Source organism: Pseudophryne corroboree, chromosome 3 (genome assembly GCF_028390025.1).
Source record: "Pseudophryne corroboree isolate aPseCor3 chromosome 3, aPseCor3.hap2, whole genome shotgun sequence".
Classification (NCBI taxonomy): domain Eukaryota; kingdom Metazoa; phylum Chordata; class Amphibia; order Anura; family Myobatrachidae; genus Pseudophryne; species Pseudophryne corroboree.
In genome coordinates this window covers 373,126,291-373,270,469 of record NC_086446.1, presented here as the reverse complement: position 1 = coordinate 373,270,469, position 144,179 = coordinate 373,126,291, and the positions used below count along the sequence as shown (strand labels likewise).

General features: G+C 45.4%; 2 protein-coding genes across 2 annotated transcripts; both read right to left on the bottom strand.

The window, feature by feature from the left end:
• Nucleotides 1-40,406: 40,406 nt before the first annotated feature.
• LOC135057803 (insulin-like growth factor-binding protein complex acid labile subunit) lies at nucleotides 40,407-43,392 on the bottom strand. The gene has a single exon (XM_063963560.1). It carries the CDS (start codon nucleotides 43,330-43,332, stop codon nucleotides 42,238-42,240), a length of 1,095 nt encoding a protein of 364 aa, XP_063819630.1. The 5' UTR covers nucleotides 43,333-43,392; the 3' UTR covers nucleotides 40,407-42,237.
• A 9,881-nt stretch (nucleotides 43,393-53,273) lies between these two features.
• Nucleotides 53,274-128,719, bottom strand: PPP1R9B (protein phosphatase 1 regulatory subunit 9B). Its single transcript, XM_063959902.1, has 10 exons — nucleotides 127,298-128,719; nucleotides 106,110-106,242; nucleotides 74,769-74,889; nucleotides 72,867-72,971; nucleotides 72,531-72,666; nucleotides 64,033-64,188; nucleotides 63,855-63,908; nucleotides 60,612-60,841; nucleotides 59,205-59,301; nucleotides 53,274-57,986 (listed from the first exon to the last, which is right to left on the bottom strand). Exons 1-10 carry the CDS (start codon nucleotides 128,441-128,443, stop codon nucleotides 57,933-57,935), a joined length of 2,232 nt encoding a protein of 743 aa, XP_063815972.1. The 5' UTR covers nucleotides 128,444-128,719; the 3' UTR covers nucleotides 53,274-57,932.
• Nucleotides 128,720-144,179: the final 15,460 nt, after the last annotated feature.

Below are 144,179 nucleotides of genomic sequence, written 5' to 3'. Positions count from 1 at the left end.
GAAGCCACTCCTTAGTAAAAAGCACATGCCAGCCCATTTGGTGTTTGCCAAAATGCACCTGAAGGACTCTCAGACCATGGGAAACAAAATTCCCTGGTCTGATGAGACAAATATTGAACTCTTTGATGTGAATGCCAGGCGCCATGTTTTGAGGAAACTAGGCACCGCTTATCACCAGGCCAATTTCCCTACAGTGAAGCATGGTGGGGATGTTTTTCAGCGGCAGGAACTGGGAGACTAGTCAGGATAGAGGGAAAGATGAATGCAGCAATGTACAGAGACTTTCTGGATGAAAACCTGCTCCAGAGCGCTCTTGACCTGGGCGACGGTTCATCTTTCAGCAGGAAAACGACCCTAAGCACACAGCCCAGATATCAAAGGAGTGGCTTCAGGACAACTCTGTGAATATCCTTGAGTGGCCCAGCCAGAGCCCAGACTTGAATCCGATTGAACATCTCTGGAGAGTTCTGAAAATGGCTGTTTACCGACGCTTCCCATCCAACCTGATGGAGCTTGAGAGGTGCTGCAAAGAGGAATGGACAAAACTGCCCAAAGATAGGTGTGCCAAGCTTGTGACATCATATTCAAAAAGACTTGAGGCTGTAATTACTGCCAAAGGTGCACCAACAAGGTATTGAGCAAAGGCTGTGAATACTTATGTACTTGTGCTTTCTTAGTTTAATAGTTGTAATAAATTAGCAAAAATCTCAAAAACACTTTTTTCACGTTGTCATTATGGGGTATTGTGTGTAGAATTGTGGGGGGAAAAATTAATTTATTCCGTTTTGGAATAAGGCTGTAACATAACAAAATGTGGAAAAAGTGAAGCACTGTGAATACTTTCTGGATGCACTGTATATAGTTTGGTATTGGAGGACAAATGAGGTCAGCATTTGATATGTATTTATGTTAATTGAAAAGCATCAATCAGGTGCTGATTCTCTATTACACGTGACGCAAAGAAGCTAAGTGAACGGTAGATGCCAAACAAATAAAAATAAATGTGTAACAGTAAAGAAAAAGGTAAGTATGTCAACCAGTGCAATTTAGGTAGGTTGCTGCTGCCTGGCATGTAAGGTGGAAAAGGTGGAAGGAAGAGGACGGTATGGAGAGGCGGGGTGGAGAGGGTGAGAAGAGAGGTGGTCTGGATCCTACGGTAAAGAGGTGGGATACCTTATGGGAGCGAAAGCGGAGGGAAGAGTGAGATGAAGAAAAGGCAAGAAGCTGGGAGAAGTGACAGGCGGGATGCTGCTGCTCTCAGGGGTGAGAGTACAGCAGTGGAGAGTGAGCGTTCCCAGGCTGTCAGAAAGGAGAGAAGGCACAGACCATCCGGTGAGTCCTAATGAACGAGGCACAGTTCAGGGCAGCCACTGAGTCACGGTTGGGCGGTCTCCGAAGGAAGATATTCCTGCGGTAGGATAGGTGACTGAGCGCTGTGGTCGCGGGTTCAGATCAAGGAAAGGACTGCACCCATCACATTAGACACGTTTCACCCGTATTCTTTGTCAATGGTGATCCAGACCACCTCTCTTCTCCACTCTCCATTCCGTCTTCCCCCTACCACCTACCTCCCTCATCCTTCCAAACCTCTACCCATCCTTCTTACTTCCACAGTACTCTCATTGGACCCCTGCAATCGGGACCATCCGTGCCTACGGGCAGCCCCTTGTCCCGGGGATTTCAAAAGCAGATGCTCTGTTTCTTCTTTTCTTGCCCCAGAGCATTGGGGTGACTGCTCTGTTGTACCGTGCAATGAATTTATCATAGAACCTCCTAACAACGAGTGGTGACACTCAGTGGAGTAAACATAATTATCTTTGATTTGTCTGATTTCAGACACTTGTATATGTTCTCATTCCACACCTGCATGACCACACCTCTGGATTTCAATTTTTTTTAAATATTATTTGTGTTTTTTTGTCAGCTTATGTTTTGAGTCACTATTTTAAAAGCAATATATAATAAATGTTATGTTTTAATAGCAATTTTGTTGCCATATTGACTTAAGGGTAGTAGTGTGCCCCAAACTAAAGAGTACCTTTCTCTCCTTTTCAAAACTTTGTACTATATATACTCTGGACAGAACCTTTTTTCCTTCAAAAATGAGGTATCTAATTGTTTTACACTGGATATACCTATACGTTTTTCTTTTCTATATTAATTTGCAATATATTATTTAAAATTATTGGTCCCTATCCTGTGCACGAGTATACTTCTTGTACCCGCACCCCTCCATTGCGCCCCCTCATCTCTAGTTAGCAGTGTATTACTAGTGTTTGTAGACTGGAGAGGTGCTAGTCTACTGCTCATGCGCTGGTATTTGGGGAAATGGCGCAGCAGCTATTTTCCTTGCAATTTCCCTGCTGCACATGCACAAAACGCCAGGAAAATGAGGTGTTAAAAAAAAAAATGTGTGGGCCCCCTGAACCCAGGGGCCTGCGTGCACTGCACCCATTATAGGTATTACACTGCACAATGGGGGTCATTCCGAGTTGATCGCTCACTGCCGTTTTTTGCAGCGCAGCGAACAGGTTACTACTGCGCATGTGAATGCAATGCGCAGGCGCGTTGTACGAGTACAAAGCGGATCGTTGCTGGGCATTGGATTTAACGAATCATTTCGCACAGCCGATCGCAAGGAGATTGACAGGAAGAGGACGTTTGTGGGTGGCAACTGACTGTTTTCAGGGAGTGTTTGGAAAAATGCAGGCGTGTCCAAGCGTTTGCAGGGCGGGTGACTGACGTCCGTTCCGGGACCAAAAAGATTGAAGTGATTGCAAGGGCTGAGTAAGTCCAGAGCTGCTCAGAAACTGCAAAAAACTTTTTCGTCCCGCTCGGCTGCACATGCGTTCGCACACTTGCAAAGTAAAAATACACTCCCCCGTGGGCGGCGACTATGCGTTTGCACGGCTGTTAAAAGTAGCTACCGAGTTATCAACTCGGAATGACCCCCTATAGCCTCTAGAGTTCACAGAATTATGTGTAAAATAGCTATCCAGTGAGGAGTCCTGTGGGCAAAAATATCTCGTAAATGAGAGGCAGCAGAAGAGAGTGGCCATATTAGTTTAAGCTTACATTGATTCTACAGTAACTTAATAAACTGGTTTGCTTGAGAGCATTTGTGAACGCACAGCATGTCGAACCATGAAATTGTCCACTAACAGCAGAAGACCACTATGACTTTCACTACTGTCAGCTAAGCGTAAGAAAATGAGCCTAAAGCGATAATGGGCTAACCAAAATAGTTGAAGAAAAAACTTATATAAATATGATTGGAACCGTACCGTGCCAAGCTCCCAGCAAGGAGCAATGGAAAGAGCAAAAAATTGGAGTCTCCGGAATTCCTCCTTACTCCCTCCAGGCTAAACATCGGCAGCTGGACCGGGTAAGTTCCTTTCCAAATGTGGATGCAGATAGATGGATCAATAGGCGCTCTTTCCATTGCTCCTTGCTGGGAGCTTGGCCCGGTACGGTTCCAATCATATTTATATAAAGTGAAGGACGACACTTTTAATTGGATGAAAGAAAAAGTTATTTTTATGTGTATTTTTTGAACTATGTAAATAAATTTGTAAATTTATATAAAACACTACACTATATGCTACCTTTTTCTTTTTGTTTGCATGGATATATGCTTATAAGGAATTTCCCGGTTTGAAGAATTTTGGAGGAAAGCAAGATAAAGTCACTTAAAGAAAAATAAAAACTTTCTGGGACATTTGAGTAGACTTTACTATTATTCTCCTATATTATAACCATTTTTGTTACTTTAATCATTTTTTTGTAACCTGACATAAGGTGGTAGCGCCAAAGATATATTCGAACGTTCGTCTTTTTACTGTTTGTCCTTAGTGATTGGGAATCACCAGAATATATCTAGGCGGCTTTTATTCCACCAAGCGCTATTTTCTGATCCATTTATTTATTTATACCATGACTTTAACCCTATCCCAAATGATTTTAGTTAAAAAAAGGAAGAAAAAATAATATTTTTAAAAATATTTTTTTAAACATCAAAACTTCGATCGGGAACATCGCGACTATCGTGGCTTTCATTTTAAAAGCCGGGACAGCCTGCAGGTATGCAGGGGGAGGTCAGGGGGTGGCTTGGGAGGGTTCATTTACTCTCCCCAGCGGCTGCCATTGTCTGCAGCTGCTGTAGGGAGGGGGGGGGGGGGGAGAGTGCAGGGAGGCAGAGGGACCTCCCGGTCCCTCTGACAGCAGCAGCGGAGGGAAGTTTATCTTCCCTGCTGTTGCTAACACTCTCTATCTGACTGGTCGCATCCTGTGCGACCAGGTCAGATAGAGCACTTGCAGGCATGGTCGCATCTGATGCGACCATGCCAGGCAAGTGGTTAAGGAACCCCAATGGTCCTGGTTTTAGGTATATCCATGGCTCAGCACAGATCTTTAAATCAAATTGACTGAAGTGCTAATTAAATCACCTGTGGCCAAGAATAGATAAACTTAAAACCTGCTCCATTGGGGTGCTGTGAGGGCTGCATTTGAGAACCTCTGTGGTTGACTGTCGTTTGCTCCTAGACATTACCAGATTTTCGTACCACCAGCCCGAGTGGACAGATAATCTTAAGGGCCGCATACACTAACGCGACATGTCTGGTCGTCATGTCGAAGGCGATCACCCCGGCAGCCTCCCAGGTGGCAGGATCGGCCAAGATACATCGTATGCTGTCCTTTTGCATACGATGTATCTTGGTCGATCTCAGCTATGCCTGCGGGGTCGGACATGATTGCTAGTGCAGCACGGTCAATCTGGAGGATCCGATCCGATGCTCATGAGAACGCGCATCGGATTGGAAACGCCTCCAAAATGCCCGATTTCATCTGATATATTGGCCCGAATGCCCGAAATCGGGCATTATCGTTCTAGTGTATGGGGCCCTTTACAGTGTATATCCAGCGTAATGGTGTGGAGAATATTTTCTTTGCACAGGTTAGGCCCGTTAATATGAACTGGGAATTGTTTAGATGCCTAAGTCTACCTGAGTTTTGTTGCTGACCATGTGCATCCCTTTATGGTCGCAGTCTTCCTCAAACTCATGGTCCTCATGGAATCCTAACAGTGTGTGTTTTCAAGGTATCCTCAGCAATATTTAATACCACTTGTAGATCTGTTGTGTTAATCGATGAACACACCTGTTCTCCAGATAGATGATCAGGAAGATATGCAGTGTTAGGTTTCCATGAGGTCTGGGTTTGAGAAACACTATTTAATAGCTGCTTCCAGCAGCACCATGTCACTAGTAAGCACACATCCTCAGCTGGTTCCACAAACATGACCATGACTTCATTGAACTCCAGAAGTCTCCAATGTAACCAGATCTGGCTCCAGTAGGGCACTGTTTGGAATGTGAGGTTTTGCAGCCTGAACGTGCAACCGACATATCCACAGGAAGTTTGTATGTTATGTCAACTTGCACGGCCGCCGAACTCGGGCGTCACTACATCTGGCCCCTGTTATGAAAAATTAATTTTAAAATACTGTAGATGCATAGGCAACCTGTTTCTCATTTGGAAACAAAGACAAGTAGTGGAATTCTTTTTTCTCTAGGGATGTTAAGTAGCAAGATGGTCAAAGTGTTCTGTAGCTTGTATGCATGGTCTAATGCCCTCTTCAGATTGCACTAGCCAAGGTGGTTTACTTTAGCTGTTCCCAATGCCAATCACAAGTTCCATACTGTACATTATGCATCTACCTTGCGGGGGTCAAAACCCAGAAGAACTGTACAGTAACCACTGTGACATGCTTTTATCGGAGCCTGTTTCCTAGGGACTTATATTGGTACATTCCCTTGAAAAAAGATTCCTTATTGTTGTGGTCTGTGGTGAAATCCTTTTTTCAGGGTCTGGCTGCATTTTTTTTTTTTTTTTTTTTAAATATGCCCTTTAATGTCTCTCCCATCCTGTAGTAAAAATAGGAAATGTTTTGTTTCCTGTCTTTCCAAAATAACTTAATCACTTTGACCAAGTCTCCCTTGCATCTTGGCATTTACTACTCAATTTCCACGTCAAAAACAAAATCTTTGGATTAGGATGAAGAATTGACCACTGCTATAGAAGATCTGACCATGGTGGCAGAGGCTTCATTGAACTCCAGAAGTCTCCAATGTAACCAGATCTGACTCCAGTAGTTTACTGTTTGAGATGTTTTGGGATTTGAGGTTTTGCAGCCTGAACGTGCAACCGACATATCCACAGGAAGTTTGTGATGTTATTGTGTCAACATCTACCAGTATTGTACTGTATGTGTTTAAACAGCAACAAATTTTCAACACCTGGGGCCAGATGTAATGACACTCAAGTTTGGCGGCCATGTGGGATGCCAGCTGAACTCTATTTTGTATCTTCTGTAGAGTCCTGGCAATAGGAGTTACCCTACCCTACTTGAAAGATCCATGGTATCATCACAGCATCTATTCCCTTTGTTCTGGTGTCCCTGTAACAAGATTAGAGCTGAGCTACATAGGCATTTGTAGGTGTCGACATCAGATCTATTTCAGGAGTCCAAAGTAAAGGCCCCCATCCACTAGGCTGACTTGTCTGAGCTGCATGTGGCATCAGATTTCTCTTGAACTCTCCCGGCAGCTTCCCAGGAATCAGATCGGATCCTGGTCTTAAATTTTAACTAGATTCACTTCAGATATATCTGATGCGATCTATCATGCCGACAGATCACATCAGATATATCTGATGCATACATGCTACATGTGATTGATCTGCTGCTGTTGCTGCCGCTTCGTCCGCGTGGTAGGTGGGAGTGGCCAGGGAGATGCCAGTCAAGTGATGCTTCAGATTAATCTGATGCGATACATCTGAAGTAAAAAAAACACTCCGATGTGCACCTGATTTCTTCAGATTCAGATAAATCCTGGTGCAGCACCAAAGATCTATAGCTCAGACATATCTGACACGGGACCTTGCATCGGATCGGAGGAGCCATCCGATGTGATACTTTTCATCAGATTTTTTGGTCAGATATGTTGGAATCTGATGAAAAGTGCCCAAATTGGACTAGTGAATAGGGGCCTTAACTGTTTGGAAACCCTGGAAAAGAAGCCCGTACCTCTCTGCGTCAAAAGGAACAAGCGAAATCAACTTTTGAGCCAGCAACATCTGTAAATTGTTGCATAATGCCTCTAGTTGCACTGGTGAGGTCAGTTGCACTGGTGAGTTCACAATAAATTTCCCTTTGGGTAAATGTTGTATGTTTCATTGATGAAGTTAGAAGCATAGAATGTGATTGCAGATAAGAGCAACTTGACCCATCTAATCTCCCCTAACCACATGTACATGCATATAATTACACAACGAGGGATAATTTTTGTCGGGAGCAAATTAACCTACCAGTATATATTTGAGAGGAAACCCATGTAATCACAGGAAGAATATATAAACTCCACAAAGGGTCATGGTAGGAATTGAACCCATGACCACAGTGTTGTGAGGCAGTAATGCTAACATTGGCGGTATTCCATGTCTTTGCATAATTAAAATCCTGCCACCCACAGGTGGTACTCGAGTCATTGCAAGGTATTTGTATCTTATTTACCTTTCTTAAGGGCCCTACACACTGGCAGATAATACTGCACGATAAGAAAGTTCTCGTTCATTAATGAACGAGAACTCGTTCATATCGTGCAGTTTGTAGGCACCAACGATTAACGATGCGCGGCCCTGCGCTCGTTAATCGTTGGTGCCCCGACGCTTATGCATGCAGGCCAATATGGATGAGACTGTCCATATTAGCATGCAGTGCTATGGTGACGGGGGGAGTGAAGAAACTTCCCCCCCACCGCCGGGTCGCCCATCGGCTGCATCTGCCGTCGGGCAGCTCGGCGGCGGATCTGCCAGTGTGTAGGGCCCATTACTCTTGAATGATTGTGGCAAATTAAGAGCATTACCTCTAGTAATTTCATGGATCATTGAATCCATCTCCTTTTTGTATCACTCCACTGCTTTTATGTAGATATTGTTTGGTTTTCCTGCTTAGGTTTCTTGAAACGTTTAATCTCATACTCTTAGCTGCCTGGAGTCTGAATTCATAGCCACAACAGTCTTGAGCATTGTTCTATATGAAATGTGAAGTTTCATAATGCCTCTTTCCATGGGGGGTAATTCAGAGTTGATTGCAGCAGCAAATATGTTAGCAGTTGGGCAAAACCATGGGGGTCATTCCTAGTTAATCGCTAGCTGCATTTGTTCGCAGTGCAGCGATCAGGCTAAAAAACGGCAGTTCTGCGCATGCGTATGCGGCACAATGCGCACGCGCATCGTACGGGCGCAACGAACGATGTAGTTTTGCACAGGGTCTAGCGAAGCATTTCAGTCGCACTGGTGGCCGCAGAGTGATTGACATGAAGTGGGCATTTCTGGGTGTCAACTGACCGTTTTCAGGGAGTGTTCGGAAAAACACAGGCGTGCCAGGAAAAACGCAGGCGTGGCTGAGCAAACGCTGGGCGGGTGTGTGACGTCAAAACAGGAACTGAACAGTCTGAAGTGATCACAAGCGCTGAGTAGGTTTTGAGCTACTCTGAAACTGCACAAAAAAACTTTGTAGCCGCTCTGCGATACACTTCTGCTAAGCTAAAATACACTCCTAGTGGGTGGCGGCATAGCGTTTGCACGGCTGCTAAAAACTGCTAGCGAGCGATCAATTCGGAATGACCCCCCATGTGCACTGTAGGTATGGCAGAGGTGGTCGCTAGGCGGCACGGCGGCGTTGGGCTGCCATCTTGTGGGCATGATCCAGCCAACACAGGCGTGGCTGGACCATGCGGGGGGCGGGCCACAGCAGCTGCGACTCGGGCAGCGACGAGTAGCTCTCGGCCAGCACGCAAAAGCTGCGCTGGCCGGGAGCTACTCCTGAAGTGCAAAAGCATCGCTGCTGTGCGATGATTTTGCACTTCTGCGACGGGGCAGAGTCTGACATGCGGGGCAGGCTAGCTCTGTGCTGGGCGTCCCCCCGCATGTCTGTGTTCCTGATCATAGCTGTGCTAAATTCAGCACAGCTACATTGAAGTCGGAATCACCCCCATTGTCTGAAAGACTGACTGGCTATTGCCTTATGAGCTTCTTCTTTGGAAAAGTGATACATACAGTATGGTTACATTACTTAAGGTTACACTGTCCATTGGTTCACATTCTTTTACGCAACCTTTTAAAAGCCAGGTGGACAATTCAGTTGTTTCCACTTGAGGCGCTGACTATGAGTGCTCAACGGAGTAATGCAATTGTTGCTCCGTTTGGGTGCCCTTTTAGCCATTGGAGACACATTTCTTCTCGCAGTCTCCTGAGGTGGTGAGCAGAAATGTGGAAAAGTGTCCTGTTTCGGCGCTCATATGGCACTTTTTTCATCGCACCCAGTACTTTAGTTGGGAATAGCTGCTTTGCGGCTACATATTAAACAGTTGTCATTCCTAATTTTCTCCAATTTGGATATGAAAATCTTCAAATAAAGCACTTTAAAACCATATTCATTATATAATTGTATCTTGAATATGTTTGGCAACAGTTAAAATAACAAAAATTGTATCAGTGTCTAAATATATATGGGCCTAGCCAGGGGTGTATCTAGAGGTGGATGCCCATGTGCAGGCCCCGTCTGGGACCCCACCTCTCTAGCCGGCAGCAGCGCTGTGACTCTGGGCACCAGGGCCCCTAGAGCAATGCACAGATTTCCAGGAAAATGGCACGGTGGCTATTTTCCCAGTGATTTTCATACTGTGCGCGAAACACCGGGAAGATGGCGCTGTGCCATTCTCTCAGTGATTTCTGCAGCGCTGCTGCTGCACCGCGGGACTCCGGAGGGTAAGTATTACAAATAATGGGTGCAGGGTGTGCGGTGTGGGCCCTCCTGGACGCCGGGGGCCCGCACACACTGCATCCATTATAAATACACCAGTGGACCTAACTCAAAGTTGTGGGGTGGGGGTTCCTGATTCTATTAAGCTAACTTTGGAGTTAACATAAATGTTATGATTGCATTGGAGTTGACATGTATATGTGTATATGTATTAGTGATGAGCGGGTTCGGTTCGTCAGTATCCGAACCCCCCCGAACTTCACCTTTTTTTACACGGTTCCGAGCAGACTCGGATCCTCCCGCCTTGCTCGGTTAACCCGAGCGCGCCCGAACGTCATCATCCCGCGGTCGGATTCTCGCGAGATTCGTATTCTATATAAGAAGTTGCGCGTCGCCGCCATTTTTCACTCGTGCATTGGAGATGATCGTGAGAGGACGTGGCTGGCGTCCTCTCAGTTTCTATGTTCAGTGGGCTGCAAATATCTGTGCTCAGTGTGCTGCAAATATCTGTGCTCAGTGTGCTGCAAATATCTGTGTTCAGTGTGCTAATTGCTTTATTGTGGGGACTGGGGACCAGCAGTATTATATAGGAGGAGTACAGTGCAGAGTTTTGCTGACCAGTGACCACCAGTATTATACGTTCTCTGCCTGAAAAACGCTCCATATCTGTGCTCAGTGTGCTGCATATATCTGTGCTCACACTGCTTTATTGTGGGGACTGGGGACCAGCAGTATTATATAGGAGGAGTACAGTGCAGAGTTTTGCTGACCAGTGACCACCAGTATTATACGTTCTCTGCCTGAAAAACGCTCCATATCTGTGCTCAGTGTGCTGCATATATCTGTGCTCACACTGCTTTATTGTGGGGACTGGGGACCAGCAGTATTATATAGGAGGAGTACAGTGCAGAGTTTTGCTGACCAGTGACCACCAGTATTATACGTTCTCTGCCTGAAAAACACTCCATATCTGTGCTGCATTGTAGTATATAGTAGGAGGACAGTGCAGAATTTTGCTGACCACCAGTATAACTTTATATATAGCAGTACGGTACAGTAGTCCACTGCTCTACCTCTGTGTCGTCAAGTATACTATCCATCCATACCTGTGGTGCATTTCAGTTTTGCACAGTTTGCTGACCACCAGTATATAATATATAGCAGTACGGTACAGTAGGCCACTGCTTTACCTACCTCTGTGTCGTCAAGTATACTATCCATCCATACCTGTGGTGCATTTCAGTTTTGCACAGTTTGCTGACCACCAGTATATAATATATAGCAGTACGGTACAGTAGGCCACTGCTCTACCTACCTCTGTGTCGTCAAGTATACTATCCATCCATTCCTGTGGTGCATTTCAGTTTTGCACAGTTTGCTGACCACCAGTATATAATATATAGCAGTACGGTACAGTAGGCCACTGCTCTACCTACCTCTGTGTCGTCAAGTATACTATCCATCCATACCTGTGGTGCATTTCAGTTTTGCACAGTTTGCTGACCACCAGTATATAATATATAGCAGTACGGTACAGTAGGCCACTGCTCTACCTACCTCTGTGTCGTCAAGTATACTATCCATCCATACCTGTGGTGCATTTCAGTTTTGCACAGTTTGCTGACCACCAGTATATAATATATAGCAGTACGGTACAGTAGGCCACTGCTCTACCTACCTCTGTGTCGTCAAGTATACTATCCATCCATACCTGTGGTGCATTTCAGTTTTGCACAGTTTGCTGACCACCAGTATATAATATATAGCAGTACGGTACAGTAGGCCACTGCTCTACCTACCTCTGTGTCGTCAAGTATACTATCCCATCCATACCTGTGGTGCATTTCAGTTGTGCGCAGTATATATAGTAGTAGGCCATTGCTATTGATATATTACTGGCATATAATTCCACACATTAAAAAATGGAGAACAAAAATGTGGAGGGTAAAATAGGGAAAGATCAAGATCCACTTCCACCTCGTGCTGAAGCTGATGCCACTAGTCATGGCCGAGACGATGAAATGCCATCAACGTCGTCTGCCAAGGCCGATGCCCAATGTCATAGTAGAGAGCATGTAAAATCCAAAAAAATAAAGCTCACTAAAATGACCCAAAAATCTAAATCAAAATCGTCTGAGGAGAAGCGCAAACTTGCCAATGTGCCATTTACAACATGGAGTGGCAAGGAACGACTGAGGGCCTGGCCTATGTTCATGGCTAGTGGTTCATATTCACATGAGGATGGAAGCACTCATCCTCCTGCTAGAAAACTTAAAAGAGTTAAGATGGCAAAAGCACAGCAAAGAACTGTGCATTCTTCTAAATCACAAATCCCCAAGGAGAGTCCAATTGTGTCGGTTGCGATGCCTGACCTTCCCAACACTGGACGGGAAGAGGTGGCGCCTTCCACCATTTGCACGCCCCCTGCAAGCGCTGGAATGAGCCCCCTGCAGTCCAGTTCCTGATAGTCAAATTGAAGATGTCACTGTTGAAGTACACCAGGATGAGGATATGGGTGTTGCTGGCGCTGGGGAGGAAATTGACAAGGAGGATTCTGATGGTGAGGTGGTTTGTTTAAGTCAGGCACCCGGGGAGACACCTGTTGTCCGTGGGACGAATATGGCCATTGACATGCCTGGTCAAAATACAAAAAAAAAATCACGTCTTCGGTGTGGAATTATTTCAACAGAAATGCGGACAACTGGTGTCAAACCGTGTGTTGCCTTTGTCAAGCTGTAGTAAGTAGGAGTAAGGACGTTAGCCACCTAGGAACATCCTCCCTTATACGTCACCTGGAGCGCATTCATCAGAAGTCAGTGACAAGTTCAAAAACTTTGGGTGACAGCGGAAGCAGTCCACTTACCACTAAATCCCTTCCTCTTGTAACCAAGCTCCTGCAAACCACACCACCAACTCCCTCAGTGTCAATTTCCTCCTTAGACAGGAACGCCAATAGTCCTGCAGGCCATGTCACTGGCAAGTCTGATGAGTCCTCTCCTAACTGGGATTCCTCCGATGGATCCTTGAGTGTAACGCCTACTGCTGCTGTTGTTGCTGCTGGGAGTCGATCGTCATCCCAGAGGGGAAGTCGGAAGACCACTTGTATTACTTCCAGTAAGCAACTGACTGTCCAACAGTCCTTTGCGAGGAAGATGAAATATCACAGCAGTCATCCTGCTGCAAAACGGATAACTCAGGCCTTGGCAGCCTGGGTGGTGAGAAACGTGTTTCCGGTATCCACCATTAATTCACAGGGAACTAGAGAATTGATTGAGGTACTGTGTCCCCGGTACCAAATACCATCTAGGTTCCATTTCTCTAGGCAGATACCGAAAATGTACACAGACCTCAGAAAAAGAGTCACCAGTGTCCTAAAAAATGCAGTTGTACCCAATGTCCACTTAACCACGGACATGTGGACAAGTGGAGCAGGGCAGACTCAGGACTATATGACTGTGACAGCCCACTGGGTAGATGTATTGCCTCCCGCAGCAAGAACAGCAGCGACGGCACCAGTAGCAGCATCTCGCAAACGCCAACTCGTTCCTAGGCAGGCTACGCTTTGTATCACCGCTTTCCATAAGAGGCACACAGCTGACAACCTCTTACGGAAACTGAGGAACATCATCGCAGAATGGCTTACCCCAATTGGACTCTCCTGGGGATTTGTGACATCGGACAACGCCACCAATATTGTGCGTGCATTACATGTGGGCAAATTCCAGTACGTCCCATGTTTTGCACATACATTGAATTTGGTGGTGCAGAATTATTTAAAAAACGACAGGGGCGTGCAAGAGATGCTGTCGGTGGCCCGAAGAATTGCGGGCCACTTTCGGCATTCAGCCACCGCGTGCCGAAGACTGGAGCACCAGCAAACAGTCCTGAACCTGCCCTGCCATCATCTGAAGCAAGAGGTGGTAACGAGGTGGAATTCTATATGCTTCAGAGGATGGAGGAGCAGCAAAAGGCCATTCAAGCCTATACATCTGCCTACGATATAGGCAAAGGAGGGGGAATGCACCTGACTCAAGCGCAGTGGAGAATGATTTCAACGTTGTGCAAGGTTCTGCAACTCTTTGAACTTGCCACACGTGAAGTCAGTTCAGCCAGTGCCAGCCTGAGTCAGGTCATTCCCCTCATCAGGCTTTTGCAGAAGAAGCTGGAGACATTGAAGGAGGAGCTAAAACAGAGCGATTCCGCTAGGCATGTGGGACTTGTGGATGGAGCCCTTAATTCGCTTAACCAGGATTCACGGGTGGTCAATCTGTTGAAATCAGAGCACTACATTTTGGCCACCGTGCTTGATCCTAGATTTAAAACCTACGTTGTATCTCTCTTTCCGGCAGACACAAGTCTGCAGAGGTTCAAAGACCTGCTGGTGAGAAAATTGTCAAGTCAAGCGGAACGTGACCCGTCAACAGCTCCTCCTTCACATTCTCCCGCAACTGGGGGTGCGAGGAAAAGGCTAAGAATTCCGAGCCCACCCGCTGGCGGTGATGCAGGGCAGTCTGGAGCGAGTGCTGACATCTGGTCCGGACTGAAGGACCTGCCAACGATTACTGACATGTCGTCTACTGTCACTGCATATGATTCTGTCACCATTGAAAGAATGGTGGAGGATTATATGAGTGACCGCATCCAAGTAGGCACGTCAGACAGTCCGTACGTATACTGGCAGGAAAAAGAGGCAATTTGGAGGCCCTTGCACAAACTGGCTTTATTTTACCTAAGTTTCCCCCCCTCCAGTGTGTCCTCCGAAAGAGTGTTTAGTGCAGCCGCTCACCTTGTCAGCAATCGGCGTACGAGGTTACTTCCAGAAAATGTGGAGAAGATGATGTTCATCAAAATGAATTATAATCAACTCCTCCATGGAGACATTCACCAGCAATTGCCTCCTGAAAGTACACAGGGACCTGAGATGGTGGATTCCAGTGGGGACGAATTAATAATCTGTGAGGAGGGGGATGTACACAGTGAAAGGGGTGAGGAATCGGAGGAAGAGGAGGAGGTGGACATCTTGCCTCTGTAGAGCCAGTTTGTGCAAGGAGAGATTGATTGCTTCTTTTTTGGTGGGGGCCCAAACAAACCAGTAATTTCAGTCACAGTCGTGTGGCACACCCTGTCGCTGAAATGATGGGTTTGTTAAAGTGTGCATGCCCTGTTTATACAACATAAGGGTGGGTGGGAGGTCCCAAGGACAATTCCATCTTGCACCTCTTTTTTCTTTCATTTTTCTTTGCATCATGTGCTGTTTGGGGACTATTTTTGGAAGTGCCATCCTGTCTGACACTGCAGTGCCACTCCTAGATGGGCCAGGTGTTTGTGTCGGCCACTTGGGTCGCTTAGCTTAGTCACACAGCTACCTCATTGCGCCTCTTTTTTTCTTTGCATCATGTGCTGTTTGGGGACTAATTTTTTGAAGTGCCATCCTGTCTGACACTGCAGTGCCACTCCTAGATGGGCCAGGTGTTTGTGTCGGCCACTTGGGTCGCTTAGCATAGCCATCCAGCGACCTTGGTGCACCTCTTTTTTTCTTTGCATCATGTGCTGTTTGGGGACTATTTTTTAAATCTGTCATCCTGTCTGACACTGCAGTGCCACTCCTAGATGGGCCAGGTGTTTGTGTCGGCCACTTGGGTCGCTTAGCTTAGCCATCCAGCGACCTTGGTGCACCTCTTTTTTTCTTTGCATCATGTGCTGTTTGGGGACTATTTTTTAAATCTGCCATCCTGTCTGACACTGCAGTGCCACTCCTAGATGGGCCAGGTGTTTGTGTCGGCCACTTGGGTTGCTTAGCTTAATCATCCAGCGACCTTGGTGCACCTCTTTTTTTCTTTGCATCATGTGCTGTTTGGGGACTATTTTTTAAATCTGCCATCCTGTCTGACACTGCAGTGCCACTCCTAGATTGGCCAGGTGTTTGTGTCGGCCACTTGGGTCGCTTAGCTTAGTCACACAGCTACCTCATTGCGCCTCTTTTTTTCTTTGCATCATGTGCTGTTTGGGGACTACTTTTTAAATCTGCCATCCTGTCTGACACTGCAGTGCCACTCCGAGATGGGCCAGGTGTTTGTGTCGGCCACTTGGGTCGCTTAGTTTAGCCATCCAGCGACCTTGGTGCACCTCTTTTTTTCTTTGCATCATGTGCTGTTTGGGGACTATTTTTTAAATCTGCCATCCTGTCTGACACTGCAGTGCCACTCCTAGATGGGCCAGGTGTTTGTGTCGGCCACTTGGGTCGCTTAGCTTAGTCATCCAGCGACCTCGGTGCAAATTTTAGGACTAAAAATAATACTGTGAGGTGTGAGGTGTTCAGAATAGACTGGAAATGAGTGGAAATTATGGTTATTGAGGTTAATAATACTATGGGATCAAAATGACCCCCAAATTCTATGATTTAAGCTGTTTTTGAGGGTTTTTTGTAAAAAAAACCACCCGAATCCAAAACACACCCGAATCCGACCAAAAATTTTCAGGGAGGTTTTGCCAAAACGCGTCTGAATCCAAAACACGGCCGCGGGAACCGAATCCAAAACCAAAACACAAAACCCGAAAAATTTCCGGTGCACATCACTAATATGTATGTGAATAAGAAAAATATATGTAAATATAATCATCTTGTGGTGTGGGGAGCAAGTCTCAGGGTACATAAGGTGAGTTGCTGTCACATTTATTTGATAAATAACTGCAGTGTTCAGTTACCGGCATCCAATGATCCAGCTGTGACAAAGCACCCAGTTCATTTATCAAATAGATTAACAACTTTTACACAATTTCAGTTCTCCTAACATCCCAGAACAGCTCACTAACATAGTGGGCTGTAATATCCTCATTCTGCCACAAGGGGACATATTAAGCTTCATTAACTGGCTACTCTGAAGCAGAGTCTACATTGTGTGAGGAGGATTTAACCCTTTCTACTAAAGACGATTCTAAAGAAGAACTTCTTAACATAAAAAAAACAACCAGGAAACTGATTACTTACTATTTGGTACCACCTCATGACTTCCACATATGAAACATGCCTACTATAGGCAGATATAATGCTGACTGTTGCAGATGCTCGGTATCGATACTGATTAAATGTATATTTGAGTTAATGCTTCTAGGGGCGTATTTATTATTTTTACTTAACAAATGTGAAAAAGGTTGTTTTCACACCTCTTTCACATTATTTTAGTTTCACTCAAATGTATTTAAAGGCTTTTGGAGCAGTTTTCAAACCCTTTAAGTCACTTTGTTAGTAACTAAAATCGCATTCCCCATACTTATAAAGGCAAATGCAATCTGGGCAAATTTACTAAAAACAAAAATGTGAAAAAACCCCGTAATAAGCCCTGGGATAATTATACCAGCTCCAGCTGGCATAATCACAGGGATCATTGCGATATCCCTACTTCTGCACAGCTTTCTCAGCCCCCCGGCAGAGAAAGCTGTGCTGTAACCCAGCTCTGGTGATCAGCTGATCACAGTTTAAATAAAAAAGTTTAAAAATTAAAAAACATACTTGCCAGGAGCCGGGGATTTGTGAGGGCTGCCGGTCATCAGGTCCTTCTGTGCGCTGCTGTGACCTCAGGTGCAGTAAAGTGATGCTGCAAAACAGCAGCTCACTTTACCACACCGGGGGTCACAGCAATGCACAGGATCCAATGCCCGGCAGCCCTGAATGAGCACCGATCACCGGCTTCTGGGACTGGTAAGTATAATTTCCAGAGGGGGAGAAGTCTTGGTGTGGGCAGGGGTGGGGGGGGGGGGGGGAGGAGTTGCGACGGAGGGAGGGTTACCGGGCAATAGCAACGGTGGCAGCACATGCGCAGCAGGAACTCAGGGTTTTTTGTGAAAAATACCCCAATAATGCTGCAGAGGGCATTCGCAGGGACAGAGCTTTCGCACATGCGATTATTGATACATCCATGAGATGTATACAATAATTGCATTGTGATTTTATTACCTCACATCTGCATCGGAGGATGCGAATGGTGATAAAATGGCCCTTTAGTCATCGAGGAGGCAGGAAGAGGACTAAAAGTAACACAACAAAATACAAGCCTTCGAAATGGAACCTAAGGCAACATTGGATGATGACATCTATAAAGAATGGGTGAGTGCTGTGTGACTTGTGATCCTACCAGATAACTCAAAATAGAACTTGATCGGCTATTGGGTGTTCCAAAACTACAAGGTCTCATAAGCAATAAAGTTTATTGTGTACTTATAAAACAGATTCCAGTTACTCCTGTTTTATACACCATACCCAAGATACATAAGGGTTCCATCAAGCCCCCTAAAAGACTCATCATTTCTGACAGGTAGTCACTCTATCAACCAGAATCACAGTTACTGGACAGCCATGTATCATGGAAGAATTGACTTACTGTACCTCAAAGATACTACCAGTCTACTCCTAAAACCAAACATTAGTGACATACTTCTGGATGCTAATTTGGGCACCATGGATGTGGGGAGTTTCATATTTCTATCTCATACCACCTGGGTCTTACAGCCATGAAAAACTTTTTACAAATCAACAGAATGTACATGTTCTTGAAACTTACATTATTTTTGGACCTCCTTAAATTAGTATTTGGCTGGGTGATGGGTTCATACATAGCCCCATTGTATGCCAACAGATCTATGGCCCTCATTTCGAGTTGATCGCTCGCTTGCTGCTTTTAGCAGCAGTGCAAACGCTAAGCCGCCGCCCTCTGGGAGTGTATCTAAGCTTAGCAGAAGTGCGAACGAAAGGTTAGCAGAACAGTGCTGAAGTTTTTTCAAGCAGTTTCAGAGTAGCTGAAGACCTACTCCTTCCTTGCGATCACTTCAATCTGTTTAGTTCCTGCTTTGACGTCACAAACACGCCCTGCGTTCGGCCAGCCACTCCCCCGTTTCCCCAGGCACGACTGCGTTTTTACCTGACACGCCTGCGTTTTTTAGCACACTCCCGGAAAACGGTCAGTTACCACCCAGAAACACCCACTTCCAGTCAATCACTCACCGATCAACAGAGCGACGGAAAAAAAGAGTAGCTCGACCTTGTGTAAAACTGCATAGTTTTTTGTGAAAGTACATCGCGCGTGCGCACTGCGGCTCGTACGCATGCGCAGAAATGCCGATTTTTAGCCTGATCGCTACGTTGCGAACAATGGCAGCTAGCGATCAACTCGGAATGACCCCCTATGCTTTAGCTGGAAAACTTTTTTCTTCCAATTGTAAACGTCGGTTTACATACAGGACTAAAAGCAACACTTTAAAAAGACATTCAATACACTTTAAATGGAGCCTCTGCGGCTGCTGTAATCAATCCTTAGCCTACGTACTTTTTACACCATCAGTGTACAGAGCCCCGTACCGTGTACGTACTTTGCGTACAAATGCCGCGCTGGCCGTACAAAGTACACGCAGTGCGTACACACCCAAAGGTACTCCGTAAACACTTAGCAGCTACACGTGTGACTGAAATATACTTATAACCTTAGCAGGGAAAGGAGACACGACACCAGATTGTATTTAAAATGCCGGGTTCCGACACACCAACTTATAATTACAGTAAATACAGTTAATATTTATATTCTGCTCCTGCGTGTAACTATTCGCAGGAGCGTGCGATCTTCTGCAATCCAACACCGGAATATTTCCCTTAATATACCCTATAGCTGGATACCAAACACCACCTTTTAACCTAGTTCTGTCCCCTCCTATCCTGTAAAGGTGAATCCCTTTGTTCTGATACCATTTAAACTATTGTAACTTGCTGGTGTGATGCAGGGAGACTATGTGTACATTGTGCACTATTTGGATTAAATATGTAATGTGTTTTTATGGCTTTTCCATGCGATCACAAACTCTACCGTAATTACCCATACCACGCGCTAATACGCAGGACCGCGGGAGCGACCATACGCAAACTGCGAATATGTGCATGCACGGCAGAACAAGTACACGCACGGAGGCCATCTGTGTGTAGTTTGTACGTGATGTGTGAACTGCAATATTTTTCGACTTCGACAGTCCACCCTTTGGCAGTCACCAATAACTGCCACTAACTACTCACTAAACAGAAAAATATCTATACAATATATACAGAAGCTTGGATGATCGGGGGAGAGTTGTAGGTGGGAAAGGTATGACCTAGTGGGATAGAAAAAGCATGTATGTAAGAATCCATATCTGAGGGGCATGTATCATTGTGCCATATATGTTCTAAATAAGCTTCGAGGTATTGCGAAGTATACATTAAATCCTTCTCATCCCATATTAAGGGTCTGTAAATGGGCCAACAAACACTACCGAGCTCTTTTTGGCTTCTTGTTCCAACAAATGGGGTGCACATTTAGTTGATGATACATGGAGGGGGAGCCCATGTGAGTGCTGGTATATGTGGATATCACCTGTCGACTATGTGTGCCATTAACTGGAGGTTGTAGAGATGAAGATAAGACACATATATAAAAATACATTCACGTAAACATTTTGGGTAGGGCTGACGTCTTTTCCGGTTGGATGTATCTGGGCAGAGGGGGAGACAAAGAAAAACGGGTGAAAGAAACAGGCCATGAAATTCATTTGCAATCCTTATCATAACACTGTCTCTATGGATGGATCGTAAATTAAATCTGCTGCTATAACAGCGCCCTCGCTCCTTAGACTCATCAAATTTGTGCCGTGCTTGCGCCGCGTTAGAATTTTAACACACCTAAATATCAAACCAATAATTATGATGACTCCCAGGATACAAAGAAGAAACTTCCCCACACTCATTATTACATTTTGGGCCCACTCTCCTGAACCTGAGAACCATTTGCGTGGGTTCAACCATGAGACCCAGCCGGTCAGTTCATTACCCACAGTCGCTAAGGTAAGGTTGTGCTTCCTCCTAAACTCCCACTTCAACTGCAAGATCTCGTCCATCTTCTGATTGATGATCTCCGTGGGGTCGTCAGTGCTGTTCGTAATATACGTACAGCACTTCACACCATATTGAGTTGTCAGAGTAACACAGTACCCACCTGTCACGGCTGTAACATAATTAAGGACCATCCTGTGCTGGATCAGTTCCTTCTTGCAGGCTTGTAACTCCCTTTCCATATACCTGAAGGTGTCATCATACATCTCAGTGATATTATCTATCAAGTTTGCTAGCGCATGGATATACCTATAATTTATAGTTCTTCTGACAGTACGGGTGATGTCTAATGTGAGAAGGAACTGAATCCCGGTGGATTCGTGGATCAAATCAGAGGCTGCGTGCTCTGCCCTATCTATGAGGTGTCTCTTGATGATGTGTTCATAGTGAGTATGAGTATAAGGAGCCTGAGCACTGAGGTGAACGTCTTTCATTTTATCATGGGTTATGGTTATGACCTCCGGTAGTACTCTCCCAATATAACACAATCCCTCAGAGCTCGGGGTAAGCCACTTGTACGCTTTCCTCCCACATATGAAATAGGCATCATCTGGGAGAACATAGGGGACAAAATGTAACATCACCATATTGCAAACTTTCCAAGTAAAGAAACCAATCCCTAGTTCTCCCATTTGCTCAGTACAAGTATCGGGCTGGATGATATGGGCACAATACCCTGACAATACTTTTCCAACCCACATGGTCTTGCTTCCACGGGTATACCTATACCGAAAATACCTCCCACTGTTGGCTATTTGGCGTACAAGTTCAGAGTCTATGGGTATCTTATCAGCTCTGTTGAAAAGGTCATTGTCTGGTTATTCCACGTCACTTCCCAATTTCCTGGTTTTCGGTAATTGGAAATATTAAAACACAATAATGACCTGTCTACATGATACTGGTGGAGCTTCAAACTAGGGGGCCTAGAGATATTGAATTTCTTGTCCACTGGTCTCCCACCCCGTAATTCGAGTACCTCATCTATTGCTAAAGGGTATGGTACTAATCCTGACTTACTCTGACCTTGAGGTACCTGTGAGCACACCCAGCATTCTGTCTGGTTTAAGACCTTACCCACTAGTGAGTGGTAATCACTCAACGGATGGCAATCCATGTCGATATTAAGGTTGGACTGACATCTCTCGATGCACCCATCCTCGACTATATTCTCACAATTCCTACAAATACAATATTCATCAGACAATAACCCTTCACAGTGCCTCCGAGCTCCATGACTACCAGAGCGCTTACTGATACCAGCCTTTACTCGAGTGATGTGCTGCTCCTGAGATCCTACAAATTCGTACTCGCCATCAGAACCCATTCCAGATCCCCGCTCGACCTCTCTGGGACCCTCACCAAAACAAATTGTCCTGATCAAAAACAGAATTACTAGTAGAACCCGAAACGCAGTCTCTTGTCATAGATCCATTTCGTTAGGGGAAAGAAGGAAAATGAGAAGGAGAAAAGGAAGGAAAATGCAGGGGGTGAAAAAAGAAAATGGTGCGACAACCATCCTAGATCTTGTTGCTCTCCGTGCTCAGATGCCTTTCAACAGTCCTGCCTCTCAACTTTCCCAGAACAAACACTCCAGTGATACGAGGTTCTCCACACCCTGCTCTTTGTCACGAGTTCTCTCCGGGTCAGCGACCTTCTTGCAATGGGACGAGTGGACCCAAGTCTCTCTTTCGGCGACCTTTAGTGCTGTCGTGCTGGTTAACAAGACTTGGTATGGTCGAATCATCACATAATCCCCAGGCTCAATGTCATGACAATTACTGTTCGGTAGGTCAGGAAACACCAGCTTTAGATTTCTTTGTTGATTTCTCAGCTGCTGGCTCATCCCAACCAAATATTTCACAGTCACTTCATTATTGCATTTCAAATCATCCTGGGGGTCTATCATTACATGAGGTTGTCGACCAAAAAGAATTTCGAAGGGTGATAGGTTAAGGGGAGACCTGGGAGTGGTTCTGATGCTGAACAACACTAGTGGCAAAGCTTCTGGCCACAACAATCCAGTTTCAGCCATCACTTTGCTCAGCTTGTTCTTAATAGTGCTGTTCAATCTCTCTACCTTTGCACTCGCCTGTGGCCGGTACGGAGTATGCAGCTTGCTATTAATTCCCATCAGTTTGCACATTACCTGAAAGACTTCACCTGTGAAATGGGTACCCCTATCACGTTCAATCATTCTAGGGATACCATATCTGCAAACAAATTCCTGCACGATTTTCTTTGCAGTGAACGTAGCAGTATTTGTGGCAGCAAGGAACGCTTCTTCCCAGTTGGAAAATACATCAATACAAACTAACACATATTTCAAATTCCTACAGGGTGGTAACTGTATGAAATCGATTTGTATTACCTGAAAAGGTCCGTCTGTCGGAGGGATATGGGATTGCTCTGTTGGTATTATCTTACCAATATTCTTCCTCAAGCAAGTAAAACATGTCATTGCTCTCTTACCTGCATGAGAAGAGAATCTTGGCGCACACCAGTAGGCTCTTACCAGCTTGCACATACTCTCTTTGCCCAGATGAGTCAGACCGTGTACCACCTCAGCTAGACTTGGAAGATATGTTCTTGGGGCCACCGGCTTACCGTGTCCACCTGTCCAAAGTCCTGAGGACTCCTGGCCATATCCCTTTGACCTCCAGACTGCCTTTTCCTGTAGGAAACACAAATTTTGCATTTCAATTAGCTGTTGTGTGTTGACCGTGTTAAATGTCATCAGTGATGTGATGTTCATCTGTATGGGGGTGCTTGCTGCTGATTTAGCAGCTTCGTCTGCCCGACTGTTACCAAGTGAAATTGGGTCTTGGTTGTAAGCACTTGATAACAGCCACTCTGTCTGGGTCCTGTATTGCTGTCAAAAGCCTTTTGATGTGGGACGCATGCGCTACAGGTGTGCCAGCTGCCATCATGAAATTTCTGAGGTGCCACAGGGCCCCAAAATCATGCACCACTCCAAAGGCGTACCTAGAATCTGTGTATATATTAGCTGACTTACCCTTGGCCAATTCACACGCTCTGGTTAGGGCGAACAACTCAGCAACTTGTGCTGAGTGCGGTGGGCCAAGGGGTTCAGCTTCTATGATACCTTCGTCATCTACAACTGCATATCCAGTGCACAAGTCTCCCGATTCTGTCTGTCTGTGGCAACTACCGTCAGTGTAGAAGGTAAAGTCTACTCCTTCCAGTGGGTTGTCACTGATGTCAGATCTCGCAGTGATAGTTTGATTCAGGTATTCCATACAATCATGCATATCAGTATCTGCACTAAATCCTCCTTCACCATCATTCTCATCCTCCACCCTTTGTGCCTGTCCAGGCACACTTGGCAAGTAGGTTGCAGGATTTAGTGAGCTGCATCTCTTAATGGTAATGTTTACTGGGGCCATCAGTGATAATTCCCACTTTGTAAACCGAGCAGAAGAGACATGTCTGGTTTGGGCGGAGTTCAGTAAGGCTGATACTGCATGAGGTGTATGGATGGTCAGGTCGTGTCCTAACACTACATCCTCGCTTTTACTTACCAGCAAAGCTATCGCTGCAACACTTCGCAAGTAAGTGGGGAGAGACCACACTACAGTGTCCAACTGTGCACTGTAGTAAGCTACCGGTCTGCTGGCATCACCATGTCTCTGTATTAAGACACCTGCCGCGCACCCAGCACTTTCAGTACCGTACAATTCAAAGGGCTTCTCATAATCTGGCATACCTAATGCAGGTGCCTGTGATAGACACTGTTTGAGTCTCTCAAACGCCAGTTCGGACTCATCTGTGTGAGAGATCCGTTCCAGTTTGTTCGAAGAGACCATTTCTTGCAAAGGTAAAGCCAGTATAGAGAACCCTGGAATCCAGTTTCGACAGTACCCACACATTCCAAGGAAAGTGCGGATCTGTTGCTGAGTTTGTGGCAGAGTCATGTCGCGAATTGCCTGTATTCTATCAGCGGTGAGGTGTCTAAGTCCTTGAGTCAAGCAGTGTCCCAAATATTTGACGCTGGTCCGGCACACCTGCAACTTATCCTTTGAAACCTTGTGTCCTGTATGGGAAAGATGAAACAGAAGCTGTTTCGTGTCTTTCAAGGACGATTCAAGTGAGTCAGAACACAACAATAAGTCATCGACGTACTGTATTAGTACCGATCCACTCTCAGGTTGAAAGGATTGTAAACAGTCATGCAAGGCCTGGGAGAAAATACTCAGGCTGTCAATGAAACCTTGGGGGAGACGAGTCCAGGTGTACTGTACTCCCCTGTATGTAAAAGCAAAAAGGTATTGGCTGTCAGGGTGAAGAGGGACAGAAAAGAAAGCAGAACAGAGGTCAATGACAGTGAAGAATTTTGCAGTAGAGGGAATTTGCATGAGGATGACAGCTGGATTGGGCACTACGGGGAATTGGCTCTCAACTATCTTGTTTATCCCTCTTAGATCCTGCACTAGCCTGTAACCCCTCCCCCCACTCTTTTTCACAGGGAAGATGGGACTATTGGCGGTGCTGGACGTCCTGACTAGGATGCCCTGCTGTAGCAACCGCTCTATGACAGGGTACACTCCTAACTCTACCTCTGGCTTCAGAGGATACTGAGGGATTTTTGGAGCTATCCTACCATCTTTTACTTGTACTGCTACTGGAGCTACATTCACCATCAATCCAGTGTCTTGTCCATCTTTGGTCCAAAGGGAACCCAGTATTTGCGAGATCATTTCCTCTACCTTTCATGGACACTTGTCTATAACAGTAGATTGCGACATTAGCCATTGAGGAGTGTCTAGTATATCTTGTACTTCTTTAGCATGGTTCTCAGGTATATCTAAAAAGACACCCTCAGGAGTACAGTATATGACACACCGCATTTTACACAATAGATCTCTGCCGAGTAGATTAGTCAGAGCCGATGCAGCCAGCAGAAAAGAATGTTTGGTTTGCAAGGGCCCTATCGTAATCTCTGCAGGTCTACTCAAAGGGTATTGTTGCACTGTTCCTGTTACTCCCATTGCCGAAATCATTTTTCCCGTGGTCTTTACAGCTGATGTGGAATTCAACACTGACCTGGCCGCCCCTGTATCTACAAAAAAAGGTAATGGTACACCAGCTACATCAACCGTGACCTCAGGTTCACTACCAAGGCGATCAACTTCACTGGCTGCAGACTACAGGTTTGGCCCAACCCCTATTGTGTAGTGGGACTATCCCACAGCACATTGGCAGCTACGATATGTGAGGGGGATAGCTGAGAATTTTCGGAGGCCTGCCAGTCTCTCCTTGGTGGGTACCTCCTTGTTTCCCCTGTATGTGGCTCGTAATTTATCCTATGTGGTCCCTGATCCCAATTATGTGAATTGTAGTGTGGTTCGTATCCTGGTCTAGGGGGTCGGTATACATTATGTGTCCCTTTATTCCTACATTCCCTTGAGTAATGTCCTTCCTTCTGACAATTATAGCATACTATTACACGTGACTTACCATCAGGGGTCTGGGGTCTTGGCTGATGTGGTTTTGTTGTAAGAGCATGTATACTTACTGTCATCAGCTTATCCCCCTGAGACTCCCTGTGCTTACTGATGTTCCGGTCGTGCTCAATAGCGGACTCTCTCAATGCAGCCACCGAGATACCTCTCCAGTTAGGTAGAGAGGTCTGTACTCTTGTTCTCAGTGCCTCCTTTAACCCGTCCATTAATACAGAAACAGCTACCTCCCTATGGTGTGCATTATCTTTAATGTCCTCGATCCCAGTGTATCATAGTAACATAGTATCTGAGGTTGAAAAAAGACAATTGTCCATCGAGTTCAACCTATTTGTGGTCTCCTATGCATGATGATTTGACTAAAATTTCTGACTGATGCTGCTGTCAGCCGTTACATTTTATCCCTATTTATAGTAACTATAATGCATGACTATGCACCATACCCCTGGATATCCTTATCCATTAGGAATTTATCTAACCCATTCTTAAAGGTGTTGACAGATTCCGCCATTACAACTCCCTCGGGCAGGGAATTCCAAACACGTATTGTCCTTACCGTGAAAAAGCCTTTACGCCGTATTGTGCGGAATCTCCTCTCCTCTAACCTGAGCGAGTGTCCACGAGTCCTCTGTGTTGATCTAACCAAAAACAGGTCCCGCGCAAGCTCTGAGTATTGTCCCCTTATATATTTGTAGATGTTGATCATATCCCCTCTTAGTCTCCGCTTTTCCAATGTAAACATGCCTAGTCTTTCAAGCCTTTCCTTGTATTCCATCGTCTCCATGCCCTTAATTAGTTTGGTCGCCCTCCTTTGTACCTTTTCAAGCTCCAGGATATCCTTTTTGTAGTACGGTGCCCAGAACTGTACACAGTATTCAAGGTGTGGCCTCACTAGTGATTTATATAATGGGAGTATAATACTCTCGTCCCTAGCATCAATACCCCGTTTTATGCATGCTAATATCTTATTAGCCTTATTTGCTGCAGTCCTACTTTGGGTACTAGCTATTTCCTGCAGTGCTCGATGGAAATATTCGGATGCCATTTCACCTTCCTTTTGTCTTATGGAGAAGATTTTATTCCATTTGACAACAGTAGGGAAATACACTCCTAATTGCAGATTGATTTGCTGTACATTCTCCTGATTGTATTCATCAGTGATAGGTACCTCTGCGTCTAACTTACAATCTGTTATGAATTTCGTGGTGTCAATATTTGAGGGTAAACACACCTGTAGCACTGTTCGCCAATCTTTATTTGTGGGCTCATGGGCGTTACCTAACTCTTTAACAAACTTCTGGCATCCGACTAGATCTTTTCTGGGATCGGGAAATTCTGACATAATTGACCTTAACTCTGCTCAGGACCAAGGACAATGCATGGCAATGTTCCTGATGGGAGTTACTCCCTGAGCGTCAGTCTTCCCATTGGGAACTGCAATCACCCTGACAGGATTTAATTCAATTACATCATTCTGGTTTGACTCTATAATGTGAGGAGCTATTGTTTCTGCATAGTGTATGGTACCGTACTTACCTGTGGACACGACCTCACTTATCCCTCCGCTAGGGAGCCTTGCTACAACCCTTAGTGGTTGGGCCGTGCCCACCTGAGTATCCTGTATGGTGGCTGCTAGAGAGAGTGCAATATCGTGCTGGGCTCATCTTCCTGCTCACAGTCCTGGGGAAAATTTAAAATGGGATACAGCTGGCAAGGGTTAGCGTTAGTACATTTATCAATCACTTTCCTATCCTGTACCAATGCACCATTGCTTGTAGCCACTTTCTCCCCATCAATATATGGTGGTGGTGGTGCGGTCACCATTGTTTTTCCGCTAGGTTTGGAACCTACTGCGCGAGCTAATTCCCTTTGCACATCCCCCTCTTGCTGCCATAGATTTAATCAATCTGTATGTCTAATCTTTTGTTTTCTGGATTTTATCAGACATATCCTTATTCTTAAGTTCTGTAATACCTCTGGCTCAAAGCTGCTCACCCTAGGGAATGATACCCTATCTTTGTCAGTCATACGTACCCATTCAGACAAAAAGTCTTCAGCGTGTGGACCATATTTTCCACACATAATAAACCTCGCTGACCCCTTGGGCCGCGGGTCTTCAACCTGAACCCTGGCTACCATACGTCCACCGCTTGTGCAATTGGATCCCATCACTGACTTTTTCCTTTTACGCAATCCCCAATGCACGACACGAATAGACGGTGAAAGTTCTTAGAGAGCTTTCACCCACTTCTTCTCCGCTGAGTACCACGACTCACTCCAATAGTGACCACCGCGTACCCAGTGAGGTCCCTAATTGGTTTCTATTTACTGGAAGTGTTAGGAGTGACTTACCTTTTCCAGCAAATATCCACCACTGGAGATTTTCCTGAGAGAGACCAGCGAAAACACCCTATGCACTTATACACAAATCACGCTTGCGTATGCTCTACATGGCGCTAATGATACCGCGATTTTACGCAAAAGCTCGTAAAAGGGGGTATCAAGTTGTGCTACGTATCGCACCCACAAACATGTGGTCCAATCGCACAGCGTATAGGTACTTGTTACCTAGCTGCCGTACAACCACGAGCCGATGTACAAACTGCGACCCTCAGCCGGAGTGTAACAAAAAACCTTTTTACTTCAATACTACACAATGCACAATTCCCTATTATGCTCCTCTGCAAATCTCCTCACGATTTGCATATTTCAATCTATACTAATGTGAGTCAGCCGCCTCACGCTGCCAAGCCTCCACTTACTTGGTGTACCAAACTACGGGATCCCGAATTCCACGGGGTTCAAATCACTCACTCCTGCTTTCACTCACTCAAATACGCTTTGTTTTTCTGTACAGAAAATTTCCACTCGTTCTGATCGGCAGCTTTTCCCCCTGAGGCAATACAGTTTAAACAAAAGTTTTCTACTTAACTGCTTTTGAAACCGGATAGTTATGTGCTATTGTAGCATGGCTACTGTCCCACTTTTTAACTGAATGAAACTATCATGTAATTTGTACTTAGGGTCCGCACTCTTACGCACTTTGCGTAAACACTCAACTGCGTGTCTTTTACACTGCGTGCGCGGTCCTGTACTTTGTCCGAGCCACGTGTACAAAACCGTGCGTCCGCAATAAAACAAATCCCACAACCTCTATAAATGTGAGCAATGTTAACTATAATCACTCACAAACACAATCCTCGCTTGTTCTGTGTAACCCTTTACGACTGGGCCAGACCTGCGTGTTGTGCTTTATATTTACTTCCTTAAATACTTTTATTTCAAATTTAACTATATAGCAACAAATGTATCCGATTTCACACAGATCTAAACAAATCTAGCGCTCTAAATCTTGCGGCAACAATGTGAGAGGGTATGCAAAGTATCGGTGCCCTTTGTGTATGCTTTTGGCGCCAAAATAAAATTCACAGATTTTTAAATAGCTTTTTTCCTGTTTTACGGGTTCTATCAGCACCTCTGCAGACCAGACTGAGCAGACGCAATCTAACAGCACACAAATAGGGTTTTCAGAACATCCACCGACCAGGAAAAGGTTACGTAAGATAACTTTCCACCCTTTGCTGATAGATTAAGTCTGCTATGACCTGTTAGGCTGTGAGCATGTGAAAACAGGATTGAGCCCCCAATTGTAAACGTCGGTTTACATACAGGACTAAAAGCAACACTTTAAAAAGACATTCAATACACTTTAAATTGAGCCTCTGCGGCCACTGTAATCAATCCTTAGCCTACGTACTTTTACACCATTAGCGTACAGAGCCCTGTACCGTGTACGTACTTTGCGCACAAATGCCGCACTGGCCGTACAAAGTTAACGCAGTGCGTACACACCCAAAGATACTCCGTGAGCACTTAGCAGCTACACATGTGACTGAAATATACTTATAACCTTAGCAGGGAAAGGAGACACGACACCAGATTGTATTTAAAATGCTGGGTTCCGACACACCAACATATAATTACTGAAAGGGGGTTACAATAACAATACAATACAATACAATAGAAAAATGGCTACAGTCAATGGTACATACGTTTTTGGTTTCGCCTGCGCTTCCCGGCCGTTCCTCAGTCATCAACGGAGATGACCTTCAGAGTCTGTGTGTGACCAGGCATGCAGCTGGCTCTTTTATACAATAGTCCAAAACCTAACACAATGGATACTGTAATCTCTTTGTCCATTGGACACAGGGATGGTCATTTACAGTACAGGAAAGGTCATCGGTCGGTTTGAATAGGTGGGCGATGTCTGTTCCAGGTGCACTTGCAGATGTTCTCCTCTGGGTTCCCGCCGCATACCAAGTGTACAGTAAATACAGTTAATATTTATATTCTGCTCCTGCGCATAACTATTTGCAGGAGCGTGCGATCTTCTGCAAACCAACACCGGAATATTTCCCTTAATATACCCTACAGCTGGATACCAAACACACCTTTTAACCTAGTTCTGTCCCCCCCTATCCTGTAAAGGTGAATCCCTTTGTTCTGATACCATTTAAACTATTGTAACTTGCTGGTGTGATGCAGGGAGACTATGTGTACATTGTGCACTATTTGGATTAAATATGTAATGTGTTTTTATGGCTATTCCATGCGATCACAAACTCTACCGTAATTACCCATACCACGTGCTAATACGCAGGACCGCGGGAGCGACCATACGCAAACTGCGAATATGTGCATGCACGGCAGAACAAGTATGCGCACGGAGGCCATCTGTGTGTAGTTTGTACGTGATGTGTGTCCTGCAATATTTTGCGACTTCAACACAGTATATAAGATAAAATATCAAACTATACAAAATATATGCACACTCTTTTAATGGTCTGGACAAGCATGTAGGATGCTATTCACACACACACACACTGATCAATCACATCAATTGTATGACTCCACCAATTAAATTCACTTATGACGTTTCATTCCAGTACCTGTTCAAATTCCCTACAAGTACCCATAAAAATCCTAATCAATGCAGTGCATGGCCAGCAATTCACACACTGACAAGTACAATAAAGAATATATACTGTGCACTTCACATAAAATACAATAAAGTCCACAATATTCCAGATAAAGATGTTAAAATTAGCCAGGTAGAGATATTCTAACCCAGATCCAGCAGACCTGCAAAATTTGATTTACTGAAAATAGTCAACAATTTTCTAGCTGATTCCAAAGGAATTTGGTGTGTTGACTTAAAAAAAAAATCACTTGTATTTTTCTCTGTGATGGGAGGATTTTGGATGGATGGGAAAATAGGGTCAGAGGATTGGTGCAGTAGCACAGCAGCTGTGCTAAAATATATAAATGCAGCAGGAGGAACTTTGAGTGGAAAGACACCCACTGCATGCTTTTGTGATGTGCGGCTGTGTCCAAAGCCGTGAACATTGTTGTTATTATTATTAACCTTTTTTTATGTGGCGCCACAAGGGATTTGCAGCGCCCAATTACAGAGTACATAAACAAATAAGCAAAACATGAAAACACTCAAAAGTGTGGAAATAATGAAGAATGTATCACATTGCAAATGTATATTGTGTCCAGTATTATTAGATATGACACAAGTAGTATAGCTTGAATACAAATTGAAAGGTAAAAAAAAACGACACACACACACACACACACACACACACACACACACACACACACACACACACACACACACACACACACACACACACAAAAAGAGAAAACAAGAGGAATGGGAAATGAGTATGGAGGGAGGAGGGGTTAAGGAGAGGAGGAGGGGTGAGGAGAAAGGAAATAGAAGTTAGGAAGTAAAAGATACAATCCTCGTCTTAATTAACAGGCTGGTAATGTGGTCCCTATCAAACAATCATATATGTGGAAAACTCTAAGAAAAGTAAGCTGTAGCAGGACCTAGGTACGAAGCATATACAGAGTACTCCTTACATTCTAGCCATGGTAACCAGGTGGCTGTAAAGTCTGTAAGCTTGCCCAGTATCGTCCATATCCATGTAATAGTCAATATTCTTGAACCAGTCTCTAATAGAGCGGTCAGAAGGTGACTTCTACATAACCAGGATCACAGCCTCTGCTGCATTATTAAGATGCCCAAGAAGGGACTTCTTATAAGTGCCAGTAGTATCAGTGGTGATATTTAAGAGCCAAAACCCTGTGTCCTTAAGGACATAACCCCCTAGGATTGTGTCAGAACATTTAAAGAAAATATCAAGAAGGGGGATTGGGACAGAAGTCCCACCAGATATGTAGAATGTCCATCATTCATTTGATTTTCCTGGGTACATTCTATGAAATAGAGTAGGATATCTATACCAACAGAAAATTACATTGTAAAGGTTCTCAAGGGTGGTGAAGCACAGCTTGGGTAGCCTGAATATTTTTTTCACAATCAGATTTGTGTACTATGTTGTGAAGGTCTCTGTCCATGAAAAGAGGAGTATAAGGAAAAGGTTTTCAATAAGTAAAGTACATAGTGTGGAGTATTATGAGAGGACATCTGTGGGGAAACTCATACAGATTCAGAAGGGCTAAGGTTCCTAAAGAGAGCAGTGGAATTGAGGGAGGTGGTTTGAAAGTGCCGGAGTTGTAGATATTTCCAAAACTCTGATTTGTGTAGTCTCCCATCTTATTGTATCTCCATCTCCCCTGGTAATGTTGCTCCGATTCCTTTATGTCTTAGTGGAATCCATCTTATGCTCCTCACTAATAGCTCCAAGGATTTCAGGAAATTCCAATATATTGTTCAGAAAGTGCGCTTTCAAGCTCATTGAACAGCCTAATGCTTTGTATTTTTCTAGCTAGTCTTACACTATTGCTTTGAAATTTGGCAAGAACTTCTTTACAACTTCCTTAAAAGCATTCCAAGCCTCTCTTTTAACGTTTTTCTTCCATACTCATTCTCTGTTAGGAGTTTTTTTGGCATCTGACAGTCAGGAAAACTTTCTACACAGGTACTTAAAATCGGATCAGTATGAAATACCAGTGCACAGGATCCCGTCATTCGAAATAGCAACGCCGGGATCCCACTGGTGAAGAAGCTGACAGGAGTGAGTAAGGGGTGTTCTCCCCACCCCCTAACCCTCCCTACCTGCACCCTAACCCTCCTTACCTGCAGCCTAACCCTCCCTACCTGCAGCCTAACCCTAACCTCCCCCTTAGTGCCTAAACCTAACACCCCATCCCCAATGCCTAAACCTAACCCTGACCCCCTGCAATCTAACCCTAACCCTCCGACGGAGGTGCCTAACCATAATCCCCGCTTCCCGTAGCCTAACCCTAACCCCACAGGATGCAGCCTAACCCTACCCCCAGAAAGCAGCCTAAACCTTCCCTCCCCCCGCTGCTTACCTCTCCAGTGCCGCCTTGTGTCTTCGTTCGGCATCCTGGCTGTCAGGATTGTGGTGACGGGATGGTGCACACATTCTGGATGCCAGTGTCAGCTATCAGAATAGGGTCAGCATTCCAGCATCGATATTCTGACTGCAGGGATCCCGACAGCCGAGATCCTGACCGCTGCCCCTTAAATTTTCTCTTTTGTTAAAGCTTTTTGAAATTGCTTCATAAATCCTAGTTTGATGTGGGGTGTAGGAGGGCTGTATCAGGAACAACCAAACCTTTCTGAATAACATTTTCGTATTCAGGTTTTAAATCAGCCCTGCTAGGTCATTGTTTTTTGATCCAGTGTTAGATCTTTGCTCACCTGTCCCTGCACAAAAAGTATGGGTTCTTTGCTCCTTGGTGTCCAAAGAGCATAGGCAGTACTTTATGATTACCACATATCATCCATCCATGTAGTTGAATATGCTGAGAACTACGGTTACATGTTCATACATTTATTGCAGATGTACAGAATGACCAACTAGGGCTGAAGCACACTTGCCAACCAAAAGGTAAGCTGTGTCAGCCTAGAGGTTTATACATGATCAGCATTGATGTAAAGATTTCAACAGGCACACAACAACTCTGGAGCCAGCAACATATGGTACCATCCTTTCAAGCAGAGGAACAAATCAGTATGTGTAAGGCTACAACCCTTATGCATTTTGTCACATATGGGGGCCGACTCAATTGTTTTGGATGTATATTGTTACAATTCAATTGTGTTTAAGTGCCCATGCATATTGCGCATGTTGTGCCCGAACAGACAGGATTTAGCCATGTAGAATGGCTAAACCCGTCTAAAGTCCTGCTTTGGGCATCCAAACTCCCATCTGGACTCTCCAAAGTGCAGAAATAGCACACATTTCTTTTTGCAGCTCAAGAGGCTGAAAGGAATTATAAACCTTTTAGGAATACAAATATCACAGTCTTGTATGTCTAAGTTGTAATGCGCCGGCACATCAGACAACTGTACCAGGCATCGGTGCATAGCGACGGAATGGTGCAAAAAAAGCAATCGCACGGGCGATCGCAAGGTGACTGACAGGAGGAGGCCATTTGCGGGTGGCAATTGTCCATTTTGTAGGAGTGTCTGGGAAAATGCAGGGAGGACCAGGCATTTGGAGGGAGGGTTTATGACGTCAGCTCTGGCCCCGATCATCGCAGCGGCTAAGTAAGTCCTGGCCTGAGCAGATACTGAACAAACTGATATTTGTGCAGCTCTGCTACAAATACGACCACACACCTGCACACAAAATATACCCTTCCCCTGTAGGCGGCGACTACCTGATCGCAGGGCTGCAAAAAACACACCCTAGCGATCAGGTCTGAATTACCCCCTATGAGTGATTTTATATATATATATATATATATATATATATAAAAAGATATATAAACATTTGCACACTTTAAAAAATGTATCCAGGTGCTCTCTATAATCTGTTCCTTGATGGTCCAGTATAGATATAGATAGAAAAGAGGCACTCAAACAGTCATGATAAATGAAAAAATCTCATGAATATTTATTTTCACCCAACCATAGGCATTTCAGGAGGAATCACATTGATGGTGGTGGCTCAGCAAAAAAATTCATTGAATAAAATGCAGCTTATACAGCATCATCAAATGCTTTTTCATAAACGAGTGTCTTGCATATAGAAAGGATGTGATAAAGATCAAACCAGTACGTCCGTCGACCTCGGTCCCATGTGGACCGTTCAAGACCCGCACACCAAGTCACAGTCACCTTCCACCATCCAGAGCCATCCGCGAGCAGACATCCAACATACACAAAACCAATTTTATAGCCCACTAAATACCTCGTTACTCACTGCAGCTGATCAGAGTTCATCACCCCACTGCCAACGGCGTGCGTCTCAGCCTACTGCGCATGTGCCAGACAAACACTTCATAGCGGATGTGAGCCGGGACGCGCGTGCGTTCCACAGCGCTGGGGATTTCCGGGTCAAACACATGACCATCCACGTCACGCCGATGCCGTACACGCTTCTGCGTTCCACGGTCCGGCTAGACTATGGATGTCATGTGACCCATTCCCCGATCCACATAGCCAGCAAGGCATAATGTCACATATGAATAGGGTCGTTGCCATAGTGCCCATCCTCTAAAACGGAGAATAGTGAACAACTGCCCCCTAGTGGTCAGGCTTTTTTAGGAGCCCGACTGGATCCCACGGGGATTGGTGGCAACAGAGGTGGAAGAGCCGCACAAGGCGGGGCAAAAGTAAGAAGGGGAGGAAGAAGGAAGTAATGGATACCAATAATGTATTTAATCTGTCGAAATACATTTTGTCTCCAGCTGAGGAATCTGTATTGTCTTTAGGGCTTTCGTTTGTGCCCACGTTTAGGCGTGATGAGTTTGACTCTCGTGTGGATCTATACAAATTAGGCCACAAATTGAGACTTAAGGAATTTTTCAGAGACACAGGGGAATCTGATGTCAGTACTAACAAATTTTGTTTGACAAAATCCAGTGGCTTTGATCCGGTATCAACCAATTCAAGCATTAAAACTTTTTTAAGGATGGTTGAGAATGATTTGGATGTATCCACTAGAAAGTCAAACTACTATTACAACTTATCTTTTGAACAGAGAATGGCCATTAAGTCTTTACAAAATAACAGTGAGATTGTAATACGCACAGCAGACAAGGGTGGGGCTGTGGTGGTGTTGGACTACCAATATTATCATGATGATGTTCTAACACAATTGAGTGACACTGACACTTACTCCAAGAGAAGGTCTAATCCAATGTATGAGATAAAGTCTAAAGTGGATGCATTGCTAGCAAGAGGAGTAACTAGTGGATATCTTGATGAACACCTGGTGAGAGTTTTAACAGTGGAACATCCAGTGACCCCAATATTGTATTGTATCCCTAAGATACATAAATCGGCCGATAGGCCTCCAGGCCGGCCAATAGTATCTGCAGAAAATTCGGTACTACAACCATTAGCTACGTATGTAGATTTTCTATTACAACCTGTGGTTGTTAGTAGTAAGAGCTACATACAGGACACTGGTGACTTTTTGGATAAGCTGACTCAAATAGAGGGTTTACCAGCTGATTGTGTATTTGCAACAATGGATGTGGCATCGTTGTACACTGTCATTCCCCATGATCTTGGTGTTCTGGCTGTGGAATGAGCATTGTCTGTTTTTGAATTCTGTGGCCCTCCAGTTGATTTCGTTTGTGACATGATTCGAATCATTCTTACACAAAATCATTTTCAGTATGCAGATTGCTTTTATGTGCAGAATGCTGGGACCGCGATGGGTTCGAATTTAGCGCCTGTGTATGCTAATATATTTATGACTCAGTATGAAGAGATGAACATCTATCCCATCTTCGGTCCCAGCATTCTGCACTATTATAGATATATTGATGATATTTTCATCATATGGAAGGGCTCCTGTGATAGTTTCAAAGACATGGTATCTAAGCTTAATGGGCTTTCTAGCCCTATTCGTTTTACATGTAATGTTCAATCTGACCGGATAGAGTTCCTTGATGTTCAGGTGTTTAGGGATGGAAATCGGATAGGTACTACCCTATACTGTAAAAGTACGGACAGGAATACATTTTTGTATTCCACGAGCCATCACCCTGATTCTCTCAAAAATGGTTTGCCAATCTCCCAGTTTTTGCGCGTAATGCGTATTAACACACAAACAGATCTACGTGAAGTACAACTTATGGAGATGGCTACCAGATTTGAGGAAAGAGGGTATGGATCTGGAATGATCAAGAAGGCCCTTAAAAGGGCACGTTTTATCTTTTCGGGTAGGCAAAAACCCATAGGTCCAAAACCGTTGGATAGAATGGTGGTTACCACTCAATACGACATCAATGCTCCCACATTTGCAAGTTCGGTGAAAAAGCATTGGCCCATTATTGCAACCGACAAAGCATTTCAAAAAGTTGCGAACAAACCATTAATATCTTTTTCAAGAGGTCCAAATTTGAAACAATTGTTGATGCAGCCTATGAAGAATTTTAATAATAAACCAAAGGCCACTTGGCTCACTACCCGGAGGATGGGTTGTTTCAAATGCTCTGGATGTACGACATGTAATAGCATGTTAACAGGAAAAGTGTTTGCTCATCCGCACTCTGGGAAGAAAATTCCAATTAAACATCAAGTCACATGTACATCGAACTTTGTCATTTACATCCTACTGTGTCCGTGTGGACTTTATTATGTGGGCAAAACCACTACCACCTTTAGGAAAAGGATGGCAAACCACCGTCTTTCTATCCGGCAGGCAATTTTGAACCAAAAAAGTGATAAACCGGTGGCTCTGCATTTTTTTCAAAATGGACATCAACTAGCAGCACTAAAGTGCATGATTATAGACCACATTCCTAAATTGGCTAGAGGCGGTGATCGAGGGAAAAAGTTACTTCAAACTGAATCTCGTTGGATACATATGTTGGACACTAAGTCCCCAAGGGGATTAAATGAGAGTAATAACTTTCGATGCTTTCTTTAGGGCTATATTATGAAGTGACATTTCTACTTTTTCATTATTTTTTTCATTATTTTTATTTTTATTTTTTGTTACATATATGATCTGCCTCCATTTCGTGCCCACTGTCCTCAATAGGATTAATTAATTTTTATATTTTTTTTTGCTTTTGTGTTTTTTCAATTTTTTGTTATTTATACTTATATTTTTGTTTGGTTGTTTACTGTTGATTGTCATGTTTTGCACATTGCATTTCAGGGTGGAATCATAATCCAGTAGCCATATCTGTGGGCAGACATTTAATGACATATACAATTATGTTATGTACATGGTATTTTATCATATTTAAGTTCCCATTACTTAGTCTGCTTGATCAGGTTTTTCGGATTGAATATTATGGTGCCGTCTGGTTGATAACTCTGCGCATTGTGTCTATAGTACATTCATTGATGTAATTGATTGAATGCAAAATAATGTGGGGGGCAAAGCCTCTGTGATTCCGTGTGATGATACATGGAGACGGCAGTCTGCTGGATCTATCGCATGGGCACTATGGCAACGACCCTATTCATATGTGACATTATGCCTTGCTGGCTATGTGGATCGGGGAATGGGTCACATGACATCCATAGTCTAGCCGGACCGTGGAACGCAGAAGCGTGTACGGCATCGGCGTGACGTGGATGGTCATGTGTTTGACCCGGAAATCCCCAGCGCTGTGGAACGCACGCGCGTCCCGGCTCACATCCGCTATGAAGTGTTTGTCTGGCACATGCGCAGTAGGCTGAGACGCACGCCGTTGGCAGTGGGGTGATGAACTCTGATCAGCTGCAGTGAGTAACGAGGTATTTAGTGGGCTATAAAATTGGTTTTGTGTATGTTGGATGTCTGCTCGCGGATGGCTCTGGTTGGTGGAAGGTGACTGTGACTTGGTGTGCGGGTCTTGAACTGTCCACATGGGACCGAGGTCGACGGACGTACTGGTTTGATCTTTATCACATCCTTTCTATATGCAAGACACTCGTTTATGAAAAAGCATTTGATGATGCTGTATAAGCTGCATTTTATTCAATGAATTTTTTTGCTGAGCCACCACCATCAATGTGATTCCTCCTGAAATGCCTATGGTTGGGTGAAAATAAATATTCATGAGATTTTTTCATTTATCATGACTGTTTGAGTGCCTCTTTTCTATCTATCTATCTATCTATATATATATATATATATATATATATATATATATATATATCCAGCAGGAAATAACGAGGCGGCACTCGGAGTCTTGTAAAGCAGCAAAACATGTAATCGTGCAGATCAACGTTTCGGGGTTTCCCCCTTCGTCAGGATTAGTGCAAAGGGTTTGTTTCCCTGGAGGAAGGCACCTGAGCAAGGCAGTCCCATAACAGGGGCAGAGCCGAGTGCCGGAGCAGAATTTGTGTGTGTATATATATATATATATATATATATATATATATATATACACTGCTCAAAAAAATAAAGGGAACACTAAAATAACACATCCTACATCTGAATGAATGAAATATTCTTATTAAATACTTTGTTCTTTACATAGTTGAATGTGCTGACAACAAAATCACACAAAAATTATCAATGGAAATCAAATTTATTAACCCATGGAGGTCTGGATTTGGAGTCACCCTCAAAATTAAAGTGGAAAAACACAGTACAGGCTGATCCAACTTTGATGTAATGTCCTTAAAACAAGTCAAAATGAGGCTCAGTAGTGTCTGTGGCCTCCTCGTGCCTTAGTGTTCCCTTTATTTTTTTGAGCAGTGTATATATACATATATATATGTGTGTATATATATATATATATATATTGTTGAGGTCAGGATAGGGGTGCCCTCTCCAGGAACACACAGCAGCTGGATAAACAGCACACCCAGTCCAAGGTTTTCATGCAATCTAGCCATGGCTAGGTTTATTGTGCAGAGACAAAATATAAAAAATAAATCCTAGCCCATCTGGGCACTAATTAAACATCATAGATCGAGAGTGGAAGGCCCTAATGCCCCTACCATAACTACAGGCATATGCACAGTACTTACAGTCAGTACATCACAGTGTCTCATAACAGACTTGCTACCTGTTTTCCCAGATAGTGAGCCCTGAGCCAAGCCCTGACACAGCTTATATCAGTCTCTTACAGGTGCAGGCGCTCATTGGCCTAAAAACCTGAAAAGGACTTTATGGTTGGAGCCCTCCCTTCTCTCTAACACCCAAACCCCCAGGACCTCTTATCAGGCTTTAGTAAAAGCCAAAACTCTAATCAAGTCTGATAAGCAAAACAGACATTTTGAGGGGGTTTAACATACATAGACCAGAAACCTGGGGCAAACATATCTCCCATTTATCACTTCACAATATAAAATATATATTATAAAAACAAAAAATGTCCATTCTGTGGTTCAAAAACAAATTCCTCTATTAAAATTGTTTCAACAATACAGTAGTTGTCATGAGTTAATTCTTTATTATTAATTGACTAACTTCTATTTTAGCTCTGGTTTTATTTATATACCTTTCTGCTAGTGAGTTTCCTTTGGGGATTGACAACCCCTTTACCAGTAACTTTGAAAGTGCACTTAGTACCTTTTGTGTATATATTTTTAATTCTTTAATTCTCCTATTCTCCCTATCTGAAGAAGCGGACACTCCAGTGAAACGCGTTGTGGATTGATTGATGTGGGACATTCCATCTCTTGGATTTAATTGTATGCTTTATTTTATCTATTTTTTTCAAATATATATAATTTGCACACATTGCAATACATTGTACTGTAAGTCCTCTGTTATGAGCATAAGACCTTTAGTAATATAGTGCAGCTCCCATTCCTCAATTTTCCTCCTGAGTAAGTTGAATCTGTTAGTACAGTCATTTAATCAGGGCACACAATAGTGGAAGTACTTAATTCATACAAACAGACTAAAAACACGTACAATGAGCCTGATTCAGAGATGTGCACAAATGCCTTCACCTGATTCTGAGTCGTACGCATTCCACACACAATGCCAATGTTCACATAACTGAGCAATTATTTGAAACTGCACATGAAATGGAAATGTCTAAAAGCTTGTATGGCACATGAGTTATACAGAGTGTATGCACAATGGTGCTGTTGCAATCGATTCAGAAGGTAACAGATTTCTGACTGAAATGTGATGGTCGGTGACTGGGAGGTGGCTACTAGTGCACACAGAAGTGGGCTGTTCAGTGTGCGTATTATGGGAGTGTCATGAGCGTGTCAATGCAAGTAGCTGCCTTCCCACATGCTCATCCACTCACATTGGGGACCATAGGGCTGATGCAAGTGTCATTTGTGCCACCGATGGTAGCATAGAAGGACACACCAATCGCTATTACAGCATGCACAGGTGCTAAAAGTTGGTGTCTTAGACCTTGCACATTTGGCTGCACCGATGTACATAAGGGAAGGAGTTTGCAGGCCATTTGCCTAAAGTCGTAGATGAGCGTCTGTCAATAGTCGCTTCTGCACACATTTTTGTATATGACTCAGAATCAGACCACCTGTGTGAACAGTAGTATTTTGGAGTGATTTTCCCACACCTTAATCCTTGTCCTATTATAGAGAAGTTAGTAACGTGCAGCGTGATAAAATACAGTGACAGAATAAGCCATAACAGTCAAGTTCCAGAATGTAGCAGGTCTGGTTTGCTGTAATGTATAATGGAGAGAGTCAGTTTGATTCTCCTACTGACAAGTACAAATGTCACACCAGCTTTTAAAAATTTCCAACTGGCCCATGCTTAGAGACTTAGCTAACCGTTAGTTCATGGTCTTTATCCCTTGATTAATTATAATAGATATAGTAATTACTGCTAGTGCATCATCATAATGTACCAGATTAATAACAGCAATGCGCTGTAGAGAATACATCACAGTCCTGTGCAGTATAATGTAACATATGCATAATGTTTAATTCAACTGCACATTCTGGAACCTGATCCATAGAGGAGAGGGTGGGCCCCAGGCAGAAGGACCCACTGGGGTTTTTTCCCCATACTCCTGTGGGCCAGTCCAACCCTGGACATACACGACAGTAATTCATCTATTGCATTTCTCCTCTTGAATGTATGAATTTATAAAAGAGATGTGAGTTATGTTTTAAATTATGTTCTTCATTTGTCCTGTGTTTCAAATGGACCATCTGGTTCATTCCAGTTTTTCTCTTGACTTTTCTTGCGGTTCCTTTCAGCCATTACAATGGCAGCAATGACAGTGACTAGAACAGTGATTGTAATCACCAAGACAGTGGCAGTTTCTGCAACACACAACTGGTTGTCCACTGATACCAAGGCTGCACCAGAGAGCTGTGGTGGTCCTGCGCAAGTAAGGTTATCATAGTCATCTATGTGAAGATGCCTCACACTAGTGATCTTACCAAACACTCTCTGTAAATCACAGTCACACACCCATGGGTTACCGGATACTTGGATGTGTGTACTGGGGGTCTGGAGGTTGAGGAATGTCTTGAATTTGAGGTGACTTAGTTGGTTTTCTGAGAGAGCCAGGAGTCGAATTGAATGCAGAGAGGTGAAGGACTCCACTGCTATGCTACTGATATTGTTATCAGACAGATCCAGGAGTTCTAAGTTCTGTAGCATGAAAAAATAACCACCTTTTACAGAATCTAGCAGGTTGGACTGGAGGTGAAGATGACGGAGTCTGGAGAGTCCACGAAAGGCCCCCTGCTCTATAAAACTTAAAAAATTTCTACTCAGGTCCAATTTCTCTAGACTTTCCAAGTGTCTGAGACTTTCATAGTTAAGGGATGTCAACCTGTTAGAAGGGACCCGCAGTTCTCTCAAAGAGCCCAGGCCCTTGGAGAAGTCAAGAGGCAGACTATGGAGGAAGTTTCTAGATAGATCCAAGCGCTCCAGGAAGCTAAGAGACCGGAAAGCTCTTGCTGACACAACCTCAATATTGTTGTCTGACAGGAGAAGTATGCGAAGTGACCACAAGGCTTGGAATGAGGTAGGATCAAGGCGGCTAAGGTTGTTGTGACGAAGGTCAAGCATCCATGTACTGTGAGGAAGGTGGGGAGGTACTGTGAGGAGCTCCAGTTCCCTACACTCCACTAGATTAGAAGAGTCATAGCAAAGGCAAGATGTGGGGCAGGCTTGGGAAGGATTGGCGTCTGAAGTGGAGATCAGAAACAGGAGGGCCAACAGTGCGGCCATGATTAAGCACATTATAGAGAATACATTTAACATTTACTTCTCCTTGTTTTAAAACTGACAGGCAGTAAATCCTCTTCTGTTGACCTCTGTATCTTCTAGTACTAGAAGCAATAAAAAAAAACATTGTTAAATGGATATTATACTCTTTTCAAATTATAACACATACAACTATCTACACTGTAGAAATGTATGTTGCACGGTAATGCAATGCAACTATTCTGCAACTCGGGTGTGGTATATTTAGTTGACATTCAGAGTATCGACACCTGAATGTTGACACATACAGAATGTCAAATGTCGGTATTCACAATGTCAATACTGAAATAATGTTGACATTAATGGAATGTCAATATTGTGATTGTTGAAAGTGGGCATGACTATAATACAATTCTCCATTCACTATTCATGTCAGTCTAACCCTAATATAACCCTAACCCTATCCCTAACGCTAATTCCATGCTAACCCTAATCTAACTTTCTTCCAAATTATGTAGTGCTTTGTATACAGACTCAGTCAATCACAATATACAAGTGTTTCATATCAAATTATCAGCACAGTCTCAAAGAAACCCGACACTGGCAGAGATGTACGTGACCTGGTGGCTCACTTGTTCCAGACATCTCCTGCTGCATGATGTATTGATACTAGATGTATGAGGACACATCTGTAGTCCATATATCTGTATCTGTTATTTGCTGTATGAATATCCGTAAGGGGCATACTGTACTTACATACTTTTATGCTCCTCTCGGGAGAAGCAGCATGCTTCTGATGAAGCTGGGTGCCCATAACCCAGCAAAACGCGTTAAGCTCTGAGCTTTGCCACATGGACCCTTTAACTACTATGTTCTGGATATATTGTGGACACCCTAGTCTCCACTGGAACCAATTCTGCAGAGTTTGGCTACCTTGTTGGTCATCCCTTAAGCTTAACACATCTGCAGTTGACTGCTGAGAGACTGTAGGGGACTATTCTACTACATCCTGGTAAACCTTGCTGCTATCAGTGGACATTTATTGGGAGAGGGTTGTTTATCCAGTTAATAATCTCATACAGTAGTCAGGTCAATGGCAATAAGAATAGTGCTATTAATCCTACCATTAATTATACACTATATTGTGGCATTTTTAAATATTTGTTTATTTTAAACTATATGTTTTAATAAATAGTTGTTATAATACTTTAAACCATCAATCTATAGCAATTTTTCAGACAGTGCTGGTATACACTTTTTTCTTTAGTATGCGCACCATAATTTGTGTATATCTCCACATAGAAAAATCCCATAATCATGGCAGCATGGTGATGATCAGCTGCCTAACTGGCACACAGTCGGCCATAAGTGGTAAGTATTACAATTATGTATCATAGATATCTCTTGCCTCAGGCAAATTGAAGAAGAATACCATAGTTACTATAATCTTCAATGGTGAAATTAGTCTAGACCAGCGGTTCTCAAACTCGGTCCTCAGGACCCCACACGGTTCACGTTTTCCATGTCACCCGGCAGGTGCACTGTGCATCACCAACTGTCACATTTTAAAAATCTACAGGTGACCTGCAAAACATGAACCGTGTGGGGTCCTGAGGACCGAGTTTGAGAACCTGTGGTCTAGACCAGAGGTTCTCAAACTCGGTCCTCAGGACCCCACACGGTTCACGTTTTCCATGTCACCCAGCAGCTGATCTGTGTATCACCAACTGTCACATTTTAAAAATCTACAGGTGAGCTGCAAAACATGAAATGTGTGGGGTCCTGAGGACTGAGTTTGAGAACCTGTGGTCTAGACCAATTTAGCCACCTGTCCTCTGAGGGCATAGCCGGAGAGAGGGATCTTCTGAGTCCTCCCTGGCTGGCTTCATCCACCTCTTCTTCCTATTATCACTTCTGGTTCTGCGCCAATGCCACCTGATGGCCTGACATACACAGTGAATAGGACAGGTCAGATCCCGGAAATAAAGTGATAGTGATCATTTTACTGTAGATTCTTCACAGGGACTAACTCTTATTGAAGTCGCTGTCCCAGCAGAACATTATCGATTAATTATAATGGAAAAAGACATACAAAATATGATGGGACATAAATATACACCTATTTTAGACATACTTGCCTACCTGACCCTCTCCATGAGGGAGAAAATGCTCTGTTCCTGGACTTTCATGGTAATGTATGATTGCCATCACCTGTGGTGAGCTAGTTAATTGATAAGAAAGGTGTTTCACCACAGGTGATGGCAATCATACATTACCAGGAAAGTCCAGGAACAGAGCATTTTCTCCCTCATGGAGAGGGTCAGGTAGGCAAGTATGCTTTTAGTTAACTGTGTCTTCCTGTATCTATGTTTCAATTATCATTGTATGTATTTCTCTATCTCTGCATTTGGGTCTGTATCCGTCTATTTTAGTGATCTCTTTTCCCTATATTTAGCTTATACCTCTATGTGGCCTATACATCATGTTAATTATTGGGGACCCCGATAGTTAAGTATGGAATTTGCTGTGAATAGCAGCGGTGGATACAAAATAATTAGAGCAATTCATTATTGCTCCAGTGCGGACAGCTGACCCAAAGATCTGCTGTCTCCACGATTCCTTGCACTGCTACTCTGCTAGTAGCGGTGATACTTAAGACTGCGGAGTCTGACTCTTTAGTGTTAGTGCACATGAGTGAACTGAGGGCCTAATTCAGACCTGATCACAGCAGCAAATTTGTTAGCTAATGGACAAAGCCATGTGCACTGCAGGGGGGGGGGGGGGCAGATATAACATGTGCAGAGAGAGTTAGATTTGGGTGGGTTATATTGGTTCTGTGCAGGGTAAATACTGGCTGCTTTATTTTTACACTGCAATTTAGATTTCAGTTTGAACACACCCCACCCAAATCTAACTCTCTCTGCACATGATATATCTGCCCCCCCTGCAGTGCACATGGTTTTGCCCATTAGCGAACAAATTTGCTGCTGCTATCAGGTCTGAATTAGGCCCTGAGCTCACAAGGACCCTGCATCCGGCGGAAGGAACAACGAGACAGAGGAATCTGCAGGGACTGACGATTGCTTTTCACAGTAGCCGTCCTTGCACCAGAGCAGTATTGAATTGCTCCAGTATTTATCCACCGCCATAACTCGGCTTCTGATAATTAATATGCCCGTATACAGTATCAGTTATCTCTGGATTTAGTTCTCTATATATCTATATCAGCTATCAGAAATGAATAAAATAAGTATCTGCACACTAATCCAGAGTGTGGAAGCTACTATAAATCTTGTATCTCCTTGTAACTTATATGAGTACTAGCAGCTTTTTCGCAGAAAGAAAGCATCCACCACCACCCCCTTTTTCGGTCATGTGCACCAAAGGCGTGTGGGGTCTTTTCAGCACAGTGGGTCCCGGCCCCAGTGACGTCCCGGCATGTATGTATAGTAGTCCTCATCACTGATTCTTTCACACTACCTCTCTTCTTTCCCTATGCAGATATGTTATCTAGGGTATATTCTTTCCTTTTTATATTAGCTAGCCATGCTGCAGATTTAACAAAACTTGGAAAGAGATAAAGTAGAGAGATAAAGTACCAACCAAACCGCTCCTGTCATTTTTCCAACACAGGGGTTGAACTATTAAGCAGTGAAAAGACCGGAGAAGTAGAATCAGCTTCTACCTATCATTTTATAGAATGTTCTTGATAAATGCTACCTCAAAGATGATTGGTTGCTATAAGCAACTTCCCCACTAGTCACTTCCCCGCTCTTTTCATTGCTTTATGCATCAACTCCACAGTCTGTAAAATGGCAGTAAGGAGTTGATAAGTTGCTACTCTCTCTCCAAGCTCTGATAAATCTACCCCAATAAGCCTGTTCTCTCGCTATTGTTCTTAGTCAACCGTTGAACTATGTGTATTAGCCATTACTGGGCAGTCACCACTTCTCAGTTCGATTTGCAACAATTACAATTTCAAGAGCAGAAGGATGACATTGATAATGTGGACATGGTTAACTTAAAATGTCAACATCATTAATGAAAAATGTTTACATTTCCATAAGGGTTAGAGTTAGCTTTAGGGTCACCGGGTCTGCGCTTTCTCTTACTTTGTTTCCTGTCTCTCTCTCTCTCTCTCCCTCCCTCCCATTGCGTTACCTCTATCCCTCCTTCTCTCTTCCATTTTGTTCTCTCTTGCTCTATGCCCCCCACCCCATCATTAATTTACAGTTCTTTCTCTGTATTTTACAATGATGGATGGAAACCATCAAATGATATCACTACTCGAATGTGAAGGGGGCAGAGCTAAGTGAAGTTCAAAAAAAATATATATCACTGTGCACTGTCAATGATGGCAGAGAAACATCAGGCCTCTGCCATCGAAGGCAAAACCATCGACCAATGGCAAATCATTGATGGATGCTCATCCCTATTTGAAATTAACCATTAAACTGTCTCTGAGCTATTTTCACCTCTTAGTTCTCTTCTCTATTCTCTCTTAACCACTTGCCTGGCATGGTCGCATCAGATGTGACCACACCAGCAAGTGCTTTATCTGACCTGGTCGCACAGGATGCGACCTGTCAGATAAACAGCGTTTGCAGCTGCACGGAAGAGAAACTTCCCTCGGCTGCTGCTCTCAGAGGGATCGGAAAGGTCCCTCTGCCTTCCCGTGCCCTCCTCCAGTGTTTGCCGTGCTGCCGATCATTGCTGATAGGTCAGTACAGCAGGACCCCTCACCCAGCGGCAGCAGACAACAGCAGCTGCTGGGGAAGTGTAAATCAACCACCCCAAGCCACCCCTGTTAAAAGAAACATTGCGATGGTCGCAATGGTCCCAATATCCCGATTGTGCATGCCGATGTTCCGATGTTTGGGAGAAAAAAATTAGATTCAATTTATGTTCTCCACCTAATTCACTCAAACCCCCTCCCCCTCCGCCAACAATTTCTGAGCAGATTTTGGGAATAAAAATCGTCCGTTATGTGGATAATCTGAGACTGGGCCTGATTCTAATTAGCAATATTTCTGCAATTGGGCAATGTTTTTCAATTGGACACGCACTTAAGCCACTAAAAGTTGTACAGTACATGTGTCTCATGGTGTGTACATGGGTTGGGGTTGCGTTACCAGCTGGCAGGATCCCAGCGGTGAGCATCCCGATGCCGGGATCCCGGCCGCAGAATGTCGGTGGGGGGAAGGGGGGGCAGAGTGCAGTGAAGCCCCTTGCGAGCTTGCTGCACTCGCCATGCTGCGGGCACGGTGGTGAGCGTATTCTCCCTCTATGGGTGGACACCCACGAGTGAGCATAGTCCCTTCTAGTCGGCTTGCTGACTGTATTGTCAGTGTTCGGGATGTAGGGGGAGGTTATGTGACCGTTGGTCTTCTGACCGTCGGTCACATAACTACATCCCGTGTACACAGAGGTGCAGTTGCAATTGATACACACGTTATCAAAAATGTATTATAAATGTGTTTGGCGATCCTGAATGATGACTGGGAGGGGACTATTCAGATGCATAAATATGATCCATATGGATGTGTTATGGGAATGTCACAAGCGTGTCACTAAACTGATTGTGGCCTCAGACACTTAATCGCTCACATTGGAGGCCAAACTCTGATGGAGAATCTGCATCTACCATGGGGCTGGTGCAAATTTTGATGGTGCGACCAATAGTTGCATCTAAAGAAACACCTAGCAGGATCATCGTGCCTAAAGACAGTCAGACAAATGCTTGTACACCAGGGGAAGGCCTGATTAACACTAGAACAAAGTTGGACACGACAACAGCAACAGAAGCTAAATCGGTTGCAGCAGTGTGCGACTCAAAATCAGCTCCTCTATCTCTTGTTAATAATTCTTGATTTCTTTATTAATCATTTATATATCTATTTGTCTCTATATCTCCCTGTCTTCTCCTCTATTTCTCCTTTCCTATTTCTTTCACTTATTTCTTTCTCATTTGTTTCTGTATATCTTCCTTTCGCTTCTACCAGTATTTTTGTCTCTCTTCCTTCTCCTCTCCTCCTTCATCTTCACCTATTATCTTTTTTCCCTCATCCTCTCTCAATTCACTCTCTTCACTTCTGTCTTCCTCTTTCTTGTATCTTGCTATCCCCTCATCTATATGTGTGATGTGCATGAGCGTGTGTCCTTCCTTCCTCTGCCTGTCATGTCTGTTTAGCTGTATCACATACCAGTTCTGACTGCTCCCCCAGTCCACTCTCCAATGCCTTTAGCTGGTAGATGTGGGTCAGATATATGCCTTGAAACATAAGCCCTGCATAGAAATCAAATCCGTCTGCAGGATTATAAGGGTGGATTATGCCCATTACAGCCCTTCAGCTTCATGCCCATGCGCGGCACAATTCAGCTAACAGGCTCGACACTGACTCTCCTTCTGTAACATCTGTCCTTTATGTCACAGAAATAGAATGCAGCGTTTACAATTTGTGATAATTAGAGAGTTAGTTCTGTCGAGTCTCCTAATGAACTAGCTGTGCAGTTCTGTTTGTTAACTATTTTGTCTCAGTCAGAGGGAAAAATGTGCATCCTACAGTATGTACATTATTTAAACTACAGAAATCCAGCTTTGTCTGTCTGAATGGCTGCACTCATACAGTATATACAGATACACATACTTATACACACCTTATAGCCTCCTCAGAGTGGTCACCAGCTCCAGTGTTTCCCAGTGATGAGTTTGACAGTTTGTGGTACTAAGAAGAGAAGACCTGTAACTTCCTTGTCCCTGAGCCCCATAACACTGGCTGAGGCATAAAATATGCATGTTACCCATATATTATTTATACTTCTGTTCTTTCATGCTGTACAGTATACAGTGCTCTGTACACAGTAATGTAATCACTGAGACATCTAGTAGATGAGCTGACTTGTTTATTACCACCAGTATCCTTAGCAGCAGCTTCCACCAAATGCTAATTAGTATTTTCCACCTGATGAGCGAAAGTGCTTTATCAAACCAAGGTTGTATGTTCTCCCGCCTTTTGCGTGGGTTTTCTCCGGTACTGCAACTTCCTCCCACAATCCAAAAACATATTGGAAAATGAACTGGATTCTGACAGGAAATGTGTGCGCTATATAAATAACTGTTAATAAATAATAAATAAAATAATCTGTAACTCCTCCTTTGCCCTGTCTGTAATTCTGCTTCTAACGGGGCACTGCATGCACACACTGTTTCCCAGACAAAAACTGGGTAAAGCGCTTCAATACATAACTGTGGCCCATACTGTTTTGTGAAACAAGAGGAGTAATTTACAGCCACATTCAAACTGACAAAATGGAGCAATTCAATTGTTGCTGCATTTGGAGGCCCGTCAGCCGTGGGGGTAACATTTCTTCTTGCAGCCTCCTGAGGTGCAAGAAGAAATGTGGGCAAAGTCAGTGGTTTAGGTGCCCAAACAGGAATTTGGACACCCTAGCCAGCACTTTAGATGGGATTAGCCGCTATTTGGGTGCTATCAGCTTGATAAAAATACATTTGAATTGCGACTTCCGATCTCCCGTCACTTTAGATGGGAGATCAGGTGCGCAAAAATAATTGCATAGCCCCCTCTAGAGCCTCTTTTCTCTGGTTCCATTAATACTGGTTCTGTCTCCTTGATGGGCCCAAATGTCCAGTTGGTACAGTACATTTAAGGAAATGTTTGTCCTATATACAGTGTAACATATTCCTCTATATAGAGGATTTATATATCTTTCATGAAATATAATATGCCTGTTACTTGAAAATTGTTCAGTCTATTACAGTTACCACATCCATTATCTTCTATAACAAATGCAGCAAATCACTCACCGGATACTATTCCCACTCATTCTTTTAAACTCATGGTTACCTAGAAATATAAAACATAGAAAAACAAGCTTCCCGTGTCTAAAATTTGTGGCAGATGAGATATTTGTCCTGTAATAACAAGGACACATTAAAGTTCTAAACACAGTCAAAATGAATATTCTCCCCAGGCTGTTATTCCTTTTCCAAACCATCCCGATGAAAACTCCCCCCTCAATTCCTCTCAGAAGCACATAAAGCGATAAGACATTTTGTGTGGGGTGGGCGAAAGCCCAGATTTAAGCATACCAATCTGTGTAGGCGTAAATTACAGGGGGGCCAGCAACTGCCGATGGTCTCGGCCTATTACTATGCCATAGTCCTCCATCAAATTTTGGACTGGTCCCGCCCCAGCCCAACTAGGAAACAATGGGTTGAGCTTGAAGCCTCCTCAATGAACCTTAATTTATATGCCTTACCATGGTCCTCCAAATTTGGCTGACTATCACATCCCACCGTAGGTTCCACCCTAGCGATTTGGAAAACTCTTAAATTCAGGCTGAGTATATCAACGGAGAACACATCTCTTGTATCGATATTTGATAATCCACTGTTTCCCCCTGGGAATTGCGAGTGGAGTGGACTAGATGGAGGAAGACCAATGTATCGAGAATACACCACCTGTTCACAGATGGCAAACTTAAAGCTTTCTCGGAGTTGCGGGAAAATGAGAATATCCTTTCGAAGGATTTCTAGTTTTACGTGCAACTTCGCCATTTCATTTCCTCACTAAGGGGAGTGCTCGACCTTCATAAAGACCTCACTCCCTTCGAATCCTTGTGCACCCAGACAATAGCTCCCATGCATATAGTATCGGGAATTTATAAGATCCTTATTCATGGCTCTTTTCTTGATCTTCATTCTTACTGTGGTTCCTGGGATAAGGACTTATCTCATAGGGGAATTGCTATTAACTGGGACAAGCATTGTGAGGTCTTGGCACGTTGTTCTACTAACTTAGAAGTTGTAGAAACGCAGTATAAACTACTGATGCAATGGTATAGATGCCTGGCTCTGTTGCATAAATGTTATCCCTCAGTGACCGCCTTGTGCTGGCGCTGTAACAGGGAAAGGGGAACACTAATACACATTTGGTGGGATTGCCCATCTATTATCCCTTTCTGGTCCAAAATTATAGAGATCACTTATAAAATTCTGGGATTCCAGACACCAACCGGCCCAGACTTCGGGCTGATATCACACTCCACCATGCCCTTAACGAAACACAAAAACTCATTACTCAAGCATTTAAACAATGCCGGCTATCTGGGAATGGTTCCAGCGTATAGATTGCTACATGCAAATGGAGGACATTTACTATACGACTTTAGAGAAGTACTCAGATTATACAGCCACTTGGTTTAATTGGATGGAGTTTAAGACAACCAAGGTTTATGCCACTTTTGTGCCTCATAAGTTACCTTAAAGTATGTTATTGTGGACCTGACACTTTCACGGAACGGTTTCTGACTAATCCACGAGATCTTTCCTAGTTCAGTCTTTCCTTCCCCCCTTCCCCTTGTCTTTGTCTCGTTCTTGTTCTAGCCCCCCAATCTATTGGTGTCGTTCCATACTGGGTTCCTCATTTATATTTTTCTGATGATACGGGCGGTTACTCCTCTTTTATTTTTCTTTGATGTGAGGAAAGTGTTTTCTTTTTCTTACAAAGTGCTATGATTCCCACTGTCATAGACTGTATGAATATAGTTGCAGTATTCTATTTCTTTGTGTGATCATCACATTATGGATCTGTCACTGACTGTCTTCATTTGCAACGTATGGAACTTGTTCTTATTGTAAAACAAAATAAAGAATTTATAAAAAAAAAGTTGTACACACTCATCCATCCTATAATGGTATCACTCCAGATGCCCAAATGCCAAGAGCTTGAAAAAGTGACCTTAGGTCACCTACAACATTTGGTGTCCAGACATTTAAACTCAGCACTGTGTGTACACATGGCTGAATTAAGGTGGACATCCACAACAATTTCTTAATTTTAATAGCTGTTTATACACATTGATCTATAGTTGAACAATTTGTACATAAACACACACACACACACACACACACACACACACACACACACACAAACGTACCAATCTAAAACCCGATGAATGTGATAAAGTGAACATGCTCAGAAAAGCAATAACTTAACTTTTAATTGTTCAATCTGCCCATACACATAGCAATACAGCTGTTTTCAAGTACTGGGCAAACACAAATATTAGATTTCACAATCAGATTTCTGAATAATCTTTTCAAATAAGGTATTTTAATTAAGTACTTTTGAGTGTCATACACATAGAGATATTCCTCAGATCACATGAATTAGGACTGCTTCATGAGAAGCAGTTGCTTTCTGTGTGGGCACCTTTAGGATTGCATCAGATGAGAACTGCTGGCATGCAGCATGGGTCTGAAGTAACTCCAATGCAGTCACAGCAGTAAATGTAATAGCCTTGCTAGATTTAAACCACTGGTTTTGCCTTTTCAAAAATTGTCCCTTTAAATCTAGTGGATAAATCTCCCAAAACCTTGTGGATTCCTGCATCGCGCTGGCTATTACATTTACCCCATAGATTGTGTGCATTTCTCACGTAAATATACAGTAGTCTAGACTCACAGGCCTCTATTTGAGGTTGAACCTTTTGTTGTTGTCATGTCTGTGAAATCTATGGTCTAGCACTTAGCTTCTTGCTAAGATATACTGATGCACTTACACAGGAACACTTTTTAAATACATAAAAACTAACCTTCGGGATTGATTGTTCACTAACACTTTTCTTTCTTTGTCCTTTTTGTTGAATATAAGTTGTTTTTTTTTAACACTATCTTCTTCCATAGGCTGAGATTGTTCCAAAATCAGAATGAGTGGAGTCCAATGCCAAAGTTCTCTTTTTCCCATTGAGCCATAATTCCCAAAATGCTTTAATTTTCTTCTACCCACAATGGATTCACATTATAATGTCATATTTACATCCTTTCTGTTTTGATTTTTTTCAATAACAGACCAATAAATAGACAGATACTAATTTGGCACAGCATCACTCAACCTCCTTCTATTATCCATTCACACCCCCTAGTGGCAATCCTTCTCACCCCGAACCTCCCTTGTTCAAAACGTAGAAGTAACCCCACATTCTTCTCTTAAAATACAGTGACGAATTTGAGTGGCAAATGCCACATGGCTAAGTGTAGCCTGACCTCAGAAGCCTCTTCTGTTTATTCTGTCATTCTTTAACTGTAACAAGAAGGGATTGCCAGTCATAAACATGGCTGCCGGCAGCTTCCTTGCCAGAGCCAGCGGCATCATCATTAGTTCTGCATCTTATCTGCATGTACTGTTAAAGATGCAGATGTTTGTATACCCGGGAAAAATTGACTCACAGTAATACAAAGCTTATATACAGCTGTAGAAAGTGAAGAAATACTTGCCTGTATTTTGTAGAGTTATATATTTAGTTTCTACACACGCACACGCACGCACGCACGCACGCACGCACGCACGCACACACACACACACACACACACACACACACACACACACACACACACACACACACACTTCTCACTGTGGGGAGATATATTAAATCTTAGAAATAAAGTGGATAAGTTGCCCATAATAAACAATCAGCTTCTAACTGTAATTTTACAGGCTGTGCAGTTCTGAGAGGCATGGATAGGATTAGAAGTTGGAGGGCATGCTGATTCTTGTAGTGCCATATTGGAGGACCTTGTGATGCCTACACATGTTAGTTCTGGATTAAGAAATGTATAAATGTATGACTCAAAGAAGGTGCTTTTATTATGCAGCCACCAGAGCAGAGACGCCTTGCTATGTATGATTGCAGATGAATGTAACTAAGATATCTGCATTACTATTATCATGCAGGATGTAAGTCTCTTTTGCTGATCCATTATTGTGTACTGGGGATTTTTTTTATTTTTTTTATAGTCTACATTAATCCCTCCCGTACATGCACCTGTGATGGGCAATACATCGATTTGAGCAACTACCATACTGTCTGTCACGAAAAATATTGGTTGGTTGGTTGCAAAGGGCACATTCTCCACTTAATCTTTCTTGAAGGTTTGATATATTTTCCCCTGTTACAGTTGTGTACATTTAAATATATGTATATATAATATTATACAATAATATTATATATTACTTGTCAATATTTACTTTTCATTGTTGTTTTTGGCCATATTATTATTACAGACAGCGTGGCGAGCACAAATGAGCCCCTTGCGGGCTCGCTGCACTCCGCACGCTGCGGGCACGGTGGCGCGCTACGCATTTATTCTCCCTCTAGGGGGGTCGTGGACCCCCAAGATGAAGAATATGTGTCGGCATGCCGGCTGTCGGGATTCCGGCGCTGGTATACTGTGCGCCGAGATCTCGACAGCCGACAGCCGGCAAACTGAAGACCACCCAATGGAAGCTGCTTCCAGAACTGTAACAAGGCACAAATGTGTCCTGTGTCTGCCCCCGACACACAGAGGCGGCAGGGTCGGCAGCACAGGTCCAGGCATCCTGAGGACGCACTGATCGGTTGCACAGACTGTAGGATGCTCTTGTGGTGCTGCAGTGGTGATCCTGGTTGCAGTGTGCCATTTCATGCATACTGGCATCCAGCAGTAAGTGCCATGGTGCAGCGATGGTGGCGCCCATTGAGCAATTGTATTCTGTCTGGCAGTATTGCTCGCACACCCCTAGTTCCGGCTCTAGCTGCTATATATATATATATATTTATTTTATGTATTTAACATGGCTGCCCCACAGCGCTTGGCTCATGGGTCCAATTTCAAACAGGACCGTATCTGTGCGAAGTGTGCATGTTCTAGTAGCTGATTGGTTGTTCCCACATTCTGTTAATTTGCTTTTGACAAAAATTAACTCTAATGTGTTTATGTGTATTAGGTGATTTAGATATTAATTGCCAATGGAGCATGGACTGATAACATGAAGCAGCAACTAAGCATATACAAGATGCATGCCTTCCTCTCTGAAACAACATAAATTGCTTTGAGTCCTATTGGGAGAACAGTGTCATATAAAAAAATAAGTATAAAAGATAATTGGTTAAATTTACTAAGGTGGGAGTTGTTTTTAGAACTGGTGATGTTGCTTATAGCAACCAATCAGATTCTACTTAACATTTAGCTGCTTATAGAAGATAATAGACTCTGATTGGTTGCTGTGGGCAACATCACCAGTTCTAAAAAAACCTCCCACCTTAGTAAATTTACCCCAATATGTCTGCGTGTTTGATTTGCATTCAAATAAAATAATTATAAAATGGAGTAATGTAAATAAAGATGTACAAACTACCGAATATTTTAAGTTACCTTAAAGATACTCAGCCTGCAGTTCACACTTTTATATATGGTGAAATAATGGTTACTATCAGTGGTGGCCTACTAGCGCAGGCCAAAACTCAAATAGGGGACCCACACCAACTGCCAATTAGTCCTGGCCAGCGTTTAGGGTGGCACTTGGTGTGGTTCCCATGTTGAATTTTGGACTGTGCTGCAGCCTCATCTTGGGAACCGTCACTGGTTACTATTGTTGTGCAAAACCTGCAATGGAGCCATCGGTTCCATTCTGAAAGGGGCACTGGTTAGAGTTTGTATATTCTCTCCAAGTTTGACCGAGTTTTCTACCATTACCCCAAACTAGCTGGCTTCTGACAAAAATGGGTCATATAGTGTATGTAAGCTTCAACCGGGCAGAGACTGGATGTTTAAATATTCTCCGTAAATTGCTCCGTAATATGGTGCCACCTTACAAAAGGTATTCATTATTTTATATAGTCCTCAATCCAATTCTAATATCCTTTATAATTAATATTAATATTATTTATAATTTAAAATTAATGGCATATAATATCATATATACACATATATTTTAGGAATGCACATTACTGCAAATCATAGATAGTCAATCAGTCATTCATACATACAAAGATTCACCTTACCATGTACACACATGTTATGTATACATAAAACTTACCATTTGCCCGTGTACTCGAATTTCCAAATTACCCACAAGTGTCTCTTGAACATTTTTCATATGTTCTTACATATGTACCTGTTGTCTACTTGCAGAGTGCCTAATGCCTCTGTGATGTGACTAGTGAATTGATACTGGCTTCTCGCACTGTGAGTAGTCAACAGGTACACGTTAACACACACTTGAACTGGTCATACGTGAGGAGAGAGGTCAAGGAGTCACAGACCGTAAAGAAAAGCTTGAGGCATGGGAATGTTCAATGGTACATACTTTCTGTGAGGTGCCAAGGGCAGGTAATAGACAGCACAAACACAGCACAGAGACACGCAAAATCCAGGAGCATAGGTTACAGTCACTGTTTAGGCCATTGGGGAGCCAAGGTACCCCAGTCACTGCAATATCCTCATAAATTACAGTCGGTAGAGTCACTGAGTAAAATATTCTGTGATGTGGCACATTCCAAAGTCTACAAGGTAGCAGGGGCCTGACGTCCACACAAATACATAGTCCAAAAGAAGACAAAGGCCATGAAGCTACACACAACACAGCCAGCTGGTATCCCATCCTTGTCCAGTTAGATGTCAATAGAGAACCACAATCAACTGTCAGGATCCCAGTGAATAGTACTCCACCCCTCCAGTGTAATAGTCATGTAGTAGATGAGCTATGGGAAAGGGGCAAGTGCCTGCAGTTCTATCACTGGGGCAGAGATCCTGCAGGAGTGGGCAAGCAGTGTCAACACCTGCCCAACGTTCCCCAATATCCATTAAATCCGACCTAAGGAGGGGTGGGACACTGGAGAGTGAGAAGCTTCTTCTCTAATTCGGAGACCTGAGATGGGGAAAGAGCAGAGAATTAGATAAAGCATTAAGGATGTCTGATGCTGACACAAAGCCACAGGGAATGATAAACAGAGTGGGGTGGAACAATCCTAGAATCCCGTGATCTTACTTCAGAGATGTATAGTACAGGTTGAGTATCCCTTATCCAAAATTCAAAAACCCACATTTTTGGGTCCCCTACTGAGATAATGACATATATATTATATATTATGTGTATATACACTGATATATTATATAGATATATAATATAATATATACATATATGTGTCATTATCTCAGTAGGGGAACCAAAAATTTGTTATTTTGAATTGTGGATAAGGGATACTCAACCTGTATATGCTTGTTTCTCTGACAGATATCAGTGCTCTGCTGTGCTCTGGCCATGTCATACCACCGCATCCAGGGCCTAATTCAGACCTGATCGCTGTGCTGCAAATAACACTGTCCTGTAATCAGGTAGTTGCCGCCCAGCGGGAGTGAAAATTCACCCTGTGCAAGCATGCGAATGCATGTGTACGCTGTGCGAAAATTCCCCTCAGACAGCGGACAGCTGCAAATCCGTTTGCATCACGCTCACCATCGAATGTTTTTCCAATTCTGTGCAGTGTGTGCAGTCTGTGTGTAGCTCAATACTTACTCCTCCAGTGCGAAGGAATCAGGATGATCGGAGCCAGAGCTGACGTCACACACCCACCCTGAAAACGCTTGGTGAACGCCTGCGTATTTTCAGACACTCCAAGAAAACGGCCAGTTACCACCCCCAAACGTCCTCTTCCTGTCAATCAACTTGCAAACAGCAGTGCAATAAAATTTTTCGCACCATCCTGTCGCTGTTAGGCCACGTGCGTGCGCATTGCGGTACATACGCATATGCAGTAGTTCAATAATCGCCTGCTGTGCGAAAACACAAAGCAGCGATCAGGTCTGAAGCGGGCCCCCAGAGAGCAGCTTCCCATCTTATTCAGGTTTATCAGACAAAAAAAGGATTCTTCCTGCTCATATATAATATGGTTCAAAAGAAGGAAAGGATCAAGATAAAGCAATGCACAATACAACAATCACTTTAAAACATTAGAATTGTTTATAGCCAGTAGGCAGACCATATATTATGCAGCCAATTCATTTACTATGAACCAATGGATAGTTGCTATTGAACTGATAGGGTGAGCCATGTTTAGATTACTGTTTAATCCAAAACTAGACGGACCTTTTCCTGTAGTCTCAGGATCTCTACAGAATGCGCAGTCTCCACCTCCTCCAGCGTCTGCTTCTGCACATCTTCTTTTTTCATGAAGTCCTGCTCCCTAGAAGGCAAACAGGTACAAGTTTTTCACCAAGCATTCCCTGTGTTGTGGCAGCTGCCTACAGTAACTGCAGGGGCTAAATAAATGGGAATTCTCACCATACTGCAATATTTTGTTAATAAAGTAATTTGCTAAAGGTATTTCATCACAAAGAATACAGCACATTACTGATAGCCTGGAGCTGACGCACACCAGTACATTATGGGGTTGATTCAGAGGTGGATGCCTAGGCGGCTGCACCGTTATGTGCAAGGACAAAGATGACCTCTTGCAGCGGTTTAAGATGCTGCATTTGATGCAAATCGGTCACACCATAGAAACTTGTACCAGTCCTATAGCAAGTGCAGGTTCTCCATCTGAAAATGGGCTCCCATGTTAGCGGCTGTACATCTCTGCACGGTGTGTATCAAATGCACGCATAAACTTTACATTGGCCAACTGCGAGCGTCATTGCCACAGCGCACACCTCTGACTTATGATCTGCCGTATGACTTAAGGTGGGTACACACTGATAGATATATCTGCAGATCAATTGATCTGCAGATATATCTATGGATGGATCAGGCAGTGTGTTGAGCATACACACTGCCCAATCCGTCAGGGACTAACGTCATGAACTGGGCGGGCGTGTACACCCGCCCGCCCAGTTCAGCTGTCAATCACCACAGGCCGCCGCAGCATGTGTACGGGCGGCCGGCTGGTCGCCCGTACACTCACAGCGATGCGCCAATATATCGGTAGATATATTGGCCGTCAGCTGTGCTGCAGGGACGACGCGATATGTATGTGAACGATGGTGTTCACAGACATATTGCTTATACACACTGGCCGACGCATCTGCGATATATCGGCCATTCAATAGAACAGTCAGTGATATATCGTCGGACCCGCGATATATCGGGCGTTCAATAGATAGGCCAGTGATATACCGACGGACCCGCGATATATCGGCCGTTCAATAGATCGGCCAATGTGTACCCACCTTAACTTGAGATGAAACAACCCCCTCTGCCCTATAAAATGTATTTCATGGCCTACTGCAGATTGTTGCCAAAAAACAACCCCAATGCCCAATAGGACCATTATTGAGCATGCTAGTAAATGTGGTTGGTTTTCCATCACGAAATGAAGAATGGAAGACAAACAGGACTAAGATATGTGTAAAAGAGATGGACCTACAAGCTGTTAAGCAGATAAAATAAAGGAGTATAGTAGGAGTGTAGAGATGACCTAAAGATAAGGAAGAAGCTAGCCAATGGTGTGTGAAGGATGACGTAGACAGATATTGTCAGTAAGAGAGAGTTACTTACTTTTGCTGGTACTCTTTAATGAGCCTCTTGGCCTTACTATACTTGCGCTCCAGTCCCTGGTGTTGGGCTTGAGTCTCTTTCAGATGCTCATCCACGGCCTGGCACAGACTCTGAGCCTCCATCCAGTACCCCTGCAATTTCTCTACACGATCCCTGTTCTCCTGAACACTTTGCTGCAGCTGGACCTTCTCCACCCGCCAGCGAGAACGCTCTTGCTCCAACCCAGCCAACTGGAGAGATAAGCAAGCATGGAGAGATAAGCAAGCAAATGGATTTGAACAAATGTGAAGCCAGATAAAAGAATTTCCAAACCTAGATATAGCCCCCAAAGTGCAAATCAAAGCTTTCCTTTTAGAGCAGTCTGATGTGGCGTTCCAGGTATTTGTAGAACTACATGTAGCAGCATGCACTGGCAGAATGAAGAGTGCATACCTTTAAAGATCTAGGCCCATAATGTAGAAAGTCATGCATTTGCCAGAAGACTCAACATTTCTGAGAGAATTAGTGGGCTGAGCTGGGCTGGGATTTCCACTGTCTACCCTGGGATTTCCACTGTCTACCCTGGCTACTGTACTGTGTTACTATGGTGTGAGTAGGGAGTTATAGCCAAGAGGGCTGGCTGGGCACGCTGGGACTAACAGTTCCACCACAGCTGGAGAGTTGCAAATTTCCTGGCTCTGGTTTAAAGATTTTAAAGTATGTTTATTGTAAATATATCCCTAAGGAGGGAGTGAAATCCAAGAGCATAACATAGAAAGAATGGTAATGGGGATCGGTATGAAATACCTCCAATCAAAATCCCGACTGTCGAAATCCCGACAGCAACTAACCGACAGTCAAAATACCGATATTTAAAATACCGACAAGGTCAAAATACCGACATGCCTTTTTCATTTTTGTGTGTGTGTGTAAGTCAACATAGGTCAACATGGACGCCATATAAGTGTACCGCGTCCCCTCGCATGGCTCGCTGTGCTCGCCATGCTTCGGGCACACTATTATATTCCCCCTCCAGGTCCACTGGGATGGTAAAGTATAAACAAGTCGGTTTCAATGAAAAACTCATGTCGGCAGTTTGACCTGTCGGCATTTTACATGTTGGTATTTTGACCTTGTCTGTATTTTAAATGTCGGTATTTTGTCCATGTCGGGATTTTTACCTTGTCGGGATTTTGACCATCGGTCAATTGCTGTCGGGATTTCGACCGTCGGGATTTTAATTGGAAGTAAATTGACTGCATCCCTGGTGATGTAATGTTGACAACAAAGGGGAAAGGGACTTTGGAGTTATACTTTCAGATGATATGAAGGTATCAAGCAGTGGAAGAAGCCAGTAGAATACATTCAGAGCAGGGCTTGAAGAGCTGAACATTCACATCTTGGAAGAGAGAAGCGGTAATATCATTGCACACAAATGTCCTTTGCGGCACATGCATCTGTCAAGAATTCTGTATCATAAATGTTGCTATTTAATGCCCTTATTTATCAATGAGTGATAACTTTCACTGTGAGTGATAAATTTCATCAGCCAATCCACTCCTGTCATTTTTCAAACCCAGCTTGTGACATGGAAGTTAGGAGCTGATTGGCTGGGGCAATTTATCACTCACAGTGAAAATAAGGGCAATATGATAAAAACATTTAAAATATCAAAAGTAGAAATAGAGTTCAAGAGGATGGAATTTAGAAATATAAATAAATAAATAAATAAAGGATTTCCAAAAGAAGGGAACATAGTTTGCAGTATTGGAAAGAAGCATATGTACTGAAGACTTATATGTATTCAAATTATACAATATATCACTCCCAATCTCCTTTCTAAAATTATCCACGTTATCGCCCATATCACGCCCAAAGTAATTCAGTTTAGCTGTGTAAAGGATTTGGTGCCCTCGCTACCCCATCAGCAGAAACAGAACAGGCGTGGAAGGGGGTGAAAAAGAATTGAATACCGCCCTTTGAGTGCAATTATACAATAATGCACTAATACTGATACTGTTCATGATTGTTTTTGCTGTTGTCTTGGTGGAGATAGGGCTTTTTGCTAATTTTCTTCGGCCACCAATGGAGATTGCTTTCACTAAGTACTACCTTCAGTAGTCATATCCAGCAATTACTTCATTTTTCAAACACAGCCTTTGGCATGGAAGTTAGAAGCTGATTGGTTGGTGCAATTTATCACTCACAGTGAAATGTATCACTCATTGATAAATAAGGGCAAAAATCTTTATTATATGGCCTATTTGATAGGTATAGTCCCTTAGATCTATAGGGCATACTAAATTGATCACCAAACTATTATGGCCCTCATTTTGATCCTGAGGAATCTGTGGCGCATTCCGCAATGTACCGATCTTCGGTACTTTGCACATGCGCAGTAAGGGTCTGCGACAGCAGACACAGGACTGCTTCAGACTGTCAGTGATTGACAGTCTGATGCCATTTGTTGGTGGGGAGAGAGCGGCGAAGGCCTCTGTTTCTTGGCCTCTGTGTAGCAAATATGGCAGTTGGCTTGAGCAACCCCATGGGTCACGCAGCCGGCCAATGGCATCAGAGATGATCCTATACTGCGTTCTAGGACATGGTTCGGATCAGTAATGTATGTAGGAGGCGTGACACCTCATGATGCATTACCATATTAGTGCTATCACTGTTGCTTCTATGTAAGCAGTAGTTATAGCTACTCCAGCCACATCTGAATGAGGGCCTATATGCTTCTATGTAAGCAGCAGTTATAGCTACTCCAGCCACATCTGAATGAGGGCCTATATGCTTCTATGTAAGCAGCAGTTATAGTTACTCCAGCCACATCTGAATGAGGGCCTATATGCTTCTATGTTTGTTGTTAAACAAGTAAATAAATACCTATTTACTTTCATTAGCTTTAGTTGTGGTATTATTATATGGAATAGTGTGTTGTATTCATGAGCCTTCACTGTAAGTACTTTCTGATTGGTGTATAAACTGCAGAGATCATTTGCCTAGTTGTGTAGCACAGCCAGATTAATACATATGGTAATGTCATATGAAAACATGTGGATGGATGCGGGACAATGGGAACAGAGTACATAAATTTCTATACAGGATCTTGAGTAAACCGAATGAGTAAAAGCAAAGTGCATGATCGCTGAATCTCAGTGGACTATTACAGAGAACAATTAATAGATGTGCAATGACAATTTCGAGAGGTTTCATTCCAGATTCAGCGTAGCTTTGGCTGATTTAGTGACACTGGTGTCTCACCTTCTTCTTTAGTTGCTGGATCTCTGCCTCCGTCACAGCATGCTTTATCTGCAGCTGCATGAGAAAACACAGGTTCTTATGTATAGGTTCCTATGTATGTGTAGGGGGGCAAAAGCTACTTCTCCAGTGGACATACATACATGGGCACTTCAATGTAAGCAATTCTTTTTTTTATCACCTCTTTAAATTTGTGCACCAGTTTTTCAGGGTCCATCTCCACAGGGGACAATGCATCTTCTCCTTCAGGTAGTTCAAAGACTTCGATAGCCAATTCACCGCCTGGGAACATGGGACTCATCTCCTCATCCTCTTCATCTGTGGCATACTCCCCTGTCTGAACACCCAAAAAATGTAAATGAGTTTCAATGGCAACAAATATGCAATGTGTGAGTGTAAAAATAAGATTTTACTCACCGGTAAATCTATTTCTCGTAGTCCGTAGTGGATGCTGGGACTCCGTAAGGACCATGGGGAATAGCGGCTCCGCAGGAGACTGGGCACAACTACAGAAAGCTTTAGGACTACCTGGTGTGCACTGGCTCCTCCCTCTATGACCCTCCTCCAGACCTCAGTTAGGATACTGTGCCCGGAAGAGCTGACACAATAAGGAAGGATTTTGAATCCCGGGTAAGACTCATACCAGCCACACCAATCACACCGTATAACTCGTGATACTATACCCAGTTAACAGCATGAAATATAACTGAGCCTCTCAACAGATGGCTCAACAATAACCCTTTAGTTAGGCAATAACTATATACAAGTATTGCAGACAATCCGCACTTGGGATGGGCGCCCAGCATCCACTACGGACTACGAGAAATAGATTTACCGGTGAGTAAAATCTTATTTTCTCTGACGTACTAAGTGGATGCTGGGACTCCGTAAGGACCATGGGGATTATACCAAAGCTCCCAAACGGGCGGGAGAGTGCGGATGACTCTGCAGCACCGAATGAGCAAACTCTAGGTCCTCCTCAGCCAGGGTATCAAACTTGTAGACTCTTCCAAAAGTGTTTGAACCCAACCAAGTAACAGCTCGGCAAATTTGTAAAGCCGAGACCCCTCGGGCAGCCGCCCAAGAAGAGCCCACTTTCCTCGTGGAATGGGCTTTTACAGATTTAGGGTGCGGCAGTCCATCCGCAGAATGTGCAAGCTGAATCGCGCTACAGATCCAGCGAGCAATAGTCTGCTTAGAAGCAGGAGCACCCAGCTTGTTGGGTGCATACAGGATAAATAGCGAGTCAGTTTTCCTGACTCCAGCCTTCCTGGAAACATATATTTTTCAGGGCCCTGACTACGTCCAGTAACTTGGAATCCTCCAAGTCCCAAGTAGCCGCAGGCACCACAATAGGTTGGTTCACATGAAAAACTGATACCACCTTAGGAAGGAATTGGGAACGAGTCCTCAATTCCGCCCTATCCATATAAAAAAATTAGATAAGGGCTTTTGCATGATAAAGCCGCTAATTCTGATACACGCCTGGCCGACGCCAAGGCCAACAGCATGACCACTTTCCACGTGAGGTACTTTAGCTCCACGGATTTAAGTGGCTCAACCCAATGCGACTTCAGGAAATCCAACACCACGTTGAGATCCCACGGTGCCACTGGAGGCACAAACGGGGGCTGACTATGCAGCACTCCCTTAACAAAAGTCTGAACTTCAGGCAGTGAAGTCAGTTCTATTTTGGAAGAAAATCGATAGAGCCGAAATCTGGACCTTAATGGAACCCAATTTTAAGCCCATAGTCACCCCTGACTGTAGGAAGCGCAGAAATCGACCTAGCTGAAATTCCTCCGTTGGGGCCTTCCTGGCCTCACAGCACGCAACATATTTCCGCCATATGCGGTGATAATGGTTTGCGTTCACTTCTTTCCTAGCTTTAATTAGCGTAGGGATAACTTCCTCCGGAATGCCCTTTTCCTTCAGGATCCGGCGTTCAACCACCATGCCGTCAAACGCAACCGCGGTACGTCTTGGAACAGACAGGCCCCCTGCTGCAGCAGGTCCTGTCTGAGCGGCAGAAGCCATGGGTCCTCTGAGATCATTTCTTGGAGTTCTGGGTACCAAGCTCTTCTTGGCCAATCCGGAACAATGAGTATAGTTCTTACTCCTCTACTTCTTATTATTCTCATTACCCTGGGTATGAAAGGCAGAGAAGGGAACACATACACCGACTGGTACACCCACGGTGTTACCAGAGCGTCCACAGCTATCGCCTGAGGGTCCCTTGACCTGGCGCAATATCTTTTTAGCTTTTTGTTGAGGCGGGACGCCATCATGTCCACCTGTGGCCTTTCCCAACGGTGTACAATCATTTGGAAGACTTCTGGATGAAGTCCCCACTCTCCCGGGTGGAGGTCGTGTCTGCTGAGAAAGTCTGCTTCCCAGTTGTCCACTCCGGAAATGAACACTGCTGACAGTGCTAACACATGATTTTCCGCCCATCGGAGAATCCTTGTGGCTTCTGCCATCGCCATCCTGCTTCTTGTGCCGCCCTGTCGGTTTACATGAGCGACCGCCGTGATGTTGTCTGACTGGATCAGCACCGGCCGGTGTTGAAGCAGGGGTCTAGCCTGACTTAGGGCATTGTAAATGGCCCTTAGTTCCAGAATATTTTTGTGTAGGGAAGTCTCCTGACTTGTCCATAGTCCTTGGAAGTCTCTTCCCTGTGTGACTGCCCCCCAGCCTCGAAGGCTGGCATCCGTGGTCACCAGGACCCAATCCCGTATGCCGAATCTGCGGCCCTCTAGAAGATGAGCACTCTGCAGCCACCACAACAGCGACACCATGGCCCTTGGAGACAGGGTTATCCGCCGATGCATCTGAAGATGCGACCCGGACCACTTGTCCAACAGATCCCACTGGAAAATCCTTGCATGGGACCTGGCGAATGGAATTTCTTCGTAAGAAGCTACCATCTTTCCCAGGGCTCGCGTGCATTGATGCACCGACACCTGTATTTGTATTAGGAGGTCTCTGTCTAGAGACGACAACTCCTTGGACTTCTCCTCCGGGAGAAACCCTTTTTTCTTGTCCTGTGTCCAGAACCATACCCAGGAACAGTAGACGCGTCGTAGGAACCAGCTGCGACTTTGGAATATTCAGAAACCAGCCGTGCTGTTGTAGCACTTCCCGAGATAATGCTACTCCGACGAACAACTGCTCCCTGGACCTCGCCTTTATAAGGAGATCGTCCAAGTACGGGATAATTATTTCGGCCATTACCTTGGTAAATACCCTCGGTGCCGGGGACAGACCAACGGCAACGTCTGGAATTGGTAATGACAATTCTGTACCACAATTTTGAGGTACTCCTGGTGAGGAGGGTAAATAGGGACATGCAGGTAAGCATCCTTGATGTCCAGTGATACCATGAAATTCTCCAGGCTTGCAATAATCGCCCTGAGCGATTCCATTTTGAACTTGAACCTTCGTATATAAGTGTTCAAGGATTTCGATTTCAATTTTAGAATGGGTCTCACCGAACCGTCTGGTTTCGGTACCACAAACATTTTGGAATAGTAACCCCGGCCTTGTTGAAGGAGGGGTACCTTGATTTCACCTGCTGGAAGTACAGCTTGTGAATTGCCGCCAGTACTACCTCCCTTTCTCCGAGGGCAGCAGGCAAGGCTGATGTGAGGTAACGGCGAGGGGGAGTCGCCTCGAACTCCAGCTTGTATCCCTGTGATACTACTTGCAGAACCTAGGGATCCACCTGTGGGCAAGCCCACTGGTCCCTGAAGTTCCCGAGACGCGCCCCCACCGCACCTGTCTCCACCTGTGGAGCCCCAGCGTCATGCGGTGGACTCAGAGGAAGCGGGGGAAGATTTTTGATCCTGGGAACTGGCTGTCTGGTGCAGCTTTTTCCTTCTTCCCTTGTCTCTGTGCAGAAAGGAAGCGCCTTTGACCCGCTTGCTTTTCTGAAGCCGAAAGGACTGTACCTGAAAATACGGTGCTTTCTTAGGCTGTGAGGAAACCTGAGGTAAAAATTTTTCTTCCCAGCTGTTGCTGTGGATACGAGGTCCCAGAGACCATCTCCAAACAATTCCTCACCCTCATAAGGCAGAATCTCCATGTGCCTTTTAAAGTCAGCATCACCTGTCCACTGCCGGGTCTCTAATACCCTCCTGGCAGAATGGACATTTCATTAATTCTGGATGCCAGCCGGCAAATATCCCTCTGTGCATCCCTCATATATAAGATGACGTCTTTAATATGCTCTATGTTAGCAAAATATTATCCCTGTCTAGGGTATTAATATTATCTGACAGGGTATCAGACCACGCTGCAGCAGCACTATTCATGCTGAGGCAATTGCAGGTCTCAGTATAGTACCTGAGTGTGTATATACAGACTTCAGGATAGCCTCCTGCTTTTTATCAGCAGGCTCCTTCAAAGTGGCCGTATCCTAAGACGGCAGTGCCACCTTTTTTGACAAACGTGTGAGCGCCTTATCCACCCTAGGGAACAGTGGCGTAACTAGAAATTTTTCTCCCCCAAGCCAAAAAATTCTTTGGCGCCCCCCCCCCCCCCCCCCCCCCGCCGCATAATTGGGAGCAAGAAAGGGATAAATATGCGCGCGCCTTCGGCGCGCGCTACAAAAAAGGGGCGTGGTTTTGTTGGAATGGGCGTGGTTTCTCATAAAGGGGCGTGGTATTGCAGGAAAAGACTACCTTATACCCCAGTTTTGCAACCTGCACACCAAGACGTTAGCCACCACAGGAAAGAAAAATAATCCTGATTCATGCCCCTTACATTATTTGTCATTTTTCCTCCTTATAGTAATGCCCAGTATACATTATGCCACATACTGCAATGGCCCTTAGACATTATGCCGCACACAACAATGCACATGACACAATATGCACACACTGTAATGCCCCCGACACATTATGCCACACACCGTAATGCCTGTGACACATTATGCCACACACCGTAATGCCCACGACACATTATGACAGGAATCGCAATGCCCGTTATACATTATGCTACACACTGCAATGCCCCTGATACATTATAGCACATACAATGCCTGTGACACATTATGACACACACCGCAATGACCTTGAGATATTATACCACAATGCCCGTGATATAGTATACCATACACCGTAATGCCTGTGACACATACCGCAATGCCCTGCCCGTTATACCCTATGCCACACACCGCAATGCCCGTTATGTATTATGCCACACTGCAATGACCCTGAGACATTATACCACATACCACAATGCCCGTGATATAGTATACCACACACCGTAATGCCTGACACATTATGACACACACCGCAATGTCCGTGATACATTATGCCACACACTGCAATGACCCTGAGACATTATACCACATATCACAATGCCCGCGATATAGTATACCATACACCGTAATGCCTGTGACACATTATGACACACACCGCAATGTCCGTGATACATTATGCCACACACCGTAATGCCCATTACACATTAAGTCCTACAGTAAGGCTTCTAATTACTTTTCAATTACCTTCTCGTTGTCAGGGGTTTCATGCACTGGGTGTCATGCTCGTTGCCAGGTGTTTCATGCACTGGGTGTCATGCTCGTTGTCAGGTGTTTCATGCACTGGGTGTCATGCTCGTTGCTAGGAGGTAGTCCTTGTTGCTAGGGCTGTGCTCCCAGTGCCACATATGTCCCCAGTGCCAGATATTCCCCCACGGTGCCAGGTACTCACATGCCCCCGGTGCCAAATATAGCCCCCCCCCTCATGTGCCAGGTACACATATACCCCCCCCCCCAGTGCCAGATATTCCCCCCAGTGCCAGATATGCCCCCAGTGCCAGATATTCCCCCAGTGCCAGATATTCCCCCCCAGTGCCACATATGCCCCCAGTGCCAGATATTCCCCCCATGCCAGATATGCCGCCAGTGCCATATATTCCCCCCCAGTGCCACATATGCCCCCAGTGCCAGATATTCCCCCAGTGCCAGATATGCCGCCAGTGCCATATATTCCCCCCCAGTGCCAGATATTCCCCCCCAGTGCCATATATGCCCCCAGTGCCAGATATCCCCCCCGAGTGCCATATATGCCCCCCGTGCCATATATGCCCCCAGTGCCAGATATTCCACCCCAGTGCCAGATATTCCACCCCAGTGCCATATATCCCCCCCCCAGTGACAGATATTCCCCCCCAGTGCCATACATGCCCCCAGTGCCAGATATTCTCCCCCAGTGCCATATATGCCCCAGGGCCAGATATTCCCTCCCAGTGCCAGACATCCCCCCCCTCCCAGTGCCATATACCCACCCCCGTGCCAGATATCCCCCCCCCCAGTGCCATATATGCCCCAGTGCCAGATATCCCCCCCAGTGCCAGACATCCCCCCCCCAGTGCCAGATATGCCCTAGTGCCAGATATCCCCCCCCCAGTGCCAGATATCCCCCCTAGTGCCAGACATCCCCCCCAGTGCCATATATGCCCCAGTGCCAGACATCCCCCCCCAGTGCCATATATGCCCCAGTGCCAGACATCCCCCCCCCAGTGCCAGATATGCCCCAGTGCCAGATATCCCCCAGTGCCAGACATCCCCCCACCAGTGCCAGATATGCCCTAGTGCCAGATATCCCCCCCCCCAGTGCCATATATGCCCCAGTGCCAGATATCCCCCCTAGTGCCAGACATCCCCCCCCAGTGCCAGATATGCCCCAGTGCCAGACATCCCCCCCCAGTGCCATATATGCCCCAGTGCCAGACATTCCCCCCAGTGCCGCCGCCGCCGCTTGTTGGAGGGACACGGAGGGCGCAGCGTGTGCCTCTCCTGTGTCCCTCCTGCTGCATCATCTCCGGCGGCCGCGGGTCTGATAGGGGGAAGTGCCGGTTCGTGAGCCAATTAGAGCTCACGAACGGCACTTCCCCCTATTAGACCCGCGGGCCGCCGGAGATGATGCAGGACTCAGGAGGGACACAGGAGAAGCACACGCTGCGCCCTCCGTGTCCCTCCAATAAAAGGCGGAGGGAAGGAGAAAGCAGACTGACATGCGGGCGCTCGTCCGCATGTCAGTCTGCTGTAATCAGTGGCGCCCCCGCAGCCCCTCGCCCCCAAGCCACCGCGAGGGCTGCGGGGGCAGTAGTTACGCCACTGCTAGGGAATATCTCCCCACGTGACCTATCCTCTGGCGGGAAAGGGTACGCCAGCAGTAACTTTTTAGAAATTACCAGTTTCTTATCGGGGGAACCCACGCTTCTTTACACACTTCATTCACTCATCTGATGGGGGAACAAAACACTGGCTGCTTTTTCTCCCCAAACATAAAACCCCTTTTATGTGGTACTTGGGTTCATATCAGAAATGTGTAACACATTTTTCATTGCCGAGATCATGCAACGGATGTTCCTAGTGGATTGTGTATATGTCTCAACCTCGTCGACACTGGAGTCAGACTCCGTGTCGACATCTGTGTCTGCCATCTGAGGTAACGGGCGTTTTTTGAGCCCCTGATGGCCTTTGAGACGCCTGGGCAGGCGCGGGCTGAGAAGCCGGCTGTCCCACAGCTGTTACGTCATCCAGCCTTTTATGTAAGGAGTTGACATTGTCGGTTAATACCTTCCACCTATCCATCCACTCTGGTGTCGGCCCCACAGGGGGCGACATCCCATTTATCGGCCTCTGCTCCGCCTCCACGTAACCTTCCTCATCCAACATGTCGACACAGCCGTACCGACACACCGCACACACACAGGGAATGCTCTGACTGAGGACAGGACCCCACAAAGTCCTTTGGGGAGACAGAGAGAGAGTATGCCAGCACACACCAGAGCGCTATATAATGCAGGGATTAACACTATAACTGAGTGATTTTTCCCCCAATAGCTGCTTGTATACACATATTGCGCCTAAATTTAGTGCCCCCCCTCTCTTTTTAACCCTTTGAGCCTGAAAACTACAGGGGAGAGCCTGGGGAGCTGTCTTCCAGCTGCACTGTGAAGAAAAAATGGCGCCAGTGTGCTGAGGGAGATAGCACCGCCCCTTTTTTGGCTGACTTTTCTCCCGCTTTTTTCATGGATTCTGGCAGGGGTAATTTATCACATATATAGCCCTGGGACTATATATTGTGATGATTTGCCAGCCAAGGTGTTTATATTGCTGCTCAGGGCGCCCCCCCCCCCCCAGCGCCCTGCACCCATCAGTGACCGGAGTGTGAGGTGTGCATGAGGAGCAATGGCTTCTGCCGCCGATTTTCCGGAACACTTCTTGCTTCTGGCTCTGTAAGGGGGCCGGCGGCACGGCTCCGGGACCGAACGATCGAGGTCGGGTCCTGTGTTCGATCCCTCTGGAGCTAATGGTGTCCAGTAGCCTAAGAAGCCCAAGCTACCACCTTTTATGTAGGTTCGCTTCTTCTCCCCTTAGTCCCTCGCTGCAGTGAGTCTGTTGCCAGCAGATCTCACTGTAAAATAAAAAACCTAAAATATACTTTCTTTCTAGGAGAGCCCCTAGTGTGCATCCAGCTCAGCCGGGCACAAGATTCTAACTGAGGTCTGGAGGAGGGTCATAGTGGGAGGAGCCAGTGCACACCAGGTAGTCCTAAAGCTTTCTTTAGTTGTGCCCAGTCTCCTGCGGAGCCGCTATTCCCCATGGTCCTTACGGAGTCCCAGCATCCACTTAGGACGTCAGAGAAATGTCAAATGACCACTCACCTCCTCATCATCCTCATTACACTGGTTATAACGCTGTTCCATACTCTCCCTCTGCCACCTTTCCTGCTCCAATGTCTGTTGGATCAGCTGAGCCACCTCACTCTGTTCCCCAGGTTTTTCCCGGCCAATAAGGAACCTGGAAAAGTTGATCACATAAATATCTACATGGCATGATTGTGTAGCATTTCACAGCACTGACACTGAACAGCCATTATACACAGCATATTTAACATCAAATTCACTGCATTGCACATTTAGGGATGGGGCCCTGATGACGCCAAGCACACCGCCATGCCCCCTGCATAGATCACACCTTGAATATAACGTATATCTCACCTCACACGACCCTTGGTATTCCTCAGAACAGAAGCAGCAAAGGATTGTGTGACCCCAACCAAACTTGTCCCGTCGACTTCTACCAGAAGATCATTCACCTGGATTCTGGTTTAAAAATGTATATGAATTAGAGATTTGTGGTAAGCTTTGGTCAGCAGTACACCTCTTAGAGGCTACTGTAACATATTTTCCGGTGCAGTTCGGTTATTTATGTGAAAGTACAGACCTACTTTGTACACCAGTTAAAGGTGCTATGTAGAAAAAATTATGAAGCGGAAACTGTATGGAGCAAAATGAGAACTATGAGGAGAGGGTACTTACAGGTATAATTATTACACTTTAATATATAATGAGAGTCAGAAAGAGATATTATCTTGTGCTACATAATCTAGGGCCTCATTTAGAGTTGAACATAAAGATGCACCATTTCTGTAGGAGCAAAGATGTGCCTACACACTTGGACTTCCAGATCTGTCTCTCAAAATACTTGAACTCCTAAATCTAGTACTTATTACTGGAATAATTATTATTAAAATTTGTACTAATATTAGAGTGCTTAAGTCTGCTGGCTGAAGCATTAGTAATACTGGCCACACTCTGCAATTTTGCATCTGATATTGGGACATTAACAATGCCACAACACTTATGGCACTACAATGCCCAATAATATCTGAATAAAAATCAATATGATATATACAGTACAATAAGTATATAATTGATATTAGCCTAAAAGTGTTCTATTGTAATTTATCTGACCATTCTAACAGGTCCCAGTGACGTACAGCCACGTTTTCTTCGAAATTGGCCAGCTATGTGCATGGCCAAATTGGAAAGTTACTGTATCCGGACACTTTATAGCTTGAGCTAGGATTCTACATTTATATGCAACTATGCTATACATATGACAGAGGGCACCTCTGAAAAACCTAGTTTTTAGTCCTTCTCCTGCTTTTAGTGGCAACTAAATTGGTGTACTTGTTATCCTTTACATGTAACCCCATACATATTTACATAATAGCAAAAAGAATCATTAATTATTTATTAACAGTTATTTATATAGCGCATACATATTCCGCTGAGCTTTACATAGAAAATTTTGCCATTCAATTTCAGCCAGTCTGCCGTGGGCTGTAACTGAATAGCCCTGGATCAATTAGCTAGTGGTCAATTAAAGAGTTCTGCCACTTATTTATACTGATTGATGAATTCCAAGGTAACTTCTAATAGTCCCCTGATGAAGTGAGACTGTGGATGAAACACTTTGGAAGTGGAAGAGTTGGCACATTCATAGATGGCCCAGAATCAGAATCAAAACTTGAATATACCTCCTGGTATGAGATCGACTTGAAATGTCCCAGTGTAGAGTTTAGCAGAGGAGTTACCATTACAAGCTTTCATTAGAAAACATATAGATATGGGACCATTTTGCTCTGTTTTTAAGTATTTAGCTAATTCGATAATATATTTCAATACACAATAGATCATGATTCTTAAATGATGGACATTTAATATTGTTATGGACATATACTTCTGTTTCTTGTCTATAAGAGAACTGTCTACATCTCTAATACTAGCAGGACATGGAATATAATTTATATTTTCTATTCAAAGTGCTAAAATTTGCACAGAGATGCGTTTTAATGGCATACATACATACGCAATATTAAAATGTTTATTTTATACCAAAAAAACCCAGACTTAACTTCAAACTCTATGTGATTCACACTAGTTATAGAAATGTATACATGTGTATATTATAATAAAATAACTGCTTGGTTGACAAAGAAATGATTTACACTTTAATGAACCGTAGGATGTAGGTATACAAGAGGGATAGATTATATTATATACAGTTAGGCAACATGGGAAATAAAATGAAATGTGAAGAGTACACATCATTACCTTTCATCCCGGTGGGCAGCTCCACCTTCTGTCACAGTCTTGACAAATATTCCAAGTTTCTCCAGACCCATATCAGCTCCAGCTCCCATCCCAATTATACTGATTCCAAGACCCTCAGAATCTGCAGGAGGAACATGATATTGGGAAGTTAGTAATGCAGGATTGGCAGATACAGTATATAGACCCAGCTTCAGGGCAAGGCAAAGAGAGGATTCAACTTTAAATGAGATATTACAGTAGATAAGAAGTGTTTGGCTGATAATTATTTTGACCAGTAGTGTTTTGTGTTTATTGTAAGTAATATTGCAGGGGAGACATTTAATTAGCTTATGAGCTGGCAAACAAAAAACAAACATACAGGATACCACTGAATCAGCGCTGTGTAGGGGTCAAATTGTTTGTCGTTCTCTTGTAGTCTCTTTCTATTGACTCATTGGGCGGGATTCAATTCTTTTCACCCCTTTCCAAACCCGTTTTGTTTCTGCCCTCAGGGGAGTGGTATCATTATTTCAGCTCGCTACCCCCGGAGTAGGGAGGTACCCAACCCTTTACACAGCTAAACCTGATCACTATGGGCGCAATATGCGCGATAACGGAGATCATTTTAGAAAGTAAATTGGGCGTGATATATCATTTGATTCCCGCCCATTGAGTACACACACCCTGCATCGCTTTATAGAGAGTCGTTCACATCACTTTCTGCAGTCTGAAAGGAAACTGGAGCACCTGGAGGAAACCCATCCAAACACTGGGTGAACACACAGTCTCTATGGTATAAATTCAGGATCCCGGCAGCCGAAATACCAATGCCGGAATCCTAACAGCCGTCAGAACACTGATGCCGAGATCCCTACCAGGTCAGCATCCTGACGCCGGGATGCCGACAGTCGGGATCCCGAAGGTAAGTACAGCCAGGTAGTTAGGATTTGGCTGCAGAAAAGGGGTGTTAAGTTTAGGCACAAGGGGGGAGCTTAGGGTTTGGCACTAAGGGGAGAGGTTAGGGTTAGGGTGCAGTAAAGGAGGGTTACTGGGGGCAGAATACTTACCCCACCCCTGTCAGGATTGTGAACATCGGGATGCCGGCTTCGGTATTGTGACCGCCGGCATCTTGTCCGCCGTGATTACATACCAATCCCATCTACACACATATAGTCCCTTGATCAGGAAATGAACTCATACCTTATGTCTGTAAGGCAGTAATGCTAACCACTACACCAAACGTGCTGCACACATGTAACATGTAAAGAAACAAGCATTCATTCATATTTCTGATCATTGAACTCCAATTAAAACTAATGGTTATGTTTTAGGTAGAATTATCCTTTACAGACTGATTATACCAAAAATATACTGCTGCCTCACAATGAGAGCTCCAATGCGTCAGGGACAGATGTCAATAATTACATAATCTCTGTACAACGCAGCATAATATATGATGGTGCTATATAAATAAAGGATTATATCAATTTTATGTACAGTGCATCTGGAAAGTATTCACAGTGCTTCACTTTTTCCACATTTTGTTATGTTACAGCCTTATTCCAAACTGGAATAAATTAATTTTTCCCCTCAAAATTCTACACACAATACCCCATAATGACAACGTGAAAAAAGTGTTTTTGAGATTTGTGCACATTTATTAAAAATAAAAAACGAAGAAATCACATGTACATAAGTATTCACATCCTTTGCTTAATACTTTGTTGATGCACCTTTGGCAGCAATGATAGCCTCAAGTCTTTTTTAATATAATGCCACAAGCTTGGCACACCTACAGTATCTTTGGGCAGTTTCGCCCATTCCTCTTTGCAGCACCTCTCAAGCTCCATCAGGTTGGATGGGAAGCGTCTGGGCTCTGGCTGGGCCACTCAAGGACATTTACAGAGTTGTCCTGAAGCCACTCTTTTGATATCTTGGCTGTGTGCTTAGGGTCGTTGTCCTGCTGAAAGATGAACCATCGCCCCAGTCTGAGATCAAGAGCGCTCTGGAACAGGTTTTCATCCAGGATGTCTCTGTACATTGCTGCATTCATCTTTCCCTCTATCCTGATTAGTCTCCCAGTTCCTGCAGCTGAAAAACATCCCCACAGCATGATGCTGCCACCACCATATTTCACTGTAGGGATGGTATTGGCCTGGTGATGAGCGGTGCCTGGTTTCCTCCAAACATGACGCCTGGCATTCACGCCAAAGAGTTCAATCTTTGTCTCATCAGACCAGAGAATTTTGTTTCTCATGGTCTGAGAGTCCTTCAGGTGCGTTTTGGCAAACTCCAGGTGTGATGCCATGTGCTTTTTACTAATGAGTGGCTTCCGTCTGGCCACTCTACCATACAGGCCTGATTGGTGGATTGCTGCAGAGATGGTTGTCCTTCTGGAAGGTTCTCCTATATCCACACAGGAATGCTGTAGCTCTGACAGAGTGACCATCGGGTTCTTGGTCACCTACCTGACTAGAGCCCTTCTCCCCCGATTGCTCAGTTTAGCCGGCCGGCCAGCTCTAGGAAGAGTCCTGGTGGTTCCGAACTTCTTCCATTTACAGATGATGGAGGCCACTGTGCTTACTGGGACCTTCAAAGCAGCAGATATTTTTCTGTACCCTTCACCAGATTTGTGCCTCGAGACAATCCTGTCTCGGAGGTCTACAGACAATTCCTTTGACTTCATACTTGGTTTGTGTTCAGACATGCACTGTCAAGTGTGGGACCTTATATAGACAGGTGTGTGCCTTTCCAAATCATGTCCAATCAACTGAATTTACCACAGGTGGACTCCAATTAAGTTGTAGGAACATCTCAAGGATGATCAGTGGAAACAGGATGCACCTGAGCTCAATTTTGAGCTTCATGGCAAAGGCTGTGAATATTTATATACATGTAGTTTCTTAGTTTTTTATTTTTAATAAATTAGCAAACATCTTAAAAAAAAACTTTTTTCACATTGTCATTATGGTGTATTGTGTGCAGAATTTGGAGGGAAAAAATTAATTTATTCCATTTTAGAATAAGGCTGTAACATAACAAAATGTGGGAAAAAATTAAGCGCTGTGAACACTTTGATGCACTGTATATATGGACATGTAAAGATGGTGGGACTGAATATAATTGGCTGCTGTTAACATCCTTGAGACTGGGGCTGAAGTTTAGAAAGATGGGGTGGGGGTGCCGTTAATCATGACATTACGACCCAGCCCTCGTGGCATGATACATCATCTTAGAAGAGAGCCAGGAGTATTGTCTACTCTTGTGAGTCTCCTGAACGTTTTGAAAAAGAGGCTATGGTTTTATGCTTGCAAAGATTACAGTATTCAAATGTACATAAAAAAGTGTCACTTGACATATAAAATGAAGGCAGCTACTATATGCTCATGCTAGTAGGCAGGGCTCTGAACTGAAGTTGTTACGTTCACCAATACAGAATATACACATTCATGTAATGATCTGCAATCCCGCAAAGAGTTGTGCACAGGGTCTGCACATAGGTGTCTGCGTTTCAGCAGGGCCAGACATTTAATAGCTTCAGTGACCCTGATGGCCCTTTGGTAACGTCTGTATTATAGCAAGTTTCTACCACTAGTATTTTCACTTTAGAGAAATGCGGAAGTGAGAGTGAATGTGAGAAACCTCAACTACTATGAATAACATGGAAAGCAGGGACGGAAATACAGGCGCCAGAAGTGAAGGGGGCACCCTGACTTCTTCCATTGCTCAGGTTCCGCTTTATGCACCCCAGAGCAGAAATCAGCATGTGTGATGGTCCTCCCTCTCACAGGGCCCCCACCGCGAAGTCCCTCCCCAGCCTAACGATGGGACACTAGCAAGGAAACGTCACCATGTACATAAAACTGGCAGAGGCTGAAGTGAATGGATCCTCCATCCTTTGTTGGTTTTTCCCACTCACACTGTGACATCATCAAGCCCCGCCCCCAGATCAGGAAAAATGCAGTGATTCGCGGGTCCGCGGGAAGGGGTTGGGGCTAAAATGACACAATTTGCATCATTTGAATCCCTTTTCCTCCCCACAGACCCATGAATACGGGAGAGTATATTTCCATCCTGCCCGCATCACTAGGGTGCGAGTAAATGGTTAGGGTCACAGGGGTGGATTGGGAAAAGTCCTGCTTGGCGGTACCCCGTGTGCCAGCCACAGCAACAACCACCCCTACCTCCGGCTGATTCATAATTGAATAATCCTCTTCCTGCTCTGAGTCCTCAAGTATTGTCAGGCTGTGCCGTCTCCTCTCACCACATTGTACCGGGACCTGGGTTCCTGCTAATTTTACAGGTGCCATGAAGGGGGGGTGGGATGACTGCTTGTATGCTGGGTAATATGAGGTACCCTGTGTGTACTATGGAGGATGCTGTGTGTACTGAGGGGTAATATAGGGGACACTGTGTATACTGAGGGGTGATATGGAGGACATTGTGTGTACTGAAGTGTAATATGGGACACTGTGTGTCTTGAGGGTAATATCAGGGACCCTGTGTGTACTAGGAGTAATATGGGGGATGCTGTGTGTACTGAGGGGTAATATGGGGAACACAAGGCCATGCCCCATTTTGCGCGTGCATGGTATCGGCTCTTTGACATACCCAAACATTTTTTTTGGCTTTTTGTCGCTGACTGGTTGGCCACCCCTGGTATAGGGGGTTGTACATGCCCTCTTGCCACTGGCCACAACCACACAGCACAGGTCACATATTCTCTGCTTCTCACAATAGTTCCGTAATCATTCTCTGCCCCAGCGCAATGTGGCCCATAATACGACCCAGATGTGTTGTTTGTAAAAAGGAGTTAGGCTCCGACTGCAAGCTACGTATATGCAAATAGTACCAGTTACTAGTATTTGTGAAAAATCCTCTGCTAGCCTCTGAGCAGCTTTGTATTGCTGAGCACACAAATATATGTATACAGGGGCTGATTCAGAGGTGGACGCTATTAACACAGCCACAAAATTATGCAAAATCCGCAGGAGCCATATTAAGTATAAACACACCAATTGCCGGCTTCTGTGATCTGCTGCAGCATACAAAGACGCAGCATCCGATCATCTGCATGAACATCGGACACCTGAGTAACCCTCAGGTTAGACAGGCCAACCAGTGAAGATGCATCTGAGGGCGCAGCCCCCAACTTCTACAAGACCTGACAAACGGAGCCGACACATCCCCATTTTCTGGAACGCTGACCATCACCACCCCCAAACACCAGCAGTATATCAATCATGCTGTGGCTTTTGGGGCACTACGAGTGACATTGCAGCCCCAGATCTGCACAAGCGCAGTATGGCTTCTGCACGCGCGCAGCTCTTAAATACACATTGAAATAGCATCACAGCTAAAGAACAAAATTATTTTACGTTAGTCTTGTTCCTTCTCTGCATGTGACGTTTTGGGAGCTGCTGTAGATAATTATGCAATTTTGTTTTTAATTTTTAATCAAATAATTTTTTTTGTGACGTTTGGGAGTCCTTTGACAGTTTGTATTTCACAAGGAGAGAAGTTCACAGCCCAATTTACACTTCCCCCACATACACCTCTTACTCGTGCCTGTGAGCTGTATCACCACATCAACCATCCCTAGTCATCATCCTATTCTTATACACAATACACTATTCTTGTGACGTATCTTTTACTGAGATATACAGTAATCCACCAGTGTACTGGAGAGTTTTACAGCAAAATGCAAAGAAAAGTATTTGCATAGGGCAGTGGTTCCCAAACTTTTTTGAATAACGGCGCTCTAGAGTATCAGAATTGTTTTCATGGCACCCCTATGCCAAAACTTTTTTATTGAGAGATTTAGAATAAATATTAAATGAAGTAAATTGTGTTTATATGTCATCCTTAGGTTCAATTGTGTGGTGTGGGACAGGATTTGCTTCTGTTTGTCCACATATTGTCTGATTGGCAGCTACCAGCACTGGTTTTGCCTATTACACTGATCATAAATAATTTAAATTTGTCCTGGACCACCAATCCAAGGCACCCCTGCAAGTGTCCTGAGGCACCCCAGGGTGCCTAGGCACACAGTTTGGGAACTACTGGCATAGGGGGATATCTACTAATTATCGAGTTTTACAGCTGATAATTATAATTTGCTATTGTCAAGGCTGGATTAAGGTCTGTCGGGGCCCCATGGCAACAAACTTGTGGGGCCCCCTATCAATTTTTATGCAACACAGGATGGCTGACTGCTGCCCTCTCCCCTCCCTGCTTCCCCCACTAGCATTATCTCACTAACTGGCAATTGGAGTCTGAGGTAATTGTTAGAGTGGTGCTGCGCTGGCCTCTTCTCCTGCTAGGTGAGTGATAGAGCGCAGCGTGAGGGTGTACACACTGTATAGAACGGAGGAGATCCGCCCGGACAGTGCGTGGCCTGGCAGCTGCTGAGGAAGGGTGCCGCACATCTGGAGTCCTGCTGGCGGTACCTGTGTGTGTTTGCATCCAGGGATGTATACCCCGCTTTGGCAGCCTCACTCTCTGACTGCAGTCTGCAGCAGCACCTCGGCCAGCGGCGCTGGCCGCGGCCGTGTACTGGGGAAATTGGAGACACAGCAGAATCATGCTGTGCTCCAATGTCAGGGTTGGTTCTATATCGGAGTGGGAGAAGGGACCTTGTGACGTACCTAGGGGAGGAGACACGTCACCAGGGGGAGGAGCTATGGCCGAACAGGGTACCCGAAAAGTACGCTCGCCACACTTCGGGCTCGGTGGCTCGCTCCGCTCCGCTCGCGACCTAATTACTAAAGGTAATAGTTGGTGGCGGGGATAGTAGAGCAACTGTCCCGCTGGCCTAGCTCCTCCCCCTTGAGTCATGGCTCCTCCCCCTGGCGGAAACGGTCCCTTAGGCCACTTGGATCTAGCCCAATGTCAGTGCCGGCGGCATGCGCAAGTTAGGGGGGGAGTGTGGGGGCCCCTAATGTGTGGTGGCCCCTGGACGACCTCCCCTGTCGCCCCTGCTTGGATCCGGCCATGGTTATTGCCACTGTTCATGGCAATATGAAATTATAGATCACCTGGATGTACTATCCCATGCAGGGACAGGGGCTCTGCGGCGATCATTTCACTTCTACTTCAGGTGCCGGGCTGTTCTGCGCACGTGCGGTCTGATTACAGCATACATGCGGCATCCATTGACAGGAGATGGTACTGAAGAAACCCTTTCCCAGTAAGTTCTAAGGAATGTGGCCCACAGGCTACAGCGTCTAATGTCTTCAGATGGTGTTAGCTGTTAGGGCCAAACTCTGGAGCTTGATAAATACGACAGAGGCAATAATCTCTATAGAAACCTATGGGGACTGTGGCTACTGTTGGAAATGGAGGGACCATATATTCGGGGATTCTTAATATTTGTGGGTACCACCCAAAAACTTGTGTTTTCAGGGGATTTGCCGCAAATATTATTTGATAAATAAGCCTCTTTATCCTTCTATTTTACTTCAGCCTTCATGCCATCTAGGCACAGTTGATTGTATTTGTTCTCCTTCAATATACACAAAACATCTCTGTTTGTACCATAGTATCCAAAGCAGAGCTAAGCTTGGCTGGTTTGTGTTCAAGGGCATGAAAAATAAACACCTCTGCCTAGACAAAAGAAATACTGCCATGAAGCGAGAAAAATAAAGCATGTGTTTAATGAATGTTGCAGGGAGATGTACCCAAACCAATACAATAAAGTTGCTTGAAGGTAGAACAAAAACATAATTAACTATAAGCTACATATTGCATGTAGGAAAGGAAACATAACATGGATTTTATCCTCACTGAATGTTTCTATGACTAGTTAGAAACAACATATTGCAGTAATAGTCCTTTTGTATAGGTCCAACGACAGATAATGAGCCAAGATCTCGTGAGCCCATGAAAATAGGGACCCCTGAATCTTGTTCAATCCACCTTGAGGACATGCCGCCCCCCCCCCCCCCCTCCCGTGTCTCTGACCTTTCTCTAACATGCCCCCCTTGTTAATCTCTGATTAACTGTAGGATCCTGTGAGAAGCAAATAATGGTGGGGGAGCATGCGTGACGAGCAGAGAAGAGTCACATATGTCTTTTCACCTCTCCCTTTGTCACATATACACCTCCATTATTATCCACTTGTCACATGTGCCCCCATACTCTGTCGCTCATTTTCACATATGGTACATGTGACAGTAGGTAAAGAGTTGATGTGATATGTGGTGGTGGGTATATAATGTGACCAGGAGAATGTGGTGGGTGGGCATATGTAACAATGTTACAAGGGTATAGTGGGGAGGTGGGTGCATATGTGATCCAGAATCAAGAAAGATGAGTGTTTAGTAGGGCCGGTGCAAGGTCTCTCTGCACCCTAGTGAAAGCTTCAGTCTAGTGCCCCCTATCCTGCAATGCCCACCACTTTCTAAAGTTGGGAGATATCCAAGCCCCTGTGGTGACTGGCCACACCCCCTCTGGAGACTGGCCACACCCCTAAGTATGGGCCCCTACCACTTCATCCCATCCCCCCAGTGGGCCCATCATGCCCCAGTCCGACACTGTGTATGTGTATATATTCATACATACACACATACATATAATTGTATGCTCCTTATTGTGTTCCATCCCCCCCATCTGTAAGTTCATTACTGCCCCCCCCCCCCCCCCCTCCATATGTAATGTATTGTGCCCCGGTGCCTGAGTTTTCCCTATTATGCTCTTTTATAACTGCAAACCACCCATTGGACTGTAAGGTCTGTGGTCCTGCAGAAACCCCCATAGGTTACTTTCCTTACAGCTGATTTCTAGTTTTCCCTTGTAATGGGCATGGTTCCTCTTACAGGCAGCAGCAGCACTACAGTGACACTGCTGGGTGCAGACATGTAGTCAGGTGCTGCTTGTTGCTGGAGAGCCGGGATCCAGGGGCCTGGAGGAGGTGCATCAGGGCTATGAGGAGCGGCTATGCCTCCTATGTGCCTTCACATGACTTGATGTTACACGTATCAGCACGGAGGAAGCACTGAGGCACTATGTGGTACAGCATGATAGCGGCGGCTGCACCAGATTAGACTTGCAGCAGCAACCAGCGCAGTGTAAAAGGAGGAGACATCCTTCAGGTTATTGCTAGATGAATTCACTGGTGCCCTCCAGGGCATACTTGACCACCCTCCCGAAAAGGCCGGGAGGCTCCCAAAAATCGGGTGGCCCCTTCCGGCCCCCCAGAAAGGTGGGCAAATGTCCCGCTTTTGCTGGCAGCCCCCGCACTCCCCCTCGGCCACCCACAGCAGAGAACAAGTGGGCAGTCCGAGGGGGATAGGATGACGTGATTCACACTGAATCGCGTCATCATAGCCCCCCCCCCCCTTCCTGCTGTGCAGTACCTGTTTTCTCGTCACCGTCTAGCGGGGGCGGGGACGCGATGACGTGAATATGATGCCGGACCCACGAACCACCCACATTGCCGCCGGACACGACCCCATTAGCCTACCACGCTGCATCCTCCCTGAGGAGGGTGCAGCAAGGTAGGCACCTATACTCCAGGTGCCGGCGCCTCTAGGTAACAGCCTAAAGGTAGGGCCAGCCCTGCGTGGAATGTATATAATGTGATATGCCACATACTGCAAAATGGGGGTAATTCCAAGTTGATCACAGCATGAAATTTTTTAGCAGTTGGGCAAAACCATGTGCACTGCAGGGGGGGCAGATATAACATTTGCAGAGAGAGTTAGATTTGGGTGGGTTATTTTGTTTCTGTGCAGGGTAAACACTGGATGCTTTATTTTTACACTGCAATTTAGATTGCAGATTGAACTCATCACACCCAAATCTATCTCTCTCTGCAAATGTTATATCTGCCCCCCCCTGCAGTGCACATGGTTTTGCCCAACTGCTAAAAAAATTCTTGCTGCGATCAACTTGGAATTACCCCCTATGTACACTGCAATGTATACAATGTATACTTAACCCATCACTGCAAAGTTCCCTTATTATTCTTTATCATTACCATTCAGGGGCAGATCCAGAAGAAAATGACAGGGGGGGGCACCATGGAAGGGGCAAATACATTTGCGGACGCCTTCAGCGCATGCGCTCCCAGAAAAGGAGTGTGTCACCACTACAAGGGGTGAGGCCTCACAGGACAGGGAGAGAGTAAGAGAGAGAGAGTGACTTGCAGTAGGTGACAGGGAGAGTGACTATCAGTTGGTGACAGCTAGCGGTTGATGGAGAGTGACTGGCAGTGGGTGACAGGGAGTGGGAGAGAGGGTGACTGGGAGAACGTGACTTGTAGTGTGTGACTGGGTATAGAGTGACTGGCAGTGGGTGACAGGAAGTGGGTGACGGGGAGAGTGACTGGCAGTGGGTGACGCGGAGGGTGACTGGCAGTGGGTGACAGGGAGAGGGTGATTGGCAGTGGGTGACAGGGAGACTGGCAGTGGGTGACAGGGAGAGGATGACTGGCAGTGGATGACAGAGAGAGGGTGACTAACTGGCAGTGAGTGACAGGCAGAGGATGCCAGGTAGACTGGCAGTAGGTGACAGGGAGAGGGTGACATATGAGTTAGTGTGATGTGGGCCCCTATGACACACATATAAGTGGGGAGGGAAAGGGGCACAGGTTAAAATAAAAAGTTTTCATTTTTTTATACAAAAAAATGTCTATTGTCATCTTGCATAATATATCACATACACATAAAAAACATACACATCTCACTGACTCACTCACCTTCCCTAGCATATCACAGGCGGATCCCTCTAGCCAGAGTTCTATTATGCACAATGACAGTAGGCTGGAGTGAACAGAGGATGTCTCCCCCAGCACTGAGCCCACTCCCGCGGACTCCAGTAATGCTCCCCAGTCTCCAGCACAGTCCGCGGCTCCGGGCACACAACAGCACCAGCTGTATTGTAGCAGCAGGCAGCCGCCGGGTCTCCTGAAACTACCGTGGCTCCATGAGTGGGTTTGCGCACACAGTAGCACTTCACTGCACCTAGCCTACTACATTAGCAGTATGGTGGCAGCAGAAAACCGTCGGCAGAGCTGGATTAAGGCTTTGGGGGGCCCGGGGTACTTAAGACAGGGAGACCCTAAGGTATAAAATTAAATGTGTGTATATATATATATATATGCGGAGAAGAAAGGCGGCACTCGGAGACTGGCAAATTTGGTGAAACAAACCGTCAAGTGTTTAATCACATCTACGTTTCGGGGGATGTACCCCCTTCCTCAGGACAAACCTGAGGAAGGGGGTACGTCCCCCGAAACGTAGACGGTTTGTTTCACCAAATTTGCCAGTCTCCGAGTGCCGCCTTTCTTCTCCGCATATATTGAGGCAGCAACAACCTCTAAGGAGGGCACCGGAGCCAGTAACCTGTCGGGGGCGGTGAGTGCCGGACCACACAGAGGATTATATATATATATATATATATATATATATTATATATATAGGTTGAGGGTGCTGAGGGGGAGAGACAGGGGGAGAGACAGGGAGGGAGAGGGTGCTGACGGGGAGAGACAGGGAAGGGGAGGGGGAGGGTGCTGAGGGGGAGAGACTGGGAGGGGGAGGGTGCTGACGGGGAGAGACAGGGAAGGGGAGGGGGAGGGTGCTGAGGGGGAGATACAGGGAGGAGGAGGGTGCTGAGGGGGAGATACAGGGACATACTGTAACTTTGTTTCAGGAAAGAAACAACAAAGGATTCCCTGACAACCTTGCATCCCCCCCCCCTCCCCCCCTATCACATTTACGTAGCAAATACCTTAAGTCTTTTCCACACTGGCTGGCATCCTAGGACAGGAAGGAGCGTATGTGACTCCTAATGGTGCCCATAAACAGCAGCTTCAGGAGGAGAGAGCGCACGGTGAGTAAAGGCTTGGGTACAGGAGGAGAGAGCGGCAGCGCGGTACAGGACGCGACCAGAGAGCGGCAGCGCGCAGCGTGATGTGTTGGCGCCGGGTTGCCATTGGTACTTTCGGCGCCGGCGGCTGACAGTGTGAGCTCTGACCGCCGGGCCTCCTGCGCTGGGACTACTGCCCGCTGGCCTGGCTCTATCAAGGGGAGATTGCAGGCTGCAGCAGTGCCGTTGCCGGTTTAAAAAAAAAAAAAACTGCCACAAATGACAGGGGTGGCACGGGCCCGAGTGCCCCTCCCCTGGATCCGCCACTGTCAATGAGCATACAGTACAACTCATAGCCAGTGGTATCACTGAAGCACAAGGCACTGATTAGCTGCCTTCTCCTACATAATGGGTTAACCCACAAAATGGCTGCTTACACTGCACATCAGTAATTTGTTCTGCTCTACACTTAGAGCACGACTAATGCACAGCTTCTGCATCTGTTACGCATTTTTACTGTAGCAAAATATGAGGGGGCTGTGCATGGTAACAGAGTAGACTTCGGTGTTTGCAAAGTAATTTACAAAATGAGCAACAATGATCCCTTGTAAGTTAATTTCGGGAATCTACAAGGTCACTAACAAAGATATTTTCAAACCCAAGAGCCTTCTGCTGTAGCCATATTAGACACGTGGTGGTATTACCATGTAAGCAATTTACTATAAATACATGCATTACTGCAACATCATCAGGGGCGTATTAAGTGAAGCAGGGCCCATGTGCAGTCATTGTTCGGGCCCCCTCCTCTATAGCCGGTGGCACAAACAAGTAGACACTGCGCAGGTGTCCAGGGGAAATCACACGACAGCCACAGGTCACTGGAAAATGGCCACAGCATCAGTTTCCCTGTGATTTGTTCAGTACTACCGCTAATGATTTGGAACTATAGAGATATAATTAAATTATATGGATGCAGGGTTTGCGGAGTGGGCCTCCCTGGATCCAGGGGCCCGTGTGCACCGCACACCATGCATACATTATAGATACGACACTCATTTATTTTTTAGATTCATTTATTTTATCCCTCCACCCTTTAATTTATGTATTACATTATTGTTACAAGGCCTTTATAGTAAAGGCAATGGGGTAAGTTTACTAAGGTGAGAGTTTTTTTTTTTAGAACTGGTGATGTTGCCCATAGCAACCAATCAGATTCTATCTATTATCTTCTAGAGGCAGCTAGATAAATGTTAAGTAGAATCTGACTGGTTGCTATGGGCAACATCACCAGTTTAGAAAACTCCCACTGTATTAAATTTATCCCCATGAAGGAGGAGATGTTGGATAGAGGGCGATCAGCAAATGGAGAGCATACTTATTAGGCTAGGACAGTGGTTCCCAAACTTTTTTGAGTCACTACACCCTAGAGTAGAGTATCAGAATTGTTTTCACGACACCCCTAGGCCAAAAGTTTCTTATTGAGAAATTCAGAAAGTAATATTAAACCAAGTAAACCATGTTTATATGTCATCCTTAGGTTCAGTTATGTGGTGAGGGACAGGATTCACTTCTCTTTGTCCACATAGTTTATGACTGGAAGCCACCAGCACTAGTTTTGCCTATTTCATTGACCATAAATAGTTTGAATTGGTCCTGGACCACCAACCCTGGGCACCCCTGCAAGTGTCCTGAGGCACCCCAGGGTGCCACGGCACATAGTTTGAGAACCACAGGCATACAGTGGATTCTGTTAAAAAATATTAAGTTTGATAGAATACACGTTGTTAATTAACAGGAAAAGTGCGAAAAATGCAGCTAGTAAACACCCACAGAGCGGCCCTGCTGAAGGTGTATTATTGCAAGAACGGCAAGCATATCAATCGAACGCGCATACACACTGCAATTTTATATAAACAATAGGCTAGAATCCACAGCACTCATACATCTGCGGTGCCAGTGGTATTTGTGACCACACCATTTAAATAAAAAATAAATAAATAAGATTCTAGCCTATTGTTTATATAAAATTTTTGTGGTTGCTCTTTTTCTTGCACCCCTATTGTCCATATGTAAATTAAATGTTATGAAATTCCCCAGGTGTTTATTAACTGATATGCTTGGGTGTGCTGTTAGAGCTTTATTTCCTTATAAAATATAAGTGGTGATTTAGTCTTGAAATTCCTTTCATTTATATTTTACCTTTATATTGAGGCACTCTGTACAACATTGCCTTATAGTTCATTTTCTACACTAGTCTCATTTTTTTAAAACTAGAAATTCATGTAAATCCAGTTATAATTGATGTAGAAAATGTATATGTAAGATAGCTGTAACTTGGTAGCTTTGCTGCTGGTTATTGTGACATCACTAGCCTGTGACATCACAATGCTTCATCCTGTAACATTCTATCTACAGCTGCTGAAGTTTCCAGTTACCATGCAGGAAGACAGGTAGGAGGAGGTGAGTCCTACATAGCAGGGTATGAAGGAGAGGGGTAAGGAAGACAGAGGGGGTCATTCCGAGTTGTTCGCTCGTTGCCGATTTTCGCAACGGAGCTATTAAGGCAAAAATGCGCATGCGCATGGTACGCAGTGCGCATACGCTGAGTAATTTAGCACAAAACTTAGTATATTTACTCAGGTCCGAACGAAGAATTTCCATCGTTGTAGTGATCAGAGTGTGATTGACAGGAAGTGGGTGTTTCTGGGCGGAAACTGACCGTTTTCTGGGAGTGTGCGGAAAAACGCAGGCGTACCAGGATAAAACGCGGGAGTGTCTGGAGAAACGGGGGAGTGGCTGGCCGAACGCAGGGCGTGTTTGTGACGTCAAACCAGGAACGAAACGGGCTGAGCTGATCGCAGTGTAGGAGTAAGTCTCGAACTACTCAGAAACTGCTAAGAAATTTCTATTCACAATTCTGCTAATCTTTCGTTCGCAATTCTGCTAAGCTAAGATACACTCCCAGAGGGCGGCGGCCTAGCGTGTGCAATGCTGCTAAAATCTGCTAGAGAGCGAACAACTTGGAATGACCCCCAGAGTGCAGTATAGTCAGCTGAAAGGCAAGACAAGATAGACAGAACAGGGAATATAGGTACAAGGACACATAATTAGGAGAAGCTCAGGAAGGAATGACATACTGTATTTAGGAATAAAAATGTAGCGTTACAGAAATAAAGAGGGCAGTATGGAGGATTAGCACACACACAGGAGATGCAGATAAGTCTCTATGAGGGAGGATCGTGGCTTTGGGATGAAAAAGTAAATAAAATAGATAAATGGCAAATTGATATATTTTCAAGTATGTTTGGTTTAAGGAAACTTGGAAAAGTGGTTGACTCATGGACATTTTATTGTACGTAAACTAGTAATATGCTTAAGGATAGTCTTTTGTGTTTTTTTATCATCTGGCAAAGTTCTGGCAAAGAGATTTGCAGAGTGTCGGGTTACCGGCAAAGAGATCTGCAAAGTGTCAGTTGAAGATGACGGGAGGGGTCGCAGAGGCAGCAAGGACTGGAGGACAACATGCAGGAGGTAAGTTACCATACTTGTGTAATTGTGTGTGTGTGTGGTGGGGGGAATTGAGAGCACAGTACAAAACAGAGACTATGGAGGGGGAGAGAGGACAATACAAAACATGTGGAAGGGGGCAGCTCAGTATAGGACATACAGTTGGTGTGGGGGCAGGTGTGGTGCTAGGGTGTTAGGCACCCCTGTGCAAACTATAGATTTGAGCCCTCCCATACTTTGTAAAGTGACAGCGAGCTGCCTGAAAAAAAGGGTGTGGTCTCACAAAGAAAGGGCATGGACACACAGCAGTACTCCCAATTTAAATTACACCACACAATAGCACAATCTTATTCACATTACACCACACATAGTGCCCCTGATTCATAGTACGCCACACAGTAATGTCCCTTATTCACATTACATCACACAGTACCACCCCCATCACGTTATGCTACACAGTATTACCCATTATACACATAATGCCCACAGTAGTAGTGTTGCTTATACACATTATGGCCACAGTAGTAGTGCCCCTATACACAGAATGCCCACAGTAGACATATCTCTATACACATAATGCCCACAGTAGTAGTGGCCCTTATACACCTAATGCCACACAATAGTGCCCTTTATACATAATGCTTTATACATAATGCACATAGTAGTGCCCCTTATACATAATGACCACAGTAGTAGTGCCCCTTATACACATAATGCCCACAGTAGTAGTGCCCCTTACACATAATGCCCACAGTGGTATTGTCCCTTATACATAATGGCCACAGTAGTAGTGCCCCTTATACATATAATGCCCACAGTAGTGCCCCTTACACATAAGCCCACTGCAGTAGTGCCCCTTATACATATAATGCCCACAGTAGAAGTACTCCTTATACACATAATGTCATCTCTAATATAAAGCATAGTTACAGTAGCTCTATCATTATGACTGATACACTGCACACTGTGGGTATTGTATGATACTAACACTAGGGAAGATAAAACCTGGAGCAGAGAACTCGGGTCTCTATGAGGATCTTAGTTATGGATGAAAAAGTCAATAAAATAGATAAATTGCAAATTAATAAAATTTGAAGTATGTAACAAAATGTAGCAGTACAAATATACACATAGTATGTCTGACCAAGAAATTCTGTTTGTTTAGATCATCATCTGGCAAAGAGATTTGCAGTGTCAGGTGACCATCAAAAAGATCTGCAAAGTGTCAGGCGGTAAGTTACCATACTTGGTAATTGCGTGTGTGTTGTGGGGGGTAATGAGAGCACAGTACAAAGCAGAGACTGTGGGGGTCATTCCGACCCGTTCGCACGCTGCAGTTCATGTCAGTGGTGCGAACAAGTCGGAACTTCGCATGCGCAGCAGCTGCACTGCACAGGCGTGGCAGCGACACCGCGTACGAAGAAAGCGGTCGCAGAGGTGACCGCAAGAAGATTGACAGGAGGAAGGTGTTCCGGGGCATCAACTCACCATTTTCCGGGCGTGGAGATCCGAACGCAGGCGTGTCCAGGCATTTGGAGAGCGGATGTCTGACATCAATTCTGGGACCTTCATCGCTGGATCCATCACACAGGGTAAGTAACTGCAGGGCTAGTCTTGTTTTACACAAAACTTTTTTTGCATAGAAGGGCTGCACAAGCGATCGCAGCCCTGCTATGCTAAAATACACTCCCCCATAGGCGGTGTCTAGTCGATCGCATGAGCAGCAAAAAGTTGCTACGTGCGATCAACTCAGAATGACCCCCTATGGTGGGGAAGAGTGGACAATACAAAACATGCAGAAGGGGGCAGCTCAGTATAGGACATACAGATGGTGTGGGGGCAGGGGCAGTGCTTAAGTGTTCGGCGCCCCCTTGCAAACTATAAATTTGAGCCCTCTCATACTTTGTAAAGTGACAGCAAGCTGCCTGAATAAATGGGTGTGGTCTCACAAAGAAGGGCGTGGCCACACAATAGTACTCCCAATTCAAATTACGCCACACAATAGCACAATCTAATTCACATTACACCACACGTAGTGCCCCTGATTCATAGTACGCCACACAGTAGTGTCCCTTTTTCACATTATGTCACACAGTAGTGCCCCTAGTCATGTTACGCTACACAGTAGTACCCATTATACACATAATGCCCACGGTAGCAATGCCCCTTACAAATAATGCCCACGGTAGTAGAGCTGCTTATACACATTATTCCCACAGTAGTGCCCCATATATGCATAATGTCAACAGTAGTAATGCCCCTTATACACATGATACGCACAGTTGTAGTGCCAATTATACACATAATGCCCACAGTAGTAGTGGTGAGCCTATTTTTCTCTGCTCATTTCCCCTAATGTTAAAACTGGATAAGCCACTCCTCTGGAGACAGTGAAGTGGCTGACCTTTTTATCAATGAACTGGGGGCACATACATTAAGCCTGGAAGAGTGATAAAGTGTAGAAAGTAACTAACAACCAATCAGTTACTATCTATAATTTTTTAAACACAGCCTGTAACATGGCAATTAGGGGCTGATTGGCTGGTACTTTATCTCTCTCCACTTTATCACTCTGCATGGCTTAATACATCTCCCCCATATAATAACCAAGTGATGAAATGGAACAGAATGGTAAATTAATTATGTGAAATAGAGCTGTAACAAGTGACTGTTTCCCTTTCTTTGCATATAATAAAGGTGACATAGCCGGTTTTCCTAGAGTCCTATCCTTACCACACAGGGGGCCTGATTCAGATGCGGGCGCAAAGCTATTGTTGCATACATGTGGCTCAATGCTTTTTCACTGCGCAGACTCACTCAGGGCGGACTGCGATGCAATTGCAAACGGCAAAAGATTGCAGCAACGATCGCTTTAACAACCACAACTGAATCAGGCCCACAATGACACCATTATATTTTACTATTTTTTTTTAACATTTAACAACTAAGGGGTCAATTTAATTAGGTGCGAGTTTGTCTTACAACAGCCGCACTTTCCGGCAGCCCAAACTCGTTCAAAAGTGCCTGCAGCCCTATCTGGCCACAAAGGGTGTGAAGGTGCCAGAGGGTGCCGTTGCCAGTGTTGAAACATCGCAGCAATGGTAACTCGTACCTAATTGGATTGACCCCTAAATGTTAGCAATTTATAGCTTTTACTATTTACTGGTCAATTTTCTTTTCTGAAGGTACCCACTAATTACTATAAGAACTTATCTCCCCAATGTGTGTATTGTATAAAAGCAACAGGCCCTTTGGGTTAACTGTCCTTGTTTTAGGCATTTTCCAGGTGCATAATAGTTAGAATAATATATTTACATACAGAGATTTTTCTCTCTACACAACCACACCACTGTTTGCAGTTTGTCTCTCTGCTTGTTCATCCACTAACAATGATTTTTTAAATCTTTTCCTCTTAGTCTACACGCAGTGGACCTTTGGCAAGTATAGGTAAGTATAGTACCCCTCCCATTACCTATAGCTCCCGGGGGTGTTAGATTTAGGATGCGGGTGGGGAGGGATTAGGTTTAGGCTGCGGGTAGGGTGGGTTAGGGTTAAGCCCCATCAGAAGCGTCACCGGGTGTGGTGACACCCGGTGCGAGCCCCTGATCTCCTGACGCGAAAAATGGGTGTGGCCTTGTACTTAAGGGGCGTGGCTTCACGGATCCCGGAATCGTCACTCTGGGGGCGTGCCCAGCATCTCCGGGGATGCTGGGCTTCCCCCAGAGCCAGTCTCCGTCCGCTGTCGGCTCCTCTTCTGTGACAGGAGCCGGGTGCTGTAGGAGACTTTCTCACTGCAGCACCTGGTTCCTGTCAGTGCGGAGGAGCTGACATTTGGTGTCACCCTCCTCCAGGCGTCCCACCCGGGTGCGGGCTGCACCCCACGCACACGCCTTGTGACGCCACTGAGCCCTATACACATTACCTGATCCCCGCCGATGCCGATATAGGCGGTGACGGGGACCCAGCAGGGGGGCGGCATCGGCAAGTGCATACACACTTGCCGATGTGGCCAGGACAAGCAGCGACGGCAGGGTGCGGCGGGGGAACGACAGCCATGCTGCATCTGCAGCATGGCTGTCGTTAACAAGGACCTCCCTTGTCTGTATATGTTCAGATGAGGGAGGGGGTCGATAACGAGCGCGCATCATTAATGACATTTAGTGTACACACTGGACGAGATTGTGAAAGAACTCGCTCAGATCGCCCCTTCTGAGCGAGATCTTTCACAATCTCATCTAGTGTGTATGGGGCTTTAGGCACCCCCGGGTGTGGTTAGGCTGCAGGGTAGGGAGGGTTAGGATTAGGCACCTCTGCGGGAGGGTTAGAGTTAGGCACAAAGGGGGGGGGGGGTTAGTGTTAGGCTGCGGAGAGGGAGGGTTAAGGGGGTGGGAAGAGGGAAAACGCCCCTTTACTCACCCTTGTCGGTCTTTTTTGCATCGGGATTCCAGCGTCAGTATTACGACCAGCAGGATCCCATGCGCTGGGATAGCATACTGACCCCTCTATTAGTACACCTCTTAATGCCCAGAGGAAAGGGCAATCCTGAGGCCATGGTTCCCCAGAGGTTTTCCCCCAAAGGGGTTTTTTCCTCTCCTGAGTGCTGAAGGATGACTCTTTGTGAGTCCAGAGGTGTAGCTTTTATGCCATAATGAGTACCAATTTCATGCCCGTCCCTGCAATGTATAAGAAGTAAAATAATCGCTAATGCGATCACTTTACTTCTGGGTTTAGACCCCGGCTGCGCTAGTCACATGTGCATTCATCAGACTGCGTATGTGAGAGCAGACAGTAATGCAGAGGGATCCCAAGGATCCTTCTCCTGGGAATTATTGCATAATGTAGCCCACAGGCTACAAACGTCATTTAGAAATGGCATTAGCTGCCGGGCCAAGCTCAGAAATGCTTTGCATTCTGGAGCTTGGTGAGTTTCGCAGTTTACCAACTGCCGTAGAAACTTTTGGTGGCTGCCTTTGTGGTTACAATAGGAGGAATGCAACAGATATCTTAAATATCTATTGCAGTCCCCAATTAATACATTCAGCGGCTGGTTAATATTTGTGTGCAGCTTCCAAAACCGACTGTTTTCGGAGATGTCTCGCAAATATTATTTGTTAAATATTCTTCATAATAAACTTTTTATATTTTAGCATAAACTAAAAAATGTTTTAAGTATTCATTAACTGAGTCTCCGTTCTTTACTGAATGCTAACTTCACAGGGTCCGCAAATTATTACTGATATGACTGTTACTCTACTGTCCTGCTGGTGCTCCTGGCCTGCTGTATAGCAGCGAGACATATATTTTATATACAGCACTCTTGGGGATATGTATCAAGCCTTGGAGAGAGATAAAGTGGAGATGTCCAAAGCACCCAATCATCTTCTGTCACTTATCTAGCACAGTACATGAGATTATACCTGTAGTTAGAAGCATCATTTGCTTTGGGCAAATACCCAACTTTGGGGGTCATTCAGATCTGATTGCTGGGCTGCATTTTTTGTTGCCATGTGATCAGATAGCCACCGCCTACAGGGGGAGTAGGTTTTCGCTGTGCAGGTGTGCAATCGCATGTGTAGCAGAGCTGCACAACCTGATTATGTGCAGTCTCTGCGCAGCCCAGGACTTTAGCTGCCCATACACCTAAAGATTTATTGTCAGATCTGGACGGTTGGAATGAAAACCTGATAATGGATGAGCAGAAATGACAGTTGGCCATTTGCTCCTAAATGCTGTAAAAGTGACAAAAATGGAAGTGGATTTAACCAATTTGTCTGAATGACCATTTTTTTCTATTTTCCAATGTTTGCGAGCAAATGGTCAATTGTCATTTGCTCTCATCCATTACCAGATTTTCATTCCAACCAACCAGATCTGACAATAAATCTGTACGTGTATGGCCAGCTTTACTCTTCCAGTGCGATGAGAACAGGCTGATCGGGACCGGAGCTGACATCAGACACCCTCCCTGAAAACGCTTGATCTCGTCTGCATTTTTCCGGACACTCCCTGTAAATGGTCAGTTGACACCCACAAACGGCCTCTGCCTGTCAATCTCCTTGCAAACGCATGTGCGAATAGATCCTTCGCACCATCCCGTCGCAGGGCGCCGATGCACGTTGCAGCTGTGCAATGCGCTGGTGCAATGCGGTGCATACGCATGCGCAGTTCGGGTCTGATCGTCCACTGAGCAAAACCACACAGCAGCAAGCAGATCTGAATGACCCCCTTTATCTCTCTCCACAGCTTGATACGTCTCCCACAAAATATCATGTCTGCCTTTACTTAATTAACAAGTTAAATTAATAATTGACAATGGCCCTCATTCCGAGTTGATCGGTCGCAAGGCGAATTTAGCAGAGTTACACACGCTAAGCCGCCGCCTACTGGGAGTGAATCTTAGCATCCTAAAATTGCGACCGATGTATTCGCATTATTGCGATCACAAACTACTTAGCAGTTTTAGAGTAGCTCCAGACTTACTCGGCATCTGCGATCAGTTCAGTGCTTGTCGTTCCTGGATTGACGTCACAAACACACCCAGCGTTCGCTCAGACACTCCCCCGTTTCTCCGGCCACTCCTGCGTTTTTTCCGGAAACGGTAGCGTTTTCATCCACACGCCCCTAAAACGCCGTGTTTCCGCCCAGTAACACCCATTTCCTGTCAATCACACTACGATCGCCGGAGCGAAGAAAAAGCCGTGAGTAAAAAAACTATCTTCATAGCAAAGTTACTTGGCGCAGTCGCAGTGCGACTATTGCGCATGCGCACTAAGCGAAATTTCACTGCGATGCGATGAAAAATAACGAGCGATCAACTCGGAATGAGGGCCAATATCTTTGCCTTGGAAACGGTAAAAAATTCACAGTATAAGATAATGTTAAAAACGGTTTCCATCTTCCGATAACTTTCTAATGGCTTGTCAATACCCTCCTTGTACATTTACTTTGATTTATCATTCACGTTTCTTCCATGCCAGACAGGGGTTAATGGGGAACTTAACGTGGCCCTGGAAAAATATGAAAAGTGATCTCATGTAGGTTGGAGTAAGTCAGCTATAAGCGGGGCCCAACACAAACTGGGGGTTAGAAAACTGTTAGCATTAGCCACAATGGTAGTAAGCAAGGCCAATGCAGCATGGTAGGCAGACACAGTACCAGCAGAAGGATCCTGCCACAGGAGGTGGAGATCACACCAGTGGGTGAGGTATTGTCACCAGCGTGACAAGTACACACATTAAATGATTTTACTACTACTTAATCCAACAGCAGGGAATTCCAAAGATTAGCACCGACTTGGTAAAAGGCCATTATAAAATAGTGCATTCTTACTGGGGTCTCACCCATTGTTAAACACCCACTGGTCTCACATTTTTCCATGCAGTGTAAAAGAAAAAATAAATCACAATGCCTCTGTCTACCATTCCAGTGAGATATATTCAATACAAGGAGCATCCCAGTGACCACCATACAATGCCCATAGCAACCAACCAGGTTCTAGCTTTCATATTATAGAATATATTTGATAAATTACACCTAGAAGCTCATTGGTTGCTATGGGCAACAAACTGTTTAGAAGGTTTGCTACATCTCTCCCTTGCCGTATTGCCGCAATGCCCAGCTGAGCACATATCGGGCACTTATGGTAGTGCCCAAACCTCAGGTTTTCTATCACACCTTCATGTTGTAATGCCGGTAGCACACAATGTGCCGTTGGAGCTCCTGAACTGGCATGGCCCTCTCCGGCTCAGATTAGGCCAAAGATAAAAAAAAAAGTAATGTTACAGAACAGTGTTATTAGCACTTTATTAGCACTTTAAGCCATATTAATGCATTCAGCCCGAGAGCTCGCCGCCTTTCAGCCACAATACCGCTCATTGAATAGTACATTTCAACCCACAACCTGCGGAATCCCAGCCAAACACCTCACCCACCAAGCCACTTGATCCAGCAAAAAAACTATGAGATTTCTAACTATATGAAGCTACCTGTACCTCGTAAAAAAACAACCAGAACCATAATCAGAGAAACCGTCTGCGCTTGGGGTGTTGCAAATAGGTGTAAATAGGTGTAAATAGTGAAGAGTTGACAATCTTCTACGTAAAATATTTATTGTAATATAAAATACATCAACAGTAAATGAGATTGATCATATATAAAAAGCTTAATAATTATACTCTAAAACACCGTTATCTAAACACACAGTATCAAACTAAGGCTTGTATTTAGAATAGAATCCCACCCCAAGCGCAGCCAGTTTCTCTTTTTCTATTGTTGTGTTCATAGGCACATGCACAGTGCCTTTCCGGCAGCGCTCAGGTGTGATTGCAATTAGTGTCTATCTATTTAGGCGCTGCCAGTAAGTCGTTTGAGATCCAGAACCATAATCAAGCTGATCCATGCAGTGTGCAGACACACATCCAATCCCTTACAGCTACACACTACACAGATCTGCCCAGCCGTAACGCTGATCATCCCATCACAAAGTACAAGGTAAGCTTGAGAACCACTGGGCTAGGACATTGTCACAACCCAGAGGCAGCATCAACTGTAAATATACAGCCTTGGCTTTGGAAGAGGGTAATTGGGTACGCACCATACCGTAGGTCTGCAAACTCGGTCCTCATTACCCCACACAGTGCATGTTTTGCAGGTCTCCTCACAGAATCACAAGTGAAATAATTAACTCCACCTGCGGACCTTTTAAAATGTGTCTGTGAGTAATTAATACACCTGTGTACCTGCTGGGTTACCTGCAAAACATGCACTGTGTGGGGCAGGGCCGGACTGCGACCAAAAATAGGCCCTGGCATTTTTGAAGCACACAGGCCCACCTCGGTGTCAGCATCTCCCCTTACTATTCCCGACTCCTCCTACTTCTTAGTCTATGCTCTTACAAATATAATTAATATTATAACAACATACAAGTGTACATCATTCTGTATTAAAATACACACAACCATTGGTTGAAGTGGGGGTATGGAAAAATAAAGGTTGTAACTAAGCACGCGCGCTCCAGAAAAGGGGCGTGGACACGCACGCGCCCCATTCACTAGAATGAGAGCGTCTGTGTGCACTCCCGGCGGGGCTAATAAGCGACCAATCAGACAGAGAGTGTCCCATAGAGGTACTGTGTGCGCGCGCCAAAAATATGGGTGTGGCCAATTAAAATGGGACGTAATACACAGACATATGCCCCCAATAGTGCAGTGCCAGATCCACAATTGCCCCCACAGTGCCAGTTATACAAATGCCCCCACAGTGCCAGATCCACAAAGCCCCACAGTGCCAGGTATACAAATGCCCCCATAGTGCCAGATCCACAAATGCCCCCACAGTGCCAGGTATACAAATGCCCCCACAGTGCCAGGTATACAAATGCCCCCACAGTGCCAGCCAATTGCCCCACAGTGCCAGGTATACAAATGCCCCCACAGTGCCAGCCAATTGCCCCCACAGCAGTGCTTACCGCTGCTGCTCCTCCGGCTGTGATGTGAGGTGTCAGGAGCTCAGAGCTCGCCAGCGCGGCTATGTCTGGCGGCATGTAGCGGACTTCAAACCAGCCGCCGGTTCGTGAGCCAATCAGAGCTCGCGGACCGGCAGCGGCGGCTCCTGATTGGCTCACGAACCGGCGGCTGGTTTGAAGTCCGCTACACGCCGCCAGACATAGCCGTGCTGGTGCGCTCTGAGCTCCTGACAGCTGAGACACGCTGCCGCCGGACTGAGCGGCAGCGTGTCTCAGTAACACAAGAGGGGGTCGGCTGGACCGGCCCACGTGGCCATCGGCCCTTCTGGCATTTGCCAGAAGTGCCAGATGGCCAGTCCGGCCCTGGTGTGGGGTAAGGAGGACCTATGCACTATACAGTTATAGTGTGTGTGCAGGAGCCTTAGCTGATAAACGGCTTCATATGCTCCTGCACTGGTCAGATAGGGAAGACGGGATCTGATGTACTGCACACAGATTCTCATTCCCAGCCTCCTGATCCCATTAGAGATATCTGAAGACAGCACATGTACTATATGACACTGGGGGTCATTCCGAGTTGTTCGCTCGTTGCTGATTTTCGCTATGCTGCAATTTGTTGCTAATTGCGCATGCGCAAGGCACGCAGGGCGCATGCGCTTAGTTATTTAATTAAAAACAGTAGATTTGCTGTGGATCCTGCGGCGCTTTTCAGTCGCTCAGCTGACCGGTGAGTGATTGACAGGAAAGGGGCGTTTCTGGGTGGTAACTGAGCGTTTTCCGGGAGTGTGCTAAAAAACGCAGGCGTGTCAGGGAAAAACGCGGGAGTGTCTGGAGAAACGGGGGAGTGGCTGGCCGAACGCAGGGTGTGTTAGTGACGTCAAACCAGGAACTAAACGGACTGAGCTGATCGCAATCTGTGAGTAGGTCCGGAGCTACTCAGAAACTGCAAGGAATTATTTATTAGCAGTTCTGCTAATCTTTCGTTCGCTATTCTGCTAAGCTAAGATACACTCCCAGAGGGCGGCGGCCTAGCGTGTGCAATGCTGCTAAAAGCAGCTAGCGAGCAAACAACTCAGAATGAGGGCCACTGAGCTAAAAATTGCTCAGTGTGTACGGATGCACACAATCCAATAATCAGCTTTTCAGGTCAGCGCGTGTATTGTATCTGCAGATTTTAGGTGTGTACCCAACATTGGTGTGTACCGTTCATGCTATGAAGTATGCTTTATGGGGGTAATTCCAAGTTGATCGCAACAGGAATTCTGTTAGCAGTTGGGCAAAACCATGTGCACTGCAGGTGGGGCAGATGTAACATGTGCAGAGAGAGTTAGATTTGGGTGTGGTGTGTTCAATCTGCAATCTAATTTGCAGTATAAAAATAAAGCAGCCAGTATTTACCCTGCACATAAATAAAATAACCCACCCAAATCTAACTCTCTCTGCACATGTTACATCTGCCTCCCCTGCAGTGCACATGGTTTTGCCCAACTGCTAAAAAATTTCCTGCTGTGATCAACTTGGAATTACCCCCTATGTGCAGTGGTGAATTTCCCATTAAGCATGTGAGGCACATGCCTAGGGGCTGCACTTGTTTGGGGGCAGCACTTGGTTGCTTGTGTTGGTACTGTCAGTCCAAAAAGTACCAGTAACTGCAAAATATTTCCACTGTACTGCACCGTACACCATCTTAAATGGAGTGTAAAGAGGTAGATCATGCACATAATACCCCTGTAAGCTGTCCTACTTAGTAAATATGTATACATAATTAAATTGTCACACGTAGTGGCTGTTTTGTCATTCTGTTAAATTGGTTGTCATCAAATGAGGGCTATAACCAATCAATTAAAATAATAAAACTATAAGGTGGGTGGGTGGGGCGGCCCTTACTGTTATGCCTTGGGGCGGACTCACCCCTAAATCTGCCCCTTTTTAAATGCAGTTTTATGTAAAAGACATTTTGTATGTCTTCCCCTACATTATTTGTACTTACACAGACTATCCCAAATGGTAATGTAAAGTGATGATAGGGCTTATTTATCAACGTGGAATGAAAACTCCTACCCTACTGCCAGTGTTTATACTAGCATGGGAAGGCTTTATTAAAAATAAAGCGGATATACATGAATTGCTGCCATACAACTTTTGTTATAACCATTGGGGCTGCTATCGGAAACTGTGGGGCCCAGTACAGATGTAGCAGAAGGCTCTCATCTTATTCTCTTCCTCCCGATTGAATTTAGAGGTCCAACAATCCCTGGCACCCAGAATAAGCACATACTATGATGCCCTTCCCACATGGCATTGTGCTGTATATATCAAACTAACATATATATATATATATATATATATATATATATATATATAAAAGCCCAAATAATTCAGTTTCACTATGATATGCAAATCAGCATCAGCCTTTACATTCACCCTCAGCTGCAGTGATAAAAAATGAACCTTAACATGGTAATGGAGATTGATTTGATAAATTACCCGTTATGATACATACAGTAGACATTCATTTACAGATATCACTGGTCATTATATAGTCATACCCCTTACTTGCCTGCTCTCCGAGACCGGCCATGAGGCTCACAATGCACGTGGTGATCCCGGCCTCCCAGAAGAGTGGCCAAGTCTTCCGGTCGGACACCATACATCCGCATTCCCCTGCAGCCTGCCGCATTTACCAACATATCCTCCCACAGTTATCACAGTCCGGGGGGGGGGGGGGTTCAATGACATAAATCGCTCCCTGCCTCACAATGCCAGCAATCTCAGCATTATGTAGCGGAGGTGAGGCCACGATGACAAGGCCACACTGTCACTCCCCTGTTTCCGCTCCTGTCTGGCATCATGTCTCCCACCACTCCTTCCACCGGAGGGGGGCAGCCAGAATGGCAGCATGTATGGTCATAGCTTGCAAAGCCAGTGAATAACAAATAATGATGCCTACAACATACTTGCTTACAGTATTTTTTTCTGGCTACATCCGCGTTGTCCCATTTTATTACAGTATTTACACTCTATTCAGTAATACTGTACAGTATGGTAGAGTAAAAATCATTTATTACTGGTCATTTTGTACTGACAGTAATACAACATGCGTCCAAGTGCTGCCCCAAGCAAGTTGCACCCCTAGGCATCTGCCTCATGTGCCTAATGGGAAATTCAGCACTGACAGAGGGCAAGGCCGGATTAAGGGCTAAGACTATAAATGATGTGAGATGTGGAGGAGCTGTGACCAGTGTCTCCCTAATTAAGTTCAAGTAGGAAAATTGCATAATCTTATAAGGAAAATAAAAATAAAATTTTAATACTTATGATTTATGGCCAACCGTGTGGCTAGCTGGGCGGCTGGCAGCCATCATATTGTAATTATGATGTGCCTATATTTACGTGGAGGCCTGGGGCTATAGTCCCATGTGTTCCATTGTTAAACATGACCTGACAGGGAGAGGGATCCAAGTGGCATGGAGACGGAGCCATGATGACGCGACTCACCATGAATGCCGGAGGGCTAGGGCTTGTTGGCAACTTTTAGCCTGCGGGGCAAATGTAATCAAGTAGCCCCATCTTTCCTACCAACTATCAACTACCAATAACTAACCAATAAGACTACAAACTTTGGGAAATTTTTTACAGTTGTATATATATATTTTTTTTCGTTTCATTTAAAAAGTGATAATATATTCCCAGTAGTCCTAATTGCCTAGCTTAGAAAGAAGCATAGCATCATGTGGATGTGGGAATGGTTAGGCAGACCTAGGCATGGTTTAGAACAATCATAGGATGGGACTTATTCAGAACTACAGAGGAACAGGAACTAACATGATACAATACGAATGACTATTTGAAAACATCCACCTAAACAATTGTTTCTGTGATCAGTCATGTCTATTAAATTAAACCTCTAGCCATATAGATTTCAGCATTCATGTTGAGTACATATACAACCATCTTTATCACACAATTAAACAGCAACTTATTCCTTTCCACCACTTTTTCTCAGATGTCACCCAGTGACAGCAGAAAAATTCATGATACTAAATATACATGGTTTTCTTCTTTATGACCATGTTAGAGAGCAGGCTTATACAGTATGTAGTACTTCTTCATATTTCTTCACCCTGATTGACATCTGATACATACTACAGTTTTTTTCCCCAATGAATGCCCAAAAATGCCCTAATCGCTAATGAAAATTGCCCCACGTATGGGCCACCTTGTTGACACTCCAGGTATCACATCATCACGGCTCCTTCCACCCACTGCTGAATGCTGAGGTTATGTCATTGAGGGGGAGATGTACTAAGCAGTGATAAGAGTGGAGAAGTGAGCCAGTGGAAAAGTTGCCCTTGGCAATCAATCAGCTGCTCTGTATACTTTTATAGTATGTAAATTATAAATGTTACGTCAATGCTGACTGGTTGCCATGGGCAACTTCTCCACTGGCTCACTTCTCCACTTTTATTACTGCTTAGTACATCTCCCCCTGGGTGTGTGTTTATTATTAAATGATCATGGGACGGAATTGTTCTTCATACCATACATGCACAACTGTGCAACAGTGCTTCCAGTGGCCAAACAACCCTGACAAATGCTGCATATTAGTTGCTAAGCATTAACATTAGAGGAAAAAGTCTGAAAAACTAACATAAGAATGATTACTTTAAGAGTATACCATAGTTCTATCTTGCAAATATAACTCATATCCTGTATACTATATATTATTATAATTTATCCCTGTCATGCAACTCCTGTCAGCTTTGGGAATACTTGTCTATGGCTGGCATCCCCACCATGTTTTCTTGTCTTCATCAGGTGGCAAAGAAAGTAGGTTTAAGCTTAGACTCAAAAACTTTTCAGGTGTGAATTAGAATGGAACGGTTCATGATTTTGTTTTTTTTGGCTATATATTCAATAATCCCACATTTTTTCAGTCCAAAAATGTTTCCATTTTTGTGCAAAAACATATAGGTACTCAACATTCTGCAGATCCTATGTGTTTTGCGACTGCGATCGGGGATAAAATGACTTATTATCGCAGATTTGGTTTTACCTGCTTATCCACGATAGGTGCTTGCTTCGGGGCTAATTGGATAGCCTCGGGGTCGGTAATTAGCTGTGGTAAATTACCACGGCTAATAAACTACCACCCTAAGGATGTTGGGGTATTGAAATGACAGTGGGGATCAGCCGTAGACTGTGGGCTCACTAAGGCCGTACCCTTGAATACAGCAGGAGATTTAGGATAGGTAAATGCTACTAACACTCTACCACAGCATAAATATAGAGATGGTTTACAAAGATCTATTTCAATTTGTGTGTCCTTCTCCTAGCCTGAACATTTGCTATATCTATATTAAAAACATAATCAATAAAATAAAATCACCATAAAATCAATTATTTGCTCATCTCTAAGCAACATTCAGTAATTTATCAACATTTGCTGAAACCATTTGTTTCTACGAAAGCTTATCAGAGGGAGAGGAAATCCGTTTTTTAGGCCAAATAACCAATAGAATGTTGGTGGTGCAGCTTAGAGATGCTGACGCACTTCGCAATAATGGCTGTGAGCTGTAAGATTACTTTTACTAATTTGCAGGCAGTTGTATACAGCTTAGTAACAAACCATTTTCTCCTCGTCCATGCTGTTGCCATCCTGAGATGTCGATAATGATCAGACAACACATTGCTGTCCTTGTGAATCCATAGCCAGCTTCCCCATGCTTTAAAGGAAACTCACAGCGACAGCTGCAGCCAGTGATACTCAGCGATTGCCCCCGGTTGAGGTAACCTTCATCAAATAGAAATAAACTCTACCACAGGTGAATACAGACATTTTCACCGGAGATAGGAGTTTTTGGTGCTCATTTAATGGAACCTATAGGGGTAAATGTAATAGGGTCCGAGTTGCCGGAGGTGCAGGACTTCGGGTAAGAATGTCCATATTTTTAAAGCGGCAATCATTTACATGGCATAACTAGGTTGGTTATGCCGTGTAAATAATTGCAGCCTTAAAAATATTCTCGCCTGAAGTCCCGCATCTCTGGCAACTCGGACCATATTACATTTACCCTATAGAGTGAATATCAAAACCTGCTTCAGTCCCATTGTATTGAGGGACAGTTTCCTATTATAGGGTGTGGTCAACAAACTGAGGACATGAATGGGTTGACCTTTGGTGTGCCCTTATTGGTTAGTAGGTATGTTGGTATGCAGTGTTGGACTGGCCCACAGGGGTACCAGGGAAACCACCGGTAGGCCCAACTGCCTGAGGGCCCACTCCTTCCTCTAGGGATCAGGTTCCAGACTGTGCACTTGTATTATACATGGTAGATATGTTGCATTACACTGCACTAAACTATTGTGTATTTCAAGCCTCTGAGGAGGCAGGCCACACCCCCTTTGTAGGCTGGCCACACCCTTAAGTGTGTGCCCCTATCACTGCATTCCCCCGGTGGGTCCTTCATGCCCCAGTCTGACACTGTTGGTATGAATAAAATAGTAGGTGCATGTGCAGGTCATAATGCAATAGGAGATTCATTTCCCAGTATAGTAATTGTACAGTTTAGTCAGCTCCATACCTTTCTCCAGCTCCACAGGGAAGAGGTCCAGCCTCTCCACGCGTTTCTCAAGCTCATATTCTGCAGAAGCAGCCATAGGATCCACATCATCGTTACGCCGGTCATATTCTTCATTAGAGTATGTGCTAAACACCTGTGAGATAAAGACTTTTAGAGTATGTGCTAAACACCTGTGAGATAAAGACTTTTAGAGTATGTGCTAAACACCTGTGAGATAAAGACTTTTAGCTTTATGCAAACTCAGGCATAGAACATTACTATTACAGAAAGTACACTTTTTCATTCCTTTCTTTCAAACTGAAGAACAAAAACTTATATGGATTGAACACTCCCAGAATCCATTGTCTAATATTTTCATATTTTATAATGATGTACTGTATTAACAAAGTCAGCTGGCAATCTTATCTGTCAACCGCTCAACTTCAACCCCTTGTGATGAGAAGTGTTTCCTGTATAAAGTACTTACTATCATACACATGTTACACTATCTCAAGTAATAACTAAAGGCACACCCACACACTGAGCCCTAAGTAGTAGCATATGAAGAGGTGAGTGGATGAAGGTGTTATGTACAAATTTTATGATATATATATATTTTTTTTAATGGATGAAGGTGTTATGACCCAGGGATCATAGTAACAATGTTATTTTAAAAGTTGGTAGTCTATTTACTGATATATTGTGTGGATACATTTGCTCTGTCCAATTCTTTAATCAGTTTTTAGTAGATAAATATCTCAGTTTCTTCTAAACGTAACATAACACCTCCATCCACTTGCCTTTTGAAATATGCATTCATCTGAAATGCCGACGTCTCGCGTTTGTTTTTGGGGCGTGTGAACAGCTTGCGTCTGCGATCCAGTACCCAGTATGTATTACCGATGGTCGGGATGTCGGCCGTCTTGTATACAGACAGCGGCATCCCGTCTGCCAGTATGCCGGCAGCAGGGCGAGCGCAAAGAGTCCCCTTGCGGGCTCACTGCGCTCACCATGATGCGGGCTCAATTGCTCGCTGCGCTCGCCTCAGGTTCTATTCCCACTCTATGGGTGTCATGAACACCCACAAGTGGGAACAGCGCCTGTGAGCCAGGATTCCGTCTGGCGGCATTGTCAGCAGTCGGGATTCCGGCATCGGTATCCTGACTGCCGGGATCCTGACTGCCGGCAATTTAATTGCATCCCCCCAGTTGCAATGACTCTGGCGCCTTACTTCCAGCAGCCATGCTGCGCGACCATAGGGGTTATTGTGAAGGTCTATGTTAAACCGATGTGAGTCTGATGGTTGAGTTTTTGTAAGTGGCGTCTTACTACAACTTTGCTGCACACACAGCTTTTACACAGCTGCTGTGTACTAAGCGGAAGATGTACTAAACCTTGAAAAGTGATACATTTCACGGTGATAAAGTACCAGCCAATTAGCTCCGTACTGCCATGTTACAGGCTAGGATTGAAAAATGACAGAAGCTGGTTGGTTGATACTTTATTACCTTGAAATTTATTACTTTTCAAGGCTTAGTACATCTGGCCCTAAATCACAGATGTGGAGGCATTTGCGTAAATCTATGTATCAGCCCAATAAAGTGTGGCACTTTATTTCATGTCAACGTGTTGGGTACAAATATTTACCAAGCAACCTCTTATAATTTCTTTTGAGTATATTTTACTCACTTAGAAAATCAAACCATTGCACATTGGCCTGCTTGATATTTGTACACAAACACAATGGTTTGCATACAAATACGATGTTTGGGAGGCAAGACCTGTTCTGCGCATGTGATTGACATAATGCAGCATTTGGGGGGCGATGCGGGGGCATGTCACCCTCGTTTTGAAGTCGAGATGGGTCCAGGGTCTGTGTCATCGGATGCAGACTTCCTGGACCCCAGTATCTGGATTCTACAGCCAGTCTGTGTAAGATTCGGCTTATGCAGGCCGGCCGGTGCCTAAAACTATTGCGAATCATGACCGATGGTCACAGTGGTGATCTGAGATTGCATCGGATCCTCGCTAATGCTAACAGGAGGCTTCTATCTCCTACAGACGCCTCCTGCTGTATTAGAATTTCGATTAGATGGAATGGCACAGCTGCTTCCTTGCAGCCGTACAATTTCATAGCAACATGAAACAGGCCCTTTGTCCAAACTTTCCAGAGTGTTGAAAATGTTATATCAAAGTTTTGCTCCAGCATAACGCACAATGTTCTTCATGATCCCTCCCATAGGACTAGATTAGATTTTACAAAACAATAGCACTTTTGAAGGCTGCAGGCATTGTTACCATTAATGCAAGGCAAAATTATGTCAGAAAAATGTGTATGGGTCCATTTGCCTACATTATTATTTTGAACTGTTAGCATCAAGACATGCTTAGTAGTCTTTAAGAATACATTTAAGGGCCTGATTTAGAGGTGGACGCAGTGCCAGTGTTTCAGCAGTTGAGCGATTATTTACTACTGTGCATGCACAAAAGTCCTGAAAACCCCTATGGCGCATGCCTATAGATTGTAAGCTTGCGAGCAGGGCCTTCCTACCTCTATGTCTGTCTGTTTTTACCCAGTATTGTTCTATTACTGTTGTTCTAATTGTAAAGCGCAACGACATGTGCTGCGCTATATAAGAAACTGTTAATAAATAAATAATGTGTTCCCCTGACTCGCTCAGACCATTAAAACCATGGCATTCCTGGGTGGTGACTGGGAGGTGGTCTGAAGTGAACGTAAAAAAAGGTTGCCTCATGGGAGTGCCACGGTCGTGTTAGAGAATGCAGCTGTGTTCCCAAACACAGACCCGCAGCCACAGAGGCCAAGTTTAGAGGAATTTTTGAAGGAGACTTTCCATTGTAAGTTTCTAGACCCAATTCTCTCTGGGAAAGATATACAGGTTGAGTATCCCTTATCCAAAATGCTTGGGACCAGAGGTATTTTGGATATCGGATTTTTCCGTAATTTGGAATAATGGCATACCATAATGAGATATCATGGTGATGGGACCTAAATCTAAGCACAGAATGCATTTATGTTACATATACACCTTATACACACAGCCTGAAGGTCATTTTAGCCAATATTTTTTATAACTTTGTGCATTAAACAAAGTGTGTCTACATTCACACAATTCATTTATGTTTCATATACACCTTATATACACAGCCTGAAGGTCATTTAATACAGTATTTTTAATAACTTTGTGTATTAAACAAAGTTTGTGTACATTGAGCCATCAAAAAACAAAGGTTTCACTATCTCACTCTCACTCAAAAAAGTCCGTATTTCGGAATATTCCGTATTTCAGAATATATGGATATGGGATACTCAACCTGTACTAAGCCTTGAAAAATGATACATTTCATGGTGATAAAGTACCAGCCAACCAGCTGCTAACTGCCATGTTACACGCTGTGTTTGACAGGGTTAGGCTGCGGTGGAGGGGGAGATTTGTGGGGGGAGTGTTAGGTTTAGGCACTAGAGGGAGGGTTAGGATTAGACTGGGGGGGAGGTTTAGGTTTAGGCACTGGAGGAAAGGTTAGGGTTAGGCTGCGGGCGAGGGGAGGATTGGGGTTAGGCTGTGGGTAGGGAGAGTTACGTTTCGAGGGGTAGAGTTCGAATACTTACCTAGCAGGTGTCGGGATTCTGCATGTCGAGATGACGCTGTCGGTCTTCTGACACCGGCATCCCAAGCGACAGGATGCCGATACCATTCCCTCCCAGTAACCCCCACGCAACACGCGTCACAATGTGCATGCACAGAAGGACTCCTGGGTCCTAAACCCGGAAGTTCAGTGATTGCAAAGGACAGCTATTATTGGGAGAGCTGTACTTTGAGATTCTTATCACCTTTCTGGGTACGTATTGGCGTTATTAACGCTGATATGTACCTGATAAGTGGCAGATTTGATGCGTAGTATGTCCTGCCCTATGTCTTATACTATAACTTACTGTAAACTGTATAATGGAGGATTGCACTGATTTTTCTATGATTACAGACACTACTACAGATAGTCAAGTTGTATAACCTGTTAAATAGCAGCATTTACTGTCTACAAGTTATAAAAAAGTTACATTACTTAGGGTTCTATTTATGAAAGCTTCAAAAACATTAACAACCATTTTTGCTGGTGGTAGCCATTGCTGGGGTCTCCGGCAACAGCACTCCATGCAAGCACTATCGCCATCTCAGTATGACTACATCAGGGAGCAGTAAAGGAAACAGTGTTCTATTACTAAAATAGAGCTATTTTTTTCTTTGATAAATGAAATCAAAGTTTTGCTTCTATTTTTGACTAATTTGTGTTTTTAATTTCTATTTTTTCCCCCTGGGATCATGCATGTGCAGATGGGACCTTGACTGGCCAGCGATGTGGTTAGTCTGTTTCTCTGCTGTCAGCCGATATTGCCGGCTAGCTGAGCATCACTCAGTTGTCCAGGTAAACTTTTATCAGTAAGCTATGTCAAAAATAATTTTCTATTGTGTTGATACATGGTAATAGAAAATCTTTGGTATTAGTTAACAATAAGCTCCCGAGGGTCGTATTTGTTCATTTGTGCTAATTGCCGCTATTGCAGGGATAAAAGTTTATACTTCAGTGTAATTTAACCACTTAACTGACGATTTATTTCGCCGAAAACCGCTCCGAAATTGTCGGGTTTTTTTTATGAGTGAATTAGGTGAAGAACATGACTTTAACCCTATCCCAAATGATTTTAGTTAAAAAAAAAAAGGAAAAAAATAATAATATTTGTAATTTTTTTTCTTCAAACATCGAAACATCGACCGGGAACATTGCGACCATCGCGGCTTTCATTTTGAAAGCTGGACAGCCTGCAGGTATACGGGGGGGGGGGAGGGGGGGTGGCTTGGGAGGGTTCATTTTGCTCGCACGGCAGACACAAGGGGAGAGTGCAGGGAGGCAGTCCCTCTGACAGCAGCAGCGGAGGGAAGTTTATCTTCCCTGCCGCTGCTAACACTCTCTATCTGACTGGTCGCATCCTGTGCGACCAGGTCAGATAGAGCACTTGCAGGCATGGTCGCATCTGATGCGACCATGCCAGGCAAGTGGTTAAGAAACTATCTGATAAGATGTTGTCCTGACGAAAAGTTTTAGTATAGTGATAGGGATAGCTGTCACTATCCTTTCAGGTAGGGGCGGAGTGTGAGCAAAGTGGGTGGAGTATGTGCGTTTAGCACCAGCAGAGTTTGGGGGTGATCCTCATCCTACTCCTACTTCTCTGCCTGTTTCTCAGAGTTTATCTATGCACATTCCACCTCCCCACACATCCAGTATGTATGTCTCCTTCTTATTTGTATCTGTCCTTTATCTCTCTTCCGTTGCATGCCTGTCTGCCTACTTTTACCCCTCTAAACCAGTGGTAGCCAACCCTGGTCCTCGAGAGCTACCATCAGTTCACGTTTTCCTACCATTTACCTCCATGATCACTGTTTTTCTGCACCATCTCCTCCCCTGCCCTCTTCACCCCTGACCTTCTTCTCTCTTCTTTTAAAGTCATGGCATGGGGGAACCTGGGAATGATAGGTAAGTGCAATCTTCTGATTTTAATAATGTTTGCCCTACAGTATAGAGCAGTGGTTCTCAACCTTGGTCCTCTAGTACCCCCAACAGTTCATGTTTTCCAGCTCACCTAGCTGTTGCACAGGTGTATTCTTTGCTCACACATTTTAAAAGACCCACAGGTGGAGTAAATTATTTCACTTGCAATCCTGTGAGGAGACCTGGAAAACATGAACTGTTGGGGGTACTTGAGGACCGCGGTTGAAAACCACTGGTATAGAGCACTGTTTCCCAAATCCCGTCCTCAGGGTTCCCTTACAGTGCATGTTTTGCAGATCTCCTCTGTATCACCATTTAAATAATTGGTTCTACCTGTGGATCATTTGAAATGTGCCAGCAAGTATGTAAAAGATCTGAAAACATGCACCGCTAGGAGTCCCTGAAGTCTAGAGCTAGGAAGCACTGCTATAGAGACTACAAATCTTGCTGCCACTTATAACCTAGATGGCAGTAATGATTTTGCCAGTGAAGGCTCCATCCATTGAATTGCACAAGTACTAAGATGGTTCTTGTACCCCAATAACAGTATACCGATTCTGAATAAAATCATATGATTTAAACATATGTTTTCTTTCTTGAATAAACTATTTTTTAATGTTTAAGTTTTGTTCTATTTCATCTATTCCCCAGTGATATTATTTTGATAAATTGCTGTGTTATGCTTTTTTTTGCAGTAATAAGTGTGGAAAGTTATATATCACCACAAATGGGCTGTTCATGAGCAATAGGTCCCTATAGATTCCTATATCAGTAAATGATATTGGGGGTAATTCCAAGTTGATCGCAGCAGGAAATTTTTTAGCAGTTGGGCAAAACCATGTGCACTGCAGGGGGGCAGATATAACATTTGCAGAGAGAGTTAGATTTGGGTGGGTTATTTTATTTCTGTGCAGGGTAAATACTGGCTGCTTTATTTTTGCACTGCAATTTAGATTGCAGATTGAACATACCACACCGAAATCTAACTCTCTCTGCATACCTCCCAACTGTCCCGATTTTCGCGGGACAGTCCCGTTTTTTGGGGACTGGCCCGCTGTCCCACCCGCGGGTCGCAGTGTCCCGCGGTGGGGGGGGGGGGGGGAAGGGGGCAGTTGGGAGGCTCTGTCTCTCGCTGCCCTGCTTAGCAGAGCAGCGGTGAATAGATGCTGTGCGCATGCGCACAGCGTCTATTCAGTGCAGACAGGGGGAGAGGAGGCATGCCAGCGGCTCACGGAGCGCTGGGCATGCCCCCTCAGTGACGAAATCGGGGGGCGTGGCTCGCAATTGCGGGTCCTCCTGCGAAGCGACGCCCATTTCCCATAGGCCACGCCCCTTTTTCGGGAGCGTGCGCGGCTTTGCCGCGCGTGTGTCCCTCTTTAAAGCAGCACAAAGTTGGGAGGTATGCTCTCTGCACATGTTACATCTGCCTCCCCTGCAGTGCACATGGTTTTTCCCAACTGCTAACAAAGATCCTGCTGCGATCAACTCAGAATTACCCCCATTGTGCATTATGGCATGTGCAGTGTCAGCACAGGCATAACAACGGGTATCACTTTACTGCTAATCTGTTCACCAGGACAGGATTCTACCACGGCAATCTCTCAACAAGCATATTTTGTTACATACCCCAATAAGATCATTTGTAATTATTGTGTTGTGCAATGATAAGGAATGATACTTCTTAGGGCTCCACTGCCTCCAACAATAAATATACTCCCATGGTGAAGTCCTCCCCAGGGCCACCTTGAGAGGCGTTCAAGTGCAGGCACGCCACCCCATAGGGGGTACAGTGTGGCCACCGGTACCAGTCACTGCCACCTGTCCGGGATTCATCGATCCCAGACAGGCAGCATCAGGTAATTTCCTGCAGCGAGACTGTCATCAATTCCAGACATGCAGCATCAGGTAATCTCATGAAGCGAGACTGTCATCAATCCCAGACAGGCAGCATCAGGTAATTTCATGCAGCAAGACTGTCATCAATCCCAGACAGGCAGCATCAGGTAATCTCACGCAGCGAGACTGTCATCAATCCCAGACAGGCAGCATCAGGTAATCTCATGCAGCGAGACTGTCATCAATCCCAGACAGGCAGCATCAGGTAATCTCACGCAGTGAGACTGTCATCAATCCCAGACAGGCAGCATCAGGTAATTTCATGCATCGAGACTGTCAACAATCCCAGACAGGCAGCATCAGGTAATCTCATGCAGCGAGACTGTCATCAATCCCAGACAGGCAGCATCAGGTATCCAGACAGGCAGCATCAGGTAATCTCTTGCAGCGAGACTGTCATCAATCCCAGACAGGCAGCATCAGGTAATTTCATGCATCGAGACTGTCAACAATCCCAGACAGGCAGCATCAGGTAATCTCATGCAGCGAGACTGTCATCAATCCCAGACAGGCAGCATCAGGTATCCAGACAGGCAGCATCAGGTAATCTCTTGCAGCGAGACTGTCATCAATCCCAGACAGGCAGCATCAGGTAATCTCAAGCAGCGAGACTGTCATCAATCCCAGACAGGCAGCATCAGGTAATCTCACGCAGCGAGACTGTCATCAATCCCAGACAGGCAGCATCAGTAAATCTCATGCAGCGAGACTGACTGTCATCAATCCCAGACAGGCAGCATCAGGTAATCTCATGCAGCGAGACTGTCATCAATCCCAGACAGGCAGCTTCAGGTAATCTCACGCAGCGAGACTGTCATCAATCCCAGACAGGCAGCATCAGGTAATTTCATGCAGCGAGACTGACTGTCATCAATCCCAGACAGGCAGCATCAGGTAATCTCATGCAGCGAGACTGTCATCAATCCCAGACAGGCAGCATCAGGTAATTTCATGCAGCGAGACTGTCATCAATCCCAGACAGGCAGCACCAGGTATCCAGACAGACAGCATCAGGTAATCTCATGCAGCGAGACTGTCATCAATCCCAGACAGGCAGCATCAGGTAATTTCATGCAGCGAGACTGTCATCAATCCCAGACAGGCAGCATCAGGTATCCAGACAGGCAGCATCAGGTAATCTCTTGCAGCGAGACTGTCATCAATACCAGACAGGCAGCATCAGGTAATCTCACGCAGCGAGACTGTCATCAATCCCAGACAGGCAGCATCAGGTAATCTCACGCAGTGAGACTGTCATCAATCCCAGACAGGCAGCATCAGGTAATCTCACGCAGCGAGACTGTCATCAATCCCAGACAGGCAGCATCAGGTAATCTCACGCAGCGAGACTGTCATCAATCCCAGACAGGCAGCATCAGGTAATCTCACGCAGAGAGACTGTCATAAATCCCAGACAGGCAGCATCAGGTAATTTCACGCAGCGAGACTGTCATCAATCCCAGACAGGCATCTTCAGGTAATCTCACGCAGCGAGACTGTCATCAATCCAAGACAGGCAGCGTCAGGTAATCTCATGCAGCGAAACTGTCATCAATCCCAGACAGGCAGCATAAGGTAATCTCACGCAGCAAGACTGTCATCAATCCCAGACAGGCAGCATCAGGTAATCTCACGCAGCGAGACTGTCATCAATCCCAGACAGGCAGCATCAGGTAATCTCACGCAGCGAGACTGTCATCAATCCCAGACAGGCAGCATCAGTAAATCTCATGCAGCGAGACTGTCATCAATCCCAGACAGGCAGCATCAGGTAATCTCACGCAGCGAGACTGTCATCAATCCCAGACAGGCAGCATCAGGTAATCTCACGCAGCGAGACTGTCATCAATCCCAGACAGGCAGTTTCAGGTAATCTCACGCAGCGAGACTGTCATCAATCCCAGACAGGCAGCATCAGGTAATTTCATGCAGCGAGACTGTCATCAATCCCAGACAGGCAGCATCAGGTAATCTCATGCAGCGAGACTGTCATCAATCCCAGACAGGCAGCATCAGGTAATCTCACGCAGCAAGACTGTCATCAATCCGAGACAGGCAGCATCAGGTAATCTCACGCAGCGAGACTGTCATCAATCCCAGACAGGCACCATCAGGTAATTTTATGCAGTGTGACTGTCATCAATCCCAGACAGGCAGCATCAGGTAATCTCATGCAGCGAGACTGTCATCAATCCCAACCAGGCAGCATCAGGTAATCTCATGCAGCGAAACTATCATCAATCCCAGACAGGCAGCATCAGGTAATCTTACGCAGCAAGACTGTCAACAATCCCAGACAGGCAGCATCAGGTAATCTCATGCAGCGAGACTGTCATCAATCCCAGACAGGCAGCATCAGGTAATCTCACGCAGCGAGACTGTCATCAATCCCAGACAGGCAGCATCAGGTAATCTCACGCAGCGAGACTGTCAACAATCCCAGACAGGCAGCATCAGGTAATCTCACGCAGCGAGACTGTCATCAATCTGAGACAGGCAGCATCAGGTAATCTCACGCAGCGAGACTGTCATCAATCCCAGACAGGCACCATCAGGTAATTTTATGCAGTGTGACTGTCATCAATCCCAGACAGGCAGCATCAGGTAATCTCATGCAGCGAGACTGTCATCAATCCCAGACAGGCAGCATCAGGTAATCTCACGCAGCGAGACTGTCATCAATCCCAGACAGGCAGCATCAGGTAATTTCATGCAGCGAGACTGTCATCAATCCCAGACAGGCAGCATCAGGTAATCTCATGCAGCGAGACTGTCATCAATCCCAGACAGGCAGCATCAGGTAATCTCACGCAGCAAGACTGTCAACAATCCCAGGCAGGCAGCATCAGGTAATCTCACGCAGCGAGACTGTCATCAATCCGAGACAGGCAGCATCAGGTAATCTCACGCAGCGAGACTGTCATCAATCCCAGACAGGCACCATCAGGTAATTTTATGCAGTGTGACTGTCATCAATCCCAGACAGGCACCATCAGGTAATCTCATGCAGCGAGACTGTCATCAATCCCAACCAGGCAGCATCAGGTAATCTCATGCAGCGAGACTGTCATCAATCCCAGACAGGCAGCATCAGGTAATCTTACGCAGCAAGACTGTCAACAATCCCAGACAGGCAGCATCAGGTAATCTCATGCAGCGAGACTGTCATCAATCCCAGACAGGCAGCATCAGGTAATCTCACGCAGCGAGACTGTCATCAATCCCAGACAGGCAGCATCAGGTAATCTCACGCAGCGAGACTGTCAACAATCCCAGACAGGCAGCATCAGGTAATCTCACGCAGCGAGACTGTCATCAATCTGAGACAGGCAGCATCAAGTAATCTCACGCAGCGAGACTGTCATCAATCCCAGACAGGCACCATCAGGTAATTTTATGCAGTGTGACTGTCATCAATCCCAGACAGGCAGCACCAGGTATCCAGACAGACAGCATCAGGTAATCTCATGCAGCGAGACTGTCATCAATCCCAGACAGGCAGCATCAGGTAATCTCACGCAGCGAGACTGTCATCAATCCCAGACAGGCAGCATCAGGTAATCTCATGCAGCGAGACTGTCATCAATCCCAGACAGGCAGCATCAGGTAATCTCACGCAGCGAGACTGTCAACAATCCCAGACAGGCAGCATCAGGTAATCTCATGCAGCGAGACTGTCATCAATCCCAGACAGGCAGCATCAGATAATCTCATGCAGCGAGACTGTCATCAATCCCAGACAGGCAGCATCAGGTAATTTCATGCAGCGAGACTGACTGTCATCAATCCCAGACAGGCAGCATCAGATATCCAGACAGACAGCATCAGGTAATCTCATGCAGCGAGACTGTCATCAATCCCAGACAGGCAGCATCAGGTAATCTCACGCAGCGAGACTGACTGTCATCAATCCCAGACAGGCAGCATCAGGTAATCTCACGCAGCAAGACTGTCATCAATCCCAGACAGGCAGCATCAGATATCCAGACAGACAGCATCAGGTAATCTCATGCAGCGAGACTGTCATCAATCCCAGACAGGCAGCATCAGGTAATTTCATGCAGCGAGACTGACTGTCATCAATCCCAGACAGGCAGCATCAGGTAATCTCACGCAGCAAGACTGTCATCAATCCCAGACAGGCAGCATCAGATATCCAGACAGACAGCATCAGGTAATCTCATGCAGCGAGACTGTCATCAATCCCAGACAGGCAGCATCAGGTAATCTCATGCAGCGAAACTATCATCAATCCCAGACAGGCAGCATCGGGTAATTTCATGCAGCGAGACTGTCATCAATCCCAGACAGGCAGCATCAGGTAATCTCATGCAGCGAAACTATCATCAATCCCAGACAGGCAGCATCAGGTAATCTCACGCAGCAAGACTGTCAACAATCCCAGACAGGCAGCATCAGGTAATCTCATGCAGCGAGACTGTCATCAATCCCAGACAGGCAGCATCAGGTAATCTCACGCAGCGAGACTGTCATCAATCCCAGACAGGCAGCATCAGGTAATCTCACGCAGCGAGACTGTCATCAATCCCAGACAGGCAGCATCAGGTAATCTCACGCAGCGAGACTGTCATCAATCCCAGACAGGCAGCATCAGGTAATCTCACGCGGCGAGACCGTCATCAATCCCAGACAGGCAGCTTCAAGTAATCTCACGCAGCGAGACTGTCATCAATCCCAGACAGGCAGCATCAGGTAATTTCATGCAGCGAGACTGTCATCAATCCCAGACAGGCAGCATCAGGTAATTTCATGCAGCGAGACTGTCATCAATCCCAGACAGGCAGCATCAGGTAATTTCATGCAGCGAGACTGACTGTCATCAATCCCAGACAGGCAGCATCAGGTAATCTCACGCAGCGAGACTGTCATCAATCCCAGACAGGCAGCATCAGGTAATCTCACGCAGCAAGACTGTCATCAATCCCAGACAGGCAGCATCAGATATCCAGACAGACAGCATCAGGTAATCTCATGCAGCGAGACTGTAATCAATCCCAGACAGGCAGCATCAGGTAATCTCACGCAGCGAGACTGTCATCAATCCCAGACAGGCAGCATCAGGTAATCTCACGCAGCGAGACTGTCATCAATCCCAGACAGGCAGCATCAGGTAATCTCACGCGGCGAGACCGTCATCAATCCCAGACAGGCAGCTTCAGGTAATCTCACGCAGCGAGACTGTCATCAATCCCAGACAGGCAGCATCAGGTAATTTCATGCAGCGAGACTGACTGTCATCAATCCCAGACAGGCAGCATCAGGTAATCTCATGCAGCGAGACTGTCATCAATCCCAGACAGGCAGCATCAGATATCCAGACAGACAGCATCAGGTAATCTCATGCAGCGAGACTGTCATCAATCCCAGACAGGCAGCATCAGGTAATCTCACGCGGCGAGACTGTCATCAATCCCAGACAGGCAGTTTAAGGTAATCTCACGCAGCGAGACTGTCATCAATCCCAGACAGGCAGCATCAGGTAATTTCATGCAGCGAGACTGACTGTCATCAATCCCAGACAGGCAGCATCAGGTAATCTCATGCAGCGAGACTGTCATCAATCCCAGACAGGCAGCATCAGGTAATTTCATGCAGCGAGACTGACTGTCATCAATCCCAGACAGGCAGCATCAGGTAATCTCAGGCAGCGAGACTGTCATCAATCCCAGACAGGCAGCATCAGGTAATCTCACGCAGCAAGACTGTCATCAATCCCAGACAGGCAGCATCAGATATCCAGACAGACAGCATCAGGTAATCTCATGCAGCGAGACTGTCATCAATCCCAGACAGGCAGCATCAGGTAATCTCACGCAGCGAGACTGTCATCAATCCCAGACAGGCAGCATCAAGTAATCTCACGTAGCGAGACTGTCATCAATCCCAGACAGGCAGCATCAGGTAATCTCACGCAGCGAGACTGTCATCAATCCCAGACAGGCAGCATCAGGTAATCTCACGCGGCGAGACCGTCATCAATCCCAGACAGGCAGCTTCAGGTAATCTCACGCAGCGAGACTGTCATCAATCCCAGACAGGCAGCATCAGGTAATTTCATGCAGCGAGACTGACTGTCATCAATCCCAGACAGGCAGCATCAGGTAATCTCATGCAGCGAGACTGTCATCAATCCCAGACAGGCAGCATCAGATATCCAGACAGACAGCATCAGGTAATCTCATGCAGCGAGACTGTCATCAATCCCAGACAGGCAGCATCAGGTAATCTCACGCGGCGAGACTGTCATCAATCCCAGACAGGCAGCTTCAGGTAATCTCACGCAGCGAGACTGTCATCAATCCCAGACAGGCAGCATCAGGTAATTTCATGCAGCGAGACTGACTGTCATCAATCCCAGACAGGCAGCATCAGGTAATCTCACGCAGCGAGACTGTCATCAATCCCAGACAGGCAGCATCAGGTAATCTCACGCAGCAAGACTGTCATCAATCCCAGACAGGCAGCATCAGATATCCAGACAGACAGCATCAGGTAATCTCATGCAGCGAGACTGTCATCAATCCCAGACAGGCAGCATCAGGTAATCTCACGCAGCGAGACTGTCATCAATCCCAGACAGGCAGCATCAGGTAATCTCACGCAGCGAGACTGTCATCAATCCCAGACAGGCAGCATCAGGTAATCTCACGCGGCGAGACCGTCATCAATCCCAGACAGGCAGCTTCAGGTAATCTTACGCAGCGAGACTGTCATCAATCCCAGACAGGCAGCATCAGGTAATTTCATGCAGCGAGACTGACTGTCATCAATCCCAGACAGGCAGCATCAGGTAATCTCATGCAGCGAGACTGTCATCAATCCCAGACAGGCAGCATCAGATATCCAAACAGACAGCATCAGGTAATCTCATGCAGCGAGACTGTCATCAATCCCAGACAGGCAGCATCAGGTAATCTCACGCAGCGAGACTGTCATCAATCCCAGACAGGCAGCATCAGGTAATCTCACGCAGCGAGACTGTCATCAATCCCAGACAGGCAGCATCAGGTAATCTCATGCAACGAGACTGTCATCAATCCCAGACAGGCAGCATCAGGTAATCTCACGCGGCGAGACCGTCATCAATCCCAGACAGGCAGCTTCAGGTAATCTCACGCAGCGAGACTGTCATCAATCCCAGACAGGCAGCATCAGGTAATCTCATGCAGCGAGACTGTCATCAATCCCAGACAGGCAGCATCAGATATCCAGACAGACAGCATCAGGTAATCTCATGCAGCGAGACTGTCATCAATCCCAGACAGGCAGCATCCGGTAATCTCACGCGGCGAGACTGTCATCAATCCCAGACAGGCAGCTTCAGGTAATCTCACGCAGCGAGACTGTCATCAATCCCAGATAGGCAGCATCAGGTAATTTCATGCAGCGAGACTGACTGTCATCAATCCCAGACAGGCAGCATCAGGTAATCTCACGCAGCGAGACTGTCATCAATCCCAGACAGGCAGCATCAGGTAATCTCACGCAGCAAGACTGTCATCAATCCCAGACAGGCAGCATCAGATATCCAGACAGACACCATCAGGTAATCTCATGCAGCGAGACTGTCATCAATCCCAGACAGGCAGCATCAGGTAATCTCACGCAGCGAGACTGTCATCAATCCCAGACAGGCAGCATCAGGTAATCTCACGCAGCAAGACTGTCATCAATCCCAGACAGGCAGCATCAGATATCCAGACAGACAGCATCAGGTAATCTCATGCAGCGAGACTGTCATCAATCCCAGACAGGCAGCATCAGGTAATCTCATGCAACGAGACTGTCATCAATCCGAGACGGGCAGCATCAGGTAATCTCACGCAGCGGCCTTGGTCAAAACCATTTTCGTGATCATGGCCCTCTGCTCTATGCTCCCACAGCAACCTGCTGTTCTCAGCTGGCAGTGGCTACAGTTACAGAGGCATTATTCATTGCCATGCGCCAGTTTCAGTATTTGCAGACCGAAATGTACTTTAAGGGGTGATAGAGAGGTAAAGCTGGGTACACACTGTACCGAGATATCTGCCGACCGCTGGATCCATTCGACTCAGGTAAGCATATACACTTACTGAATGGCCGCTTGATATGTCATCCTGTGACACCACTGCTGGGCGGGCATTTGAATTTGTCCACTGAGCTTTGACGTCAGTCTTTGCAGCCCCAACACACAGCCAGATGCACCGATATATCTGTAGATATATCGGGCAATGGCTCTGCTGCAGGGCCAACGCATATGTCTACTACTAGTACTACCAGTTATGTATATAGCGCACACATATTCAGCAGCACTTCAACAGAGAATATTTGGTAATTCACCTCAGTCCTTGCCCCAGTGGAGTTTACAATCTATGGGGGTCATTCCGACTCATTCGCACGCTGCAGTTTGTTGCAGCGGTGCAAATGGGTCAGAACTGTGCATGCGCTGCGGCCGCATTGCGCACGCGTGTCGTTTCCCGGTGATGGATGTTGCTGGGCAGCAACGCCGCCAGCGGAAAAAGTGATCGCAGAGGCGAACGCAAGAAGACTGACAGACGGGAGGCGTTCCGGGGCGTCAACTGACCATTTTCCAGGCGTTGTGAGGCGAACATAGGCGTGTCCAGGCGTTTGGAGGGCGGATGCCTAACGTCAATTCCGGGACCTTCGTCGCTGGATCTGTCGCACAGGGTAAGAAAGTCTGACCCTGGTCTTGGTTTGCAGGAAACTTTTTTAGCATAGAAGGGTTGCACAAGTGAACGCAGCCCTGCTATGCTAAAATACACTCCACCATAGGCGGTGTCAAGTTGATCACATGAGCAGCAAAAAGTTGCTACGTGCGATCAACTCGGAATGAGGGCCCATATTCCCTACCACATGCATACGCACACACATTCACGCTCAGGTTAATTTTGTTTTGGGGCCAATTAACCTACCAGTATATTTTTGGATTGTGGGAGGAAACCCACACAAGCACAGGGAGAATATACAAACTCCACACAGTAAAGGCCCCCATCCACTAGTCGGATTTGGGCAGTTTTCTTCAGATTTCGATGCATCTGACCGTCATATCTGAAGAAAAGTGTCACATTGGATGGCTCTTCAGATCCAATGCTCACTCCCGTGTCAGATATATCTGAACTACAGATCTCTGAGGCTGCTCCAACTATTTATCTGAATCTGAAGAAAACAGGTGCACATCGGAGTGTTTTTTTTTACTTCAGATGTATCTGATCAGATTCATCTGAAGCGTCACTTGACTGGCATCTCCCTGACCACTCCCACCCACCAAGAGGGGGAACAGCGGCAGCAGCAGCATCCGATCAATCACAAGTAGCATGTGTGCATCAGATATATCTGATGCGATCTGGCACATGATATATTGCATCAGATATATCTGAAGTGAATGTAATGAAAATTAAAGCCAGGGTCTGATCCGATTCCCGGGAGAGTTCAAGAGAAATCTGATGCTATCTGCAATTCAGACAAGTCTGAGTAGTGGATGGCCACCTTTAGGCCCATAGTGGGAGCTGAACCCATAACCTCAGTGCTGTGAAGCAGTAATGCTAACCATTACACCGTCCGTGCTGCCCCACAATGTTTCTCACAGACATATCGGATGCACACACCTGCCGACCAGCAGCAGAGGCAGCTGGTGCTCTGGGTACTGATCATTGTCCCAGTCAGATGCTTCAAGGATACTCAACCTGTAATATTGTTGCAAATAAGTGGAACGCATTGGGCTACTGCAGACTGAGGGGGTTATTCAGGTTTGATAGCAAACCATAAAAGTTAGCAATTGGACAAAACCATATTGTAGTGCAGGTGGGGCAGATGTAACATGTGCAGAGAGAGTTAGATTTGGGTGGGTTATATTGTTTCTGTGCAGGGTAAATACTGTCTGTTTAATGTCTACACTGCAATTTAGATTTTAGTTTGAACACACCCCACCCAAATCTGCACTAGGATAAAAGAGGTACGCTGTCACCTCATGTGTCATGTTTCTTTGGACCTGATAAAGAAGCTATTAAACTACTGTCTTCTGATAAAATGATAGATGACAGGTTACAGGACACCTCTTTTCTGATTCATTTTCATGAAGTGGAACAAAACTTCTTCCTAGAAACACAGTTTGGAGTTTACATGTGATATTGCCAAAACAATACACAATAAAATTATTTTTTTTTTAACTTCATAAAGGTTTGGAGGGAAGGGGGGAAATGTTTGCACAGGGTGCTAGTAGACCTGGGGCAAGCCCTGCTCCTGTCTTCTAGTTTTTGTTCAATAGGGAAAAACTCACATAGACGATGCATACTACACCTTATGGAGCACTGCTGCACATGAAAGGTCACTAATTAGCCAATACAAAGCAGCCTTGTTCTGAACATGAACGTTACTCTGATTGGTTAGTGTCATTTAGATCCCAAAGGTGATATAGCTGCAGTGAGCTACACTGATAACATGTGGTACTATTATATATTTTATCATAGAGTGTGTATTTTTGTAATACAGGTTGAGTATCCCTTATCCAAAATGCTTGGGACCAGAGGTATTTTGGATATGGGATTTTTCCGTATTTTGGAATAATTGCATACCATAATGAGATATCATGGTGATGGGACATAAGTCTAAGCACAGAATGCATTTATGTTACATATACACCTTATACACACAGCCTGAAGGTCATTTTAGCCAATATTTTTTATAACTTTGTGCATTAAACAAAGTGTGTGTACATTCACACAATTCATTTATGTTTCATATACACCTTATACACACAGCCTGAAGGTCATTTAATACAATATTTTTAATTACTTTCTGTATTAAACAAAGTTTGTGTACATTGAGCCATCAAAAAACAAAGGTTTCACTATCTCACTCTCACTCAAAAAAGTCCGTATTTCGGAATATTTGGATATGGGATACTCAACCTGTAGTATTTTTATTCACTGTCATGCTGGCCATTTTAATTCTCCTTTCCCCCATTCTGCACATCTGAATGTAAGGAGGTACAAGTCAGGGCTATGCAAAAAGGTGATGTATACAGGGGTATACTATGGTATGCCGGCGCTCGGGATCCTGGCACCCAGCATACCGGCGCCGGGATCCCGACCGCCGGCATACCAGCAGCGGGGTAAGCGCAAAAGAGCCCCTTGCAGGCTCATTCTCCTTCCAGGGGTGTCGTGGACACCCCAAGAGGGAAAATAGTTGTTGGTATGAAGGCTGTCGGGATTTCGGTGCCAGTATGCTGATCGCCGGGATCCCGACAGCCGGCATATCAAGTGCCACCCATATACAGAGATGTGTATTTTTTGTATGCAAGTGCTGCAATATCCTTCCACAAGTATGACACTTAATATAATAGTAAGTAATGCATTTTAGATATTTATTCTTTCCTTTGGGATCAGTATGTATTACCTAGGGTCTGGATGCCGGCTATCAGTATACAGACAATTGCATCCCGTCACCAGTATGCCGGCAGTGGGTCGAGGGTTAGAAACCCCCTTGCGGGCTCGGTGGCTCGCTGCGCCCGCCACAGGATCAGTATGAGATCCTGGTGCTCGAAATACCGACGCCGGGATCCTGATTTTGAAGAAGCCAACAGGGGTAAGGGGTGGTCTCCCCTCTCCGCAACCCCTAATCCTAACCCTCCGTACCCGCAGCCTAACCCTAACCTACCTGCTTGGTACCTAACCCTAACCACCCACCTGAGGTGCCTAAAGTAGAGTGACCATATTATCCCTTTTACCTGGGATGCTCATGAATTACACAGGTTCTGTGGCTGGCTGACTTCAAGCCTACATTTCAGCTGGTTTTAATCAGCCACAGAACCTGTGTAATCCATGAGTGTCCCAGGTAAAAGGGATAATATGCTCACTCTACCGAAACCTAACCCCATGTCCCTGCTGTCTAGACCTAACCACCCCCCACTTCCACCGCAGCCTAACCCTGACCCTCCGAGGGGGGTGACTAACCCTATCCCCCCTCCCCGCTGTCTAACACTAACTCGGCATCGGGATGGTGCACCCATTTTGGATGCTGGTGTCTGCATTCACAATAGGGTCGGTATTCCATTGTCGGTATTCTGACTGCTGGGATACAGACAGCCAGGATACAGACAGCCGGGGTCCTGACTGCTTCCCACTCCACGAGTGTAATGACACCCACGAGTGGGGCTATGTGTAGGGACACCCACGAGTGGGAATAGCCCGTGTGCCGGGATTCCGGCTGGCGGCATTGTCAACAGTCGGGATTCCGGCGTCGGTATCCTGACTGCCGAGATCCCGACTACCGGCAATGTAACTGCATTCCTCACCTTTAATAGCTGAGAACTGCCTTAGGACTAGAAAACAGCACAAGAAAAGTGGCACAATGAACTCGATCAGTAGTATAATAAGGATCATTGTAAGCAACAGACATCCTGAGGAAAAAATGTTTAAACCTGAGATTGTGACCATTAGAAAACGTTGCCAAGTTTGCAATGCACACATATTGGTGTAGGTCAGTCACTCTAGTGTCCTCTGCACTACACATGTTTTTTCATAAGCCAATACTTTTTTGCATAAGATACACCCATTGCTCTGTGTTAATAATAATATATACCACTCTGGAGTGCATACAGTTTTGCATATTTATACACTGCTCTGTCTGTGCACTGTGCACCAGTCACACACTATTTTGTACTAAACACCACAATGGCAGCTATTAATTATAAAACCCACATAAAACGTAATGCCACTAATAACACCCTATTTTACAGTCCACCTACACATAATGTCATTATCCAATGCAGTCTATCTATCACTTACAAGCAACTTGCCTTTTCCCAGCTGTTGTAAAGATACAAGCATTCTGGGACTTGTAGTTCCATCACAGCTAGAGAGAAACAGTTTGCCTATGTCTGCTCTAAATAAGCAGCACCCAAGAGCCTAGATATTTGACATCCAGTGTTCTGTTTGCCATATGGCCTGTAAAACTGTAAGAGACAAGGGTGTAATAAGCACTGCAGGACTCCACACAGCTGTGCCAGTGCAGCTGGGTCAGTGTACAGGAACCTTTAAATCTCTAAATAACCCCAATAACAGGAAGCGTGGGGAACTACCGCCCCCCCCCCCCCCCCCCCCCCACACACACACACACACACCCTGCCACTGTCCCCACAGCAGGAAGTGTCATACAGGCACACACACACTTCCTCCATTCAATCAGCTGAGTGTGTGGTATGGCAGGAAAAAAACAACAAAAAAACGAACCCCGCTGAGATAACTGATCTGTGTCTACATACACGGGCAGGTATATAGACATAATGACAAACTAATTATGAGTCCTATCCCATTTACGTCTATATATTATGTATCAGTGTGGTATAATCCAACACTGACAGGGAGCTAGTTCGTGTCGACAATGTATAGCAAGGCAGGTTCTATATTCCTGCTGGTGTCATGGAGACGCTACATGCCTTAGCATATGCTGTACCATTCCTGGACTCTGTACAGCAGCAGACTGGGATTTTCTGGCCTGTCGTCACTGTTTGGAATACAATGTTATTTTAGTCACATTGGCTGAGTATGTATTAAGAATATACTGTAGGGGTGTTCGTATTTAGTGGCTGCATGATAAAAGAGAAATTCTGGGTATATTGGAAAATTCAGCTATAGGTTGATTGAATCATATTCTGCCACTTGCCTGACAAGTAAGTCAACAGTGTAGTATATGGGACATATCATGTCTTGATTGCCTAGATGCCTTACCTTAATGGGGGCCGTACTGAAGCGAATTTTTCGTGTTGGAGTCTGCTCCTCTTCTTCTGACAGACCCTCAATTTCCTGGCAACTGGTGACCGCTTCATAAAATCCATCCTCATCTTCATCCAAACCACTGCCCCCCGAATCCTCCCCTAGTCCACTGTAAGCACTGAGTTCTATTACTTCAACCTCAGACCAGTCTTCCCTCTTGAAGTCATCCTCTGCGGCCTCTCCTTCAGCCTCTTCTTCCAGCTCTGTTTCCCGCGCTGTTACCCCTTTTGCTTCTGAGCCACCATTTTCAATTCCAGTGTTGGCAGACTCATCTTTTGATGCTTCTGTCTCTGTAACTACATCGGTTTCTGACTCCCCACTCTCTTCTACTTCCACTGGTTTGATTTTACAAATTTCCTGGACTACAGCTGGCCTTTGAGGAACATCTCCTGCCTTTCCCAATGTTTTTTTTTCTTCTGTGGCTTTGGCTGCTTCTGGTTGAAAAAGTCTTGTCCGCCGACTAGTTGAACCTTTCATGGGAACTTTGTGAATGTTATTGCGGAGGTCTGCATTCTCAAACACTGCACTCAACTGGCTTACGGTAGGCGAGACGGCCTCTGTGTCTAGCTTGTCCAGTGACTCTGTGCTCCCACCAAACCTCACTACAACATCTAGTTTTCTGTCCTGGAACCCACCTCTCTCTTTACGCAGAAAAATCCTGTTGGTGGTCTCCTTTTCTTGTAGATTCTTCTCAAATACACGGCGTGCCTCCTGCAGTTTAGAGGGCTGTCTATCTGCAGGTGGATCGAACCGGCTCACCCTCTCCGACACACTGGTTCCTAGCTTCAGTAGGGCGCTATGGTTTACGTTTTCATTGAGGCTGCCGGCCCGCGGCAAAGTCAACCGAGATGGCTTATCCTTTGCTTTCCCAGTTTCATTCTCACTACCTGCTGGACCTGTCCCCATCTGTAGGAACATATTTTTAATACGGTGAACATTGGAACCATATTTGCACCTTGATTTACGCGCTTCCTCTGATTCCATCTCAGACGCCCCATCTTTACCAGTGCGCAGTGTCTGCACCCCAACCTCATATGCATTCCTATGTGGAGAAGAACTCCTGGGCCCCCCACCTGGGGTCTTACCCTCCGTCTTCATCATATTTGGGATGTAGGATGTGGGTACCCAGATCTCATAGTCCTTTTCTCTCCACCTCCAGCCTCGTCCTTTTTCTGTGTCTGTCACATCAAGCTGAGTGAAGCATCCTCTCTTCTGTATAACGGAGCAGTGAGATTATCTAGCACAGCTGTGAAGCAGAGCTATGAAAAACACAGTCACCCACCATGTCACCGTAGCTGATGCATCCTGGCCTAAACTAGCATCACGAAAGGCAACATCCTCCTTCCTCCTTTCTCTCTTTGACACCCCCCTCTCTCTGTATCACTCCCCCTCTCTTGCGCTCTCCCTTTTTTCCTGCCTTTCTGCAACCTGAAAGGGTTCCTGCAGGGTCCTACAGAGAGAATGATTGCTGAAGCTGAAAGCTGAACAAAAACAGAGAAACAGAGGGAGGAAGGGATTATAGAAAAAAGAGTGATCCATCTGTCTAAATGAATTACAGAGCTGAAATAATAAATAGCTGCGTGACCTAACTGACTGTGTGTGTATATATATATATATATATATATATATATATATATATATATATATATATTAAGCTTTTTTTTTTTGCTCTACAAAAAACTGTAATGTTATCAATACAATGTGGCCCATTTTTGGATTATCAGGTTTGGGACACGATAATTAAAATTTCTTCTCGCTGCTATTCTCAGCAATAATAAATGAAATAAAATCTACCAGTATGATGTATTAAGAAACAATTGCAGGAGCACTGATAGGAACCCGTCTCTATGTTGTGTAAAGTAAAGTGATCACTTGTGCGATCACTTTGATTTGTGCTGTGGGACCTCCGCCCATCTACTGCACAAGTGCATGCAGCCATTGCCAGTGAGGGATCCTATGGATCCCTGTAATAAATAATGTGAATACTTATATTTATGGGGGATTTCCCCCAAAATAATTGTAATAAATATGCCACAATGTATTATTATCGGGTGAAATAAGGCAGCTTTATAACTTTCATTTAGCTATATTAGCGGGATCCGGACTATAGGTCGACAAACACTAGATTGAAAGTCATGAGGTCGACCCCATATGGTCGACAAGCACAAGGTCGACATGGACAAAAAGTCGACATGGACAAAAGCTCGATGTGCCAAAGGTGGACACTGGAAAAGGTCAACGGGTTCAAAAGGTCGACTAATTCATATGGTCGACATGACTATGGTCGATGCATGTTTTGATTCCCCCCCCATGTTTTTGGCCTTTTTCTTTCCTTGACTATGTCACAAATCATAACCTTTAATAACCTTATGGCGTGCAAAGCGATACACCGCGCCTGAAGTGTGGTGAGCGAAGCGAGCCTACAAGGGGCTGCGTTTATACATATGGTGGTCCCAGATGAAAAAACTATCCACACTAACCCCAAAAATGCAAAAAATGTATTGACCATTTTTTTTGTGTGTCAACCATTGCCATGTCGACATTTTGTACTTTTCAACCTTTTCCAATGTCGACCTTTCATATGTTGACATTTTGTCCACGTCGACCTTGTGCCCGTCGACCATATGGGGTCGACCTAATGACTGTAGACCTAACAAATGTAGAGCTTCTATTCCACACCCAATATTACTGTGAAGTTCTGGCATAGACAATTAACCTGGAAAATAATATTAATTTATCCTTCTCTGGAAGGTGACAATTACAGAGGAGAAAGTGGTTCATAGTTCTCTCATAAAGCAGCCACAGTCACAAGAAGGTGAACATGCCGATGGCCATCCCTATTGATATCTGGCTGGACCCAGGGACGTGCTGTGAGCTAAATAGCTCAGGAGGCACTGGCTGGCACCAGAGCCAGATTTACATGCAATATATGAGCCAAAGCGTACAGCTGTGTATTATACTCCAGGAAATTTGGTGAGTTTTGATCAGGGATGAGTGGAAAAGTTAGCCAGGTGAGGCACTGCCTCACCTGCCATAGACTTTTTACTCCAGAGTTTTGGCTATAAAAATTATTAGAATAATGCAAAGAAGATATTTCAAACATATTCTTTGTATTTTAAATATACAGTGAAAACTCTGGCACAAACGTTAGTATTACAGGAAAGGCTCTGCCTCACCTGCCTCACCCCACCGCACGTCACTGGCTGCAGTAAGTGGCATACTTGCCTACTCTCCTGAAATGTTTGGGAGACAATTTTTGGAAGCTCACATAGAAGTGCACTGTGACAGCAACCGAGGCAGGCCAGGGAGCATGGGCAGCGGGAGAACTCTCCTCTGTACCTGGGAATATACTTGCCAACTTCGCCAAGCTCTTCTCTAGGGAGAAGAAGGTGCAGGTAGATGACTTGCAGCGATTCCCTGCTTTTTGTCGTTGGGGGGTGGTGCCATAATAATGCAATTACTCTTTCGCCTTAGTAATGTTAGTGGCTGGTGGGTTGCAGGAGAGTTGACCACATTACTGGGAGCCAGGAAACTGTCCCCCAAATTTGTGAGTCTCCTGGAACATCTGGAACCGTGGGCCAGGGACCAAGGTTGGGTGCTGAATCAAATCTGAGGTGTACAAAGCAGGCACACCTATCAGCATACACCACAGCCTACCTGCACCACTACCTGCACCACTTTGACACATCTCACTGTGATCAGCACAGAGAGAGACACTGAAATCACAACTGACTGTGACCAGCTTCATGTCAGGAGATCCTGAAAGTGTGGAATTTGTGACAGGTGAATTGTAGCTTTATATCCTACCCTTTTTACAAGTTCTGAACACAATCTTCATTGCTAATATTAGAAACAAATGTTTTGCAGTGCTAATTTGTGGCAATAAAACACTATTGTGATTGACCCCCTGTGTATGCAAGTTTATTGGATACATGACATATATCAAGGGATAATTGTAATGCAAAATTATAGTCCATTAAACAGAAAAAAAATGCTTTGTATAAAATAATTTTAAAGATTATTCTTTACTCACCTTTGCCAAATAATATATTTTATTGGGGTGTTTCTCTTGCTTTACAGTGAACTTCCCAAAGCAGGGGGGGGGGAATCATGGTAGACATGACAAAATATGAGCAAAAAAGTATTAGTACATCTGCTCTTATAAATAGGGCAGAAATGCTAATACCCTCCTCTGATGGTGCTAGATATTTGGTTAAGGCTCTGAAAAGCTAAGCATTTCAGTACATGATTATTTTATATCTGATCTCTCCTGCGCTAGGCTTTTGATACATTGCACCAAAAATGCACCTGCACCATGTGGTCTCCGCCTGACTTTAGGCTTAATAAATAATAGGCCCTACATTTTTTGTGTGTGCTTCCTCTCAGCATATGGGGAGCTGAATAAAGTAGAATCATTCTATGGGGGTATCAAATTAGCTGCAATAATGCAATCCGCGATGGCTGCTAAAGTTATAGCACTTATCTCCCAAAAAAGAAAGCTTATCGCCGACTGTGCGCTTCAATTTTTCACACCTATACTATTCCATAGTGTGCGAGAATTCTAGCCGACAAAGATAAGTATAAGAGAAAATGGGTAAATTTGCCTGCAACCCCCATACTAATAGCTGTTATATATTTTTAAAAAAATTGTGAAAAAATGATAGAAATCAAAATTTGTTCAGCAAAATAAGTGCTCACATTAAATTTGGGGTACATAAAAATAGATGACAGTTTGAGTGCAGCTGTGGGCATCCAGAAAAGGTATCTGCAACTGAGGTACTCTGTGCATGCGCAAAGCTCTGATTGCTTTGGTGCATGCGCACAGAAGAACCAGCAATGGTTATACCATCGAATGGTTGCGATGCGATGGCTACTAACCATTATAATGCTGGATTTGATGTTGAAAGCCCGGCAACCATTCAATGTCCATTCCTAGCTTGATCCATCTGTCAGTTGTTTGGGCTCAAAGAGGAGGCCTTACCATAAAGGACTTAGATTAAATTATATATGAGGATTACTTTACATAAATTATGTATTTTTTAAATCAAGCCACAGTATTAAGTTTATCACCGTAATCTGTGTGAATAGAGGATAATTTGCTTCCCAACACGCTGATAGAATGTTATTTATTGATCCCATTCTGCAGTGTGAAGGAGATTGATTCACAGATAACTGCCAGCAGCAATGCTTATGCCTCTGTTCATTTACCCATAGTGCATCCGACTCCATCTGGCTTCCTAGGCTAATATGATGGTGAAATGGCTGCTGACGAAGAGCCGTGTCAGTTATTGGTGTGTGTCATGATGTTTGGTGTTGGTGTATGTGCCTCTGTATTAGGAATTGGATGATGAAAGCAAAAGACTACACCTCCCAGAATGCAACATGGGCAAAGAACAGCTGGATTGGATAGGAGGTGGGTGCGGGGACTGTGGCAGAAGGATGCGATAGGAGAGTGGGGGTGGAAGAGACAGCACTCTGTTGCATGGTAACAGGTTTGTAAGCAGAGCTGACAGTAGGATAATGAGGGCTATGGCTTATTAGTGTACTGCACACGCGTGGTATTGCTGTCTCTGAGAGTATGTTGTGTGCTGCGGTGTGTAGGAGTAAAACAATTCCGCCTTCTTAGAAGAAAAAAAACCCATTAATTTAAGAGCTTGTTTTATAGACAGTTTTCATTTGCCTGGAGATGCTTCATTTACATGTTATTATGGTAAATTTCATGTTTACAAATTATCAGGCTCATTTAAGGGGCAGATGTACTAAGCCTTGGAGAGTGATAAAGTGGAGAGAGATAAAGTACCAGCCAAATGGCTTCTAACTGCCATGTTACAGGCTGTGTTTGAAAAATGACAGGAGCTGACCCTTTAGAGGTGTGCACATTGAATGGTTGGCACCCTATGCCAGTCATTCAGTGTTCAGACACCCCTAAGGGAACCACCTAGGTTCATATAATGGTGGTGACAGTTGAGGGCTAATGCAAAAATATTGATTTCATTTGCTAGACTGCATTCTCATGCACTATGGGCCTAATTAATGTTTGTACACAATTGTGATTTTCTTGGCTATGTTAATAAGTGAAGCTGAAGTGAAGAAACGCCCACTGGAGCCAACTCAGTTGCAGTTGCATACACATTCGCAGCCCACATGCAAAAACAGGTAAGGGTTGCCCTATGGCTACACAGAGTGGACACAGCAGTAGCGGCACAGGCGTAGTGGTGTCAAGAGAGGGGTGGAGAGGGTACAAATTACTAGAGATGAGCGGGTTCGGTTTCTCTGAATCCGAACCCGCCCGAACTTCATGTTTTTTTTCACGGGTCCGAGCGACTCGGATCTTCCCGCCTTGCTCGGTTAACCCGAGCGCGCCCGAACGTCATCATGACGCTGTCGGATTCTCGCGAGACTCGGATTCTATATAAGGAGCCGCGCGTCGCCGCCATTTTCACACGTGCATTGAGATTGATAGGGAGAGGACGTGGCTGGCGTCCTCTCCATTTAGATTAGGGTTGAGAGAGAGAGAGAGATTGACCTGAGGCTGTGATACTGTAGAAGAGAGTGCAGAGTTTAGTGACTGACGACCACAGTGACCACCAGACAGTGCAGTTGTTTGTTTTATTTAATATATCCGTTCTCTGCCTGAAAAAAACGATACACACAGTGACTCAGTCACATACCATATCTGTGTGCACTGCTCAGCCCAGTGTGCTGCATCAATGTATATATATATCTGACTGTGCTCAGCTCACACAGCTTATAATTGTGGGGGAGACTGGGGAGCACTGCAGTGCCAGTTATAGGTTATAGCAGGAGCCAGGAGTACATAATATTATATTAAAATTAAACAGTGCACACTTTTGCTGCAGGAGTGCCACTGCCAGTGTGACTAGTGACCAGTGACCTGACCACCAGTATATATAATATTAGTAGTATACTATCTCTTTATCAACCAGTCTATATTAGCAGCAGACACAGTACAGTGCGGTAGTTCACGGCTGTGGCTACCTCTGTGTCGGCACTCGGCAGCCCGTCCATAATTGTATATACCACCTAACCGTGGTTTTTTTTTCTTTCTTTATAGTCATACTAGTTACGAGTATACTATCTCTTTATCAACCAGTCTATATTAGCAGCAGACACAGTACAGTGCGGTAGTTCACGGCTGTGGCTACCTCTGTGTCGGCACTCGGCAGCCCGTCCATAATTGTATATACCACCTAACCGTGGTTTTTTTTTCTTTCTTTATACATACATACTAGTTACGAGTATACTATCTCTTTATCAACCAGTCTATATTAGCAGCAGACACAGTACAGTGCGGTAGTTCACGGCTGTGGCTACCTCTGTGTCGGCACTCGGCAGCCCGTCCATAATTGTATATACCACCTAACCGTGGTTTTTTTTTCTTTCTTTATACATACATACTAGTTACGAGTATACTATCTCTTTATCAACCAGTCTATATATTAGCAGCAGACACAGTACAGTGCGGTAGTTCACGGCTGTGGCTACCTCTGTGTCGGCACTCGGCAGCCCGTCCATAATTGTATATACCACCTAACCGTGGTTTTTTTTTCTTTCTTTATACATACATACTAGTTACGAGTATACTATCTCTTTATCAACCAGTCTATATATTAGCAGCAGACACAGTACAGTGCGGTAGTTCACGGCTGTGGCTACCTCTGTGTCGGCACTCGGCAGCCCGTCCATAATTGTATACTAGTATCCAATCCATCCATCTCCATTGTTTACCTGAGGTGCCTTTTAGTTGTGCCTATTAAAATATGGAGAACAAAAATGTTGAGGTTCCAAAATTAGGGAAAGATCAAGATCCACTTCCACCTCGTGCTGAAGCTGCTGCCACTAGTCATGGCCGAGACGATGAAATGCCAGCAACGTCGTCTGCCAAGGCCGATGCCCAATGTCATAGTACAGAGCATGTCAAATCCAAAACACCAAATATCAGTAAAAAAAGAACTCCAAAACCTAAAATAAAATTGTCGTCGGAGAAGCGTAAACTTGCCAATATGCCATTTACCACACGGAGTGGCAAGGAACGGCTGAGGCCCTGGCCTATGTTCATGGCTAGTGGTTCAGCTTCACATGAGGATGGAAGCACTCAGCCTCTCGCTAGAAAAATGAAAAGACTAAAGCTGGCAAAAGCAGTAGCACCGCAAAGAACTGTGCGTTCTTCGAAATCCCAAATCCACAAGGAGAGTCCGACTCCAATTGTGTCGGTTGCGATGCCTGACCTTCCCAACACTGGACGTGAAGAGCATGCGCCTTCCACCATTTGCACGCCCCCTGCAAGTGATGGAAGGAGCACCCGCAGTCCAGTTCCTGATAGTCAGATTGAAGATGTCAGTGTTGAAGTACACCAGGATGAGGAGGATATGGGTGTTGCTGGCGCTGGGGAGGAAATTGACCAGGAGGATTCTGATGGTGAGGTGGTTTGTTTAAGTCAGGCACCCGGGGAGACACCTGTTGTCCGTGGTAGGAATATGGCCGTTGACATGCCTGGTGAAAATACCAAAAAAATCAGCTCTTCGGTGTGGAAGTATTTCACCAGAAATGCGGACAACAGGTGTCAAGCCGTGTGTTCCCTTTGTCAAGCTGTAATAAGTAGGGGTAAGGACGTTAACCACCTCGGAACATCCTCCCTTATACGTCATCTGCAGCGCATTCATAATAAGTCAGTGACAAGTTCAAAAACTTTGGGTGACAGCGGAAGCAGTCCACTGACCAGTAAATCCCTTCCTCTTGTAACCAAGCTCACGCAAACCACCCCACCAACTCCCTCAGTGTCAATTTCCTCCTTCCCCAGGAATGCCAATAGTCCTGCAGGCAATGTCACTGGCAATTCTGACGAGTCCTCTCCTGCCTGGGATTTCTCCGATGCATCCTTGCGTGTAACGCCTACTGCTGCTGGCGCTGCTGTTGTTGCTGCTGGGAGTCGATGGTCATCCCAGAGGGGAAGTCGTAAGCCCACTTGTACTACTTCCAGTAAGCAATTGACTGTTCAACAGTCCTTTGCGAGGAAGATGAAATATCACAGCAGTCATCCTGCTGCAAAGCGGGTAACTGAGGCCTTGACAACTATGTTGGTGTTAGACGTGCGTCCGGTATCCGCCGTTAGTTCACAGGGAACTAGACAATTTATTGAGGCAGTGTGCCCCCGTTACCAAATACCATCTAGGTTCCACTTCTCTAGGCAGGCGATACCGAGAATGTACACGGACGTCAGAAAAAGACTCACCAGTGTCCTAAAAAATGCAGTTGTACCCAATGTCCACTTAACCACGGACATGTGGACAAGTGGAGCAGGGCAGACTGAGGACTATATGACTGTGACAGCCCACTGGGTAGATGTATGGACTCCCGCCGCAAGAACAGCAGCGGCGGCACCAGTAGCAGCATCTCGCAAACGCCAACTCTTTCCTAGGCAGGCTACGCTTTGTATCACCGCTTTCCAGAATACGCACACAGCTGAAAACCTCTTACGGCAACTGAGGAAGATCATCGCGGAATGGCTTACCCCAATTGGACTCTCCTGTGGATTTGTGGCATCGGACAACGCCAGCAATATTGTGTGTGCATTAAATATGGGCAAATTCCAGCACGTCCCATGTGTTGCACATACCTTGAATTTGGTGGTGCAGAATTTTTTAAAAAACGACAGGGGCGTGCAAGAGATGCTGTCGGTGGCCAGAAGAATTGCGGGACACTTTCGGCGTACAGGCACCACGTACAGAAGACTGGAGCACCACCAAAAACTACTGAACCTGCCCTGCCATCATCTGAAGCAAGAAGTGGTAACGAGGTGGAATTCAACCCTCTATATGCTTCAGAGGTTGGAGGAGCAGCAAAAGGCCATTCAAGCCTATACAATTGAGCACGATATAGTAGGTGGAATGCACCTGTCTCAAGCGCAGTGGAGAATGATTTCAACGTTGTGCAAGGTTCTGATGCCCTTTGAACTTGCCACACGTGAAGTCAGTTCAGACACTGCCAGCCTGAGTCAGGTCATTCCCCTCATCAGGCTTTTGCAGAAGAAGCTGGAGACATTGAAGGAGGAGCTAACACGGAGCGATTCCGCTAGGCATGTGGGACTTGTGGATGGAGCCCTTAATTCGCTTAACAAGGATTCACGGGTGGTCAATCTGTTGAAATCAGAGCACTACATTTTGGCCACCGTGCTCGATCCTAGATTTAAAGCCTACCTTGGATCTCTCTTTACGGCAGACACAAGTCTGCTGGGGTTGAAAGACCTGCTGGTGACAAAATTGTCAAGTCAAGCGGAACGCGACCTGTCAACATCTCCTCCTTCACATTCTCCCGCAACTGGGGGTGCGAGGAAAAGGCTCAGAATTCCGAGCCCACCCGCTGGCGGTGATGCAGGGCAGTCTGGAGCGACTGCTGATGCTGACATCTGGTCCGGACTGAAGGACCTGACAACGATTACGGACATGTCGTCTACTGTCACTGCATATGATTCTCTCAACATTGATAGAATGGTGGAGGATTATATGAGTGACCGCATCCAAGTAGGCACGTCACACAGTCCGTACTTATACTGGCAGGAAAAAGAGGCAATTTGGAGGCCCTTGCACAAACTGGCTTTATTCTACCTAAGTTGCCCTCCCACAAGTGTGTACTCCGAAAGAGTGTTTAGTGCCGCCGCTCACCTTGTCAGCAATCGGCGTACCTGTCAGCAGCAGCTGCAGCTCTTCTCCTCAGCCCAGCACACTCTGCTGTGTACTGGTCTGCAGTGTGGCCCTAGAGGTTCTTAAAATACAATTTTCTGCTACGGGGTACACTGGGCTCCATAGGGAATAACATCAGGGTGTAGAGTAGGATCTTGATCCGAGGCACCAACAGGCTGATCCGAGGCACCAACTTGACTGTTCCCAAGATGCATAGCGCCGCCTCCTCTATAACCCCGCCTCCTCTATAACCCCGCCTCCGTGCACAGGAGCTCAGTTTTGTAGTTGGTGCCATACAGTAAGCAGGTATACAACAGGTTGGCTGTTACAGCAGACCTGAGAAGACCTTTTTAAGCGAAGATAGAAGACTTCAAGGGCTACAGCAGTGATATATGTCAGTCTGACATCTCTTGCTGCAGCTCCATCACCTCCCCCAGCGGCGCTGTATACTCCCGCGCCCTGGTTGCCAGGTACTTACAGCGGAGGCTCTGGTTTGCTCCTCGTTAGTCACACACTCGCAGAAGTTCTCCTGGATCGCGTGGCCGCACTCAGGGAGGAGGTAAGTGGGTCCCCTAAATGGATCCCGATGAAATCGCGGTCCGGCGCGGCCGGTGGGAGGCGGGCCGCGCGCGCTGGCGTGAACACTGTGGTCGAGCAGGGACTCCACTAAACCACCAGGGCAAGGGCACAGGTCGGTTTTTACCTCATAAAAAACGTTTTTATTACAGCCCATAGTACCAGTGGTGAAGTCCAGCAGGGGGATAAGGCTTGGACCTGTAGCCCCTCCCCCAGCCCCAGGGTGCCATTTACAGTAATGTTCCTGCCCTGGAGCTGCATATATCTCTCTCCCTCACTCCCAGTCAGTGTTTGGGCGCCATTACACAGAGGAGCACTGTTCCTGGGACTGTTTGGGCAAATCCTCCTTTGCATAGCTGCCTGCACGTCAGCGCTGTGCATTTTACAAGACACTTAAGTATTCTACATGTCTGATGACAGTGATAGTTAAGAAACAGTGCATTTGGTCAGGGTAATATAGTACAAGTACCCTGTGATATACATCCAGTCTTTACTGTGCATTGATATATCTACTAATTATATAGCTATACTGAGTATTACTTTGTATTGCTAGTCCAGTGCAGTTTTATTGCATGTCATAATTTCTGCATTGTACATTGTGACTATATGTGTGTGCATGTAGCTGCTGTGTGACCTCCATTTCGTGTCTCTCACTCAGATTGCTATCCCTATATTCTATGACCTGAGGAGGCTCAGTGTGTCAGGTTTATTTTCTGATATAGGTGTCTCACAAGATATACTCATTGTGTATTTTTCTTTGTGATTTTAGTCACCATATACCTCTTGAATTCCCTGTTTGCGAAGTACATAAGCTGCACAGGGGGTGCTTGTCAGGTATATTGCTGCTAATATTGTACTGTGTTGCCTAAGATTGTGCTTTTAGGTATGTCGGCTACAGGGGGCAACAAAGCTGGAGCTAATCCCATAGTGTGTGGAGGTGACGCTGCAGGCATGTTGGAGGAAAACTTGGCAGCAGAGAGTTCAGGTTCTGAGGGTTCCCTACCCCCCAGTGGAATAGTGGCAACGGGGGTTCAAAATGACCCGCCTTGGGCTACATTTTCCTCGTTATTAACTACGCTTGTAACTAAACTTACACCCCCTATGGGACCCCCTGTGCCGGTACAACCGATCATGTTCCCTGCAGTTAATCCGCCCTGGGCGGATCAAATCTCCAATCAGTTACAGCAATTAAACCAGTCACTGACTAAAACGAAATCTGACTCTTGCCCACCTAAGACCAAGGGGTCATCTAAATGGGGCATTACTTCCTCACAGTGTACCACTGTCCCAGACACCTCATCTGATGAGGATGGTGTCTATACTGACCCCTCAGATACTGATCCTGATATTTCTGATGGGGAGGCTGGTTCGCAGGTAGATGTTCCTGACTTGTGGGAGGCAATCAGAATGATTCTTCAGATCACTGATGACACGGGGCCTGATGCCGTTCCTAAGAAACAAGACAGGTTCAAACGTAAGAAAGTGGTTAAGCAAGTTTTACCTCACTCTGACCACTTAGTGGACATATGTCAGGAATTCTGGGAAACTCCAGGTAAGAAATTCACGCTTCACAAGAAGATGCTGGCTCGCTATCCTCTTGCTGCGGAGCTAAGTAAAAATTGGGAGACTCCCCCGCCAGTGGATTCGCAGGTGGCGCGGCTGGTAGTATCCTCAGCTCTGCCTGTGACTACCGTCACATCTCTGAAGGAACGATGGATAAGCGTGTGGAGGGTTGTTTAAAGGCGATTTGCACCCTCACTGGTGCTGCGCATAGGCCCACTATTGCAGCAACTTGGGCTGCAGAGGCCATTGAGGCGTGGGCCCAGGAGTTGGAAACTGAGTTGCCTTCCAATGCTTCTGATCATGCTAGACAATGCCTGTCATATATTGTCACAGCTTCTCATTAAGTGAAGGAGGTGGCTTCTGATGCCGGTATTCTGGCGGCCAAGGCTTCTACTACCTCTATCCTGGCTCGCCGGATTCTTTGGTTGTGGTCCTGGTCCATAGATCTGGACTCCTAGAAAACCCTGGAGGTGCTCCCTTTTAAGGGAGACATTCTTTTTGGAGAAGACCTCAACAAGATACTGGCCGACTTAGCTTCTGCTAAAACGGCATGTCTGCCTAGTACTGCTCCTTCGGCGCTGAAGGCTAAGAGTACTTCCTCTCGTTCCTTTCGTCCTCCAGGAGAAGCAAAAGGTCAGGCATACACGAAACACGGGGTCGCACTTCCAAACCTGCTAAGCCCAAACCCAAACGGCCCTGGGCTGCCCTTCAGCCTGCTTCCTGGGCTGCCCGTCAGCCTGCCTCCCCCTGGGAGATCCCAGTGTGGGGGGCCGACTTCTAGGGTTTACCCAGGAATGGCTGAAGACCACTTCTGATGCCTGGGTACGGGAAGTCGTCACTCAAGGTTACGCCGTATCCTTCAAGAAATGTCCCCCTCATCGATTTTGCCTGACAGACGTCCCTTCGGATCAGGTGAAGGCAAAAACTCTCCATTCGGTGGTACAGTCTCTCCTGGACACAGGAGTGGTAGTACAAGTGCCTCTATCCCAGAGAGGCAAAGGGTACTATTCACCGCTGTTCCTAGTCCCGAATGGGTCCTCCTGGCCCATTCTCAACCTCAAGTCCTTGAACAAATTTGTCAAGATTTCCAAGTTTCGCATGGAAACCCTTCGCTCTATTGTTCTGGCCTTGGAACCTGTAGATTATATGGTCTCCCTGGACATACAGGATGCTTACCTGCACATTCCCACTGCAATGTCGCATCAGCAGTACCTGAGGTTTGCAGTGGGCAGGCAGTGGGCAACCTCCATTACCAATTTCGGGCGATTCCTTTTGGCTTGACTACGGTTCTGCGTGTTTTCACCAAGGTCATGGCGGTTATGACGGCTGTACTCCGCCGTCAAGGGGTCAGGATCCTACCGTATCTGGACGACTTGTTGATCCTGGCAAATTCCCCAGAAGTTTTCCTACGCCATTTGGATCTGACCATCCAGTTTCTGCAAGCCCATGGGTGGCTCATCAACTGGAAGAAATCTGCCCTGGTCCCTGCACAGAGCATGGTGCACCTGGGAGCGTTGTTGGACACCCTCAATCAGCGGTTGTTCTTGTCTCAGGAGAAGGTCTTGAAGCTTCAGGACAAGATTCAATACTTCCTATCTCATCCGCAAGTGTCGATACATTCGGCGATGCAAGTGCTGGGTCTCATGGTGTCGGCTTTCGACATGGTGAGTACGCTCAATTCCATTCCCACCCTCTGCAGAAACTGATTCTTGCCAAATGGGACGGCCTGCCTCACCGGATCATGTCTCAAATGATCTCCTTGTCTCCGGAGGTCCGTCTGTCACTGAACTGGTGGCTGCAGGACCGACGTTTGAGGAGGAGTCGTCCCTTCTGGATCTCCAACTGGGTCCTTCTGATGACGAATGCCAGTCTGAGAGGCTGGGGCGCAGTGTTGGAGCAACACTCCCTTCAGGGTCGGTGGACCAAGGAGGAATTTTGCCTCCCAAAAAATATTCTGGAACTGTGGGTGTTGTTCAACGCGCTGAACCTGGCCCAGCATCTAATTCAGAACAGACCTGTTCAGGTACAGTTGGACAACACCACCACAGTGGCGTACATAAATCATCAAGGCGGCACTCGAAGCCGCATTGCGATGAGAGAAGTATCAAGGATTCTTCAATGGACGGAACGCCATCTGCCTGCCATGTCGGCGGTGTTTATTCCGGGGGTCCTCAACTGGAAAGTGGACTTTCTCAGTCGTCAGGACGTGCATGCCGGGGAGTGGAGCCTCCATCCGGAAGTATTTTAATTCCTCGTGGACAAGTAGGGCACTCCAGATGTAAACCTGATGGCGTCTCAGCACAACCACAAGGTTCCGGTCTTTGGAGCAAGAACAAGGGATCCTCAAGCAGCGTTTGTGGACGCACTGGCAATCCCGTGGAACTTTTGGTTGCCATATGTGTTCCCTCTAGTGTCTCTGCTGCCCAGAGTGATAAGGAACTTCAAACAAGAAGGAGGCATGCTACTTCAGCTTGCTCCAGCGTGGCCCAGACGGCATTGGTTCTCAGACCTCCAGGGCCTCTCGCTAGAGCGTCCCCTTATACTTCCACAGTGACCAGACCTCCTCGTTCAGGGCCCTTGTGTCTACCAGGATTTGGCCCGACTGGCTTTGACGGCGTGGCTCTTGAAGCTTCCGTACTGAGGGCCAAAGGTTTTTTGGAGGCGGTCATTCAAACTATGTTGAAGGCCCGTAAGCCGGCTTCTGCTCGTATTTACCATCGGGTCTGGAATTCTTACTTTGCTTGGTGTGCAAATAACAATCATGACGGTTACAAGTTTAGTACAGCCAAACTTTTGGCTTTTCTACAGCCAGGCATGGACTTAGGCCTTCGTATGGCCTCCCTCAAGGTTCATATTTCTGCCTTGTCGGTATGGTTTCAGAGTAAAATTGCATCTCTGCCTGATGTTCATACCTTCACTCAGGGTGTGTTGCGCATTTAGCCTCCTTATGTCCTACCTGTGGCCCCTTGAGATTTGTCGGTGGTCTTGGAGGCCTTGCAAGAATTTCCATTTGAACCTCTTGCATCCGCAGATCTTAAGTGGCTTGTTTCTGTTAGCCATTGCTTCTGCTAGACGTGTTTCAGACTTGGGTGCCTTATCCTGTAAGTCTCCCTATCTGATTTTTCACCGTGATCGGGCAGTTCTTAGAAAACGCCCTGGTTACCTACCTAAGGTGGTGTCTTCCTTCCACCTTAACCAGGAGATTGTGGTTCCTGCTTTTAATTCTCCAGAGTTGTCTTCCGTAGAGCGGGCTTTGGATGTGGTACGGACTCTCCGTATCTATGTGAAGAGAACTGCTTCCATTCGTAAGTCCGAAACTATCTTCGTGCTGTTTGGTTTTCACAAACATGGCTGGCCTGCTAATAAGCAGACCTTGGCCAGATGGATTAGAAAGGTGATTGCACATGGTTATGTACAGGCTGGCCTTCCAGCTCCTGATACCATCAAAGCCCATACTACTCGGTCTGTTGGACCTTCTTGAGCGGCCCGCCATGGTGCGACCCTTGAACAATTGTGCTAGGGGGCTACGTGGTCCTCAGTGAACACGTTCCTAATGTTCTATGCCTCTGATACTTCTGCCTCCCAGGATGCTTCCTTTAGACGCCGGGTTATTTTGCCCGCTACAGTGCGTCCCCTCCCATGAGGAACTGCTTTAGGACATCCCCGATGTTATTCCCTGTGGAGCCCAGTGTACCCCGCAGCAGAAAACGAGATTTATGGTAAGAACTTACCGTTGTTAAATCTCTTTCTGCGAGGTACACTGGGCTCCACAGGGCGCCCACCCTGACGCACTTAGCTTCTTTGGGTTGGTATGGCATTAGCCGCTGACACCCCCTCTCCGTAAACTCCAAATTAACACCTCCAAATGGTCACTTCCTGTCAATCACCTTTGCAGTTGAATCCTCAGTGCGAGTGAGATCACAGCGACACCTTGGCATATGTGCATTGTGATTGCACCACATGCGCAGTCTACCGATAATCACTCTGTTGCGTGATAA

Excerpts from the sequence above, each read along its gene's own strand:
- PPP1R9B (XM_063959902.1), bottom strand. The coding sequence starts at position 128,443 with ATGATGAAGACGGAGGGTAAGACCCCAGGTGGGGGGCCCAGGAGTTCT. Across the intron at positions 63,909-64,032 it reads TGGTGCACAAATTTAAAGAG|CTGCAGATAAAGCATGCTGT; the intron begins GTGATAAAAAAA and ends TTTCTCATGCAG. Across the intron at positions 60,842-63,854 it reads TCCAGCAACTAAAGAAGAAG|TTGGCTGGGTTGGAGCAAGA; the intron begins GTGAGACACCAG and ends TTATCTCTCCAG.
- LOC135057803 (XM_063963560.1), bottom strand. The coding sequence starts at position 43,332 with ATGTTAAATGTATTCTCTATAATGTGCTTAATCATGGCCGCACTGTTG.